The sequence below is a fragment of the Pinus tabuliformis genome, chromosome 7 (assembly GCF_031772625.1).
Source record: "Pinus tabuliformis cultivar Carrire ecotype Pingquan chromosome 7, CPIR1, whole genome shotgun sequence".
In the NCBI taxonomy this organism is placed as follows: domain Eukaryota; kingdom Viridiplantae; phylum Streptophyta; class Pinopsida; order Pinales; family Pinaceae; genus Pinus; species Pinus tabuliformis.
In genome coordinates this window covers 604109483-604253661 of record NC_142293.1, presented here as the reverse complement: position 1 = coordinate 604253661, position 144179 = coordinate 604109483, and positions in this window count along the sequence as shown.

The window sequence follows — 144179 nt, the reverse complement described above, 5'->3', positions numbered from 1 at the left end:
TATACACTAGTTTATAGAGTTTTGTAGAGTTCAAAGCAGATTTCTACCATGTCTTTACTTGGGCGTGGAAGGACCCTATGAAGACATGGCATAACTTACCATATCTGGCAACTGATGATGTTATCTTTGCGGTCCTTGAGTTTTGGTCGCCAGAGGCGTGCTGCAATAGGCTCCACTGTAGAAATGGAAAATTCCACTGCACAGCATAAGAAGGAAGAAACATAAATTAGAATGGCACAACTGGTTGAGAAGTGCAGAAAAGAGGAAGCAGAGGCTAAGACCTAGGCAGCGTACGACACGCGAAATTGGCTGAACAACAGAAGACAGGAGGAGAAGAGCCTGAAGGATAGAAGTCACCTTCGCCCAAGGTTGAGGAAGAAACAAAGGAGCCAATAGAACAAGGTTGTGTAGACCTGCAGAAAACATCCACCGAACTTAAGCATTAGTGATCGCAAGAGAAGGCAGTGCCATGAAAGAAAACCAAGGCATCAAAAACATCCTTCGACCCAATCACCCTCACTAAGGGATATTTGCACGATATTTGATAAATGGTGAGGGATGTCACTGCGAAGGCCCTAAAATAGTTTGAAAAGCAGCAGAAATTGGTATTAGGGGCTCTCTAGACAAAGCTGTAGGAGTTGCAGGGTCGCACTCCATAGGCTAGCACAGTGTCCACCAGCCTTACGATCAACACTTCAGCTACTGTGGAGATGTTGCACACAAAGGTGACCAACATGATAGTGTTACCAGATGGGGTACTTACTACATAAAATGAGGCTGACAGGCTCATGGTCAGCAGCCTGAAAGGGGTGGGATTGAATATGGCCATGCTCCCTTGAGAGATGCTCCACCTCTTACAGGATGGAGTCAGCACAAAACTTAGGACCCCGGAGAGACGCACTCTACAGGTGGTGAGCGAGAAGCACATCAACATCGAGTAGCTGGGCCTACATCACAGTGAGGCAGTCGAACAAAACAAGTAGATCATGTAGGTTATGGAGGACGCCTACCAAATGGTCTCGGAGTTGGACATTCAAGCAGAAGAACCAGTTGAGGCCCACGTCTGCAGGTTGGCCACAGGGGTGCACGACGCTCAGACAGAGATGGCCAAGATTGAGCTGGAGCTGAACCTATAGATCACAGAATTGTAGTTGAGAGCTCAGCCTTAAACCCCACCAAAAGTCAGGGAACAACGTGCCACTGCTATTGTAACAGTAATAGTGGTGGTCAACAGTGTAGTAGCAGACTGCACACGCCTTTTTGAACAGTCATTCGAGGTCCTAACCACCCTACAAGAGGACCCAAATGTAGAGCGCCTGGAGATAGAGGCGCATGAGCTACAACAAAGATATGAAGAGGTGAAAGGGACCACACAGATAATCACCTTACATAGAGGCTCGTATGGATGTAGGAGGTAAAGGTGCTTAAGGAATAGGTGGATGTCGCTTGGCACAAAGAAGCAGTCCTAAAAGCGTGCCTACAACCAATGATGGACGAGGAATATACGATGACAACTTCCATTGAAGGAAAGCTCGTGACCTTACAAGAAACTCAGCAGAAGATTCAAGGTGGCAGTTCAGTGGGAGTCACCAAGCAGAGAGTGGAAGAAGTCCAGCATATAGATGCTCAATGCGCTGTCGAGGTTGCAGTCATCCAAACATAGCTGGGAGGTCTTCGCGTTAAGATCTCTGCACCTGCAGAGTTAGTCGAGGGTGAGTCACGATGTTTATGTTGAGTGCTTGTTGTGCACGAGATCCCCCAAGGGTAGTTTTGGTGCTAAAAGCCAATATTTTGGTCAAATTTTGTAATCCAAGTGTAAAGACTGTATAATTTGTGGTCGCGAAGTGTGTAGGTGTTAAAGTGTCATATGGTTGTCCGCCCTTATTTTAGAGTTGTAATTTTCGCTATAAAAGATCCACCCATGGTCTACGGACTATGGAATTGTATAAATAGAGCTAAGCTCTATGTAGTTTTATAGAAATCAAGGGGAAGAGAGTCATAGCTTAGAGCAAGAGGTCTAAGTCTTAGTGTAGGTAAAGGCTCTGCACCTGAGTGTGTAGACACCTAGGGTAGAAGTTCACAGCTAAGTGCACAGACCCCTGTAGTTGAGCATGTAGACCCTTGCAGCTAAGTGTGTAGGGCGGGTCGAGTCTGTAATCATCTAGAATTACCAAATAAGAGAAGCATTGTACAATTTCTGTGTCTTTATTTCCTGTTTATGTATCTGGTTATGTTGGGTATAAATTTCACTTATAATGCTTATATTATGCACGAATGTATGTAAATGTGTTGGTTAAGAGAACGCAAGTAAGAACATCTATTTATGTGAAGCTAACTAAGATCGGTTAATAGGATAAGACATAGCCTAGTTTGGGAGATATCATAGTTTGTTGCCCTAGCTGTGCGAAAGTCCCTGAGCCGTAGGATAGGGTTGCGCAAACATCAATTGTACCCTTTCACAAAGGTACTGAAGGGTGGGACAGAGGGCTAAGAAGCCTACGCAAAGGAAGGCATAGCTAGAATAAACCAACATCACAACCATCTCAAGGGTGCAAAAACTTGGTTCCAACATCCTCCCATACTACTTCGAGTGAGATTTCAGTTCGCGCTCTGCGGGCTGATGCCAAAAGGGCCAATAGTGTAGGGATTTTTTTGGCTAAGTAATTCTGAAACTGGGTGAAGCCTCCTCAAGCCAATAGTTGTGATCTGGATTCTAGGCTTGAAAAGTGGCACAAATCTTGCAGTCCCAGGTACATGTCTGACAAGTAAAGTCCCTAGACACACACATTATTTGTTGTGTGGGCATCTAGATCCTTCCAGATGCACCCTTGTCCATATCAAGGGAGCGTCTAGCGATTTAATGGTCTAAAAATTAGTGGGACCCCTGGGCTGGTTAGGGGAATGAATAGGATGCATTTTGGGAGTATATGTTATTATGTGGCATATATATATATATATATATATATATATATATATATATATATATATATATATATATATATATATATATATATATATATATATATATATATATATATGATACCATATATAACCTGTGATGATATATATGCACCATTGTAACACAACAACTCACTACACCATTCTAATATATATATATATATATATACCATAACCACAACATTGTAGCATACCACTGCACCAATTTAATAGATATATATCACTAACTCTGGAGTCATAACCATTAACACTGGATTCAATTATCACATATAATCCATTATAGCATTAACAATGGAGGAAATTTCCAATTCCCATTTTCCAAGAAATATATTATGAGTTAGTTACTAGAGAACCCACAGTAGTTGAGGGAGTAGTGAAATTGGACATGGTATTAATCGATTGAAACCTTTATATATATATATATATATATATATATATATATATATATATATATATATATATATATATATATATATATATATATATATATATATATATATATATATATATATATATATATATATGTTGTACTGTCGCAATAATGTGAGCATGAGGATGGAAGCCAAGAAGGGTGACAACACCTAATTCTTCAAAGACATTGAACACAAGATCGATCCAAAGTTTGTCTCTAACTAAGCCCTTGACTAGAACTAGATTGATTCAGTAAAATGCTGGGTTGTTAAAATTAGGGCATAAAACCCTAAAAATATGGATTAAAATAAAAATTAGCTTGACATTTCTTCACAACAACGTAACTTTAGAATGCACCTCCAACTGTACTATCTAATTTTTAGCAGTGTGAATGCAGTTCCTAAGAGAATGTGTCCATTGAAGATGCTAGAGGAGAGTAAGTGCTTAGGATCATGTTGGGATCTGCTAAGAGGTTATGCTCTGATGAGGTTTATTCATGCCCGCTCCTTGATTTGGAAATTATATGCTTAAGCTTCATGCATCACTGATCTTTGATTTCAATTACATGGGACGATTTCATTGGAATGTGTTGTGAAAAATAATAATATAAATGGTGCACTTTCATAATTCAAGAGTGGTGATTAAATAATTTCTCTAATAATTCAACCATATAACAATAACATCTCCTTATTTCAATAACACTTGTCAAAATAATATATTCTAGTCAAATACGAAATAATAAGGTTGCTCCATATAACAATGCCTTTTTTAATTGTAACATTACTTGAATAGTGTGATAATATCATTTATACATACTTTGAATAACGTTGGAATGTACGATAGTGGGAAAAGCACTACATGATTGTCGATTCCAATTGATGTATGTTGTTACAACAATGATTTCCAACGGTCTATGAAAATCATTATGTTAGAGATAATAAACAAGATTCCTTCTTCTATGTTGCCACTTTTTCTCCCATGAAGAGAAACATGTTTGACATTTAGGGTGGTAGGAAAAACAATATAATTAGATTACATAACCCTAATTATATGATAGATAATTATATATTAAAACATATATTATCATGAGAACTCATAATATAGATAATCTGTTACATTATAACTGATCAACTATGAGAATATCATATTTAGGTTAGGGATGTTACCATTGTCAATACTCATTATTTTCTTTTCCATCTCCTTCCACCTCTCTACCCATTTCTGTTCTAGTAAAATTTTGAATAGCCATAATTATATTACTAACCATAGAATTGTTACACTTTCTTGCATTGCCTTTCTTGTGAGCATTCATTCTTACCATTACATATGGGAATTATTCTGAGCACTCAATTCTCTTTGGGTTGTCCTTTCCTTCCTTGACATGTGTGCTTACTCTCTATGTTTGCTTGATCTATTAGGGATCTTCCAGTTCTTCTTGATGTTTTTTAATGTATGTAATTAACCAATGTTGGTGATGTCTCTTTCAATGGCATGCACTAGTGACTTATTTTTCAATGATTTTGTGTTCTTAAATTTTCTTATTATTGGATGCCCTTGACAAATTAATTTAGCTTTTTCATTTGAGAATGTTGTGAGAATGACTATTTTATTTAGTTATTGTAGAGAATATAGTGTGCAACACAATGGATTTTTTTGTTATGTGATAGATGAGTTGTATTTTCTGCAGCGTGTTGATCCTTTTTTAGGGATATGGAGAATTCCCTATGCATATGATGCTCTTTCTTCTTCTACAAATGAACTCTATGTTGCAGAAGTGCTTCAAGGAATTTCTACTTTAATACTTCAAGCATTCACCATTTGTATACATTCAAATTCCTACATTCAAATATAGCATAGCATATAAATATTTTCTATTGTAATACAAAGTTGAAGGATTTAGATGTGTCCCGTTGATGCTATGAAATGTAGCATTATAGTTTAATTACGTGTTGGCCTTTTGATTGTAGAACCATTTTTATTTCAATAGCAGTCTCTTACAATCATAAAAGATATATGCATGAAATTATCCTTTACATCAATATAGTACTTGATTAGTTGTTGAGATAACTATCTTCACATAAAGGTTGCAAGTAATACAATTCAGATGTAGATCTCATGATGCTTCATGACAAATTCTTCTATAAACCAAACATAAAAATGTATAGAATCTACTCCTCTAGACTTAACGACAAAAACTTTTCTTTTTCTTTCTCATATATATATTTGAAGATATCCTAGTTTTTCTTTCTTCATAACCCAAATATCAACTGAATTTATGAGTTAATGTAATTTGATGTGTGCCATATAGGCATTTAGATTCATTAGAAGCTGATGAATTTTGAGCAAATTCTAATGATGCCAATATACGTTGAGCTAGGTCTTCTTCAATATGTGTTTACTAGATATTCAAATGTCTAATTGGACTATGTATATTTGAGAATGTTCATTATCATGCTTACATATAGAATATGGAGATATATGTACCATTTAAAAAAATATTAAATCAAAAAATGAGCCTTTGAGTGAAGAACCTGATTGGTGTTGCTTGTTTACGTTGAAGATGACTTGAGCAATTTGATGATGCTCCTTTGTTCTTGCTACTTCTAGACTTCTTCAAAGTCTTGACACAACTATATTCTTTTTTTCCCTCTTCTTTACTCATTCCTGCACCTGTAGTCCCCCCCTTAGATAATGCACTCAATTTCATATTCTCTATAATGTTTTAGGTTCTCCTTTTTAATTCACATTAGTGAGAAGAATCTGATCCGAATAGAAGATGTCATCAACCCGTGGTATTCATCCACCCATGTTATTCATCCTCCCATGGAATTTACCCATGGTATTGCAAGTCACATCCGTCCATGGTATTTATCCACCTATTGTATTGTAACTGACATCCACCCATGGTATTTTTCCATGATATTGTGACATCCACCAATGGTATTCATTCACCCATGGAATTGACCCGTGGTATTGTAACTAAAAAATAATATAAGTAACGATGCATTTTGTAAAAGGACAGATTGTCCACCATAATGTAGCTTTTACAATTATTATTTGTTTTAATAAATGTTTCTTTGTGGTTTTATTTACTGTGTATTCTCTTATTTTCTTTTTCGCATTGCAATTTTCTAGATCTTGGGGGCCTCTCCCCTTAAGACCCATTTCATTTTTTTAGATCTTGGGGGCCTCCCGCCAAGAGCTGGATCAGTGGTATCAAAGTAGGTTATGATTCCATGGGAATGATGGTCTTATGCATATTTTAGTTTCAAATTTAGCAATATTCAGAAAACTTCAAGCATGTGCTAATCCTCCACAGAGCATTTTCTTAGGCCAAGCAAGAAGAAGTTTTCTTTTTTCATTTTTTTGCAGGAATGGTTTTGGGCGGAGAGTTTGCAGATCATATATGAAAATTTTTGTGAAAATTTTACAAAAAAAATAATATATTTGGATTCCTTGTGAAAAATACCCAAATTAAAAAAAAAAAAAAAAAAAAGGTGGCCGAATCGGAGTTAGGATGAGGAAGATTATTGCTGATTTAAAATCAGTTATGTTGCACAAATGTTTTTGACGACAATTCATGGATGACAACTCTCCTATATTTTTTTAAATTTTGGTGCAGAATTTTAGAAAAGTGATTGTAGATCTGAGCTTGACTTGAAAAATTTCTTAATTTTAGAAAAAAAATTGGTTGAATTGGATTTCGAATGTGGGAGATATCGTTCATTTAAAATCAACTATTTTTTCAGAACTTTTATGACAGTGGAAATATTGCAGTGTGAATCTAAGATTCTAGAGTGTCTAGATAAGGATTTCCAACATGTGGGAAGATGCAAAATGGTACTTCTATTTCCAAAAATAGGTTATTATAAATATTCTAATTTATATTGACCGTGTTATGTCTTTTTAATTCTAGAGCAGCCTTCGGAGCAGGTTCTGTTTGGAGATGTGCCCTCCCAGCCGCTTTAGTAGGCAATTGCTTCACATTCATCATTTTCAACATAGCAGCATTCGACTTCAGTTCTTTGGGGATGTGGCCTCTCACCCTAGGCTATGTAGACCACTACTACTTCATCAACAACGAACATAATGGTTATGTGTCAACCACACAAAATATTTTTCATCGAAGTCCATTTGCTAGGACGCACACTGTTAGTATCAAAGTTGATCACAAGCATTATAGAGTATCTCTATCCTCGGATGTTTGTTTTTCATGGTTATGGGTCATCCACAAATCCAAGCTTCATCAAAGTCCATTTGCTAGGCCGCACACTGTCAGTATCACAGTTGGTCACAAGAATTACAAGGCATTTCTATCCTCGGATCTTCGTTCATCATGGTCATGGGCTATCCACAAACCCACACTTCATCGAAATCCATTTGCTAGGCTACACACTGTTAGTATCACAGTTGGTCACAAGCATTATAGGGTATCTCTATCCTCGGATCTTCATTCGTCATGGTTATGGGTTAACCACCTAAAACACTTCCCTTTAGTGGCTATTCATATTCAAAAAAGGCTTCACAGGAGGGAACTTCAACCAATGGGGACCATTACTTCTTAAGGAGGGAGGAATGATGTGAATAGAAAATGGCATCAACTCATGGTATTCATCCACCCATGGAATTTAACGATGGTATTGTAAGTGGCATCTACCCATGGTATTTATCCACCCATGCTATTGTAACTAACATCCACCAATGGTATTCGTTCACCCATGGCATTTTCCCATGGTATTGTGACATCCAGCCATGGTATTCATTCATCCATGGAATTAACTTGTGGTATTGTAACTGAAAAATATTATAAGTAACAAGTCACATTTTGTAAAAGGACGGATTGTCCACCACAATGTAGCTTTTACAATTATTCTCTCTTTTAGTAAAAGTTTCTTTGTGGTTTTATTTATTGTGTGTTCTCTCATTTTCTTTCTCGCATTTCAATTTCTCAGATCCTAGGGGCCTCTCCCCCTAATATCCATTTCAATTTTTTAGATCAGAATCTACAGGAACTATCTGTAATTTGGTATTCAAATGCATATTTAGCAAGAGGCTTTGTAAATATATCTGCTATTTCTTCTTTTATGGGTATGTATTCCATCTTCTCTATTTTCTCAGCCACTTGTTCTCTGAGGAAGTGGTACTTTATAGGGCCATGTATAGCCTTTGAATGAAGCATAGTATTTTTGAAATGCTTATTGCACTTGTATTGTTGCACTTAATAGATATAGGTTTACTCAAATTGACCTTCATATATTGTAAAGCCTATTTCATCCGCAAAATGTATGCGCAACAAGAAATAACAACTATGTATTCGGCTTCTGCTATAGATAGAGAAACTAATGATTGTTTCTTGCTTAGCAATGCAATGAAGGACTCTCCTAGGTAGAATTCACCACCACTTGTACTTTTCATTTCATCCACACAATTGGCCCAGTATACGTCTATGTGTGTTGTCAATGTAGAGTCCTTACCTCTTGGATACCATAGTCCATAGTCTGTAGTCCCTTTCAAGTATCTGAATATCCTCTCTGTTTCCAATAAATGACTCTATTTAGGTGTTATTGATATCTTGTCACTAATCTGACAGGCAACATTATGTCTGGTCTAGAGGTTGTTAGGTATAGTAGGCTTCCTACCATAGATTGGTAGTGATTTTGATCACCATCAGGTGATTCATCATCAACACATAACTTGCATCCAATTTCCATGGGGGTAGAGATAGGTTTATAGTCTTACATTAGGAAAATTTTCAACATATCTCTTAAGTATTTCTCTTGAAAAATTAATATGCTTCTAGACATTTGTAGGATTTGTAGCCCTAGGTAAAAGGTAAGCTCTCCAGCCATTGACATCTCGAACTCAAACTTCATCTCTTCAAGAAACTATATTACTAGATGACATATATTGTTTCTAAACATAATATCATCTACATACACAACCAAAATTAGTAATTCATCTCTATCAACATTTATGTATAGATTACTATCACCACCTCCTCCGCTGAAGCCTTGTTTTTGAAGGTACTTCTCCAGCATAGAGTACCATGCCCACAGTGCCTCCTTAAGACCATATAGAGACTTCTTTAACCTATAGACATAGTTAATCTTATATGACAATAAAAATACTTCAAGTTATTCCATGTAGACCTCTTCCTCAAGTCCTTCGTTTAGAAAAGAATACTTCACATCCATTTGGTATATTTTGAAATAATTGTATCAAGTAAAGGTAAAAAACATCATGATTTCCTCCAATATTTCAACTAGTGAAAATGTTTCATCATATTCATGACCTTTTACTTGTGAGTAAACCTTGCACACTATTTTGGCTTTGTGTTTAACAATTTGACCCTTTTCATTCATCTTGTTTTTGAATACCCATTTTATGCCCATAACATTCTTTCCAGCTGGCCTTGGTGTTAGTTCTCAAGTTTTGTTCTTTTCAATTTGTTCTAACTCCTCGTTCATAACAACAAAGCAATTATGAACTTGGTCTGATTTCTCTGTAAGTTTTCTCCTTTTTTGTACTCCATATTTTTCTCCAATAATTTGAATTTTAGGATTAGTCTTTTGTGTATGCCTTGAGGGACCCTTTGAATGAGTCTCTTTATTTTCTAATTCTTCATCGTGTACTTCATTTTCTTTACTGTCACCATCATTATGATCTAGAGGATTGATAAAACTTGTGTTATTGTTCTTATAAGGTAGCTCTTCACCAAACTTTACATCTATGCATTCCACTATCTTATGTAGTCTTTTATTAGAGCACCTTTATCCCTTGTTGATGAATATCCCAAAAATATTCATCAATAATAAGAACGAATTACATAGATTCAACATCCATTATGGTTAACACTCTATGTACATTATCCACCCTTCACCACGTAACTCAAAGAGACATTGCTGGCATCATTTCCTGTCATAAAACATTGAATACAATGTCTCAAAAACCCCTTGAAATGCTCCCTCCCATCAAAACATTGGAGAATTTGTTCTCCATTCAAACCTTCTCACCCCTTCTTATCAATAGATCCACTTTAGATTCTAAACGTGCTTGCTCCCCTAATTTAAAACCTCCTTCAAATAATTCATCAATTTGAATTATTAATTTGTCGGAACTCAATTTAAACGAATCAATTATCAATATTTAAATAAAGGGTTAATTTTTCCATGACACAGAAGAAAATTCCCATAGAAGATATACTTTGTATTCCTTACATTATTTGACCCCTTATCCCTCATTTAAATATTTTTAAGATATTATTAATTTTAAGTATATATTAATTATTTATATCAGAATATACTAATCATTTGATAATATAACATACAAACATAATATTAAATAATATATTAATATACATTTATTAATCTTTGAAATTTTTATTTATTTATTTATTAAACATTAAGTGTTGATTAGTTTTCCACATACTTTTATGCTAATGATGAACCTCATTTCTGGGTTCGAAGCATCGATCTTCAAATCAATATGGATGGGATGAATCCAGAAAATATATTACAAAATAGAATTTACTCCTGAATACTTTAAAATGTTTGATTGAAGTTATCTTACTATGCCATAGTCCATAATGTGTTTTATCACAGTTTGTTTTGAGATGTGCCTTATTGAGAATATACATTGTTGTATGTACCTCTTCTACCCAATAGGTTTGAGGAATGTTTATTTCTTGCATCATAGCTCTAACCATTTATTGAATAGATATATTTTGTCACTCTATAACTACATTCTATTAAGGTGTGTCTACAATATTATATTGTCCCTGTATGCCAAGTTTAAGTCTGCAAACTCATTTGAATTAAATTCACCTTCTGTGCCTAAGCTTATGCACTTTATCTTGCACCCTATTTGATATTTTACTAGTGCTTTGAATGTTTTGAGCTTCTCAAATGCTTCTAACATGCTTCTAAGAAATGTTACCCATGTCAATATACAGTAGTAATCAATTATGAACATAAAATATTTTTATCCTCCTAGTGATTCTATCCTGGAAGGACGACACAAATCCATATGAACTAGCTGCAAAGGCTTACTACTTGACATTTTATCTTTCATTTTGAATGATGTCCGTGTTTGTTTTCCCTTTTGACATGATTTTCAAGTTGTATTTTGGGGCTTATTTATTGTTGGTATATATTTGACTTCTTTCTTCTTACTAAGCTTGATGATGTGATCAAAATTGAGATGTGACAATTTCCTATGCCATAGCCAAGGTTCATCCTATTTTTTGATGTAGAATTCTTCATTCTCTTCCTTCAAAATGTATACATTATTCTCTCTTCGAATTCCTTTAGCCAGAATATTCCCATTAGTTGTTGACCTGCTTTCACATTCTTGAGCTCTTAAGAGAACATCACAACCTTTCTCACACATCTAACTTACACTTAGAATATAATCTTTTAGACCATCTACAAACAATAAATCCTAAGAATTTTCTCTTCCATTATTCATACTAACTGCTCCATTTCCTATAATTCTTCTTACTTCATCATAGCCAAATGTGACATTTCCAGTTTTATTTTCATCTAGGGATACAAAGTTTCTTTTATCTCTTGTCATATGTCTAAAGAAACTACTTCCCATGTACCATTCACTATTTTTTATCTTGTGCGTGTAGAAATAGGTCACACTTATCAACTTTCTTTTCTTCCTTCTACTTCCTCCAATGCATGCATTCATCTATTCTATGATTGTTCTAAGAAGGTAATCTATTGTCTTTAAGTTGACATTCATATGACTTATGCCGAAATTTATGACAGTAAAAAAATTTAGTTATATCGAAGAGAGGAGAAAATGCATTTTTGTCTAAATTCATGTTTGTTTTGATATATGTGAATCTATTGTTAGCCTCACTTCTCTTGGGATTCCTTGGATCATTTCTTCTAACATAAGATTTGTAATCTATTACTTTATGTACAAAATTTTTACAACAGGAATACTATCCATAGAAAAAAAATTGTACCTGGTAGTGGATGTCATTTGAGGATATAACCATCTTGACATTTGATAATCCTGTCTTCTAAAGAATTATGGTCTCTGATAGATTGTTGTTTGACTGTCCATTCCTTTTGTTTTCTACACTTTTCTAGTAGTGTTTCTTTGCAGTCGTTCATTTGATGTTGCAGTGTTGCTGAATTTTTTTTTCTCAGATTGATGTGAACTATAATTGTCTCCCTTTACAACTTTTACAAAAGTAATTGTCTTTTTGTCCTTTGCCTTGGATTCACTCGATTCTCATTCATAGCCTAACCCAAAATTCATGAGTGGAGACTTGTTGACGGTGCTGGTACTGCCAACATGTCAGGGGATCTCCTCCATAAGAAGTCCCAACTACACCTCAGACCATTTACTGTAGGAGTCACAATAGTGGGTCGTACGACATCGCCTTAACCGTGGTTGCACAGAGAGGAAAGTAAGATGTCCCTGTTGGTACTAAGGGTGTGACATATGCAATGAGTCAAGGAAGGTGCATGAATGGTTATAACACACAGAGGGTGAGGTGAGTGCTCCCCTTGGAAACTTGTGAAAGAATAGAGTTAAGAAGGGAACACACATGCAAAGATGCATCACAAACTGGAAGGAAAGTGACCTAGCCATCCAAAGTGATGGTTAAACCAACAACACATTTCAGTCAATTTCATACATACATATAAAGAAACAGTCTATACACACATGCTTAAGAGAACAAATGCGTATATCATTTAGAGTAAACAAGATAGCTAAAATACAATATGACATATGCATGGAATGTGTTGGCTCTGCTATATTAAGAAGTGAAAGTTCTAGTCATACAATACAACCATGACCAACCACTAGTTCTGACAGCAAAATGTGACAGTCACTTCTGCCTATTCCTCCAAAGATATATACTTACTCTCCACAGTGGAGAAGCCAAGGCTCGTTACAATAGTCTCCAAGCTTTCTATAAGATACTCTTATTGGAAGCTCAGCTGACCAAAAGCCTCTACAATGAGTTATGAGGGACTATATATATCAAACGGTGGGGTCATCCTTAACATTCCCCTTTATGACTATTCACCTACTATCATGACTCTTTAACTACTCATTAACTGTTACATTCAACTATCGATGCTTGAACTTGCACTTGACAAGATCTTACGTACAATCTACACATGTACCAATGTGAGAAAAAATAGGCTTGAGTAAGCCATGCAAGAAATCAGTAACACTCAAATAGTTGTGGTAAGACAAACTCTTTGACATCCCTTCAATTATCAATGGTGGCGAACTGATGCCAAGCTTGGTTGTCCGTGATTGTTTACATGCGCTCAATGGTGACATCCTATTGAAAGCGAACTCTTGAATCTGTTGCATCCGAGTACACTCATATGGCTCCTTTGTCCAACTCATATAATAGCATGTGCATCATCATCTTCAGTGCAGCTAGACCAGCAACATACTGATGCATAGTGTATGTGCTCATCTCCAAGTGTGTGTTGGTGACCGTGCACATCAAATTGTCAAAATGCATGTTCAACTCCAATCGGACTTTCATCTTGTCTTCATCTTGGTGAGTGTGGAAAATGGGTGGGATCGCATACGTGTGCACAATGACATCCATGCTCCTAAACACCTTTGCATGTGATTGACAACACTACTCAACCTATTTTCTCCATGCCTTCTGCAGTATGGATCCATAACCTATATGGATGCAGTTTCATCGGTCTGTGGATGTTGCGCCTCTTGTTGTACCTGTTCCCGCTCAAACTCCTTCTCTTGTCTGTGTAGATCCTATTCTTCCTTAAGTTGTTGCTTCAGCACCTACAACCCCTTCTATGTATCTCTCTCTACCTTCACATGATCCTCTTGTCGTGTCGTTGCCTCATAGCCTCAATCACCAGAGATTCTTTCATTACATGTGGATCTGCTTGAGCTGACAACTTTGTTCCACCTCTGTGCTGTCAAAAACCCTCCTCTTGCATTTGTTGCATGTAGGTGTGCTACCTTCTTCTGCTACTAATGCTGTTTCTCGTCGTGTTGTTGCTGTCATTTCATCTTGATATCCTTTTCCATGAACAACTTGATGTCTTACTAGATACACAAGATCATAGACACTTGCTTGACTGCATTCCCAATGATGCTCTGAACGGTGTCTTCGACTCCGCTCTCTTGGAATCCATTGTACCTATGCTGCTGAGAGGTATAAAAACACCTGTGATACCTTGATACATAGGAACACTCATGACACTAAATCTGTTAGTCAAAAACCAAAAGGAACTAATGGACTATCATGTAACATACCTGTGTAACTGTTCATGAAGATTGAGAAATCTTCACCGAGAGGCTGGGAGACTAACTTTAAAAAATGTGCAAGGCATAATTTGGGTTGTCGAGAGGTCGAATGGCTACTGGAACTATCAATGCATAGTCTATCTTGGCATGCTGAGGATTGAAACTGCACAATGCGCAATTTCAGTCAGCAATGACATATAAACTAGCAAACTACATTTGCGTAGTTTCTGGGGCCAGCAATGCACTACCTCCCAGAATTATGTAATGCGGGCCTGGAGGTTAGTGCTAGGCTAGACTTGCATAATTTTTGGAGGGCAGGTAGAGCCTTCACTCCCAAAAATGCACAATTCTAGTTGGTCAAGGCAAGGTTTGGGCTAAGGCAGCCCAGACTTGCTAATGGGCGACTGAAAACATGACAAGTATGGATGCATGGTGAAACTGAGTGTAAACATGAGTCAATGATCATACATGCAAGTAGCAAGTATAGGATTCAAAAAATGGGAAATCATGCATGTGTATGAAGTGAGTCGCTAAAAAAATGACCATCGGTGCAAAAACAGTGTCTTGCAATGGACAACAGTGAGATGCAAACAAAAATTGAAATGATGCTTCTACAAGCTAACATACATTGAAACAATAGCATGCGCTCACTAAATAAAGCAGACAATACTCACGCAAAGCGAAACACAAAAAGCTATAGAAACACAGCGCAAGACATGGAAAGCAGGCTTACCCCAAAACAGTTGAGTTGAATTTGTCGACAACTCCCAGATGTGAAGCGAGATGTCAAAGCTACAATATCGATGTGAGGAATGAGACCTGTTGCATCTGATTCATAAGTTTTGATAGAATTGAGGTTATTACATGCATGCCACAAATATAGGAAAAGTGACACTTGGCGGGAGGTTTCGAAGAATAGATCCATAAATCTAAGGATGCCTTTGCATGTTGCCTTGGGAAAAGAAGTCCATGGATGAAAATCAGGATAGCTCAGTCCCAGAAGGGACCGGTCGACCTAAAGGAAAATGCAACAATCTGCAAGCCTGGGAGAGGGATTTACATAGTTCATGGGCTCAACAGAGCTGGAAATCCCAGAGGGATTATGCAATTTATGGGAGGAACAGGTGACTGTCTCCCAAGATTGTACAATTCCTAGGCTGAGCATTTGTGCTAGCTTAGCTTGCGTAGTTTTCTAGAGGAAGTCTACTTGACTGCTCTACAAAATTCTAGAGCCCAACATGTTGCCAGGATGATTTGCACAATTTCTGGAGGGAAGGGTAGTTCCCTTCAAGAATTGCACATTTTTTTCTGAGAATCCTGACAGAATGATTTGTGTAATTCTTGAGCTTAGCAGGTTGGCAATCTTATTTGCACAATTTCTAGAGGGAACACATCCCCTCTAGAATTGAACAATATTCTAGGAGAGTTTCTTGGCCAACACATGGTCTAAGTCTGGAAAGATAGCCTGTGATGGGAGTGAAGCAAATTGACATGCACAAGCTAACAAGGCACTGAGAAATGGCTAAAGCCTATATGCTTGATGGTGAAAGACATGCTCTGAGGATGGTTGGTAGGTAGGCTCCAAAATGAAGCTAAACCAAAATTTTGGAGGGTGTTTGGAGCTGATAAAACACTTGGCGACACACTGCTATAACTCCAGCTCTCTGAATGGATCGTGTTCTTGAAAATAAAGTCTAACACATCTATAATTATTGTTCAGCTCTCTATTCATCTTGGTTTCCACACTTGCTTGATTGTAAGATGTAGCATCTACTAAGTCCTTGGTTGGTCGACACTCACTCCAAGACAAGTCAACGTAGTTGTTTCAATTGCAGATGAGGGGTATATTGGTGCACAAGTCATATGATTGTCAGAGTTTTAGTTTCATCTCTAGTGTTGCTCCATTGCCAACAGGCCTGGACAGTACCCTGATGAAGTCACATAGGAACACAAGCATCATTATGCTGCCAACGAGCCTAGTCAGTGCCTCGGTGGAGTTACTTGCATCACCTCTTTACACAAGAAGCCTTTTTCTTCCTTCACCTTATCATTTTTCATTTTTTTGAAATTTTTTCATATTTTCATTTTTCGTTTTTCATTTTTCGTAACTGTGCATAGCACTTATTCATTTCAAAGGCAGAAGAGGGATCATGAATTATTGAGAGCAGAAGAGGTTGTTCCTTCAGAGAAGTAGTTTATATATACCTTTGACGTGCTTGTTAAGGTTTACCCCTCATATTACTCTAATGGACTGATCTGACAAGGATTAACCCTAAAACAACCGAATAGAGTAGGTGATACTAGTTAGTGTGCAAGTCTTGTGTTTTCACCAAAGTTCACTTTGAAAAATATGTATTTTCCATTGATGTATCATGGAATGAAGACAAAAATTTCTTCATAGAGAGGTAGGATGACAGATAACCAAGTATTGATAACTGCATAAGTCCTCTTGTACTTTACCTAGCTTGTTTCAAGAGTTGCACACAATTTCACGCAAAACTATCCTCCAAACGTAAACAAGCAAACAAACAACAAAACAAAGAAAAAGAATATGTAAATGCGTAAGAAAAGCGAGTGAGAAAACAAGCAGGAAAATAAACAAACATGTAAAGTAAGAACCAAACATGCATGCAAGAAAACAAACTAAAAGCAAACACTACTCCTACTCCTAAGCTAATGGTGCATGTGCTTGATCACATGAAGTGTTATTTCCAATGTAGCCACTGGAGCATTGGTCGATCCATGTTGGTTAAGGCATGGTTCGTGAACAACACAACAATGCAAACCAACAAACATGAAAGATATAACAATGAAGACAAACACACTCCGGGCTTAAAAGCATCCACATAGCATAAGTGAGTGAAAACACATCACATGCACTTTGTGGACTTGTCATGGTATGTGTTTCAGTGTGTGCAGATGTTAAGTGAATTCACTCTCTTGACTGTGACATGCAAGAAAATGTGAGAAAGGTAGACCACTTACGTTGCGCAACTCTGCTTTTTGTGTAAGATTTCTCCAATGCATGAGCGATGGGATCATGTAGTTCGAGTGGAGGAAACAAAATCTGTGTGTGATATTGATATTCAATCCATATAGATGATCAATGAGGAGCCTCAGGTGTTTGAAAAATTTCCTCATCAGAAGTGAAACCAACCTCAGGATACCGAGGACCTAACAAAACCATCAACTCCAGCTAAATTTGGTCAATAGTCTTCGGGGTTTTGACTTCGTCGATAGATAGATCATTGTAGACCACTGTGTTAGATAGCGTAATAATAGTTGAATCAATATCATGATCAGATGAAGAAGTAGACATATCATGACAACCAAGATCAGAAAATTCAGGATGTTTGTCAGCATCCTCATGATTTGATGAATCATAGAGAGGGGTATATGAGAATCAAGGATTCTCACCCTCTGTGTTTCCAGAAAAAGCAGATGAAGAATCAAGTGGATTTTTAAAGAATGACAGGTCCTCTCCATTGTCAGATGATGGAATGACATAGGGTGTGTCTTGCAAATGACTAACAATAGGTGCATCCATGGATGAAGATACACATGAAAAATCAGGGATGTGAGGATCATCAATGATGTTTGGAAAAAATAGAGGAGGTACAGACAGACAAGGATGGTACTCTACTGCTGGTGGATGTTCAAGATTATAGTCATACTCTTCATGAATGACAACACATGTTGGTTATACAACACCAACTCCGTCGATGGCTTGATCCTCACTCACAACAGGTGTAGAGTCTGGAATGGAAGAATACAAGCCAGTGTCATCTAGAGGATCATTTGAGTACAAAGATGGAGGCTGAGGTATAAAATACATGTGAGAACCCAATGGATTCACAACCAAGATTTCCTAAAAATCAGAAGGAGCGATATTGGGAGGATGTCATGGTTGAACAGATGTGTCTGCATGCTCTCCCACATCACTCTACGATGGTGGAGTTGTTTGATGAGGCGACGATAGACAGACTTGCGACAATGACCGTGTCTGTTTGTGATTGCGCAACTCCATCATCGAAGTATGTTGAGCAGGGCTTGATCTTGAAATTCTTCTTGGGATTGACTAATTTGTTAAGACAATATTTGAATCTATCCCCAAGATATGGAAATTTCAACTAGCTTTCCAGAGCTTGAAATTGTAGCTCATGGAAGCACTGCCAAAAATCCATAGGCGATTCATTTAGGGTCTTCCGTTTTTGTAACAGTTTTTTGTCAAGAGGTTCTAGATCAAAATGATGGAAAGTAGATTCAATAATATCACAAAACTAGTCAAGTGAGTGCATACTCCTAGGGAACAGACTATATCACCACCATTGTGAGGATTCGAAAAGTGTGTATGCAAGTAGTAGACTGACCTCTTTTGAAAATAACTTGTCTTCATTCTTAAGGAATACATAGAATTCTTCTAAGTACTCAAGCCAGGCTACTGTGCCTTCACTATCATATGTCAATTTGGACAAGAGATCAAAAACCTCCCTCACGATGTTGAGAAGTTTGGCATGATAAAGACATCATTGCAGGATGAGTGTAATAGAGTCCATGATAGATGTAAAAAGTCTCAAAATAGGATGGGGGAACATAGCTTGTCATCTGACCCTACTTCTAGCACTAGAAATGTTGATGGTGTTGGACCCGCCAACATGTCAAACGATATCCCCAGTAATAAGTCCCAACTAGACCTCAAAACATTTGTTGTAGGAGTCCCAGCAGTGGGTTCTATGGTTTCGCCTTGATCGTGGTTTCGTACAGAGGAAAGTAAGATGTCCCTATTGGTAGCAAGGGTGTGACATATGTAGTGAGTCAAGGAATGTGCATGAATGGTTCGAATACACAAAGGGTGATGTGAGTGTACCCCTTGGAAACCTATGAAATCAGAGAGTTAAGAAGGGAACACACGAGCAAAGATGCATCACAAAATGGAAGGAAAGTGAGCTAGCAATCTAGAGTGATGGTTAAACCAACAACACATTTCAGTAAGATTCATACATAAACATACAAAAAGATTCTATAGACACATGCGTAAGAAAACTTTACATATATCATTTAGAGTAAAGGAGATAGTTGAAATACAATATGACATATGCATGAAACATGTTGGCTTTTTTATATTAAGAAGTGAAATTTATAGTCATACAATACAACCATGACCAACCACTAGTTCTGATAGTGGAACGTTGCAGTCACTACCGTCTACTCCTACAAGGAGATATACTAGCTCTCCATAGTGGAGAAGCCATGCCTCATTACAATACTCTCCAATCTTTCTCTAAGATGCTCTTGTCGAAAGCTTGGCTGACCAAAAGTCTCTGCAATGAGTTATGAGGGACTATATATAGCAAAGGGTGGGGTGACCCTCAACATTCCCCTTCGTGACTGCTCGCCTACCCTTATGACTCTTCAACTACTCTATGACTCTTACATTAAATTATCAACACTTGAAATTCCACTTAATAAGATGTTACATACAATCTGCACATGTACCCATATGAGACAATATAGGCTTGAGCAAGCCATGCAAGACATCACTAACACTAGGACAGATGTGGTAAGACCAACTCTTTGACATCCCTGCGATGATCGATGGTGGTGAACTAATGCCAAGCTTGGTCTTCTGTGATGGTATCCATGTGGTCAATGTTGAAATCCTGCTGAAAGCTAACTCTTGCCTTTGTTGCATCCAGGTACACTAATATGGCTCCTTTGTCCAACTCATCTAACAACATGTGTATCATTGTCTTGAGTGTAGCTAGACCAACAACATACTAATGCATAGTGTCTGTGCTAATCTCTAAGTGTGTGCTGGTGACCATGTGCATGAACTTGTCAAAATCCATGTTGAGCTTCAGTTGGACTTGATTCTTGTATTCATCTCAGTGAGTGTTCCAAATGGGTGAGGTCGCATGCATGCGCACAATGACATCCATGCTCCTAAACACCTTTGCCTACAATTGACAACACTTCTCACCTTGTCTACTCCATTCCAGCTACTGTATGGATCCATAACCGGTATGGGATTAGTTTCATCAGTTTGTCAATGTCGTGCCTCCTGTTGTACCTATTCCTGTTGCAACTCCTTGTCTTGTCTGTGCAGCTCCTGTTCTTCCTTGAGTTGCTGCTTCAGAACCTGCAACCCCTTCTTTGTTTCTCCCTCTACCTTCACACAATCCTCTTGTTGCACTATCGTCTCATAGCCCCAATCTCCAATGTTTCTTTCATTACAAGTGGATCTGCTTGAGATTGCAACTTTGTTCCGCCTCTATGCTGTCAACAACCCTCCTCTTGCATTTTTCGTATGAAGATGTGCTACCATCTGTTGCTTCTGATGGTGTTACTCAACATGCCACCACTACCATTTCATATTGATATCCTTGTCCATGAACAACTTCATGTCTTCATAGATAGAAAAATTCATAGACACTTTCTTGACTGTATCCCCAATTGTGCTCTGAATGGTGTCTTTGACTATGCTCTCTTGGGAGCCATTGTACCTATGCTGCTAAGAGGCAGATGAACGCCTGTGATACCTAGAGAAATAGGAACACTCATGACAAGAAATATGTGAGTCAAAAACCAAAACAAACTGAAGGGCTGACATGTAACATACCTGTGTGATTGTTTGTGGAGATAGCACAATTTTCACCAGGGAGCTGGGAGATTGACTACAAAAAATGCGCAAGGCATAGCCCTAGTTGTCAGGAGGTTGAATGACTACTGGAACTGTGCAATGCACAATCCATCTTGGCCTACTGAGGACTGAAACTGCAGAATGCACAATTTTGGTCAGCAGTGACATGCAAACCAGCAAACTACGTTGCACAGTTTCTAGGGAAAGCAAGGCAACACCTCCCAGAATTATTCAATGCAAGACTGGAGGTTAATGCTAGGCCAAACTTTCATACTTTCTTGAGGGAAGGTAGATCCTTCACTCCCAGAAATGCGTAATGCTAGCTGGGCAAGGCAAGGTCTGGGCTAAGGCGACCTGCCGACAGGCGACTGAAAACATGAGAAGTCTGGCTGCATGGTGAAACTGAGTGTAAACAATAGTGAATGATCATACATGCAAATATAAAGTGTGGGATTTAGAAAGTGGGAAATAATGCATGTGTGTGAAGCAAGTTGCCGCAACAACAACTGTAGGTGCAAAAATAGTGTCATGCATGCGACAACAGTGAGATGTGAAAAAAAACTGAAATAATGCTTCTCCAAGTTAACATACATTGAAGCGATAGTAAGCATTCACTGAAATCAAGCAGACAACACTCACAAAAATCGAAACACAAAAAGTGACGAAAATGCAGCTCAAGACATGAAAAGTGGGCTTACTCAGAAATAACTAAGTTGAATGTGCTAATGACTCCTAGATGGGAAGTGGGATGTCAAAGCTGCAAGATCAATGTGAGAAGTGAGCTCTGCAAAATCCAGTCCATAAGTTTTGATATAATTGAGGTTATCACGAGGATGCCACAAATCTAGGAAAAGCGACACTTGGTGGGAGGTTTCTAGAATGAGCCTTGCATGTAACCTCCGGCTACTAAAAATAGATCCCTAAATCTAGGGATACATTTGCATGCCACCTTGGGAAAAGTATTCCATGCATCCAAATTAGGATAGCTCAGTCCCAGAGGGGACCTTTCAACCTAAAGGCACATGTAGCAATCTGCAACCCTGTGAGATGGTTTTTCACCGTTCCTACATTAAGCAGAGCTAGCTGTCCCAGAGGGATTGCACAATTTCTGGGAGGAACAAGTGATTATCTCCCAATATTGCACAATTCTTGGGCTGAGCAGCTGTGCTAGGTTAGATTGGGCAATTTTTTGGAGGAAGACTACCTGACTTCTCTGCACAATTCTAGAGCCCAATAGGCTACTAGGATTATTTGCGTAATTTATGGAGAGAAGGATGGTTCCCCTTTAGAATTGCATAATTTTCTAAGCCTGACAGACTAATTTGTACAATTCTTGAGCTCAACAGGTTGGCCAACTGATTTGCGCAATTTCTAGAGGGAATGTTGGTTTCCCTCCAGAATTTTGCAATTTTCTGGGGGAGCTATATGGCCAACACATAGTCTAAGTCCGGAAAGACAGCCTGTAAGGGGAGTGAATGAAGCTGACATGCACAGGCTGACAAGACACTGAGAAATAGTTGAAGCCTATATGCTTGATGGTGCAAGACATGTTGCTGAGAATGGTTAGTAGGGAGGCTCCAAAACGAAGCTAAGTCAAAATTTTTGAGGGTGTTTGTAGCTGCTACAACAAGACCTTTGAGAATTTAATATCACATCTAGTTTTTTAGATCCTTTTTTATGTTGAATATTCATGTCTAAATCAGCTCACACTCCTAGATTTTCTCCTTTATTTTGTACATAAGAATGTCTTCCACCTTATTTGCTTCTTCATGTTCAACTTTCAAGTTGATAATTTCTTTTGAAATCAATTCTTCGTTTTCATATTTCAATAAGATGTCTTTTGACTTTCTATTATATTGTTTAAGTCTGTCAATTTCATTGAGGGCACTGATCAACTCTCGCTCAATATCTACCTCACCTTCCTCTTCTTCTTCATATACCTCACAAAATTTTTGAAATTCTTGCAAGTACATCAACATGAATTCACTAGCTACATCTTCACTAGAGGATCCATTGGAAATTTCACATACACAACTATCTTCTTGAGCGTAGAAGCTTTTCCTTTTATACTTTTTCTCTTTTTGCATTTTATTAGACTTATTATTTTCCTCCCCTCTAGTATGATTTTATTCTCCTTATAAGAAAATTTGGAGGCATAATTTCCCACTCTTTCATAATTAATACACTTAAATGGAAACTTTTGTTTGCACTTGCATGTACCTTTCTTCAATATTCTAACAAATTTTGATTCTTCTTCATCAAAACCTGAGCATGACATTGATTTTCTTCTATGGACTTGTCTACCTTGAAAGTTGCATATTTGGTCACTAACCTCCCTTTTGTAACTCTCATCTCATATGCTGTCAAGGAACCAAGTAGTTGATCCATGTTCAAAGTCTCAAAGTTTGTTGTCTCTTCTATAGGTGATACATTAGGATTGACCTTTGAAGGTAATGACCTCAATATTTTTTGAACTATTACACTTTCTTTGATTGTCATTCCTAGACCCATCATGAAATTTAAGACTTCATCAAATATTAAGAATAAATTAGAAATATATTCATCTTCATTCATTTTTAAAGTCTCAAATTGTGTTCAATGTACATTAAATTTGGCCATATTTACCTTTTATCTCCTTCATGGATGTTTTCCAATTTAACCCATATTTCTTTCGTTACCTAAAAATGCATTACTTTAATAAATTCATACTAACATAATCCAATCATAAGTGAATTCATAGCTTTTGCATTGGCTATAAATTCCATTTTGGCATCTTTGTCACTAGTCATTTCCTTTAGTTCTTCATACCCTACCATCATAGCAGCACAAAATTATACTCAAAGAGACATTAAATATTTATTCATTCTTACTTTCTAAGAGGCATAGTTTGTACTAGTACACATGGGGGCTTAATTTGTTGAAAATCTTTCCTCACTAGTCATTCTACTGACTTAGGACCTTCTTCCAGTTGTTAGGCTAATAATGAAGGAAAAAGATATGATACCAATTGATAGAATCACGATTATCATTGTACCAAAACCTACAGGTGTTAGTAAGTAGATGCATCGCCAGACTTAATAGATCCATGAGATGTAGTTCAACACATGTCATGAAACACGTGGTGAGCACTGGCTTATCCAATGTCTAACAAGTAGAAACATATAACAATAGAAATAGAGGTGTAGCAACCCAAATTATGGATAATATTAATAATCAATTTTATTAATCAAAATGATACACCTGGTGAGGAGAGATTATAAAAATGGGCTTGTAGATCCCCCTCCATGGAATGGGTCCTTCTTGACCTTGTGCTTCAACAATGTGCTTCTCTCTTCTTGGCATTATGATACAGGTGTTGTTCATGATGGAAACTCACTCAGAGGTATGATACAGGTGATGGTAACTTAATCAGATGGTAGATCTAGCGTAGTAGGTCAAAAGAAAGGTATACGTGGGTTAGACTTGATGAAAGCGTGTATACACGCGGGTAAGCAGAGAAAAGGCACGTATACGTACACACGCAAGTTCACATAAGGAAAAGCGCGAACATGTGGGAAAGTTTATTTTTGGGCCCGTGGTATTTAGACCTATGGTTTTCGTCCTTAGTATTGCGTTCGAAGTGTTGAACCCAGGTATTGGGTCCCTAGTATTGTTTCTACATGGTTTTGGTCCATGGTATTGAGAGAAGCCTAAACCTATATAAGGAGAAGATCATTAGGCCAAAGGTGATGTGTGCAAGTGATGAATATCTGATGAAGTGTGAGATCTAGTATGCTGGTTATGGGTTTGTGATGCTTAGCTTGATCTGAATCAAGGATGCACCTATGCGGATGATGATGAATGATAGCTTAGGATATTAAGGCTTGGAATGTTTATGATTATATGGTTTGATTATGGATAGACTAGATCTGAATTATTGACGCATGTTTATTCTGTAAATGTTATGTTCTGATGTTTGAAATAGCTGCAAAGTTATAAGTTAGAATTTGCAGATCTGTACGCGGGTTGTCTTTGGTAAAAGCACATATACACGCAGGTTGAGTTCGTCCGAGTAGCGTATACAGTATGAAGTATGATATTTGAAGTTGCAGTTGGATCTGGTTGTTGTTGAAGTGTTCTGTTGTCTGGTGACTATGTTGTTGACAGGGTATCAGTATTGGGTGATTCAGAGATTGATGATGTGGGTGTAGTTGATGATTGTATTTCAATGGTGATTGTTTTATGGATCCAGTATGAAAATGTATGAAATGTGGTCCAAGGAAGATCATAAAGTTTAGTAGGCCGGCACCTACATACTGGTAAACATATTGGCCAGTACAAGAGCTAGGGGGTTGTAGCTCCCTTCCAGGAGTAGCTGGAAAACGAGTGAAGGTTGGAGCCTTCAGTAGGCCAGCACCTACGTGCTAGTAAATGGATCGGCTAGTACAAGAGCTAGGAGGGTTGTAGCCTTCTGCAGGTAGAAGCCTGCGTACTGGTATAAGACTACACCAGTACATTGTAAAAAGAAGTTTCTTATTAAAGGAAGATAGAGACAAATTGCAGCAGGTGGTTTTCACCCACATTGGGTTTCCACCTTATATCATGGTGTTCATGTGTGCTTCTTGTGTGCGATGACCTGTTTTGTTTTACTGCACCTACTTACTGTTCATGTGGTTAATGAAGTTTTGATGCACTAACTAGAGATTAACATTTAATGGATTAACTGAATCATAAGTATTCTGGATATACGCTAGTTGCATTAGACACAGTTGCATATACATGCGGGTTCACTTAAGTGAAGTAGCGTATATGTATCTAAGTATAGAAATGAAAAAGTTTTATTGATCTTAGAATACTGATTCACACCACCCCCTCTTAGTATTATTTACAACAATTGGTATTAGAGAAGGTCCTTTGGTAGAAGCTTGATCGGTTGAGGGAGATCCGTAGAACAATGGGAAAGAACGTGAGTCAAAAGAAGAAGATAGCTCAAAGGAACAATGACAGCCTGCTATTGAGTGGAAGCAAGTATTCAGATCCTGAATCACCTCAGATTGAAGATGAACAAATAAATGAAGCATTAGATAAAATCATAGATCAACAAGATCTACCTAGCAAATGGGAGAGTGAACTCAAAGAAGAAATTATCAGCTTAAAAGCTCAGTTGGAATGTGCCTCCAGAGTACGACAAATACTGCAGGTGCTAAATGAAGAGCAAGAAAATGAGATTCTCAAACTAAGGCAACAAGTGGAAGAAGGAAGAAAGTCTGAAGAAACATTGACGAAGAAATATCTAGAAAAGGAAGAACAACATCAAGTTGAGGTAAATATCTTGAAAGGTAAATTAGCAAAAAAAGATAAACTATTATGATTCCAAGATAGTACTAAGATCTTGGATGATATTCTTAGTAGTCAAAGGTCGCCTGCTATCAAAACTGGTCTTGGTTTTTATGAATCTGCTAAAGGTGAATCTAGCTCACAAGGTAAGGCAAGGAACTCTAATGAGAAATAAAAAATGATCAACAAGGAGATGAGAAGACAACCCCATCAACAGCCAAGGAAAGGAATTCCTCAAATAAAATCTTTTGTTCCTAACTTTGGAAGTGATAGATGATTATTTCCTCCAATGAATAATGTTGAATGTTATGTATGTCATAATCTTGGATATGTTGCCGCTAGTTGTAGAAGTAGAATGGTTCAAGACCGTCAAACAGAAAGATCATCACTTTCCAGGTTCTTTAAGAGATATTGTTTTGCTTGCAATATGTTTGGTCACAAAGCCATTGACTGTTTTAGGAGGAATATGAAACATGTAAGATGTTATTCATGCAAAAAGCCTAGACATATAGTGAAAGAATGCAAGAGAATATTGTGGACACCAAACCAAAAGAAGAAAACATCATCACAGTTGAAGATATGGAAGAAAAAAAAGTACAGCGAGAAAGATGTGGCACAACAGAATACATAGACATGACAGATTCAGAGGAAGTTGGAAGTGTGGAACATCATTGTTCTAAATCTCATACGCAGGTTTCATGAAGACAAGTCGCGTATATACGCGAGTTATATGCTGCACAGTCACGTATATGATGTTTTAAAGAAAGGCATCAATACAGAAGTCTGATATGGTTCAGTCACTGTTTTGATGATGGCATGGCACAGGTTCAGGGGGAGCATATACTTCAAATAATGCATTGTTGGCATTATGGTTAGAAGTCTTTGTGATGATGCTTATTGACATATCTTGCTTGACCAAAAGAATGAATTATAGGCTACAGGTCTAGATGTTAGATGCTTATAATATGGTGTATGATAGTTGTTGATAACTGTCATGGTCTTGCTTAGGTCCTTGGTCTTTGTGAGTCATATGATATATTTTGTTACCCCACTATGCATGGGATGGATGATGTAATGAGTCATGTATAAACATTTGGTATATCCCCACTTGGTTGGGTGGATGAGTCAAAATGGTGTATTCCCACTTGGTTGGGAGATTGATGTATGTATAGAGTCATGTTATGCTTTTGCAGACCTTGCATGTGCTGAGGGGGAGCATGGACGGATTGTTACATCTTGGCATGTACAAAGGGGGAGCACAATTAGAGATTTCAACACGTACTCAAGGGGAGTATGGACAGCAGAATGTATATCAAAGAAGAGAGTATCTTGGTCCACCCTTTGCCCTTGATGTCAAAGGGGGAGAGTGACTTGGTGTAGTGGTTGCCATCATGTCCAAAGGGGGATATTGTTGGCATTATGATACAGGTGTTGTCCTTGATGGCAACTCACTCAGAGGTATGATACAGGTGATGGCAACTTAATCAGATGGTATATCTAGTGTAGTAGGTCAAAAGAAAGGTATACGCGGGTTAGACTTGATGAAAGTGCATATACACGTGGGTAAGTGGAGAAAAATGTGCCTATACGTACACAAGCAAGTTCACATAAGGAAAAGCGCGTAAATTTGGGAATGTTTATTTTTGGGCCCGTGTATTTAGACCTATGGTTTTGGTCCTTGGTATTGCGTTCGAAGTGTTGAACCCAAGTATTGGGTCGCTAGTATTGTTTCTACATGGTTTTGTACCATGGTATTGAGAGAAGCCTAAACCTATATAAGGAGAAGATCATTATGCCAAAGATGATGTGTGCAAGTGATGAATATCTGATGAAGTGTGAGATATAGTATGCTGGTTATGGGTTTGTGATGCTTAGCTTGATCTGAATCAAGGATGCACCTATGCGGATGATGATGGATGATGGATGAGGATATTAAGGCTTGGAATGTTTATGATTATATGGTTTGATTATGGGTAGACTAGATCTGAATTATTGACGCATGTTTATTCTGTAAATGTTATGTTCTGATGTCTAAAATAACTGCAAAGCTATAAGTTAGAATTTGCAGATCTGTACGTGGGTTGTCTTTGGTAAAAGTGCATATACACGTAGGTTGGGTTCATTTGAGTAGCGTATATAGTATGAAGTATGATATTTGAAGTTGCAGTTGGATCTAGTTGTTGTTGCAGAGTTCTGTTGTCTGGTGACTATGTTGTTAACAGGGTATTAGTATTGGGTGATTCAGAGATTGATTATGCAGGTGTAGTTGATGATTGTATTGCAATGGTGATTTTTTTATGGATCCAGTATGAAAATGTATGAAACGTGGTCCCTGGAAGATCGTAAAGTTCAGTAGGCCGACACCTATGTACTGGTAAACATATTGACTAGTACAAGAGCCAGGGGGTTGTATCTCCCTTCCAAGAGCAGCTGGAAAACAAGTGAAGGTTGGAGCCTTCAGTAGGCCAATGCCTACGTACTAGTAAATGGATCAGCTAATACAAGAGCTAAGAGGGTTGTAGCCTTCTGCTGGTAGAAGCCTGCGTACTGGTATAAGACTACACTAGTACATTGTAAAAGGAAGTTTCTTATTAAAGGAAGATAGACACAAATTGCAGTAGGTGGTTTTCACCCACATTGGGTTTCCACCTTATATCATGGTGTTCATGTGTGCTTATTGTGTGCGATGATCTGTTCTGTTTTACTGCACCTGCTTACTGTTCATGTGGTTAATGAAGTTTTGATGCACTAACTAAAGATCAACATTTAATGGATTAACTGAATCATAAGTATTCTGGATATACGCTAGTTGCATTAGACACAGTTGCATATACACATGGGTTCACTTAAATGAAGTAGCGTATATGTATCTAAGTATAGAAATGAAAAAGTTTTATTGATCTTATAATACTGATTCACTCCCCCCCCCCCTTAGTATTATTTCCAACATCTCTCTCTTAATATGTGATATACAATGGGAAGAAAAGAAAATAGGAGATTCTTGAAATCAAGTGGGAGCTTAAATTCTATGAGACGATAATGGGGATGATTAAAATGGCCATGGTAAAGAATGGAGAGAAAACCATCTATTTATAAAAAAATATTTGAATAGATTTTGAATTCGAAAATAATTAAATATTATTGACTAAATCAAAATCTAGCTGTTATGAATATTTTATTATATTTATTGAGAGGGAAAATCTATTCAAAATGGTCAAATATATTTATTTAGAAAGTGATTTAAGTAATTAACAAATAAAAATAATTTATTAATCACTCTGTGGCAATTAAGACAAAGATGAATATGCAATAATTATTAAATAATGATTTAATAATTATCTCAAAAGGAAAATAGGCAATAAATAAGGAATAATAAATAAATAGTGATTTATTTAAGTATTCCAAGGTGATTGAGTGAAAAGTGGTAAGAAATAATCATCATATAATTATTTAATAATTAGTTATAGAGAATATTAAATAAACGATGATTTATTTATTCTCACATGGTTTTTGGATTTTAATGAGAAATAATTTAGGATAAATGGTTTATTAAATTATTTCCTATGGTGAAAGTGACTTTACCATGGTAAAACTTATCCTACATGTTGTATTTCAATCGACCTAGTAGGAAATGGCTAGGTGATCATTTTTTGGGTGATAACAAATATACCATTAACAATAGAAAAAAGAGACAAGCTTTAAGAGGTAATGGTAGAGTAAAGGAAGGGTCTAGTAAAATAATTATGCATGCAAGGGAAATACATAATAATATGGAGGTACATTATTTAGGATATAAGGAGGATATTGATGGATATATCTAGTGGTGGTAGAGATCTACAAAATACACTAATTAGAGTGAACTAAGAGATATTATGAAGTGAATGGAGGTGGGGAAGGAATAATATAACAATACCCTAATGTTTGGTTAGGTATTCATTCAAGGAAATAATTTGATAGGTTGAAAAATTGGGTCATGGTCAAGAGGTGTATCTACCTACTAGGCTTGGTTGGTATCCTGGTGTCACAAGATGTGAAAATCTATAGGTGAATGTGGTTATGTTTTATGGAAATGGTACTAGTGTTTTGAGATATGTGAGGATGAGTAAACAGAAGTGGAGTTTAGAGGGATCATTTGAGGTGGTGGGTTAGTATTAGGTATGTGGGAATTTGTTTGTGAAAAGAAGGGAAATGAGGATGGGTATCTAGATTATACTTCACCACTAGATCACAAATAAAATATTTTTCAAGGTTGATACTCTTATCTAGGCCCATTTCACTACTTGAAATAAAAAATAAAATAGCAAAGAAGAATTGAACTTCAGAATAAGTAATTTGGATTATTTGATTTAGAGTTGGATCGATATTTTTGTGAATACTTCAACATACTATTGTATTTGTTATCTAGATCTAGGAAAACCTCCAAACATTTGAAGAACTTAAAAAAATGCATCTAGGCATTAATGGAGTAAAAAATGAAATCAGTCACATGTGTAATAAATGTATAGAGAGAATTCTCCACCATGATAGGGCCACATTTTCTAACTAGAAGTCTATGAGAGACAAATATTGATCATTGATTATATCTAGGACAAGTTTGAAATACACATTAAGGATAGATATTCAAGGGTCCAAAAGGTATCCATTCATTTGGCTACCATATATGAGTAGGGAAATATGTAGGTGTAGCTAAAATATATTATGGGAATCCTAAGTTTAATGGTGCCTTTCTTTTGTGAGGGAAAGAAAGAGATATTTCAATACACAAGAATAAAGAGATGCAACACTAATTTAAGAAGATTTGCAATGAGAAGGAATTGTGCAAATGAAAGGATATCCTTTCTTCATATCGTAGATGTTCATCCTTCAATGAATTCTTTTAGCAAAAACTCAACCTGCAAGAACATAGATCCATTGAGTTGAGGATAGTTTTCACCAATTCACTTGCACTAGAATTGTGTTACAATTAATTCATCAATCTAGGTTGGTAAGCTTCTGAAGTGTAAGAAAAAATATATGATAGGCCTTAATTTCTAAATTTTTAGTCTATGAAAAAATAAAAAAAAATAAAAAAAATATTGAGACAAGTGCCATAAATTACATAGTGTTCTGCATAGGAATATTATGCATGGTTCTTCCATGTGATTCAACTAGCTAATCTACTAAAGAAAATATTAACTATGAAAATTTCCATCATCTTATAATGGTTTAGTTGAGATAAGTTCCACATGATACACAAGGTTTTGCATAGGAAGATTACATAGTATTATTTCCTTGCAATTGAACGAGAGAAGATTCTCATACACAAATTACTATATTCGAAAGAAAATATTAATTGTAAACAAAGATGTGATCACTATAAACTAAACATAAACTAATGTGAAGAGAAATAGATATAATAAACAATAATCAAGTCTATTGTATTATGCGAGTAAATGAAATTAAATCTGTAATGAAAGCAATTTAAACCATCCAAATAAAACAAGGAAATGTGTATCATTGTTAGAAAGGTCCCTTCTTGGTTGGGTCCTGTGTTGCTTAAAGTAAACTCAGAGCCTTAAAAGTTTGCAACTATAATTTTGAAATAGATAATGAACAATGCACCATACAATAGATAAAATACTAACAAAATTTATATTAACTACAAAGTGTTACCATACACCAAACTTGCTTCCATAGATGGAATCAAAACTATTTATAAAGTTTAAAAGAAAACATGTATTTCATAGTTCCATTGTTTTACTTCAACGGAAAAGAATTTAATTATATATTTTATGGGATATATGGATTGAGTTGTTGATATTGGAGATTCGTGACAAGAGAATGAATCTCTCTTGTAGGTTATATGAATCGATTTTGTGGGACCTAATCTTTCATGTTGTACCTCCAAACATATGCTCTATCATGATATTCTACCCACTTATTTAGAGTATATGATTGGGACATTGACCAAGATTTGATGATGAAACGAATGTTTCATGGCTTCATTCCTTAGGTGGAAAACCATATCCTTACTTTACTCCATGTCCATCATTTTTTTGTTTTCTTGGACCATGTCTAGAGATATGATAACCTACAATTTGGCTTCTTAAAGGAAGAGTGGCTACAAAATATGTTAGTTCCCAGAGTCATAAAATTTTGAACTAATTTTATAGAAAAACATACAAAAATATAGAGATATGGACATTATTAACTTGAAACTATCCAATTGTAACCATTATAGCTCAGACATGGTTTTTAGGCACAAATGATAGCATGGGACTGTGAAATGATGACTATGGTAGGATTTTAGGGGTAAAGATAGGAAAAAGGAAGGACAAAAAAAAAAAAAAAACTAATTTTTCAACCTCAACATTTCCCCATGTTGAGGATTTTGTGTGTCCTCATGCACAAGTAAAATTGCAAAAATTTGTAACTCCTTCATTATCAAAGTATGATTTCAGTAGCCTGGATGAATATATCCAATTACCTAAGCTTCAATGTTCTTCACATTATATCGACCATCTTGGCTTTCTCAAGATGATATTAGCATTTAAACTTTTGGCGTTGGAATGCATATTTTGATTGGCTTCATTGAGTTTTCAATTATTCTTATACCAATGCTACATTATGTTTAACATATTTCAATTAAGTGTCCTCATAACTTAATTCTTCTTCTTGATGTATTTCTCTAAGGCCTATGATTCTATGATTTATTGTATCAATTTTATATTGTATTTTTTTCTTCAAAAACATCAAATGGTTGAGTATATATAGGGGAAGACACTGAATTGTGAATACAACACTAAGAAAACGGGAATAAGAAGTGATTTTTTTACCTATTCTTGTTGGGATTCCTTTCGAAGAAAATAAATATATTCATACACTTTTTGTTTAATAATACCAATTCCTAGATTGGTGTCAATTTGTTATGGTGATGTTGTAGTTGAAAAAGGAGTAGAAACAACTTAGATCCATCTTAACCCTAGATCTACTAAGCGCCAGGAAGGATCAAATTTCTTGAGATGTAGACCTAAGAGATTTGACACCTCTCAGCTTGGTAGATCCAGAGTTAAGATGGATCTAGGTTGATTTAATTTCCCCCTTAAAATAGGTTATATTCCACATGAATACCATGGGTTCTCATAGCATGGGTGAATACCATGAAGTTAATTTTATTATAACATTGTGTTCTCTTCATGTAGGGTTGTTTTCTTCACCCAGTTAAAAAATGAATAATTTTATTGAAAGTAACAAAATTATTATATTAAAGAATATTATATTATTTTTTAAAATAAAAAATTTACATTTTCAAATATTATATTCAAAATGTAGGTTCTAAAAAATTTCAATGGTAAATTTATTTCTTTACATTAATCTTATTTTAATTAATTTTTTTATTTAATTTAATTTTAATTTTAATTTTAATTTTTAATTTTTAATTTTATGTAATTTGACTATTAGCATGTTGGTGTTGTCATTGATGTTCCCTGATGGATATCTTGATTCATATACTTGTATTGATGCAATCCTGATGTAGGTCATGTTGTCATAGTGTTGCAATACTTTATCATGGTGCTAGAGGGCTAGAAGATAATTTCCATATTGTTTCATGTTCACTCTTGAAGCTGACCTACAAGATGGACTTGACCTGATACTTGCATAATATTGTGCATGTTTAGATGTCTTGTCATGTTTATTACTGTCTTGTTGTCATAGAGGTCTTGTAGAGGCATTAATGATGTTTAAGCTCATTTCTAAGGTTGAGGTATGTGGTTGATGCTACTTGATGCATTTCTTGCACTCATGAAGCCTATGTCTTCTATGAGCTCAATATGAGGTTGCATATTTGTTTTTGAGACTTGTCATAGCTTGGAAAATTCCTATAGATGTTGGAGAATTTGTTCAATTAGTTTGGCAGAGTTATGAGCTAAAAGAAGTTGAGTTCTTCTATCCTTCGCAACAACTTCTTGGAGAGAGTGTCATGGGTTCGACTGAAATTCTTTAGTTGCAATTTTCCAGTGTTGTGTGTGTGGATAAAATATTTTCACTACAAGAAAAAAGGTCATTGGTGAGGGTCATGCCTGTGATAGACCTTTAAGGTCCTTCACCAATGTCGCATATGGTGACAGTCTTTAAAAAATCACTTTTGTAAGTGTATATAGTGATGGTCCTTTAAGGTTTGTCACCAAAGCCATTTTCAATGACACTTTTGGTGAGGGTCGTTAAAGGCCCACCACTAATTCTCTCTTTGGTGACACTTTTGGTGAGGGTCGTTAAAGGCCCATCACTAATTCTCTCTTTGGTGACACTTTTAGTGACGATCTCTTATTGACCCTCACCAATGCTCTTTTTGGTTACTTTTCATGATGGTCAAATTTTTTTTGTCATCATTGATCATTTCAATGAGTTTTATATGACGCTATGTACCTGTTAGTATATTTTTTGTCAAAAGATAACGATTTAAGACCATTGTTGTGGAGTCTTGTTCATTACGTCTCCAAGGTCATAGTGGTTATAATAGTCAATCAATTTGTTAAGAAGTAATTAGTGTGTATCATTTCCCTTAAGTCATAAGAATATAGTGTTCGTATGAGTGAACACATGATTTGTCTCTATTAGGTTTATTATCTAGAAAATTTCCTTTAAATAAAGTTCCACTAGTGTGTGTAGGAACTATATTATTTAATACATAATCAATCTCTGTTAATTCTATTAATGAGAGAGACCTAGCTCTCCTCAACACTCATGGCACACCTTGACATGCTTTGGAATAGTACACTAACATTCCTCAGCACCTCGCATGTCTTGGAACATCTTTGTACCTGGAACATATTTGTACCTTGAGCATCTTGCCATGAGTGGGACACCCAAGAACATGTTGGCATGCCCTAGATGTAGAACTCCCCTATCATGTGTTGGCATGCACTGTAGTCCCTAGCATGCCCTAGAACACCTTGGCATATGATTTCATTGACAAACATTAGCACTTGGCACACATTGACAGTTGTCATATATTGGAACATATTATTATTGTGCCTAGCATTACCCTTTTGAAAAAGATAAAGTCTTGAATTATTAAACCTCTTACGTGTTCATTTCCTTGCATTTTAGCTTGGTTATTCCTTTTGTTGCCTTGAAACTCCTTGACACATATTAGCATATTATAGCACCCTACACATCCTAGCATGTCTCAGAACTTGGCATGCCTTGGCACTATTTGGCACATGTTATCACACCTCGGAACTACCTAGCACACCCTAGCACTTCTTGAAATTCCCTGATATTCCATGGCATGCCTTACCCTTGCTTAGCATATACCTTGTGGCCAGTTACTCGATAAGGTCTTGCTCCAATGTATGGAGACTTTAGAAAAATGGGTGAGATGGATATGATATGGAAGTGGGTTGGTAATATCTAATGAGATAATAAAGAATAAATATAAATAAAAACAAAAACTAATAACTATAATAACAACCTCATTGTTGACATAAGGATGTGAACTAAAATGATAACGAATAGTTGTTAACGAAGATATGCAACTGATAATGTTAATTAAAACAATTTTGGATGATTAATTTAATTAAATAGTTAATTAAATTAATATTAACTCATTCATGTTCAATAAAAAGATCTTGTTATACTTATGATTAAAGTGAAAGGACAAAGCACATCAATAGTGAAAATACTTCATTGAAAAACCAAAACCGTAAGCACAACATCCAAGACATAATATCCCACTTTTAAATCAAAAGACATAAATTAATAGTAGTACCAATTTCAGCTTTCCTCTTTGTGACATGGAATCAAAAATGCTTCATATATTAAATTAAGAAGCAGTATTGTATGATAGTGCAATAAGGTTTTTTATTCTATTGATTTTGAAACCCTTTGCTTGAGTTCAAGAGCCATATAAATATTTTTTTACAAAACAAAGGAAGAAACTAAGTCTCTAATATTTCTTCAACCAAACTAAAATAAACTTGTATAAAATGGCTAATATTTACATTTTGAAAATAAATGATCAATTTGGGTGACTTGTTATTGATGTTGAGCTAGTAGCTTGTTTCCATTGCCAATGGACTTCTAGAAGAGGTGCCAACTTGTGAGGAGAATGAGGTTTAATGCTTATCTGGAAACTGAAGGCACGAGCTTGTAGAGTTGGTATTAGTTGAGTTGATATTTCTATAAGGGTCCTGAGAACCTACAAATAGATGTGTTTTAATCAAGGGTTCCCAATTTAACTCAAAATTTACCTTTGATAATTGCTCTATCTTTTTACGACATTCTACCTTGTTATCCTCCATCTCTTTTATAAAGCATCTACATCTAGTTGACCATCCTCTTCACAAATTTATATTAAATTTCCTTTGATAGTGACTGTATGATAGACTAAACAATGGAACTTGAAAGCTCTTGAGCATCAATAACCATTTTTCGTACCAAATGTATCCTATCTTTCCAACTTTCAAAAATGGTCAATTTATGCATCTCATCAATTTTTGGAAGGTATGGATGTATTCTCTTTGAGTCAACTTGACACTCTAAGAGATCATTAAGGTCACTTTTGGCTTCATCATATTGAGTTTCCATCTCAACCAATTCATTGACCAATGAACTAACTAGTTTTCATTGCACTTGCATTAAATTTAACTTATCACAAAGAATTTGTTCTTGTTTTTGTAGCTCTGAATTCAGTTCATAAGGTTCATGTTTGAAATGGGCCAAATCCAAAGCTTTTTCTCTTGCTGACTTAATGATATGCTATAATTATTTTAATTGGTCATCCTTTTTTTTTTCTATAGAATGTTGGCTATTGACAAAGGTACTTCATGCTTGAAGTTATGCCTTAAATTCTACAAACTGTTGTTCTAGCCGCTGAATTTAGTCATCTTTTTCTTTGACAACTTTTTGACATGGGTTGCTTTATCTATGCTAGCTGAAGTGTAAGCCCCTACATATTGAGACAAATTTTCAAAATATTCATCAAGAGTGGTCAATCCACTCTTCCAGATAAATTCTAAGGAAGTTACTTGGAAGGCAGTGTTTGTAGAAGAATGCTCATTTTCCACTCTTCTTTTCTTCCTACTTTTCTTGATTACAATTGTTAAATTGTAGTAAGAAAAGGCTTCATTTGACTTGTGCCTTAGTCAAATGGAGAAATTCGAATTTCCACATCAGCAGGATGACTTGAATTGCAGTTAGCAGGAGTGACATGGCCAAGTCACTTACTTAATTCAGTCAATTCGAGTTTGTGGGAAAGAAGTAGAGTTGTGCATGAGTTGATTGCTAAGATCTAGGAATCTAGTGGAGTTATAGTTAGTGAAACTTAGTTATCGGAGCTCTAGTCATGAATAGAGTTAGCAACTCATCGATAGCTAACTCACTGATTTAATAGTTAACTGTCAATTTACTAAAACTAGACCTAGTTATGCATGCAATTCAAATTACCTAATTGAGTGGAGGGAAAATGCATAATTGTATTTATTGTTGAGTGTACAGAGTTTTTCATGTAGAAGGTGAGGAATTCTCTTGAAATTGTGCAAGTAAATAGGAGCTCTTCCTATTCTTTAGGAGCAAGAATTGAGTAAGGAAATAAGAGCAATAAGGAGGCCTATTTTGGCTAAGTATTAGCTAGAGTAGGCTTAGGAGAAGACCAGTATTTCATTGCAAGTTGAGCTTGAAGGATTGAAGTTAGCATTGTAATAGATCAATTGTCTCATATGATATAATACAAACTAAGGAGGTGCTTTTCACAGTTGGTATCCCCAGTAAAAATGATATGTTCATTGTGATTGAATGAATACATGTGTTTCTATTGTATTTTTTCCCTTCAACAAGTTAAGTAGAAGAAATTTTTGACTATTTTTTTCAATCCGAATTCATTAACAACTACAAATTTTGAGCTATTTCTACATGGTATTAGAGCTATTGAAAACTACAAACAAACAAAATTCTTGATATTCTCTCAAAGAAATTTCGAATAGCAAATTTGTGGTGCAAGAATTTTCTTCAGTGTAGGAACAATGTATTTCTATGAATTGATGCTTGAATATGCATTGGAGGTCACTTCGAATTTCATAGCTTGGAAAGCACATTGAGAGGAAGTGAGTGGTACTTAGACTCTGGTGCTTCATATCACATGACAAGAAATAAGGACTTATTCAGCAGCCTATATGAGAAGGACCTAGGATTACCCATAGAGCTTGGAGATGATGGGAGATATAGTACCAAAGGGATTGAAATTATCACCTTTAAGAGGGATTCAAGCACCCATATTCACCTAAAGGATGTGATGTTTGTTCCTAGTTTGAACAAAAGTCTAGTTTTTGTAGTTGCACTTGAAGACATATACTATGATGTGGTTTTTAGTAAACGAAAGGCTTATTTGAAGCATGTTGCTACTCGACAAGTAAAACAAATTGGTGTTTGAGTTAAAAATATCTACAAGCTAGAGGTAGATTTTCCATGTATGCAACCATATTTCGAAGAGTGAGGTGGGGTGATGTAGAGCCCTAGTCCCAAATTTGCAAATATTTGGGCAGGGTCCATAGGAGAGAAGAAACAATTGCAATATAATTTTCTCATGGATCAATACCCTTGCTATAGGGGCCCACAATATTCAGTAGCAGAAGGATCAATGTTAGTTGATGCAGTTAGATCTTGAGTGACAGTTGCAGAGGTAGTAGCAGCCAAAGACTCTGGAGATAGTTGTAGCTCAGAGACAGTTGATTCAGTATTTTGGATGCTTCTTAGTTGTAGTTATTGCAGTAGAAACAACAACAATGAGAGGGAGTGTTAATTATGTTATAATACATTCCTACAGAGGAGAAGGATTGGGGTTATTCAAAACCCTTTTCTTGATAAGAAGGAGTGTTAAATTGTAGCAAGAAAAGGCTTCATTTGACTTGTTCCTTAGTCAAATAGAGAAATTTGAATTTCCACATCAGTACGATGACTTGAGTTGTAATTAGCAGGAGTGACATGCCCAAGTCACTTAGTTAAGTCAGTCAAATTGATTTTGTGGGTAAGAAGTAGAGTTGTGCATGAGTTGATTGCTAAGATATATCAATCTAGTGGAGTTATAGTCAGTGAAACTCAGTTATCTTAGTTTTCTAGTCAATTTTCTAGTCAATTTTCTAAAAATAGCCCTAGTCATGCATGAAATTCGAATTACCTAGTTGACTGGAGGGAAAAGACATATTTGTATTTATTGTTGTATATTTTTTAGTGTACAAAGTTTTGCATGTAGTAGGTGAGGAATTCTGTTGGGATTGAGTAAGAAAATAGGAGCTCTTCCTATCTTTAGGAGTAGGAATTTCTCAAAGGAAATAGGAGGAAGAAGGAGGCTTATTTTGGCTAAGTATTGGCTAGAGCAAACTTAGGAAGAGAAGGACTAGGAAGTCAACCAAGCTAAGGGAGTGGATCACCAAGCTATCACATGTGTTGGAGATCTATGAGGTATGTCCTACTAGCAGGTTGATCTCGAGGAGTTCTCCACTAGCGGAGTTCCTAGGTACTTAGCAAGAAGTTTGCCTATTTGGAAATCTAGAAGGTGTGCAAAATGTCTTTGAAAAGCAACACTAGAATTAAAGAAATTTGTTTTTGATTTTTCAATTTTGATCACCTTACATGAAGTCTCCATGAAGTCAGGAGAATGGCTTTCAAAGCCATAGTATCCCCCATTGTTGGAATTCATAAGATCATGGAATCATCAAAAAATTGTTGATGAGTGATTGGAAAATCATTAGCATATAAGCGAAGTCTTCCGATGGTATCTTGTTGCCTTGTTTCTTTGAGATATCTTCCCAATCCCTCTACTTCAAAGATAAATAGAAAAGGTGAAATAGAGTCTCCCTATCAAAGACCTCTATAAGGATTAAAAATCGTTAGTGGGGATCCATTCAAAAGAAGGGAGAAAAAGGGAGTAGAAATTATAGACTTAATCCAAGTGATCCAGGGATTTGAAAACCAAAATGCTTGAAGGGTTTGGAGAAGACAATCTCAATTTAATTGGTCATAGGCTTTTGAGAGATATACTTTTATGAACATTTTGTCCTGTTTGTATCTCTTTATGGAGTGGATATCCTCATGAGATGCCACTATCCCATCCAAAATTTGGTATGCTTTGGAAAAACCACTATGCTCTGGTGAAATGATACCACTCAATAGAGACTTAAGACAATTGGTAATAGCAGTCGATATGATCTTATAAACAACATTGCAAAGGGTGGCTGGTCTAAAACCACTGGGGTTATCTACTCTATTAGATTTTGGAATGAATGTAATAAAAGTAGCATTAATACCATGCCATACTATTTGTGAGTAGTGGGATTATTCAACCAAAGCAAGAACCTTCAGGCCCATGAAATGTAGACAAGATTTAAAGAGGTATGTATTGAAGCCATTGAGACCAGGGGCTTTATTCTTTGACATCACCATCACTACTTCTTCCACTTCTACGAACTAAACTTCTCGCAATCTTCCTCATTCTAGGTTGGATGGATTAAGTTGGGCATATGTGAAGTAATTCGTTGGATATAGTTGATATGTTGGGTGTGGGATGTGTAAGTAAGGAGTAAAAATAGTAAACAGGTGCCTGCTCGAACTTTGTATGTTGGAGCAAGTGTTTCCCATCCTTAAACTATAGGGTAAATATCCTATTGTTCTGTTGGTGTTTTACCATTCCCTTGTGGAAGAATTTCAAATTTAATTCTCCTTATTTTAGCCATCACACAAAAATTTTATGTTTCTAGATGGTTTATTCTCTCTCCCTTCACTACTCTATTTCATTTATGATTTGTCCATCTTGCATTACCAGGGAACTAATACATCCTTCTAGAATAATGTTTTGTTGCACCTATATCATATGAGTCTCAAGGACCTATTTCTCTATGAAAATATCCTTGAATTCTTTTATATTCCATTCCTTGGCATTCTTTGGCACTCTATGGCACACCCTACCACTCCTTGACATGCCCTGGCACTCAAGCATGGCTTGGCACTACCTATCATATAACCTTGTCACTACCTCCTTAGCACATCTGAAAATCACTGACACTCCTTACCACACACTTTTATCTATTCATTTCCATGCATTTCGAACAAGTTCTCCCTCATGTTTCCATGGAACTCCCTAACACTCTTGGCACACATTAACACACCCTGACACCTGACACATCTTAGCATGCTACCCTTGCACTCTAGAATTCCTTGGCACTACCTAGCATACCTTGGAACTCCCTCCTTAGCACACCTTGAACTCACTAGCACTCCCTATCACACACTCTTATTCATTCATTTACATGCACTTGAAACTAGTGTTCCCTTGTGTTTCCATGACACTTTCTAACACTCCCTATAATACATTGGCACACCCTGGCACTTGGCATATATTAGCCTTTTTCCCTATGCTTTATCATGCCTTAGCATTGCCTAACATACATTGTCACTCCTACCTTTGCACATCTCGAAGTCACTAAAACGTCTTGTCACAAACTCCCATTCATTCATTTCCATGCATTAATTTGACCTGGTGCTCCCTTGTGTTCCATTGACACTCCCTAACACTTCCTAGCATGTATTGGCACACCCTGGCACATGACACATCTTGGACACATGTTTCCCTTGCACTCTAGCATGCCTTAACACTGACTAGCATACTATGCCACTCCCTTCTTAGCACATCTAGAACTTGTTGACACTCCTCTCACACACTCTTATTCATTCATTTCCATGTGTTATTTCTAGTCTTCGCAGCCTGTCACTGAAAATTGAATTGGACTCTTACTATGTCTGGTTTTCAAAGATGTTTTGCACAAGAGATTCATTGAAAAACATGTCAGAAGTGTGACCATCGGAAGCATCTTGAAAGGAGCTTTCCAGCGGTATATTACATTCCCAAAACCTATTCTGGGATCATGAGATGTGATCAAATGAAAATTTTTGTTGAATTGTTGTTCAATTGACCTGCTATTCAATCATTCTTCAATTGTTGTCTGTTTGTTGTTCAATTGACATGTTTTTCAATTGCTATTCATTTTCCATTCAATTGAATTGTTGTTCAATTGTTGTTCAATTATTGTTCAGGAATATCTTTGCTTTGATTGAAATAGATATCCATGAATTGGTGTAGAAGTTGGTTTGTCCAAATTATTTTTTCACAAATGAAGTTGATGCTGGATAGGAAATTGATCTTAGAACTACCTCATTCACTCGATTTCAAACTATGCCATTGAGAGAACAATATTATTGTAGAAGCTCTATGCCAATGCAACAAGCACCTTATTCTCAACATCCATAATATCTTCAACTTGGACAGTCATATGGAGGTTCTTATGATCCATGAGGGTAAAATATTACATAATTGACAAATAAAAGAAAACTGAAATGATTCTGAAACTAGTTCTATCTTCAAATTACAATTTTTATTCAAAAAATTGAGAGCCCGAAAGCCAAGTTCAACTCCAAATTCCATGCGCCATACGACCACAACACACAAGTCAAAAATCAAGACAAGACAATCCAAGGAGGTGTATAATGTGCACATTGTGTTGAAATATGTTGTGAGTGGTGTTTCATTTGCTTTCGATACATTGCAACTTTGTGGCAACTTAAATTTATCACAGTTTATGCCAATTTTGTCTGAAGCAAGATTGGTCTTGAAATCCGTTGGTCAAAATGGATGGATTAGCACCTGATGGCAGCGAATCTACTTTATTTTGTGTCAAATGCAACAAAACTGCTTTGTTTCAGTGTCCTAAATATGTTGAACTAAAACTACCACATGTAAATGTTGCTTTCTGTTCTCAGGATTGTTTTAAGGTGATGTGGAGCTCTCATAAATTTGTACATATAGAGGTGAGATTTCTAGCACTTAGGGCAGATAGCCTAGAAGAGTAGATATCTACAGCACTTAGTAGAGGCTGGTTATAATGTTTTAAAAAAATGAGGGCTAAACTCGAACTGCTCGACTTCCATATTTTGACTGGCCAGGGCCATTGAGACCTTATCCAATTTCCTCTAAGCGACTTGTTCTTGATAATATTGCAAAGCTAGATTGGGAATATGATGGAATACCGAAAGTGGAGCCAACGAGTGATTTACAAAATACAATCGAGATTAAGACTCCAAAACAGATAGAAAGGACAAGTTACGAAGTCCGATTGATCATCTTCAAAAACGTATCCAGGAAATTGAGATGTGATATCAAGAGTTAGTATTGACAGTACCCGAGTCCACAAGGCCATTGCTGTGGCAAATTGAAGCAATGCAAGGAAATGTAGCAATGCGTGCCAAAGCATTGTCTAGTGTTGAGAGGGTGCTTAATTCACGACTTCAGGAGGCAGAGGCAAAAGTTGCGACAGCAGAAGAAATAGAAAGAGCTATGAATAAACATCTATCCCAGGCATTATCTTGAATGGCAGTTTTAGAAGCTCAGGTTTCTTGTCATTGGGTTGAGAAAGCATAGCTAGCTTGGTCATTAAATAAGGAAAGATGGAGGGTAGCCGAAAATTAGTAAGAATATCTTGCAACACTAGAAACAGCGGCCAGTCAGGGAGGTCATGCCAAGTAGCTTGAAGAAGAAATAAGTGAAATTATAAATCAGCATAATCATGAAATGGTGGAAGAAATGGTATAGAGAGAAATTTTGGAGCAGGATATAGAGCAGGAGAGGACTTCTAGATTAGATCTTGAAAAGATAGTTCGTGCTGAAGCATGTGTAGGACCAAGCAAAATTGTTGCTTCTAAAAATACAAACTCTTATCAGGAGCATGGAGCAAACAATCACCTACGGAAATTTTCAAGTGCTATAAGCATAGGTAGCATGGAGGAGAGCTTCTATTTACAAGCTTCTTTGGATTCTTCCACAGATCAGGACCTTCCAAATAGGAAAAGCACTAGTGAAGTGATAGGATCACCTTCTTTTGGAAAAAGCATCATGCCAACAACCCTTGATCCTATTATGGGCATGGTATTGGTGAGCTCTTCCATTGTGCATCAAATATACCTCACTATGGTCGAAATAAAGCTATTGGTATCATGAAAGATAGATAGACATTCACCATTGAGCCTAGAGGTATGATACATGTGTTGTCCTTAATGGCAACTCACTCAGATGAGAGATCATAGTGCATCAAGTCAAGAGAGAGGTATACGCAGGTTAACCTTGATGAAAGTGCGTATTTACATGGGTGAGAAGAACAAAAGGTGCGTATACATACACAATCATAGAAGGAAAAGCGCGTACATGTTGGAAAACTAAGTTTTGGTCCATGGTATTAGGTCCATGGTATCTTGGTATTGGTCCGTTGTATTTGGTTCGAGGTGTTGACCCCAGGTATTGGGTCCAAGGTATTGGTTCTACATGGTTTTGTAATTGAGAGAAGCCTAAACCTATATAAAGAGAAGATCATTAGGCCAAGTGGGGGCAAGTGATGAATATCTGATGAAGGGTGAGACCTAGTATGCTGGTTATGGGTTGGTGATGTTGTGCTTGATCTGAATCAAGGATGCACCTATGCAGTTGATGATGGATGATGGATCCGGATCATAAGGCTTGGATTGTATTATCATTATGTGGTTTGATCATGGATAGACTAGATCTGAATTATTGACACATATTTTATTGTATGAATGTTATGATCTGGGTACGACTGATGTCTAGAACAACTACAAAGTTCTGAGTTAATATTTGCAGATGTGTATGTGGGTTCACTTTGGTAAAAGCGCGTATGTATGCCAGTTTCATTCATCATAGTAGCATATACATTATGAAGTATGATATTCGAAGTTGCAGTTGGGTCTAGATGTTATTGCAGAGTTCTATGTTCTGCTCTATGTTTTGGCTACTGTGTTTGGACGACAGTGTTTCAGTGATTCAGTATTGGGTGATTCAGAGATTGATGATGCAAGTGTAGTTGATGATTGTATTGCAGTGGTGATTGTTTTGTATTTATGGATCCAGTCTGAAAATTTATGAAACACGGTCCCTGGAAGAAAGAGAAGGTTGTAGCCTTTCGTAGGTCAGCACCTATGTACTAGTACCCCAACTAGTACAAGAGCCAAGGGGTTGGAGCTCCCTTCAAGTAGTAGCCGAGGAAAGAGAGAATGTTGAGGCCTTCTGTGGGTGGGTGCCTGCATACTAGTATGAGTTTGCACCAGTACAAGATTGTAAACAAGTTTTTCTTATATTAAAGAAAACAACAACAGGTGGTTTTTGTCCTGCATTGGGTTTCCACCTTATATCATGGTGTTCGTGTGTGCTTCTTATGTGTGATGATCTATTATGTTTTACTACACCTGTTTACTATTCATATGGTTAATGAAGTTCTGATACACTGATTAAAGAACAACATATACGGGATTAACTAAATCATAAGTTTACTGGATATACGCTAGTTGCATTAAACACAGTTGCGTGTACATGTGGGTTCCCTTAACTAAAGTAGTGTATATGTATCTGAGTATGGAAATGAAAAAGTGTTCGATTTGATAATACTGATTCACCCCCCCCCCCCCCCCTCAGTATTATTCCCAACAAAGTGTGGCTAGATGGATGGACTGTTGTGATAGCACATGGCAGAATTTCTTAGCCATAAAATTAGTAGTTGTTTCAACATACTAGATTTCCAGCGATGACACCTTCAGCAATTCAAGTGCCAGCAAACCAATTCTTCTATTTTACTGTGATTTAATTTAATTCTTAAATTTAATTTATTTTATTTGACCGCATAAACATATCTGGTTGTTTGTTTTCTATTTTTATTTTTGTTTATTTTGATTCCTATGTTTAGGAAATCACGATTTATATGTAATAGGTTATATATACAATGATTTTTGAAGATGTAAAAGGTTGATTTTATAGGAGAGTGACGCTGCTTTGGACTGTGTAAAGTTTTTTTTGAATATTATTTTAATGAAGTAGCTTCTACCCTTTAAATTTGGGATTCATCACGGTGTTTAATGTGCAGCATGTGTTCCTTGCAAAATCATATTCATATGTTGTTTTTTCTGTTAATTCTTGTTACAACATTATCTAAGAGAAGCATTAGGAATTCATCCATGCATGATGCTCTTTTCACAATCATTTTGTTGTTAAATGTAGTGGTTATCTTTGTATAATCCATCCTTTATTAGATGCTTTGTTGAGTAACCTTGTGTTTCCCTGTCTTCTAAAGTTGCCACTGGAGATTCATCCCTGATTTATGCTTGCAGGGCAGCGGTCTTTTTCCTGTTCTATTCTTTCATTATATCTTCAATCTAGCTAAACATTGCACTTACTTTGCCCCAAGTTTTCTTGGAAAAACTAGCCTCAATTCCATATCCCAATGGTCCCCTCTCTTGTTGTTTTTTACCCACAACTTTCAATCAAATCCCCACAGTTTATAGCTAGCCTAAGATTCACTTATTGCAGCCACATTTTGTTGGCAAAGAGAGAGCCCTCCCTGGTCTGGCAGGGCTAGATGCCAGATCATAAGATTGGTCTATGGTTACCTTAGAATCACCTCTTCTCAGCCTTGAGGTTCATTCTGAGTGCTAACACCATACATTTTGACCTAGTTCTCCCTTGAGTTTTCCTAGCACTCACTAACACTCCTTATCAAGCATTGACACACCTTGACACTCGACACATCCTCGCATGTTTCCCTAACACTCTAACATGCCTTGGCACTATATAGCATACGTTGTCACTCCCTCCTTAGCACACATAGACATCATTGACACACCCTATTACACACTCATATTCATTAATTTCCATGAACTTGAAACTAGTTCTCCATTTTTTTCCCTGGCACTTGGCCCTTACACTCTCTAACATGCATTGATTCCACACCCTGGCACTTGACACATCTTAACATGCCTTATCCCTTGTATTTTTCTCTCAATTTCTCTTCTTTATGAAACAATTGTAGTTGATAGGGGAACCCTCAATAGTTGTGATAAGGGGATTATGGTCTCCCTTATCACAACTCATTAGCCCTACTGCATTTAAGCCCTTTGTCATGGTGGTGCAAGGGTGTAGTTGTAGGGGCATTGGGGCCAAATTTTGGGTTCATAATGTTAGGATGAGTTGAATGATATGACCGTAAAGGTGGGAGTAGTATTTTTTGGTGTATTGAATAGAACTAAGGGACACAAGGGTAACATGGATTGGCAGAAGTGGGATGTCCAAGCATGGTTTATTAAAATCTATAATCCTAGCATTAGTGAAGGATAAGGGGGATTAGGACCTAATGTCATAGGGGATAGGGGAGATACAGGGAAGGCAACAAAAGAAATTGAAAGGGGAACCCTCGATAGTGGTGATAAGTGGATTAGGGGCCCCATTATCACAAACCATAAGACATTAACCCATAACCATGAAACTCTCTATCCCCTAAACCCCTAAACCATAATCCCTCAACCCCTACTCTCATAACCTATCAACCCCTTGGCCCATTAAACCTTAAGCCATTAACTACTAATATAGAATCCATGAACCCCTAAGCAATAACCCCTTATTCTCTTAACTCATGACCCTTAAATCATAACCCTTAACCCTAAACACCTTAAAACCTAACCCCTTAACCAAAAACACCTAAATCCCCTAACTCTTAAGCCCTTTGACCCTAAATCCCATGGCCCCCAACCCATTGGATCTTAACTCTTAACTCCTGAAGCCCTTAACCACTTAGTATCCTAGGTCAAAATCAATGCCTCAAACCAAAAAACTAACCTCTTAGGAGAATCCTTCACCTCTAACTAATAATATTGGGGCCATTTGAGTTTTAGAGAACTAGATATTGGTAGGGTGTGTGTTTGTGTGTAATTCCCTTATTACCATGTATACTGAATGTAGAACTACTAGATAATCTGTTAAACCTGAATTATAATTTCTCGCAATATCTACATTTCATGTTGACATGGAGCGTGTAGTGTTCTCCCACCTAACGAGTTGGCAATGAATAGATCACTCGTAATGACTCGACCTCTTCAGTCTTAATGCACAAGGAGTTAACCCTTGATACAAATATTTTGTTTGCTAAAAATCTCGATTGTGTCAATGTATAATACTACACATAAGAGAAAATAAAATGTATTTTCCACATCAATGCTTGAAATAGCCTCACATTTTCCATGAGTGGTGAGCCATGGGTGAGAAATATTAAAGTTACATCATGTTTAAATTCCTTTTACATAATGAGATTCTTCTCCATTAGGGTTGATGCATCATCATAAGGGGGACTAGCACATTTTCTTGGGGTAACAATTAAAGTTGTAACACAATTCAAGTGACATACACCTCCAATGTAAATGACATCATTATATGTTTGTGTCAAGTTGTTAATGAGGTTATTTATAGACAACAAATTAAGTGTACTTTTACTTCATCTTTTCATGGCCTTGACTCTAATATGGATTTATACTAGGAACACTTCATGCAAATGAGAGGGGGCCTTCTTGTTTAACTCATACACACCAGAACACTTTCCATTCATATTCCCCCTTGGCGGGTTTAAAGTGGGTTTACATAAGCATCTAGTTGAAACTTATCATCATGAAATTACTCTTTCCAATAACATATTCTAGCTTTGCTATATACACAAGTCTGAGTTAGAGGATCACCTCATTTGTGAATGCTCCATTTATTATGGTATTCACGGGATGTTCTATTTTTTATTATCAGGATTTAGATGGGTCATTGTCTACTTTCTTTCAATACATGTCTAACACTTTTTATGAGGGAGGTCCTTGGATTTAGATCTTTATATAAGACCTTATATGGCCTTCGATTCTAAACTCTTCTAAGGGGGTCACCTCCTTCCATGTTTCCTTGCCTACATAAGGTTGAAATTGACAAACCAATGTTCAAACTTCTTAAACTATCAAATTTGTGGGGCCTCATATATCTCCTTGAACCCCTCAATGGGACAGTCTTTCTTCAAAGAGACTTTTGAGGGTTTACCATTGCAAATTGTAGCTTTGATGTCATATGACCTGTTACCCCACTTTCTATATGAGTTTTTAGAGGACAGTTTTAATTTTTTATTGACATCTCAACCTCTATGATACTTGTGACACTAATAATTTACAAACTAAGGTATATTGATGGATGTATAACTGGTTTGATGGCACCTTTCCTTGGCCATCTAGAACATTTAGCAACCACATTTAGCTTGATATCTATAATCCATGTGTATATAATATCTCTAATATGTATTATTTTTTTATGATCACTTCAAAACTCTATTCTAACACTTAAATTCTTTGGCTATAAATTCTAAAGTGAGTGGTTCCATAATGTTTCATAATTTTATTCACATAAATGTTTGATATTGATGGTTTGAATATGAACATGTTAATTTGAGTAAGTGCTATGCATCATATCTTAATATACCCTTATTTCTATTAGTCAAAAGTCATCCCACTTAATTCCATAGAATATTCATTTTCTTTCATCATCATTTCCCACCCTATGATTCCCGCTGGCAAGAAATAAATAATTTTATCCATAAAACTTACTCTGTAAACCACTCTGTTTTCATTTCTATCAGCATGATTTCAGGTCGAGGTTTCGATCTTAATGATATCAGTCGTGAAAGTTCATTTAACAAGCTTCATTATATTATGCTCTTCGTCTTCCCAAGCTTAATCCACTCCATTTTCAGTTTTATCATCGTGCTTTCATGTCGCGGTTTTGATCTCAATGATATTAGTTGTGCAAGTTCATTGAACAGGCTTTATTATATTAAGCTCTTTGTATGCACACGCTTAAGACCCTGACATCAAATGGAAAGAAAAATAAATTACATGTATGATCAATGACTTGGAAAGTAGAGTCATTACATGGTCATTAGATAGTGGATGACTATTGATGGTGCCCTCAGAGTTATCTAGTTGGACGATTGTGTGAAGAGGGTTCACAATTTATTCTATGGGGGATTCTTTCTTCTTCCTTGGATCTGGTTACTCCATTTCTTTTACTTTTGGTCCATCCTCAGACATAGCTCTTGTTACCTTAAAGTTCAACCATGTACACACTTTCTCTAAATCCTCCACAAGGAAACTCTATTTGAAGTTTATAGGGTATATGAAATTGCAATGATTTATCTTTCCTACTATTCGAAAATGAATCTTGAGTAATGTCGTATTAAATCAAGATTTTGATCTTTATATTCAGGGAGAACCAAATCAATGCTATATTCCCTAAAGTAAATGAAGTAGTCACCTACTGATCTTAGTGCTTTTTTTCTTAATCGTTGGTGACCCTCCTTTGTAATTAACCGATTTTGGGGACAAACATCCCTTTGTGCCCTTGTTTATATGTTTTTTGAGAGTAGTTTGTTGATATTAACGGAAACTGATATGATGGTTTCTGGGAATCAATACTACATCAAATCTTTTTCCTTTAAAAACTCTTATATGACCACTCATTTCATAAGTTTAGTTCTTCCTTCCTTGCATGATCACCAATTTAATGAATCATATGCACTCCTAGCACTAGTAGAAAATGATGAAATTAGTGACTAGGTGACTAAAAAAATTAGTCACCGCAATTATTGCAAGTGAATTACTACTAAATTTGAGCAATTTTAAGTGGTCGAACTAAAAATGACTAACGTAAATGACTAATTTAGTTTAGGGATAGAATATATGACTAGGTAATAAGTGACCAAACTAAAAGTGACTAAAAAAAATAACTAATTTAGTCCTGGACTAAAATATATGACTCGATAATAAGTGACAGAATTAATAATGATTAACATAAATAACACATATTCAAACCATGTAAACAACATATATTCAAACCCTCATAGTTGTAAATCCTGCATGGGTGTGCGTGAGGGAAGGTGTTCGATATCTTATAGCTGGTTTCTCTTCATCACCAAATAGGCTTAGGCTATGGGTGGATTGGACAAGAAACCCTCATAATTCATTCCTTTGAATTTTTGGGAAATCTCAAGTTAAAGTCCAACTAGTGCTAATAGATGGTCCCAAAGGTGTTTGCTAGGGTTTTTAAACAAGATCACTAGATGCCAATGCAATAGAGGTGCCTTGGATTAGTTGAAAAGTAAAATACCCCACGTGGCACCAAATGTGTGATTGATACATGGTACGTACAAGCCTAATACCCATTCTTACTATGTAAAACATACTAATGGCACTAAATATCCCCCATAGAGGCCTAAGTTGCCATATAGAGGTCACGTGTGCTTCTTTAAGAACTACTTCTCAAATTTTAATCATCAAAGGTTCAAATAAGGCCTAAGCTACTTATGTTCCTATTTATACCAAGCCTACATTTTTAAGCATCATCTATGGTTTGAAGGCCTCCTAATTACATTAAGATCCAATGATGAGAATCTAAGACCCAATCATGGTGTAAAAAACCTTTGAATGTCAACACATCCCTTCTAGATGCCAAATAATATCCCTTAGAGGATATAATTAATTTGGTGGTTTGATTCCCTTTTAATTATGGCCACTCATTATTTAAGACTAATTAAATCATTTTTTTTTTTTTTAATTTCGCTCATTGGCCATAGTAAAGGCCACGAAACCCATTCTTATTATGCAAAACATACTAAATGCCCATATTCTCAGCTAGATGTCATGTTCATTGCAATTGAGCATGAGAAAGATTAATTTAAGAACTGAGACCCTTTTTTTCCTATCCTAACCATAACACAGAAACTAACTTGTATATGTGGTGAGAAATACTTCTTATTAAAGATCCATTAAAGAATATGTATGTGATTTTAAAATTTAGCTCATAGCCCATGTGACTATAAACCTTCTTCTAAGGCCTAATGCCATTTTTTACCTCCTCTACTTGTGGTACATTCCTTGACTGTTATGCATGGTGTGAAAAAATTCCTAATGGAATTGATATCAAATAGATCCTTTAAATTAGTTAGAGAAGATCTATGTGGTTGTTCAATGCCAAATTCATGGCCCTTGAGCATGAGAAGCTTCATTTTAGAAGTAAACAAATTTTTTTCATTTCTTCATACAAATTCTTATTATGCAAATAATAGTAATGGTGCCCATATTCCTAGTCTAAGGCCCTTTTTATGTCCATTGGTAAAGGCTTTGAGAGTTATTCCTAGTGTGAAAAATGTGGTAATGTTGTACAAATAGTAGTAAAGATAAAGGTCCCAAAAGAAATTCCTCAATTGGTCATAACCTCTCATAATGCTAAAATCTGGGAAATATGCCTCATTGTGATAGGTGGAAGCTTAGTTCAAAAAAGCGATTATTTTCAAACCTTTAGAAGGGGGCATGTTATCATACCTTTCTATGTCTATGTTGAAACAAGAATAAATATTCATATGATTTTAATGTTCAGTCATTTAATTTCTCTCAATACATAAGAAGTTGTGATGATATAAACAACTAGAGATTGGAGAAGGTTATACTCTTCGACACATATAAATGGAGTATTATTTAAGTGCGATTTTTTTGAGTTTTCGACAGATTTGTCACTAGAATTCGATGGAACGTTTTGTAGCCAAATCTTGATTTGTGTTACTTAAATTGGTTTTTTGACTGCAAATATAGATTCAACACCCTCAAAAAATCCTGGGGCACTTTGATTGTAAAGACTTCACCTGTCAAACTTGTGATTTCAATAAATCCCTTTCAGATTTTAGACAAATTAATTCAGAAAATAAACTAGAAAACTTCCAAAAAATTGTACTTGATGACTACTCACATATAAATATCATTGCATAAAACCACTAATTATATTTGTTGAAAATTAAGCTTTACATATTAAATGGTTTATATCCAATTTAATATCTTGTTTATTTTTATTGAATCCTTAATTTAATACTTGGCATAATTTTTTGTTTTAAATATTGTTATTGACATTTAAATTTTAAAATTTTATTTTAGATAGTGTATATATAATAATTTTATAAACATTATTATCCTATATTATTGTTTCTTTCCTCATATACCTACTATTATTACTTATTAATGTTATTGTTATTATTAAAAAATTATTTATATTTATGTTATTGCTATTATTAAAAATCTATTTGTATTTCATTTTGTTTGTTAGTTTATGTGGGTGGCATCAAATTGACCTACAAGTTCTCTACAACCCTACATTCCTTGCATCCATCGACAATGTTTGTCCAATCCTTACTGCACGGGAAACCTGGAGGACAATGACTCATTTCACCATCAACATTGTTTATCTTCTCCTTGCTGCATGGGAAACCTGGAGGACAATGACTGATTTCACCATTCCTATAATTATATAGATCATTAATGAGATGATCCGTGAAAGCCCAACATGCTTGTAAGAGATTTTCTATTTTTGTATGCTCTACAAGCTTATTGATTTACATTTTTTCCTCTATAACATAGGACCATAATTAATTCTTCGTGGAATTTTGAATCTATTGATTTTGGCTTTTAATGGAAGCACAACTGCAGAGGTTTTTGGAGTTAGAAGCAACAAGGCATGTGAAATATTTGATGTCATTGTGATTATGATGGTGGGAGTGGTATTTCCAGTGGGATACATGGTGTTCAGAAACAATGCATCCCCACCTCGTTTGTTTACTCCAAAAATACATAGGTGTGCCCATGCCTCATTTCTTCTAATTTTCATGAATACAAATGAATTATTTGTTAAAGCTTTCACAACCTTGAAGAGGATATGGAAAACCTATTTTAAATATCTTTTCTTGTCCATATCTAGTACATCCAATGCATAAATTATATGGTGAATATCAAAGCCTCATTAAAATTGGTTTGTGTTAATCTCCATATTCAATTCACTTAATGGATAGTTGAATTAGCACATATAAATCTAGGCTTTACGTAGCCTTATGCAAGCATGTATATTAAATTCACCCAAGACATCGTCTATTTGGTGCATATCAAACCTTAGTTTCAATGGGTCACGGGTCATTGTTCGTGTTCACATTCAATTCATCTAATACATCACCATGTAGATGGTGCATTTCAAACTCTGATTTAAATGGGTCTTTACTAGTGTCCATATCTAGTGCACCCAATGCACCATTATATAGATCTCATGCAAAACCAATGTGTTGTGGGACTGAGCACCTTGATTCTCTTGATGTAATAATAAATTTTGACAAAAAAAAAACATTCAAATCTTCAGATGACATATTAATTCAATAAATAAATTTTCCCACAAGAAATTGATTGAAATTTATCTAGGGCATTTTAGGGAAGAGACATTGTAATTCACAAGAGCACCGAGCTTGAGAAATTGGAACAACATTTGTTTTTCAAATCCAAGAAAAAAAGATGGACTAATTGAAATGAATGTGAAACTCAATGTATCATCTGGATGCCTCACATTCAACCCAGATTTTAATGGCCTTGTAATAGTGTACATTGTGAATTTTCCCCATTATTAATCTAGATGGTTCATATCAAATTTTGGTTTAAATGGACCTATGCCAGTGTCCCTGTTGAATTAATCCATTGCATAATTTAGGTGGTACATTTCAAACCTATGTTTAAATGAACTTGTACTAGTGTCCATATTCAATGCACTATTACATAGACCTAATACACGTTGGGGGATCCCTCCTCAATTTTGTAGAGTAGGTTGCTTCCCTTGGCATAATAATAAAATTGGGAAATATATGCCACTTAGGTATAAATGGCACATCAATCCAGTAAAAGAAACTATGCCCACAAGAAATCGATTAGGGGCATCTGGGAAGGGAGTCACTGGAATCCTCATGGAAATTGCAGTTGCTATTTGTAGAGGAAAATATTGGGAAAGGCAGCATTGGAACAACACTTGTTTATCCAATCCAAAAAACAAAGGTGGACTAATTGAAATTTAAATGAGTACGAGATACGAATAATCAAAACGTGATTTCTTAACAAGGAATTAAACACACTTGCAAAAACATTTCTAAGACCGTTCGAAACATATAGAATTAGTTTTTTGTCATAGGAAGAAAGATCATAATTAATATTTATGAAAAATGGCATAGGCCTAAACTATGCCCACAAGGAGTGTAACTCCTTAAAGTGGATGATCAGTTCACTTATATGTTCTTATGGGGATCAAAGTTGACAAAAATTGGGCTTTAAAGCTCATGTTTAGCACATTTAGAAGATATGTTTCACAGATTAATGAATCAACAATATTACTATTATTTTATGGGGTGAATGAGTGATTCATCACTTATATATTGATGACTGGATATGAAGAAAATAATAGTGGAATTTGATTTCCATCTCATCTCAATGCTATCTGAATGGGTCCAGTGATTGAACTTATCGAGGTGAAAAACTAGAATCAGATTAGAACCGATAAAAAAATGGAAACAAAAACAAGTTGACCAAAAAATGCATAAATTTTCAAATTTTGATATATATATATATATATATATATATATATATATATATATATATATATATATATATAGATATAGATAGATAGATAGATAGATAGATAGATAGATAGATAGATATGGCTTTAGTTCATAATTGTTGTTCTTCCACTGGAGCGTTGACTGTGATAGTTATATCTATGATTTTGCAACCAATTTTATTTCATCTCCAGTTAAGCAGTTAATTCATACCAGTGGAAACATTCCATAAGGTAAACTTAATTTACAAAACAGAGCAGTCCCATTCATGGTTTTGGGTCTCCCAAAAATATTTTTCATCTTTTTATAACATGCAAGGGAATTTCTCCTCTATAAATAGCAATGATTTCCAATTTGTCGAGCTTTATTGCCCCTTTTGGAAAATCTAAAAATAAATCAATCTCTTCCTCACATTGATGATTGTGGTTGTTTATTGTATTTAGACAAGTTTGTCTCATATTTAGTTGCAGAGTGTAGTATTCTTCGATTTTGGCCTCTCCATCTAGAATCAATACTTCATGCTCATCTGGCATTGGAGGCTTGAAAATTCTAGTCAATTGGAGACTACTGTGGTCTACTATGGCAACCGAAGTTGTATAAAAATCATTGAGAATCCAAATCCATGACCACTTCAAGCACATTGACACTAAGTAGCATTTTCTCAAGGATATAGTTCAAAAAGGGATAGTTGCTCTAGAGTATAGTTAGAGATATCAACAAGTTGTAGACATATTGACAAAGTCCCTACCAAAGAAGAAGTTCAAGATGTTCAGAGAGAGACTTGGATTTCTAAAAGACACTTTCATTAGTAAGAGGGAGTGTTAGAATGTATCCTGGATAGTCTTCTACAATGCACATGTAGCAATACTAGGCAGACCTGTGAACATATCTGGGCACTTTTGTTACAACAACTCAAACTAGATAATGAAAGTGCACTTCTTCTCATATAGATTCAACAATATGGTGCATTAAATTATGTAGGAGTGTTTTTTGTTCTATTTCCAGCCAAAAATCTATCCTCAACTATTATCCATGTTATTCGTAGTAGTGTACATGAGTTAGTTTTGTTTTATTATAATACTTTTCTAATTCCGACTTAATTCTACGTTTAGTTAGGTAAGGCATTCTCTTATGTCAGACAGATACATTAGATATATTTTGCTATCTATATTTCATTTCCCAGAATTGCAGTTCTTGAATATGAGTGATTTTCAATTTGTGGAGATTATTTTCAACAAATAGCACTTTGAAAAAATTGTTGGCCATTAACAAACTATCAAAACTGTGAGGTTCTGGCAGAGCCATTTCTTAACAGAAAATAATATTTTAAGATGGGTATTTAAGGTCCTCATGGATTGGTCATTTAGTTTGATTAAATATGGAGGCTTTATAAAATATGCAACTAAAACTTATTTAATTAATATTTTCAATGCTTAGGAAGGCTTTCCCATTTCCTATGCTTTTAAAATATGTTGTTGAGCTTCAGGTCCTCAGAAAAAATGACCCTCTCACAACGAGCTTCAAACTGAGACTAATAAGAAATATACTTAGTTGTTTAACATTTATGACATGTTATAATAAGAAATGTTTGGTAGATGTATGAAATTTGACCCAAATATTGTGTTTGGGTACAATTTAAGAGAGTAATGAGCTCCCCTTTTCCATTTTTTTGGTGGGAGGTTTCCTATCTAGTCTGCTCCATCCCTTTCCTACCTATGTTTTATAGCTACTTATTTGATTTAGATTTATAGTTAAGTCTTAACTTGTCATTTATTTTTCCCTTTACTGGGAGATGCATTATGTATTCCCTTTATAATTGTTAGTGCATGTTGTAATCTTAGGTTCCATTGAATTAATTTGGTGCATTGTAGCACTTTAAGAAGCATGGCTGCTAACTCTTTCAATCTTGCATCAAACTTTGTTTCTTTTGTTGTTGCTTATGTTGACACAGACATGGTCTCTGCTTCTTCCCTTTTCATGGCAATAAACATTGAATATTCATTTATCACTTATCATATTTACTGAAGAAGAATACATGACACTAAATTATTATTGCTTTGAATCATTAATTGGATTCAAAGGTCCTGAAATTGAAAGCTTCATTTATACCATACCTTTGAGTGTGTAACTATTAAAAAAATTGATGATTGTTTCTTGAAAGAATAATCATTTGAGTTTTTGTAAAGCATTTTCCTGAAACTGAGGGGAAATTAGTGTTTGTCCCTCATTAAACTTGCAATATTGGAAACATCTATCCCTCTTGGATATTGCAGGGCTATAAGGGATTCTATAATCACCCTGACCAATTATTGCTTCCAATCGTTGAACGAACTATTGAATGATTAGTTCAAAAAGGGAAAATTCATTTTCGGAATGGTAGCATGAAAGAGACCCTCAGGTTGGATGTGATGGATAACTTTACTCCCAAGTACAAGAAAGAAGATGTTATTGTTTTCAATATAGAGCATTTGTGGAGCCATGGCAAAAATTCTCGAGGGTATTTTTCCTCTTCTACTTTTTTCCATAAAACAAATGTAGTGAGAGCCAGTGAGAGTTAGGGTCTTAGTGGCATAGTTTGATTAATTTTATTATTACTCTCTTTAGGCCATTTGAGAATGATTTTTATATCTTGGTTGTATTGAACCTAAAGAGGAACTATTATCAAGAATGGAACAATGTCTATCCACTATTGGATGGGCTTGAAGCATTCAGGAAAGCTATCAGGATGTGGGGTCATTGGTTAGATAGTAGCATTAAACCAATAAGAACATAGGTTTTCTTTCAGGGACACTTAGCCTATCATTTCAGGTAACAACCCAAATGGCACACTGAACACTTTAGGGTGGCCATTAAATCTAGTAATCTATGTAGCTTTTTGTAATATAAGTCATGGTGACCTCTGTCAAAAACCTATGAATATAAGTTTTTTGCTTAAATATCTACAATGCAGTGGAGGGAAATGGAAATTTGTCTACTGAATACTTCAAACTTGCAGGTCTCATTTTTTATTTGTTGGGTATTATTCGTGTTTTACATTGGGAAGTTATTGTGTTTGTTGCATGACTACAATTGCAATGTGGAATTTGTGAGGGAACCTTTCTTAGTTCAAGAAGGGAAAATGTCTTATGGGAATGGTAGCATGAAAGAGACCCTCAGGTTGGATGTGATGGATAACTTTTATCCCAAGTAGAACAAAGCAAATGTCATTATTTTTAATACAAGTCATTGATGGATCCATGGAAAAGCTTCACGAGGGTATTTGTCCTCTTCTTCTTCTTGCCATAACACATATGTAGTGAGAGCCAATGAGAGGTAGGGTCTCATTGGCATAGCTTTGTTTAGTTTGATTATTACTTTCTTTAGGCCATTTGAGATTCATTTTTATATCACGGTTGTACTGAACCTATAACAAGAAGGACTATTATCAAGAGTGGAACAATGTCTATCCACTGCTGGATGGGCTTGAAGAATTTAGGAAGTCTATCAGGATGTGGGGTCATTGGTTAGATAGCAACATTGATTCAATAAGAACACAAGTTTTCTTTTGGGGATACTCAGCCTCTCATTTCAGGTAACAACCCAAATGGCACATTGAACACTTTAGGGTGGCCATTAAATCTAGTAATCTTTGTAGTGTTTTGTAATATAAGTCATGGTGACCTCCATCAAAAGCCTATGAATGTGATTTTTTTCCCCAAATATCTACAATGCAGTTGAGGGCAATGGAATTTTGTCTGCTGAATACTTCAAAATTGCAAGTCTTTTTTTTTTTTGGGTGTTATTCATTTTTTACATTGGGAAGTTATTGCGTTTGTTGCAGGACTACAATTGCAGTGTGGAATTTGTGAATGAACCTTTCCTAGTTCAAGAATGGAAAATGATTTCTGGTAATGGTAGCTTGAAAGAGACCCTAAGGTTGGATGTGATGGATAACTTTGCTCCCAAGTACAAGAAAGCAGATGTCACTGTTTTCAATACAGGGCATTGGTGGAGCCACGGAAAAACTTCTTGATGGTATTTTCCCTCTTCTTATTTTTTCCATAACACATATGTGGTGAGAGCCAGAGAGAGCGAAGGTCTCAGTGGCATAGTATTGCTTAATTTGATTATTACTTTCTCTAGGCCATTTAAGATTCATTTTTATATCATGGTTGTATTGAATGTATAACAAGAAGGACTATTATCAAGAAGGGAACAATGTCTATCCACTGCTGGATGGGCTTGAAGCATTCAGGAAGGATATCATGGCATGGGGTCATTCGTTAGATAGCAACATTAATTCAAGAAGAACACAGTTTTTCTTTCGGGGATACTCGACCTCTCATTTTAGGTAACAACCCAAATGGCACAATGAACACTTTAGGGTGGCCATTAAATCTAGTAATATTTGTAGATTTTTGTAATATAAGTCATGGTGACCTCTGCCAAAAACCTATGAATGTAATTTTTTTTATTAAATTTCTACAATGCAGTGGAGGGCAATGGAATTCAGGTGGGAAGTGCCACAAATAATCTTAGCCAATTTTCGATGAGAGTTATATCAAACAATACCTGCCAATGATGGATGTACTAGAGTATGTGATGAAACAGATAAAGACAACTGTAACCTACCTAAAAATCACCAAAATCACAGATTACCATAAGAATTCTCATCCTTCTATTTACTGCAAGAAATACCTTTCTCAAAACGAGCAATTGACTCCAGGAAAATATCAATATTGCAGCCGTTGGTGGTTACCTGGAGTTCCAGACACATGGAATGAACTCTTGTATGAATCATTATTGATGACAAGGCAAGGTTTATGGGCACTCTGACCATACCATGCATTTTCGTTAATGTAAACTAGACTACAGTTATGCTATTAGCCTTAACAAATAGTACACATTGTCAGGGACTTGAACCAGAGTGAATCTTAGCGGGTCAGCAGTTACTTATTTTATTGGTACTGTATCACTATTTTCCCCGAGTAATTCTAGGGTAGTTCGGTAAAAACAAAACACACCAACAGTGTAAGGAAAGCTCCTTTTTGTAGGTGTACCCATTTCTCTCTTTAAATTAAAGGTTGGTTAAAAAGGAGTGTTTGGGAACATTCTGACGCATGAATCAATCAATCTACTCAAATCACTCAATGCCTTTCAAAGGCCACTTCTAGTAGCTATGTGTTGAGCTAAGTTTTGATGGCTTGGAATCGCATGAAGTACATTTTCCAAGGATTTTATGTCTGTTATTGAAATAGTGGATCATTTTTTGTCCTTTCCCCTTTAGTTAATTTAGTTTGGAAAGAAATATCTATAATATTATTCTTGAGATCATTGACATGCCTTCAGACTTGTGTTAGGGCATTGTCTATCTCACATAGAAGTATATAAGGCTACAAAAGGTAAAGTCTCCTCGGCACTTGTGGCATCAATCAAGAGGGTTTGAAAAAGAGTAGTGTTCGGGGTTTTTCGTTTGGAAGATCCTAATTGAAGGTAAAGGATCAACCTATGCATGTCTTTGAGATTTTGGTACCAAAGGAAAGGGGGTTCATGATAAATAAATATCATATCATGTATCTTGAAATATGAAACACCATGTTCTAAAATCTAAGGAGTTGCTCAAGGAACTTCAGCAATTACAATAGATTTGTTGCACTTTGCAATGCTTGTAGAGATAGGATGGTGAGGAAAATACAAACAATTACGTGTGGATCCTTCCTAGCCCCATTAACATTAAAAGCAAAGTATTCAGGTGATTATTTGATGCATCAAGCTATCTCTTGTTGAAATATTCTGGGACAAGAAAAATTTTCTGGTTCTTCTTTTAAGACAACAAAATCTGATAGCCTATTATCGTAACCTCAAATCATTTGCAGTAAATCCAAGTCTTGCATTAAGACTATTATGTAGATGTATCATATCTACAACCTGCAAATATCATAAAAAAATCTCATTTGTATGGAAATCTATGGTATGCTCTCAATTCACAACATGCTCATTAGTCATGATATGCAACACAAATATGGATGAATTTACAAAATTGATATAACAATGACGCAACTTTACATTCGCACAACATCATAGTATGACTCCATTTACATTTTTCAAGATGTTTCTAATGAATTAAAAAATATTAATAGGTATAGGACTGCATATGCTCGTTAAACCTTTCATGGTATGTTTTATATATGGCATCTTGAATACATATATACTATCAAGTCAATATCCTATAGCATTTTTGAGATATATGCTGAAATCTCATCTCCAAGGAAATCGTAATGACTGGAAGACATCTTACGATTGACAAAAGTATTGACAGCATTGATAATAAAGACAACACCTCTCTTAGTTATTTTGCTCAGTTCAGAAATGTAATTTTGGTTTGACTTATAATTAGTATTTACTCCAGGAGGTCTCTTAGTATATCTCATTGTACATTCTATATCAACTAATTAAGGAAGGGTTTGTTAAAAAATGAGGTATAGCAGATATAAGGGTAGTCTCCCTGATTGATCTCACTGTCAATTCCAGAAGTTTTTTGATAAAATCAAATCTTCTATAGTAAAGGGTTTAGTTGAAGCAAACTTTCAGGAGCTAAAGGATTAATCCCTGCAGAAGTATTGCTCAACAATAATAAGATTGGGCCCTATCTAGCAGTAGTCCCATTATGTTCAAAGTTTCTCCATTTTTGCAGAAGTCTGGTGGAATGATGACTTAATTTAAGTCTGGTAATAAAGGTCCTCTTTGATATGACTAGATATGTTTGGAACAGTACTAATAAAGGTTAGTCACCTTTGTTTAATCAGAATTGAAGCAAATAATTCCAAATAAATCTGAGATCAATCCTCCTAGAATATCCATGTTGTCAGAGTACCTATAATATTGAGGTACTATCAATACAACATATTAATATCTCATAATAAAGAAGAGGAGCAAAGATGAATGTCCAACTTAGGTAAGACCTGACAGGGAGCTATAAAATCCATGTCAGAATGGACGACCTTGGCATTTTGTATAATTGCAGACAAACTCGATATCTATGCTTTGGGTAAGATCATTTGTCTCTAGATATAGTGGGTTCAGAAGATGATCCTCTCCAGAGGGAGTTGTTTTTTTTAAACGACATCATGAAAAAAAATAGGTCTGATTAAATGAAGAATTTGCTATATAGATATAGACAACTTGAGAAGATCCTTGCAGACTCCATAATATTTCACCTCAAAAGTATAGGACCATGAAAGGATCCTCTCTTGCATTATTGACTTATGGTGCCTATAAATCTCCTTTGAAGCTCCCTTAGGAATTTGAGGAAAATGAATAAGAGACCGATGATTACAGAATTGATATAGCACTAAGGCAACTTTACATTAGCACAACATCATATTATGACTCTATTTATATTTTTCAAGATGTTGCTAATGAATTAAAATATATTAATAGGTATAGGACTGCATATGCTCGTTAAACCTTTCATGGTATTTTGGATATATGGAATCTTGAATACATATATACTATGACGTCGATATCCTGTAGCATTTTTGAGATATATGTTGAAATTTCAACTCCAATGAAATCATAATGACTATAAGACATCTTATGATTGACAAAAGTAAGGATAATGTTGATAATAAAGAGAACATCTCTCTTAGTTATTTCGTTTAGTTCACAAATATAATTGTGAACTGACTTATATTGAGTATTTACTCTACGAGGTTTGTTGGTATATCTCATTGTACATTCTATCTCAACTAATTATGGAAGGGTTTGCTCAAAACTGAGGTATAGCGAATATAAATGCAGTCTCCCAGATTGATCTCATAGTCAATTCCACAAGATTTTTGATAGAATCAAATCTTCTATACTAAAGGGTTCAATTCAAGAAAACTTTCAGTAGTTAAAGGACTAATCCCTATAGAACTATTTTTCAAAAATAAGAATATTGGGCTCTATCTAGCAGTAGTCCCATTATGTTCAAAATTTCTCCATTGTTGCAAAAGTTGGGTGGAAGGATGACTTAATTCAAGTCTGGTAGTAAAGGTCCTCTTTTATATGACTATAGATCTTTGTAACAATACTAATAAAGTCTAGTCACCTTCGTTTAATCAGAATTGGACCAAATCATGCCAAAGAAAACTTAGATTAAGCCTCCTAGAATCTCCATGTAGTCAGAGTACCTATAATATTTAGGTACAATCAATACAACATATTAATATATCATACAAAATAAGAGGAGAAAAGTTGAATGTCCCACTTAGGTAAGACCTCAGAGGGAGCTATGAAATCCCTTCAAAAATGGACAACATTGCCACTTTGTACAATTCCAGACAAACTCGATATCTATGCTTTGGGTAATATCATTTGTCTCCAGATATAGTGGGTTCAGAAGATGATCCTGTCGAGAGGGAGTTGTTTTTTAAAAGTTCATCATCAAAAAAAAAACTAGGTTTGATGAAATTAAGAAGTTGCTATCCAAATATAGACAACTTTAGAAGATCCTGGTAGACACCCTGATATTTCACCTCAAAATGATAATACCATGAAAGGATCCTCTCTTGCATTATTGACTTATGATGCCTATAAAGCTCCCTCAAAAATCCCTTAGGAATTTGAGGAAAATGAATAAGAGAAGAGACCAATGATTACAAATTTAGTCTCAAAGAGCCTGTTGACCTTTCCCACCAAATGACATCCCTGTTTATGGAAGAGAAGTGCCTAAATTATGACATGTTTGATTGCATCAAATTATTATATACAAAGAGGATGGATCTCATGATGAGAAGGCTGCTAGATATACACTTTGAAAAGACAAGCTTAGGCTTGTGTTCCCCTTAAGAGGGAGTAAGAATGTCAGATATTTTGTTCGTCAAGATATGCAAATAGCAGAGGATTACTGAGTACTACCAAGAGCTATGTTGTATACATATCTATAGAAAAGGACTGGACAATGAATGCAAAGTCAATTTTAGAAATCCATGAGATGGGAGCCCCATCAAATGAAACTATATCATAACTTATAACATACAGTAGCAATAAGGCTTGGGTATGGTGGCACTAATGAAGTATCACAATCATGATTATAAATGTAATCATGAGATAGAATAAATATCTTGATCAAGCAGGAATGAGTTGGGAATATGGAACAAGAAGTGAATATAAATAGGTGTATACCTCTCCTTTATACATATTTAATCACTTAGATATCAGAAATATGGGACAAGAACTAAACAATAGAAGGCATAGTTCTCTCCTTTGTTTGGCCATACTATCTCCAATTTCATGTGTTAGGCTTCCCTTTCCTCTCAGTAGCTTTAGATGTGCTCATATCAATTGACCATTGAGACAGATCAACGTCTTCCCCTGGAAGAAATGATTTGCGGACTTTTATCTTTTCATGAGGTAGAAACTAAGGAGAACTTTATGTTTAAATCTCCTGTCTAAATGAGATAAGAGGGAGGTTTGATTTCATCTACAAGACCCTAGGTAGAATTTTATCAACATTCTTCAAGCACTTCAATCAACAATGTCTTGCCTTGCAAATTAGAGATACATTTTCTCTCAGATTGTGCCTATTTTAGAGCAATTCTGTAGCAGCTACCCACAATGCCTCCTCTTTTCACTAGATCCAAGATAATGGGGGATTAAAATTATTCATGGAACTTGGTTGGACAATGTAAGAACCATCCATTACTCCTCCCTAGCCCTACCGCCAAGGCTCCAGATTGTGCCACGTTGGGGGTACATATGAGAGACAAAGCTTCTCAGGAGCATCAACACTGCAGAACTCCTACTCAGAGAAGCATCACCAGTTTCTCCCCATCTATTAGGAGTTCTTCAACACTATATGTGAGGAGTGGTTCTAGTTATTTCACCTCCACTTCAACCAATAGCAAGAGTAGTTTGATGTCAACCAGGATTACTCACCATAGCCCTATTAGTCCAAGCATCTCTCAAGCTTAAATTATTCGGCAGACACATGGTGTTGATTTCGATACCATTAAGTTTGATGATGAGAAGGAATGTCTACCTCCTCTAGTAGTAGTGGAACCTTAGTTCAAGAAACGTTTCTTTTACATCGCCTTCTTCACTTTCTAGGGTTTTCTCTCTTGGGACAACACTCTTGTACATCAAAGTTTATCTCATTTGATGTTTCTCTTGTACTCATTATTCATTTCATTTTAAAGGGGATTTTATTTTTTCCTCCTATATTTTGTTTGGCTACAATTGTTGGTTGTCACTAATTCCTTAGGTCATATTAAGTTACAAATTTGATCAAACTTTGACTAGATTTGTCCTACCCATATGAACTATACAGACACATGTATGGATACCAAACACACATTGGACTGAGAAAAATGACTATTATATAGATGTTTGACCTACCCATACAAACTATATGGACACATGTATGGATTGTCTATATAAATGTATGGATATGAACAATATTGTCTATATGATTGTACAAATTTGTATTGTGTTATCCACGTAGAAGGAAAAGACTAGGGGATCCTACAGTTCATTGGAGTTAAATGAAAATGTCCATGTAAACACAAATAATAAATATCATGATTGTAGTTTGATTTAGATGAGACACCTTGTTTACATTCCAAGTTATGAATCACAGTGTTTAAACTTTAAACTAGACTTTCCAAGTGACTACTGATACAGTTGCACGTACCTAGATGCAGGCTATTCGCAACATGGATTAGTCATGAGGAATTCATGAAAATTCATATCCAAACATTGGTTGGAAAATTCCATCTACTAGCTTGGGCATTGATTCCCAATGGGAGATGTGGGCAGTGGAGGTAAAGTTGTCATGCAGGACAAAGTGGATCTTCTTGGCATTCCTATGTTTTGTGCACATTCTATGCCATTTTCTTTGGGCCCAATAGAGATGCTGTCTAAAACTTACAAAAGGAAAATACCAGGGGATCCTACAGTTCGTTAGAATCAAATGACAAAGTGCATGTCAACAAAAAGAATAGTTATCTTGATTTCAGTTCGATATAGATGAGACAATGTGTTTACATTCCAAGTTATGAATCACTACGTTTAAACTTTAAATTGGACTTTCCAAATGCCTACTTATCGGGTTGCATGTACCTAGATGTAGACTACCCTCAACATGGACTGATCATGAAGACTTCATGCAAATTCATATCCAGAGAGTAGTTGGAAAACGCCACCTACTAGATTGGGCATTGGTTCCGAATGGGAGATGTGGGGAGTAGAGGTAAAGTTGGCATGGAGGAAAAAGTGTATAACCTGCCAATTCTGATGGATATTATAGAAAAGGATTGGACAATGAATACAAAGTTAGTTTCAACAACCCATGAGATGTGAGACCTATCAACCGAAACCAAATCATAACTTATAATAGATAGCCGCAAGAAGGCTTGGGTATGGTGGCACTAATGTAGTATCACAGCCACGATCATCAGGGTAAACATGAGACAATAAATGTCTTGCTCAAGTAGGAATGAGTTTGGAATATAAACAATAAGTGAATATAAATAGGTGTAGTTTCCTTCCTTATACATATGTAATCACTTATCTGTCAGAAATATGGGACAAGAACCAAATAACAGAAGGACCAATTCTCTCCCTCGTTTGGACATACTATCTCTAGTTTTATTTGTTGGGCTTCCCTTTCCTCTCGATAGCTTTAGATATGCTCACATCAGTTGAGGCTTCAGACATATCACCATCTTCCCCTAGCATAAATGATTTGCAGAGTTTTCTCTTTTCCCTAGGTAGATATTAATGAGCACTTTATGCTTAAATATCCTATCTAAATGAGATAAGAGGGAGCTTTTATTACGTCTATAGGTACTTGAGAATAATTTTATCAACAGTCTTCAAACACTTGAATCAACAATGCCTTGCCTTGAAAATTAGAGATACATTTTCTCTCAGATTGTTCTTATTTCTGAGAAATTCTAGAGTAGCTACCCACAAAGCCTCCTCTTTTCATCAGATCCAAGACAATGGGGGATTGAAATTTTTCATGACACTTTGTTGGAAAATGTAAGAACCATCAAGCATTTCTCCCTCGGCTACACCACCAAGGCTCTAGACTATGCCATATTTACTGTGCCACAAAGGCTCAAAATGATGTCAAACTACTTCTTATGTTTAGAGTGGACTTGTGCAGAAGTTCATGTTTGAGCTATAATTCTCAATAGTAAGATTTTTAGTACCTTAGAAAGTGTCAATTAACACAACATTAATGGTAGCAGTGACCATAAAATATCTTGGAAAAATTCTTCTTGACTGTTAAATATCATTAATATGATTGATTGGACATTATAGATCACAAATCATATAAGTCAAAAATTATTTCTGACAATTTATTTCTTTTGGAAATTTCATTAATAGTTCACTGCACCATGTAATTATTACATGTAACCCCTCTAAATCAACTAGCGTGTTTAAGTTTAAGAGAGACACATCACATATACTTAAGTGATATAATTGTGTAAATTGATCCATATACAAATGAAATGTAAGGGATACAATGCTTGGTTAAACTCCTCTACTATGTATTTCTTTCCCTAGTAGGTTGCTCGACAGAATTTAAAAGTGAGCTTCAACAATATTAGTCCACTCTCTCAATATAAATTCCCAATTTTTTTGTGTAAATTCTCCATGGATTCTTTTCAGTCACATTGAAGTTTCTTCACATTTTTATCTATATTTTTTATGAACTCTTTGCAGTTATATTGAAGTTTCTCTGAATAAAATTGCTAAAACATTGATGACAGAGTTTTAGTTATTTAAAAATTCCAAATGCATTTGATTTATGCTTTTTCTTTGAAGCCCAACTATAAAGATTGTTGGAACAAATGGTAAAGCACAAAACCACTAAATATTGTGTGCATTTTCAATGTTGTTTGTAGCACCATGTTTGCATCAGTGGTGTTTTATTAGCAATTTTGATTGGTGTTTTCTCTTGCTTTATTTTTCGCAATTTTGATGGGTGTTTTGTCCTTGTTTATCTTTTGCACTTTGTTGGGTATTTCTTTTAATTTGCAGAGAGAAAGATCGTAGAATAGAAGTTGGAAGTTGTATTAATACTTGCATGAAGCATTGGGCCTATCTCAAGTTTCAATTGTTGGATAGGATACCTTCACTCAAATTTTGATGCCGCCTCACTTTGTGGGATTGTACTGTGAACAAGAAAGAATAAATTAATCTCAACAATAAAGAGAAAATGTATTGTTAGCATCTATTCTCAATGTTACAACATTTATTGAAACTTGAAATATGTTTTGAATTTGAAATTTGAGTTAAATCCATATTTTCACATAAATGGTAAATATCAAGAGAGTCATGGTCAATTTCCTCCAACATCCTTCAAGAAATTCTCAAACATGTTCTCACAGACACACACTCTACAATAATTTTGTGTGTGTATGTTATGCAACTTTAGTAAAAATAAGACTTAATAAAAGATTACTAACAAGCCAACACATTCCTTCCAAGCAAGCTTAGATAAGAAAACCTATAAGATAGGAGGGAATGCATTGTTGAAAAACTATATAGTAGGAACCCCACACCCCCGCCACCGCCCCCTCCCCCCAACTAATATTTCACCATTAAAAATGTAAACCAAAACACCTTAGAAATGCCTCAAAAACTACTAGAAATATTTCCAAAGAAAATATTTCTCTTTCCAACCTATAGGGGTGTTTCCAATTCCCCTAATTGTTGATTATGCCTTTGTTTGTAAAAATAATAAAAATAATAAGAAATAAAACCACTTATAATTTTTAATGATAGGAAAAATACCTTGCAAGTTAGTTCATTTCAAGTATTTTTTGCATCTTTTGTTCATTTATGTACAAATAAAACCTACATAGCTACCAAAAACGCTCTACATATGAGTATAACGAGATACACATTATGGAAAACGTAGCCACTAAGTGTGGCATTGCTTGTAATAAAGTAAAGAAAGCAATTTTTGGATAATTTCAGTGGAATTATGCCCTAAGTTGGAAACTCTTAATAAATATAACAATAATTTTAATGTTTTCGATTTTTGAGTAGCCAAATAATATATAAGGTTAATTTTTTACATTGTAAAATGCAAGGCTATATGGGTCTCAACATATAAATGAGATTTTTATTAATTTGTTGACTATGTTTATCTTTATAATTTTCTTGACAATTCACTATTATAAAATATATGTAGTCTACTTTAGATTAGATTCTAGTGTTGATTGCCTTTCATATATTATATTTTGAATTATATATTTTTTCATTTTTCAGAAGTGGAACTCAGTATTGATGTGAAGAAGCAGGAATTGAAGAAAGAGGAGAACAATGCCTTGGCAACACAGTATGAATTCATTTCCTAATCTACTTGTTTTGAAATTCATTTGCTAATATTTTACACAATTTTTATGTATGATGTTTTAAATTTCTACCATCATATCAATTTCATGAATAAATGATTGCTTATTGTTGTTAAATAAATGATTGTGCAAGAACTACCTCCAAATTCAACTATGAAGGATTTTCTTGAAAAAATAGCTTATGGTAGTTGACTTTGTACATCATATGGTTTGCCAATACAAGGGGAGCTGAGGTACTTGAGCCATCGACTTTGGAAATGTTTCGAGTAGGGATTACTATGGTTTTTAATGTTGTGATTCTTTCACCTCATGGTTATTTTGGACAAGCAGATATTTTGGGAATGCAAGACAGGACACCAGAGGATAGGTAAACATATTTTTTATAATTGCAATGTTCATTCCATGATATCCTCTCTTTTTTATTTGATTTTATTTTGAATGTTTCCTTTGATTTTGTTTTGTCTTTTAACTATGAAATTGAAAAAAAAATTGGTATCATGTCCATTTAAACAACATCCAAAGCTTGAAGATGAGATTAGTAATACATGATATGAATCGAAATCCTTTTCTTTGTTTTGTGTTAAGAAAATTTCATGACTATTAGACAAGTTTACTGTCATATTGTTATTTGAGCACACGTTGTCTATATATTTGACCAAGTTCATGCATTAGAAAATAGAATTTTGTTGTTAATAAAATGAGAAGGCTTATACATCACACCTCAAATTATTTGTTTTCACAAATTATCCGCATCCTGAGCTATTTAACATGTAATTTGGCATGATTGTGCTTAAGATTTATATGGAGGTTAAATACTAAGCTATTAATGTGTTATTTTCTTTCGAGACGTTTTATTTGTTTCGTTTCTACAGGTCATCTAGCCACATAGTGGCCACTATCACCAAAGTGAAGAAAACTTGTTCAAGTTTCTTACTTTTATGGGGATAAATGACATTGCCATTACTGATGTTGAGGTATATGTCATATAAATATTTTATAGTATACTTTACTTTATATTCTAGTATTCATTGTCTTTCATGTCTTATACTCTGCATTGCATCTTGTTTTGTTTTCAGGAGAGGAACTGATCAATATTGATGGTAAGAAGCAAGAATTGAAGAAAGATGAGAACAATAACACTGAAGCAACAAATGCAAAAAGGGAGAGAGAAGAAAATCGGTCTGGTGATACTCTTACAATGAATATCTCACATAAGACACGCACATAGAGGTTGATGGTTAAGTCTTCAGAGTTGGTGAATTCACTTGCAATGCCTTGGAAACATAGTGATAATGTTTTGAAGTGATGAAACAATATTTCATGTGTAAATTGTATTCCAACTAATTAATATCAAGTTGGAAACTCATAGTGTAATACTTGACATTTTATATAATATAATTTATTGTTAAAATTATTTATAGTTGCACTTGATATTATTTAGTATTGTAATTAACATATGTAACTTTGTGTTTCATATTAGATGAACATGCACATTGTATGCCATTTTTTTTTAAATTAGTCACAAAATCAAACTATTTATTTTATGTTGATTAATAATGAATACAGAAAATCACTCTAAAATTACCAAATAAGTAGCTTATATTGATTAATGATGAACATAAATAAAATGATTACATGAATAAATTAGTCATTTATAATGGTTATTAATGAAAGTAAATGAAATTAATATAAACTACTAAATTAGTTGTTTATATAATGAATATGAAACTACCAAAAAAAGATAAATGAATACTGTAATTGATAGATTTTTTATTACAAATGATGACTAAATTTTGCATATATATGACTATTAGCAGCCAATTTACAGTATCTTATAAAACGACTGAAATTTAGTCTTATTTATTTGGTCATTAATTGACTCAAACAATGAATAAAATTTGCATATATATGACAATTAGTAGCTAATTTACAGTATCTTATAACACGACTAACATTTTGGTCATATTTCTTTGGTCATTAATTGATTTTCTCTGGTGATCATGTAGTAGTATATTTGGTCATTAGATGTGGCAATTAACAACTAAATTAATGACTAAATTAATAACCAAATTTATGACTAAATATACTATTAAACAATAAAATTGAAAGAACAAATTAATGATTAAGCTAAAAATGACTAAAAGTTAGTCAAGTTATAAGATACTATAAATTAGCTACTATTGGTCACCAACTGAAAAATGGTCATTTATATGCAAATTTTAGTCATTTTTTAAGTAACTAATTAACCATTTTGTACTAGTGTAGAGTTTCAATTCGAAGGAAATTTGCACATTAGCCAATTTTCTCAATATGAGAAAAATCATTGTGTAGAGATGGATAGATAATTGTTTCTTGAGAGTTATCATTCTAAAATTTAGGTATTCAATTCCCTGCCTATTAATAAGATTTATACATCTATATTAAGCATTTTAATAAAAGTTTGGATACTTCTTCCGTCCACACCTATATATGCTTTGCAATTTAGAGCATGCTCAAAATGCCCATGTTTCCATGATAAAAACACATACATTTCATTAACTAATATGTTTACTTGGCATGTACTTCATTTATTTCTAGTCATTTGGTTGTTTTCAAGGTTTGTTTTTCATGTCTCTGGGTTTGATTTGGAATTCTAGAGAAAAACAAGACTTTTGAAAAACACAGTGACTAAATCACTCTTGAATTGTTGTAATATGGCTTTGCTTTTAAAACTCACCCTTGCTGGATTCAACAGAGGTTTTCGGGATAAATTAAAATAAACAAAGAATATAATGAGAAACAACTTAAAATGATTGAGAAAAATAGTTAAATTTCTTCTACCCCTCTCTTTTATGCAAAATACTCTACTACAACAAGCATCTAAGAGTTATAGTATACAACCCCTGTGCAGTAAATGAAACAACTAATAATAAATTCACACTATAAATTAGACATAGATGTTTTAAAATTGGATAGAAATTTTATTAGGGTGAAAAAAGCTCTAGGTTGTATTCTTAGTAACTCACAAATCAACATTTTCTATTCACATGAATAATTAAACCCAAGAGGAGTTTCGCTCATCTAACAATGGTGCTTTTTTCCAGTGAGTTTTCGGAGTCTTCAGTTTAGGGTGTTGAGCTACATTGGACCTCTTCCTTCACCTAAACTTGAATGCATGAAATCCACCTAGACCCATATTCTCTTATGCCCTGTTTTCGATAAAGATAGTGTGTCGTTGGTGGTTAGGGTTTCCTAATGTAACTTCTTGGTATCTTTCCAGAGGATACACGACAATGTGGCATTTTGTCCATGTTAGCTAACTTTTAATTCTTGTCCTTATTTCTATGATTTTCATTATGAGTCAGGGTTAGAGTATAATATTTGATGACTGTAGATGTCTCTAGTTAATATAGTCAAAATAAAATACATAAAATAAATAGAACACAAAAAGGATTGTAGTAGTAAAATAGACAGTTTTCTATGGGAAGGAGAAATAACATTAATATATGAAACAAAAGAATATCAAGAGTGAATACAAACACCTAAGAGTACCCTTGCCAATATGCATTTTGGTTAGGAGCCTCAACAGTAAAAGTCTTAGTTGATTCAAAATGCAAGCATGAATGAGTGTTTATAACGTTATGCATCTTGTGGCTATTGGACAAAATCTTGCTAAAATGTTGCATACTTGCTTGCCTCTTAGGACACTGACACAACTTGGAAAAATTTAGAATCCCATAAACACAACTGGATACATATAGCCTTCTTTCTTTTACCTTAAAATTTTAGAATCCATATTCAAATGTACCAAGTCCAACCTCCTTGTGGGAACAAAATTGCTCATGATAAACCTAGAATTTACATTTATTGGTTCAAAATCTAAATGTACAATATGTTAGAAATCAAATAGGTGTTACATGGCATCATACTTGTAGGGTTATAGTTGGTTGGAAACTATTTATGGTAAATCAATTCTCATGCCCAAGAGAGTACGCTGGTCAAGGTGGATACATGTAGTTTATTTCAAACTTAATATTATATATCTAGTTACAATAAAGTGTGCCTTGTATATAGTGTTATTCACTTACACACATATTATTATGTCTTTCTTAAGAAATTATGTTCAAGGTTCAGTTAGAGTGCACATGCATGCCTATTGTTAGTGAAGGGTGGGGCTTTGTTATTTCTCAAACTGACTCCATTTTTAGAAGTCTAAACCATAAATGTAAGAGAAAAGAGGCAACTTATAGGTGTGGCTTCTAAGGTCAAAGCAGGGGCTTGCCTAGTAGTTGGCTCTAGGACCTTATGATTATGGAAACTTTAGAATTTTCAATGTAGTGAGAATTTTAGTGGTGATAGGACATTAATTAAAAGGACAATACATATATTTAATTAGTCTTCAGAGATGGATAAACAAGTTTGATCATAAGGCTTCATTCTCCTTTGTATTTGTAATTTGTTCTTGGGATTTGATGTCAATACATTTAGTAGTTTGACCATCTTCTCTTTTATTGTTCCACACATCCTGGATTTGAAGAATTTTGGGATCTAGGATAAATTTCTTATTCCTTTATTTAAATTCCATTTTTTTATATTACTAGTATCTTGCCAATCAGCTAGAGTCTTCTGCATGAAGTTCAGATCTAGCTAGCTAGAAGTTGGACTAAATGGAATGTTAATAGATCTTAATGATAAACATTGTTTTGATTATAATATAGGAAATTTATTAGATCAAATGATGTTGAAATTTTAGGGTGGCTTTATCAAGGAAGAATGATTATGTCTTCATGATCATGGCCCAAACCGTAATTGGACTTGATCCCAAGTGATCAAGTTGTTGAACATCATGCATCCTACTCATAGGGAGTATGGCAGTACATGATGCATCCATCGGTAGTGCTATGGTCCCTAGCCACTTTTCCCAACTCATTGGCCAAATGCGAGGTACTAGCCATGTGTCCTAGAATACATGGGTAGGATGATGTTGGAACATGAGATTAGAAAGATTGTCACATCTTGCTCACAACCATGTGTAGGGAAAGGAGAAACCACATCCTACAAAAATATATCGCAACCACGCATAAGGAAAGGATAAACCACATCCTATAGTCACATGTCACACCCATTGTAGGGAAAGGGTAAACCACATCCTGAACGCATGAAAACCACTGAGAGTAGGGAAGGGATGAACCACATCCTACATGCATGCCAATCATCAATGGTTGGAAGGATCCTACATGTGGGGAAAGGATTAACCATGTCCCACTAACAAGTCAACCATCGATCATAGGAAATGAGCATCCTACATGTGGGAAAGGGATGAACCACATCCCACCGACATGTCCACATGTGACTACCAGTAGATGCCTATATGCATCTTTCACTGGGGTGTCTACATGAGAAGGTGAACCACTCATTCTATGCATATCTCATCAATCGTAGGGCAAGGTGAACCACTGACCCTACACACATGTGTCATTAATCGTAGGGGAAGGTGAACCACTCATCATGGGGTATCACAGGGGAAGGTGAACTACTCACCTTGTACACAATGCACCTTTAGGAGAAGGTGAACCACTCACACTATGGCTTCTTATAGCTAAATAAGTACCCCAAGCCCCTAGGAGCTCCTAGAGCTTAATGTTCAACCGAGACCCTCATAGTAAGGTCTATTCATGACTTCCTGCCTCTATATGAAAGAATATTTCTAGGAGGATTTGAGAGGGATGGTGGTAATCCTGTGCATCCATCCTATAATGTTAGAGCTTGATTATATCCAAAATAAAATGGTACTTGATGTGAAGCGGTGGTTTCCATTATGTGCTCAAATGACTTAGTAAAGAGCTTTCTCAAATGTCTACATAATCAGCCATTCTTGCTACTTTATTCATTCAGCCTCCATGGAGTTCCTAGAGCCACAGACTTCAGTATTTAACTCGTCCATGCAATAAAGATGGATCTCAGGAGATACACCACATACTGTCATTCTAGCAATGTTCAATAGTGCACTTCAAATCATAGATAATAGAGTCACAGGGATACTTCAACAAGCAATTGTCCAATATATGAGGCTTATCCATAGAAATAAATAGGGATCCATAAGATATATCAATGTAGGCCAACAACTTTTAAGGATAGGGAAAAATGCAACATCGTAAGGTCTTCCACCTTGAATTTAAGAGTCAAATTCTTCTTATATTGATAAACATGAGGATCGTCATCATTAGTTACTGTATATTTATACTTTGATCAACATATCTTTTCCATACATAGACATCGAGATATTTGCAACCTATCCTTCGGAGGTGACGAAGATCATCGGAGTCATCATACCCAACTAACATAACTTTTATCAAAATTTATTGGGTAGGAAAAGTCATCAGGGATTTTGTCACTCCCGCTTAAGCCATGCTTAAGGTGTTCACCTATCCTTGAATCATCAAATTACTTAATTCATGATTTATTATTCATGAATCCATATCATTCTTCAAGGTACCTTTATTTTCTTGCACATAAGGGTCATTACAAGAAATTGCTTCAAAGTGTTATGCACTTCTTCTCTTAATAGCCAGACTTCCAAGGGTACCCAAAGGTGCCTAGATGACTGCTACCAACACAGTTTCATTAGGTGCTAGGCATATTCATATTTTCCCTTTTAGTAGTCTTTGATCGTTGATTAGAACCTCAGACTTTAATCTGAAGAAAACTCATATTAGAGTTGTAGACTTCATTGAGAAAGATTGTTTCGAGAGGTACTCATTTTATTATCCTTCAACAATTTTCATTTCTTCTAACTCAATTACAATACTTCAAGAGAAACAGACTTATTCGAAACGAAATTGTTGAATATGAGACAATCATAGAGCACCCTCAGATTTGTTCCTTTACTACAGAGGATTTACACTTCTTCATTGGTTGCGAGGCACGTTACATGTATGCATTTGACCTTTCCAGCACTGGAAAGTCCCAAAGAGGAGTATGGATACCAAAATCATTTATGATCTTTGACTCGTTAACGTAGTATTTTGGTATAATATGTGCTTGCAACAGACCTCGTTGTACAACATCAACTCTATGAGGAAATATGTCTATACGTGTTGAAGAATAGCATTCTGAAAGAAGAGGTCATATTAGACTTAGTTATGTCTTGAGTATGATAAAAAAACATATGCACAACCACGATGCCCTGTAACAAAATTTAAATAAAATTCTCAGAAGACTTATGCTCGACATAAACGACCTATAGGCTACAAGATTTGATCAGATTATAGATTTGTTGCAGATCAATGCACAGATAAAAGGTGTTCTTCCTTTCGTCGTGAACTATCATCTCGTTCTCAAATTATAATTTTATGCTACTTCCCAAAAGCATAGAACATGGTGATGAGTTTTAACTGGAGATCTACCATTGTGGGTCTTCCTTTCTTATAGGAGACTCAGCTCCCTTTTCTTTATGATACAGGTTTGAATGTCATTGTGATTAGAATAATGGAACATTGCTCCTTCTTTTCTAGTCTTTATTTGAATGATGAGGAAAGAGAAGTTCAAACTACCTATGCCCATGACTTGTTCCCAATTTGAATTGTGAAGCCTTGACATCATAACTACAATATGATATTGTCATCAATAATTTATCAAAATATCATAACTATCTCAGACCCCAAGTATGCCATACCAATACTTCTCCTAATGTTGACTCTAAGTATGTATGTGTGATGATGCCAATGTTAACCTGCCTGCAAGTGAGATGCCAGAATAGTGTTCTTTATTGTAGAGGGACAAGAAGTCACACATACTTTAGGCTTCTTATATCTATACAATGTGCATCAACTTACTCATTTGAGACGATGATAATAGAAAAATATGAACCTGATTGCCATGTCTTATGTACGATTTAGTCATACCAAAGATGTTGTCTGCCATATATCGCTTGAAGTCTCTAGCTTTTCAAGTTTCCTTCCAAAAGATGAAGGGTTACAAGATGTATCGGAATTTTGCAAAGCATCCATAAGTGTGCTTAGATTCCATATTTTAGAAAACAATACTTAAATGCCAAATACTGAGGATGGATGATGTCTAGTACATGATCAGACTAACGAAGCTCGGAACATCTTTCTTCATGGATTAAGACCTCTGTTCAAACTAATTAAATAGATGAAATAATTTTGAAGTTTTATGTTATGAAACCATCTCACAAAAAGATAGAAAAGATAGATCAACACCTTAGAATTCAGCCTGTTTGAGCGGGAAACCTCATTTACATTACATTACATAAATGAATAATTCTTGGATGGTTCAAATGACGAAACCTCCTTTCTATATATAGGAGTCTAAGGGGTCACAATATAACCAAGCTAACCTAACAATAATAATATAAAGGAACAAAAATAACAATAGAAGGATTTATGGGGCACAATATAACAATATGGGGACAATAGGGGCACAACAATAACAATAAGGGATACAACGACAATAGTAATGGGTGAATCACTAGTACTATAGGGACATAACATGCCCCTATCCTTCAAAAAAGTGTTGCACTCAATGCTTGAGTAGTTCTGGAATCTTCAACGGGTAAGTTCTTCCACTTGATGAGATACTCCGAAATTGATCAGTTTCGTAGCTATTGATTTCTTGCTTCTTTGACTTCTTCGTGTTCCAATATGATTTTTCCTTCCTCATCAAGTTCTGGAAATATTGTTTGAACTGGAAGCTTATCACCTATAACCTTCTTTAAGCATGAAACATGGAAAACTAGGTGCATTCAGGAAGATGCAGGAAGCTGCAATTTGTATGCCATAGTACTATATTTTGAAACACCTTGTACAAACCATAATACATTGGTGATAATTTATTATCCTTCTTAGCTTGCTTGAGGGACATTTTTTTATATGGTTGTAGCCCTAGGAATACCCAATCACCTAGACCAAAACTTCTTTCGCTGCAATGTTGATTTGCCTGATGTTTCATGCTATTCTGTGCAAGGTGAGGTTATCCTTTAAGAGTTGGAGAACTTGTTGCTGATGCTTGATGTGATCTAACATTGCCTGAACCTTAGAATTTTCTCTTCAATATGATGTGATGGATGGTGGATGATATCCATAAAGTGCCATAAATGGGGTTATTTTTGTTGTAGTATGGAAGGAAGTGTTATAGCACCATTTAGCCAGAGGCAACCATTTGACCCATTGTGTCTATTTATTAGATACAAAGCAACGAAGATATCCTTCCAAACATTTGTTTACTATCTTAGTTTTCCCCTCAAATTGAGGATGATAAGATGATCTATGAGCTAACTGAGTACCAAGACAAGAAAATAATTATGTCCAATAATTTCCAATGAAAGTGGGATCTCAGTCACATACAATAATCTTTGGCTTTCCATGTAGCTTTTGAATTGTTTCCATAAATTCAATAGAAACTGTACTCACTTTAAATGGATGGGATAATGCAAAAAAGTGTGCATACTTGGTAAGTATCTCAACTACGACCATGATAACAATCTTTCCTTCACACATGGGTAAACCTGTGATAAAATCCATTGAAACCTCCTCCCAACATTGGCTTCAAATTGATAAAGGTTGCAATAGTCCTAGGATCTTAATGGTTTCAACTTTATTTTGTTGGCAAACCAAACATTCCACCATAAACATTTGAATAACTGATTTAAGGCCATCCCAAAAAAAATCCTTATTAACCCTGGGGTAGGTTTTTAGAAATACTGAGTTCCCTCATAAGGGAGAGGTGTACAGTTCCCTAAGAATATTTTGTTTGAGTTAGGAATTCTTACATAGGTATAACTGATCCTTGTACCATAACGAATAATTTTTCCAGCTAAATGTATCAGACATACTAGGATCTTGTTGTATCCTTTGAATGAGTTCCCACACTTCCTCTTCACTCTTCCATTCATCCATTGCTTCATTTATCTAATCTTGTTGGATAATAGAAATGGCGCAAAGAAATGCTTCCACATCCTCATCCTTTCTTTAGAGTGAATCTGCCACAACATTTTGCTTCCATTTTTTGTAGATGATTTCAATGTCATAACCCAACATCTTTGTTACCCATTTTTGTTTCTCTTATGAAGATAATCTTTTTTCTAAAAAATATTTAAGAGTATCATGATCTGTTTTTACCTTGAAGTGTCTTCGCATTAGGTATGGTCACCATTTCTTAAGTGCATGCAGTATTGCCAACATTTCCTTCTCATAAAAGCTTTGTGTAAATACTTTCTTTTGATTGGATGACTTTTGAAAGAAATGGGTCTTTATTCTTTTATTAAAACAACACCAATTCCATTTCTTGAGGCATCACATTCCACGATACAGGTTTTTGTGAAGTCCGGTGCAGCTAAGGCTAGTGCTTGGAATGTTGCCTCTTTAAGATGTTCAAAGGCCTTTGTTGCTCCTAGAGTCCATGAAAATGCATCTTTCTTCAATAATTTTGTTAAAGATGTTGTTATTCCCCCATAATTCTTAACAAATTTGTGATAATGCCGGAGAAATTCTTGTAGATGTTTTATGAATGTGCTGATTTTCCATTCCTTAATGGTTTTAATATTGCTAGGGGCTACCTTAACACCTTCATGAGATACAATATGATGAAGATATTCCACCTCTTTTATTCCAAAGAAATATTTGGAGATTTTTGCATATAAGTGTTTCCCCTCCAATAGTTTGAGCACCATGTCAACATGTTGGACATGATCCTTCCAAGACTTGTTGTAGATTAGTATATCATCAAAAAATACTAACAAAAATTTTCTAAGGAAGGGTTTGAAAATGGAATTCATCAAACCTTGAAATGTATAAGGAGCACTAGTAAGGCCAAAAGGCATGACCAAAAATTCATAATGACCCTCATGAGTTCTAAATGTTGTTTTTGGAATGTGTTTAGTCTTCATTATAGTTTGATGATATCTTGCATAGATCCAACTTGGTGAAGTAAATTGATCCATGCAATTCATCCAATAATTCATCAATGATAGGAATGGGAAATTTATATTTAATAGTGAGCTTGTTGAGCTCCCTATAATATGGACACATGCACCATGATCCATCCTTGTTATGAACCAATACTACTTGAGCAGAGAAAGAACTTTGACTAGGCTGAATTATACCAACCTATAGCATTTCTGCAACCATACATTAAATTTCACTCTTTTGGACATACGAATATTTGTAAGTCCTAATGTTGGGAGGAATACTTCCTGGAATCAAATTAATGACATGATCATGATCATGAATAGGTGGGAGGCCTTTTGGAGTTTCAAATACCTTGGAATGATTGTCCAAGACTTTTTGGAGATCTGGAGAAATGGATAATTTCGATGTGGGAACATCTAGTGGACATAATTGTGCAATTATTCTTCATTTTTCTTTCTTTAGAATATTTTTCATTCCATTAGAGCTGATTATATTTCCCAGTTTCCTTGCGATACCCGTTAATTCAACTTCCTTTCCTTCTAAAGAGAATTTCATGAAAATTTCTTGAAAATTAAAAGCTATTGTACCCAAGGATTTTATCCATTGTACTCCTAGTACAACATCAGCACCACCGATTGGAATAGAAATAATTGGGCTATTCAATACATATTCTCCCATGGATAGCTTGATATTATGGCACTTTCCTGAGCAATTTATGGTTCCTCCACTTGAAAGCATCACTTGACACTCTAGTGTTGGATATAGGAAGCAATTCAATTCCTTGGCTATCTTACAATGAATAACATTATTGGTACTTCCCGAATCAATAAACACTATTACCTTTTTCTTCTTAATGTGCCCTTCAATCTTGATAGTTTGAGGAGTTGTAATTCTTGCCAATGCATTACAAGATATGGTCGGATTCATTTCTTCTTTTTCAAGGGTCTTTTCTTGATGTATATCCTCTTCTTTTGATGTTTCTTGTTCCTTTTCTTCCTCCTCTTCAAAATCTATGTAAAATAATTTCTTCTCGGCACACTAATGACCCTTAGTGTATTTTCTATCACAGCTGTAACAAAGCCCTTTTTCTCTTTTTTATTCCAATTGTTGTGGCGTCAACCTTGCAGGTTTTGGATGGCTAGGGGTAGTAACACTTCCATCTTTATGATTGTGAGTGGTAGGCTTCCTTGTTGCCATAATTTTGTTTTCCATTTTTCTTTCCAGCCTTAATGCCTTCTCTAATGAATCTGGTTCCTAAAGGTGAACCTCATGTTGGATGTTATATTTTAAACTCCCTATGAACACATCAATATTATGCTCCTCTAGAATATATTTTACCCTTATATTTAATTTTTGGAAGTCCTCAATGTGCTCCATCATTGAACCCTTTTGTTTGAGATTTATCAATTGGCTAAAAAAAGTGTTTCTTTTTGTATCCTCATAATGTGCTATCATTTCATATGTAAAAATAGCCCAAGTGACAATTTGTTTACGAGAGCAAAGTCATCGATACCATACAACCTGATTTAGTTCCAAATATAAAGTTTCAAAGCGTACCTTTTGTGTGTTTTTCACATTATGGAGATCAAAAAATTGCTCCATCTGTAGTATCCATGTTCCAGGATCCTTGCCATCAAACTTCCTCATATCGATCTTTGGAACATGGTGGTTCTTTTTTCCAATGTTAGAGTATATGAAATCATGATTAACATTTATTTTGTTCTCATCATGAGTTTCCTTTACTACCCTTTCTCCATTAGTAAGCATTTCTTGTAGAGACTTTGTCAAATCTATCTTCAAATTTGTCTATAAATGTTCCATGCCTTTCTTTAAATCATCCATCTTAACTTCCACACCATCCATCTTATCTTCCACACCATCCATATTAGCTTCCACACTGTCCATATTAGCTTCCACACTGTCCATCTTATCTTCCACGTCATTTATCTTAGTTTCTATGCCTTTCCTTAAACCATCCATATTAGCTTCCACACCTTTCTTTAATCCATCCATCTTAGCTTCTACGTCTTTCTTTAAACCATCCATCTTTTTTTCCATTACTTTTTGTGCGACTTAAATTTGTTGCACTTGGTCTCGTAGTTTTGATATCATGTTACATTTCTTCCTCTTCTTCATAGGTCATGCTAGAGATTTGAGGTTGCTTACTAGGTGTTTCCAATTTCTTTCTTCCGGGCATCAATTACTGATAATAATGCTTCACTATGCCCTTTGAATTCCTTCAAACTAATTTTTCAAACCAAGCTTATGCAAAAATAAAAATAAAAACTACACACCTTTTTGTTCACTTTGTAGGAGCTTGATATTAAATCTGATGTATCTCTGAAATTTTGGATCTCCCAGGTCTAAAATTTCTTCCTGTGGTAACCTTCTGAGTAATATTTCTAACCCCGCAAGTCTGATCAAGATTGGATTCTCCAATCAAGAGTTATGCCAAATATCCCATGATGACTTGAGTATAGACTCGTTCAATAGAGTGAAATTGTACTATGTGCCACGGTTCACTGTTTCAACCTTAGGTTCTGAAAATGATACCCAAAAACACTACAGTCAATCCTCTTTCTGTAACTTCTTATGAAAATTCAATCTGATATTCAGAGTGAAAGTTATGATGATTTTCCCAACGTGATCTATTTGGAATGTAATTCTGGAGCTTAAAAAATCCCTAACTTCCTCAGATCATATCTCCGAAAATATAGAGAGACAAGATATGAAATTTGGACCTAAGATTCAACAAGATTTCGTATCGAATGGATTTTGTTTTTTGCTTCTGAAATGTCACAGAAAACAAGTTATAATGAAAATTCAATGATGACCTATTTGGAGTAGCGAAACCCTAGAATCCATAGATCTGATACCAAATGTTATGAAACCAGCTCAAAAAATGATAGAAAAGATAGATCAATGCCTTAGAATTCAACCTCTTTAAGGGGGAAACCTCCTTTACATTACATAAATGAAAAGTTCTTGGATGGTTCAAATGACAAAACCTCCTTTGTATATATAGGAGTCTAAGGGGTCAGAATATAACCAAGCTAACCTAAAAATAATAATATAAAGGAATAAAAATAACAATAGAGGCAGTCTATTGGGCACTATAATAACAATATGGGGACAATAGGGGAAAAAAATAACAATAAGGGATACAACGACAACAGTAATGGGGGAATCACTAGTATTATAGGGACCTAACATTTTAGGACTTCAGAAATTGATACTTGGTTTGAGGAAACAATTTTTTTCCGCTAGCTTCAAGTCTATCCTTCAAGTTGCATAGGTAAGGATTCATTCTCAATCAAGGATGAATATGTAGAAATCCTTAATTGTTATAATTTCTTCACTTGGGCCGAGATCTTAGAGAATAATCACAAGATTAATTGTTGAATAGATGCTTTCTGTACGAATCGAAGTACAACTACAAAAATATTTCCAAACAGAAATTCAGGCCTGTGAGAAAACATTGTTAATTTGATCCCCTTAAATTGTCATATGTTGAACCCAGAACTCCAATTTTCTTGAAAGATAACTTGGCTTGGTGTGGTCATTAGATTATACCCTCAATCCTCCATATCAGGGAATATATGCCCTTTAAAATATTTTCTTTCTTTAGATAAGATCTAAGCCTAGTCATAGATACTATGACTAGAAATCATGTCCAGAATCTGGCCTTAATCTTTATAGATTATCCTTCCTTACTAGGGCCTAAAGTGAAGTTCTTAGTGATTTATTTCTAACTTTCTTGGGCTTGTCCTCACCCGAGTTTTGGTAACATGTTAATTTGTAGGTTAAAATGTTCTTTGCTTAGGTGAGTTTCTTCAATATTCAATGTTTGCCCATTTATAATACCATATCAATTCCATTAGCAATCATATGAATCATTACTGATAGTAACTAAAGAAAGAACATAAACAATAGATCCAAAAGACAAGAAAGATGAGAGAACACAAGGATATGGCTCATGCTAGGGAAAACCCTAAGATGGGGAAACCCTTGATCAATTCTTGTTACTATTAATATCAAATGTTCAACATAGTGAGTATAATAATTTAAGGGAAAGATTTACTTTCCAATTTGGAGATTCAATATCATTGTCCTTAGATACATATCTAAATCAAGAACACAATTCTGGAGAAGACAATTTGTGCCCTCTTAGGCTTGAGTCATACAACTATAAAAGCTTTTGTATTCTAATGTTTTGTTTAGGGATTGATGGCAAGCTACTATAGACATCTTTCACTACTCCTAGATCGCCTTCCTTCTAGTTGATCTACCTACATACAGGCACCCTCACATTCTGGTACAATTCTGGTCACTGGTAAGGTTTGCTGGTAGGCTGCTTCAACACCCTTTCCTCACCATCCAAACCTCTTCCTTGACTACGGCCTCCTTCCAAACACTTTTGCTCCAATTCATTATTGATTTCGGCTAGTAACCAGCCCCAAAACAAGTCACACAACCTCCTGTTCAAGAACTCTAGGTCATGCAGCCTCCTATCATTTCTTCAGCCCCTTGTCCAAGCTGATCTAGTCCTGCGACCCACCTGAAGCACACAACTAGTGTTGTGGCCTGCTATAGGAGAGAAATCCCAACCAAATATAAGCACAAACAACATACAAATGTCCCTCATGAATGCGGCTTCCTTTCTACTACAACTCTCACTTGTTGTGGACATAGAACCACCCACAAAATAGTCCAAACAAATTCAAATGAGCCTTTAATAGGCTCGGCCTCCTTCATGAGGAACTTGGTCCTTTAGAAAATCCAACCAAGACATAAATCTATCCCTTCCTTCTTTGCTAGAGATATCCTTCGTTCTGCAGCCATTTCACAGAGAGAAAATGGGTGATAGGATGTGTCCAGTATGGTTGCAGGACACTTCTATTTATAGGATTTGGAGAAGGATTCCACTTGAATAATTTACCCCAAGTCGACACTGACAATTTGCATATGTGAGGGATTAAATTCAAAAACATATTTTTCCTTTCCCAAAGTTGATGATATTTAAGTCGAATTTGGTCCTGTCAAAAAGAGGAATTTAATGAAATAATGATATTCATCAAATCAGATGTCCAAAGTGGAACTTGGCCCTAGTTACCAATTTTAACACAAATTAACTTCAGTCCTTTGTTTTCTGCTTATTGCGCCTGGAATGAGCCTCAATTGTACCTTTGTTGTTCTCAAAAAAACCTTATAAGATTCACAAACCAAATTATTATTAATGAGTAAGTTCCTTGCTATCTTGGTTAGGGTTTGTAACCTCAAGGAGGAGTTCTTCTTCCCTCTCCTCCATTGACCAAAAAAATTGGAGCTTGGATGCGCTACCCAACAATTAATAATAGTCAAAATATTGTAACACTCCACCTGACATCCGGACCCAAAGGAGGTGGTTATTAGGTTGACCTGACTCCTTAGTTGCAGTTAAAAGAATGGGGTCTATTATTTTTTCTAAATATATAAATCTCCAAAATATCATAATGCTTAGGTATTTGTCCTACACTCCAACCATGAGGACTAATGAAGAAATGCATCTCTATTTACAAAGATATGTTTAACTAATATTTTAAGGGAAGTCCACTAATCTACCCAATGGAGAAGTAAAACACAGTTCTCTACTGTTAACCAATCCAAAACACATAAATTATGGGTTGTTCAAGACACATGTATCCTAATCATGTGAAACAAGCCCCAAATAGGAAGTGTTTGGATCCAATTGCATTGTTAGAACTAGTCTATCAGAATTGGATGCAGAATGCTCCATCTGGTTGCAGCGAGAAGTAGTACTCAAGCACTATGAGAGACATCTCTCACACCACACCATTCAATAAATTTTAATACAATGGCAGGAAAGACCACTTGAGCTGGCAGCTTCCAACCTGCTAACATTATACACCAATTTCCACATCTCAACGCTCGAGGATAAGGTTTTTCTCTAAGGGGGAGGAGATGTTAGGGTTCTAGCCTCCCTAACCCTTATCAAATAGATTAATATATGGTTATATAATAAAGTCCATCATTATTAGACAATGATGGTAGTAGTGTGACTATAACGATTATGAGAGGAATTTCTAGAAGGTTTTCCTCCTCTAGAATGTTCTAGCAGGTTTCCCTTGGATTGCTATTGTAACTAAGGTTTAGTAAAGGTTCCCTCCTAGAAGAGGCAAGTGAACATTGTGCTCCTAATAATCAAGGTATCTTATTTTGGTTACCATTACAATTGCATTGAGTATTGTTATTACTCTATACTAAATATATGGATGTTATTTGCATTTATCTTTGTTTCTATAGGGTATATTACACTTATCTCATAATACAAGCTATGAAATCCTCAAACTCTACTTATAGATCATGTGAATTCAATTTACCCTTGCCACGATATACCATAGAGCTTGTTAGATTAATTTCTTATCATAGAGTAGAGGACAACCCCTAGGAGCATTATCAAGGTTTTGAGAGTAGAATACAAACCTTAGAAGAAATATCAAACTCAAGTTATTAGGGTTGGTTGGTTTTAGGTGAAATTACATACTCGGTGTTTGGAGCCTATCCAAATATTGAAAGTATTAGATTACTCTCTAAAGCTGAGAAAGGAAATATACCTCTTGTCCTTGACCTTTGAACATCTTTAATAATTTAAGCTTGGTTTCAGTAGATGCAAATGGACATGATATTCTCTCATTGGATAGTCTCATTTACAAGAGCTTTATTTACCATGGTCAACTGAAGTCTATCCTTACAATATGCAACCACATTTCCCTTGCTTTGAAAAAATGCAAAAAACCATTGAACTTTCTTATAAATCAAGGCATCCCTCTAGTATGACATCATCTTCCCTAAACAAACTACATCAATCAATACTAAGAATTATGGAAAAATATTGATTTTCAATCTTCTTGCATTGATTTTCCATCTAGTATTCCTAGATTGGATACAATTTAGTTTGATTTAATTTTCCATCAAATATAGAAAATGTATTATAAATTTATCATCGAATCAATATACTAGGAAGATGGACCAACTCAAGATTATGTATCCACTACAACTACTATAATTCGCATGTCAAAGAAGAGCCTTGGTGTGCATTATTCAGTCATAGGTCAAATTGAGCTTATAGGAATGTTGTAATTCTAAACATGCTGGTCTTAGCTCACTTCCTAGAATGTAATGTCTTAGATTTAATATGCACACTCTCTTATTTGATAACCCTACTCATATCTTGTTTGTTCATTATATGTCTTCAATCATGCAACTAAGTTTTACAACGTCATCTGGACTCTTCAGAGTTTAATCATTGTTCCCGATAAATTACAATAGAGCCTAGGTTGCAACATTTAGTGCTAAAAAGTCTAACATTTTACCTTACTTGGAAGTAAATGCCTCAAGGACTTCAGTTCAACATTCTTGGATTCTCAATTGGCTCATTGTTTCCACCCTTTACTAGTTTCTAGTTGACATGTATAGAAACCTGCAAGATCTAGGGATTCTACAAAAGTATTATTGTTGTAACTGCCTTAATATTTAGAATTTATTTAAATAAAGAGAGTTTTCATGATCCCTATAGTACTCAACATATTTCTACAAGAAATATTTCTACATTGACATTTCTATGAAGTATGATGTTACGTAGATTAAAGGGACCCTTGATGCTTTGTTGATGCCTAGCTTGTTCCATCCTATTTTAATTTGATATTTGATGATAGAGGTGTTTTCCTGCTTCAATTTTGGTAAGGTTAAAGCTAATGTAGCTTTAAAATGTGTTTCATTTCTAGCCTAGACAACATAGACTTATTAATACTACCAAAACACTTTTCATTATGCATGACATTGTGGGTACCATAAAAAAATAGAATTTGAGAATGAACAACCATGGCAGATTTTTCCACTTGGACATTTTTCTGGTATCGTTTTGATATTTTTTTGAAATTGGACCATTGAAAACAAGCCTTTAATATCTTTTTCCTTTGGAATGAGATACTTTTGATAACATAATATAGAGCATGTATTAAGTCCCTTCTCTCATAGCTTGTGAAATTCTATCTCTTAGAGGTCTTTTCCAATTTGCAGATTCATTTCCATCTCTAACCAACCACATGCCAAGATTTATATTATGTAATGTGTATGATTTTGGCATTATGATGCATGTGTTGTACTAGATGGTAACTCACTTGTAGCAGAACAACTCACTCGTATATGGTAACTAGGTGAATCTACAGAAGATATATCAGATGTGATCGAATGCATGACAATTGTGTTTACCTATGTGATGGAATGCAGGGAAGTTTCAAGGAATCAGTTGAGAAGGAAACTCACTCGGATGGAATATCATAGTATAACATGACAACAACAAAGAATTACAGTTCAGACTACAAAGAATGAAGAAAGATAGGTATATGCACGTTCACCTTGACCAAGCTGCATATACATACAGGTTCACTGACCATAAGTAGTGTATACATACACATGAACTTTCACATAAGGAAAAGCACATATACCTTGGAGAACTATGTTTTTGGTTCGAGATATTTGGTCCATGGTATTTTGATCCATGGTATTGGTCCAAGGTATCTGGTGCAAGGTATTGACCCTAGGTATTTGGTCTAAGGTACTAGTCCTAAGTGGTTTTGGTCCATGGTATTGAGAAAGGCCTAAAACTATAAAAGGAGGAGAAGATCATTAGGCCAAAGGTGCAAGAATTGAATATCTAATGAAGTGTGAGATCTAGTATGCATGTTATCACCTTCTGGTGCTTTGTTTGATCTGAAAGAAGGATGAAACTTAGTGGCTGATGGAGGATAAGGTATAATGATGGATTGGGATCTTAAGGATTGAAATGAATTATATTTATATGGTTTGATAATGTTTATTCTAGATCTGAATACTCGCACATGTTTTTTTCTGTAAATGTTATGATATGGGTATGACTGATGTCTAGAATAGCTACAAAACTATGAATTAATATTTAAAGACATATATGATGGTTGGCTTTGATAAAAGTGTGTATACACGCTAGCTCAACACATCTAAGTAATGTATACATTATGTAATATGATATTTGAAGTTACAGGTGGATCTGTTTGTTGTTGTAGAATTTTGGGTTCTGCTCTGTGTTCTGGTGATTGCAGTTTGTTGACAGTATACTAAATGTTCAGATTGATTGATTGTGATTTTCTTCAATGACGATGGGCTTTTAGTGATTCAGTTATGGGTGATTTAGAGATTATGATTGAGTTTCAATGACTGGTTAATGCAGATGTATTTTATGGTTGTAGTGCAATGGTGATTGATTTTGAGCTTCAATGTTGATAATGGGTCCAGTATGAAAATCAGATGAAACGAGGCCTTCATGTGTATTGTTGTGTACCAGGAGCATCCAGTCTGAAAATTTATGAAATGTGGTCCGTGGAGGAAGAGATAAGGCGGTAGCCTTCTATAGGTCAGTGGCTATGTACTAGTAAGCATATCGGCTAGTACAAGAGCTAGGGTTTGTAGCTCCCTCCTAGTAGAAGTTGGAGAATGAGAGAAGGTAGTAACCTTCTGCAGGTAGAATCCTGTGCATTGGTACAAGTTTACACTAGTAAAATGTTGTAAATATATTTCCTTATTATTAAAAGAAGACAGAAACGACATCGGTAGGTGGTTTTCACCCACATTGGGTTTCCACCTTAATCTTCGTGTTCATGTATGTTGCTTATGTGTGATGGTTCATTCTGTTATTAACTACACATGGTTACTATTTAATGTTTAATAAAGTACTGATGCACAGATTAAAGATCAACATATGATGAATTAACTGAATTATTATTTTTGTGGATATACACTTGTTTCCTTAAACACAACTGCATGTACATGCGGGTTACCTTCACTGAAGTAGCATATAAAAATTTCAGTATGAAAAGAAAAATATTATTGACTTGACTAATATTGATTCACCCCTCGTGTCAGTATTATTTCCAACAATTGGTATCAGATCAGGTTCTTTGGTAGAAGCTTGATAGCTTGAAGGAGAACCGTAGAGCAATGGGAAAGAAGCTAAAGAAGAAAGCACCTAACAAGAAGAATATAGCTCAAAGGAACTATGACAGTGGGAGAGTCAATTGGGGATTATGTGGAAGAAACTATTCAAATTCAGAATCACCTGAAAATGAAGATGAACAAAAAAAAGAACTATCAGGTATGAATTTGTTATCCTCTGGCGATCCATTTCTTTGTCCATTTGAAGATGATGAAAGTGATAGCGAAACAATTGAATTTTCTCTTATGGGTGAGAGAGAAAGATATCAAATAGAGGCATAATTTAAAAGGCTCACAGACAAAATTAGAGATCAGCAAGATCTATTGGGCAAAAGGCAGTGTTCCTTCAAGGAAAAGGTACCAAACTAAAAGCTCAACTAGTGGAAGGAAGCAAGGAAAATGAAGATCGATGTCAAAATCTACAGGATGAAGTGACATCATTGAGAAATGAAGTAAATAAAAGGAGCACAACAATCAAGAAACTCAAGGATAGATCCAGTTACTATGAAAGTCTTGAAGCTAAGATCCTCTCTCTAAAATAAGATCTTGAAAAATCAAATAAGCAGAATGAAGAACTACTCCAAACTCTTGAAGAACAATAAAACAAAGCTCTTGAATTAAGGAAACAGATGGAAGAAGGAAGAAAAGCTAAAGAAATCGTGAAGAAACAATATCTTGAAAAGGAAGAGAAATATCAAGTTGGGGTAAATATCCTAAAAGGTAAATTAGGAGAAAAGGATAAGATTTTACGATTCCAAGATAATACTAATATTTTGGATGATATTCTCAGTAGTTAAAGGTATCCTACCATCAAAATTGGTCTTTGTTTTCATGAAGGTGAATCTAGCTCACAAAGTGAGGCAAGTAACTCTAATGAAAATTATGAAATGCTCAACAAGGAGATGAGAGGTCAATCCCATCAACAACCAAGGAAAGAAAATTTTCAAATAAAATCTTATACTCCTAACCATGGAAGTGATAGTCGATTATTTCCTCAAATGAATAATGTTGAATGTAATCTTGGACATGTTGCAATGAGATGCGAAAGTATAATGGTTCAAGATCATTAGCTTCCAAGTACTTTAATGGATATTGTTTTTCTTGCAATATGTTTGGTGACAAAGCCATTGACTGTTATCAAACAAATATGAAACATGAATGACGTTATGCATGTAACAAGTTTGGACATATAGCAAAGGAACGCAGGAGAAAATTTTGGGCACCATACCAAAAGGAGAAAACATAATCACACTAGAAGATATGGAAGAAAAAGGAAGTACAGTAAGAAAAATGTGGCATGGCACAGTGTAGAAACATGCCAGACTTAGGGGAAGCCAAAAGTATGGAACTTCAATGTGTTAAATCTCATACGCAAGTTTCACAAATACAAGTCATGTATGTACGCGAGTTTGAATCTACACAGTCGCGTATATGTAGTTTGAGAAAAATGTTGTGGGAAAGTCTCAGAAAAACCAATGTGATATGATTCAGAAAATTATCAGTTATCTTTTCTGTCGTAGATGACTATAGTATGTGGATGTTATTTAGAAGTGTTTTGATTCTCAAGATTTTTTGATAACTTGATGTATATCTGATTGATGATGATGCCTTAAAACTTCTTACTGATATATGCAATGATCAGATCTGACAGTGAATAGGTGGAACAGGTTCAGGGGGAGAACATGCTATGCTTGTAACAAAGCATTGTTGGCATTATGTTTAGAGTTCTTCGGTACCTAATCAATGATGATGATGCTTATGTGGCTAAAGTGTTTAATTGATACATCTTTCTATGTGACGGTTATGTGTTTCCCATGATGAAATCTTAGATGATACTTGTATTGATTGAGGTTACATAATTGTTATTCAAATCAGATTTATGGATGATTGTGGATGAATTTTTTATGATGTACACAGTGCATATATGTTGCTAACACGGTGATCTTCATAAGGACAATGAGAAGTACAAATCTTGAGTACACAACTTCATTACTTGATGATAAGCCACTCATTTCCTTTATACTAGTGTCATCATGCCTTCAAAGATGCATATGGTGTAGTTATGATTCAGGATTCCTATAGTTCTCACATTGTTGAGGATTGTTGCTATTGATGATATTAAGAAAGCTGGAAAAACGACCATGAGCTCATGGTTTTCTAGATACATAATTGATGGACACACATTATGTTTGATACATGGATGATTACTTAAGTTGCATATTGTTGGCTGGCCAAGTGAATAGTGTTATTGTAGGTCGCATGAAGACATAACTATTTGAAGACATGGATATTCGAAAACATGGCTTACTTAATCACATAATGATGATGATGATTTCTTACCTTATGATGATAGGTTGATACTCACATATGTTGATTATCATGGTTGATGCTTATCATATGTGGGATGTTCCCTTGAGATGATACATCGTTGATATATTGAAGGTTCTTATGGAAAGATCATGCAATACTTATGATGTTATGATCATAGATGATGATTATGGTGTTTTCACATACATATTATATGATGTGAATGTTTTTTGTGCTATAACATGGAAATAAGACATATGCTTAGTTGATTCATGGAAGGCTATGATAAGGCTCTTTTTACTAAGGAAACGAAGCAAGTTGATCTTGATGAGATCAAGAGGATGAGTTGATATATGTATGTAGACATACTTTGTCATAGGTTGATGATATTTACACTGTCATATCTTGGGAACTAATGATGGACATATAGAGGTTGTTGGTCTGGATGTTGTTAACAGATGCTTATGGAGCAAATCACACATGGTGTATGATAGCTGCTAATGACTATCATGGTCTTGTTTAGATATTTGGTCTATATTAAAAATGGCATGTATATCATTCAATGTAAAGGTCATATAAAGACCCATGATGTAATAATTTGTCTCTGCGTGTTGTAGTCTTTCTGATGAGTCCCTTTTTGATCACATGATGTAATTTGTAACCCCACTATGCATGGGAAGGATGAGTCAAATTCAGTATATCCCCACTTGGTTGGGAGATTCATGTATGTATGAGTCATCATTAATAGGAAGGTCAAACTTACATAGTTGAGTGATAGAGTCATGTTATTCTTTTGGAAAATATTTGCAGACTCTGCATGTGCTCAAGGGAAGCATGGATGATATAGTGCATCTCAGCGTAGACAAAGGGAAGTTCAATCAAGAGAATTTAGCACGTGCTTAGGGGAAGCATGGATGATGTAGTGCATCTTAGCATAGACAATGGGGAGTTCAATCAAATAATTCAGCATGTTCTTAGGGGGAGCATGATCAATATTTATATTCAACTATTCAGATATGAAAGTCTTCATTTTAGTCAACCCTTTGCTATTGATATCAAAGGGGGAGATTATCTTGTTCGCCCATTGCCCTTGATGTCAAAGGGGGAGAGTATTTTGGTGTTTCTTGTTATCTCTAACAATTTCTACAACTTGCAGTAATCAACACCAACATGGTTGCCATCAAGTCCAAAGGGGGAGATTGTTGGCATTATGATGCATGTGCTGTACTTGATGGCAACCCACATGTAGCAAAAAAACTCACTTGTATATGGTAACTAGATGAATCTACAAAAGAGATATCAGATATGACAGAATGCATGATACTTGTGTTTACAAATGTGATGAAATGAAAGGTAGATTCAAGGAATCAGTTTAGAAGGAAACTCACTCAGATGAAAGATCATAGTACATCATGACAACAACAAAGAATTACAATTTAGACTACAAAGAATGAAGAAAGAGAGGTATATTCAGGTTCACCTTAAGCAAGCTTTGTATACATGCAGGTTCACTGACCACAAGTAGCGTATATGTAAACATGCACTTTCATAGAAGCAAAAGCGTGTATACCTTGGAAAACTAAGTTTTTGGTACGAGGTATTTGGTCCATGGTATTTTGATCCATGGTATTGGTCCAAAGTATCTGGTCCGAGGTATTGACCCTAGTTGTTTGGTCCAAGGTATTGGTCCTAAGTGGTTTTGGTCCATTGAATTGAGAAAGGCCTAAAAATATTAAAGGAGGAGAAGATCATTATGCCAAAGGTTTAAGAGTTGGATATCTAATGAAGTGTGAGATCTAGTATGCAAGTTATCAACATATGGTGCTTTGTTTCATCCGAACCAAGGATGAAACTTAACAGTTGATGGAGGATAAGTTTTAATGATGGATTGTGATCTTAAGACTTGAAATGAATTATCCTTATATGGTTTGATCATGTTTATTCTAGATATGAATACTGACACATGTGTTGTTCTGTAAATGTTATGATCTGGATATGACTGAAGTCTAGATTAGCTGCAAAGTTATGAATTAATATTTACAGACATATATGCTGGTTAGCTTTGATAAAAGCGTGTATACACACTAGTTCAACACATGTACGTAGCGTATAGATTATGTAGTATGATATTTTAAGTTATAGGTGGATCTAACTATTGTTGCAGAATTTTGGGTTCTACCCTGTGTTCTGGTGACTATAGTTTGATGACAGTATACTGAATCTTCAGATTGATTGATTATGATTTGCTTCAGTGATGATGGGCTTTCAGTGATTCAGTTATGGGTGATTCAGAGATTTATGATTGAGTTTCAATGATTGGTTAATGCAGATGTATTTGATGGTCGTAGTGCAGTGGTAATTGATTTTGAGCTTCAATGTTGATAATGGGTCTAGTATGAAAATTAGATGAAGCGAGGCCTTCATGTGTATTGTTGTGTACCAGGAGCATCCAGTCCAAAAACATATGAAACGTGATCCCTGGAGGAAGAGAGAAGCTTGTAACCTTCTGTAGGTCGATGCCTATGTACTAGTAAACATATCAGCTACGGGGTTCTAGGTCCCTTCCAGTAGAATTTGGAGAACAAGAGAAGGTAGTAACCTTCTGCAGGTAGATGCCTACGTGCTGGTATCATTCTGCACCAGTATAATGGTCTAAACAGATTTTCCTATTATTAAAAGAAGACAAAGATGACAGCAGTAGGTGGTTTTCACCCACATTCAGTTTCCACCTTAAATCTTGGTGTTCATGTGTGTTGCTTATGTGTGATGGTTCATTCAGTTATTAATTGCACATGGTTACTGTTTAATGTTTAATAATGTACCAATGCAAAGATTAAAGATCAACATATGATGAATTAACTGAATTATTAGTTTTCTAGATATACGCTTGTTTCCTTAAACACAATTGCGTTTACATCTGGGTTACCTTCATTGAAGTAGCGTATACAAATTTGAGTATGAAAAGAAAAATATTACTGACTTGACTAATACTGATTTACATCACCCCCCCCCCCCCCCCCTCTTAGTATTATTTCGAGCATATGAATCATGCCATACCCTCCCTTTTTGTATCCATCTCTTGAATCAAGAAACTAATAACATAAGTTACTGATTTTTCCTTGCACCAATAAAAAAGTTCTGAGAAGACTAGCCATTCGTATGTAAAATAGCTAGCACCCTTGAAGTGTAGCGCATAATAGGCCTCTTTGTATTGTGTTTTTATTATTTGGTTTCCTAAATGAATCTGAATATCCAAATTGTAGAAATATAGAATTTTTTCAAAATTGTGGTTGTAAGTTTTTTTGAGTATTACTTCAAAGTCTCTCTACCAAAATCACTTTGCTTTGTTCTAAATTTTCTTCCTAACCCCTTGATATTTGGATCCAGTGAAGATGGAAATTAATTATATCTATATCTATATATATATATATATATATATATATATATATATATATATATATATATATATATATATATATGCACCATTGTAATTGAAGATAGTCCATGTTAGGCCCCTATACTACTAGTGATTACCCCATTAATATTGTAGTTATACCCCTTATTTATATTGTTGTGCCCCTATTACCCCCATATTGTTACTTCTGTGCCCCATAGAATCCCTCTATTGTTATTTTTGTGGCTTTATATTATTATTGTTAGGTCGGCTAGACTATATTGTGACTCCTTAGACTCCTATATATAGAAAGGAGGTTTTGTCATTTGTATCATCCAAGAATTGTTCATTTATGTAATGTAAAGGAGGTTTCCCCCTCGAAGAGGCTGAATTTTAAGGCGTTGATCTATCTTTTCTATCTTTTCTTGAGCTGGTTTCATAACATTTGGTATCAGAGCTTTGGATTCTAGGGTTTCGCTGCTCCAAACAGGTCATCGTGGCATTTTCGCTATAAATTGTTTTCTATGACGTTTCAGAAGTCGCAAAAAAAACCCATTTGAGAAAAATTGGCACTAAACCTTGGGTCCAAATTTCAGAGCTTTTAGCGCCATATGTTCGGAGATATGATCTGAGGAAGTTGGCCTTTTTGCAGACTCCTGAATTACATTCAAAACAGGTGACCTGGGGAAAATCGTCATAACTCTCTCTCTGAGGATCGGATTGAAATTTAGTAAAAAGGTACAGAAATAGGACGGACTGTAGTTTCTTTTGTGTGTGTTTCAGATTCAAAGGTTGAAACAGGGACTCGTGGCACGTCGTACAAGTTCGATCTACTGAATCAGTCTAAAAGCAAGTCACTGTGGGAGATTTCACATAACTCTTCCTTGGAGAATCCAATTTGGCTCAGACTTGCAGCATTGGAAAGAGGACACAGAGATACATGAGATTCAATATCAGGCTTCTATAAAGTGAAAAAAAAGGTGTGTATTTTTTTTTAATTTTTGTGTAAGCTTGGTTTAACAGAATTCAAAGGGCATAGTAAAGCATTATTATCGGTAACTGATGCCCCGAGGAAAGAAAATGCAAACACCTAGTAAGGAACCTGAAAGCTCTAGCATGACTCATGAAGAAGAGGAAGAAATGCTACATGATATATCAAAATTACAAGAACAAGTGCAAAAAATGTCACGCTCACAAAATCTAACAGAAGCTAAGGTAAATGGCGTGGAATCTAAGATAAAGGGCATGGAAGCTAAGATGGAGGATTCGATGCAAATCTGAAGATAGATTTGAAGACAGACATGAAAGAATTGAAGAAGTTGCTACAAGAAAGGGTCACTAATGGTGAAAAGGTAGTAAAGGAAACTCATGATGAGAACAAAAGAAATGTTAATCATGATTCCATAGACTCTAATGTTGGATCGAAGACTCACCATGTTCCAAAAATCGATATGAGGAAGTTTGATGGCAAGGATCCCGCCACATGGATATTACAGATGGAGCAATTCTTCGATCTCAATAATGTGCAAAACACACAAAAGGTACGTATGGCAACTTTATATTTGGAACCAAATCAGTTTGTATGGTATCAATGGCTTTGTTCTCGTAAACAACTTATCACTTGGGCAATTTTTACGGAAGAATTGATAGCACATTATGAGGATACAAAAAGCAAAACTTTTTTAGCCAATTGATAAGTCTCAAACAAAAGGGTTCAATAATGGATCACATTGAGGAGTTCCAAAAATTGAACATAAGGGTAAAAGATATTCCAGATGAGCATAGGATTGATGTGTTCATAGGGTCTTTAAAGGATAATATCCAACATGATGTGCGCCTTTGGGAACCTGATTCATTAGAGAAGGCATTCAGGTTAGCAAGAAAAATGGAAAGCAAAATTATGGCAACTAGGAAGCATACCATTCACAACTATAAAGACGGAAGTGTTGTTGCCCATAGTCTTCCACAACCTATAAGGTTGACACCACAACAATTGGAAGAAAAAAGAGCAAAAGGGCTTTGTTACAATTGTGATAGCAAATACACAAAAGGTCATAAGTGTGCTGAGAACAAATTATTCTACATAGATTGTGAAGAGGAAGAAGAAAAGGAGCAAGAAAGGTCGAAAGAAGAGGATATATTCCAGGAACAAAGCCTAGATGAAGAACAAATAAATCCGACCATATCTTGTAATGCATTGGCGAGAATTACCACTCCTCAAACCATCAAGATAGAAGGACAAATCAAGAAGAAAAAGGTAATAGTGTTGATTGATTCAGGAAGCACCCACAATTTTATTCATTGTAAGGTAGCAAAAGAATTGAATTGCTTCCTATATCCAGCACCAGAGTGTCAAGTGATGATTGCAAATGCAGGAACAATAAATTGTTCTGGAAAGTGCCATAATATCAAGCTATCGATGGGAGAATATGTATTGACTAGCCCAATGCTTTCCATTCCAATGGGAGGTGCTGATGTTGTACTAGGAGTCCAATGGCTACAATCCTTGGGTACAATAGCTTTTAATTTTCAAGAAATTTTCATGAAATTTTCTGTGGAAGGAAAGGAAGTTGAATTAAGGGGTATTGCAGGGAAACCAGGAAAGATAATCAGCTCTAATGGCATGACAAAGCTTCTAAAAAAGGAGCAAAGAGGTGTAATTGCACAATTATGTTCGCTAGATGTTTCCACATTGGAATCATCTATGTCTCCAAATCTCCAAAAAGTCCTGGACAATCATTCCAAGGTATTTGAGACTCCCAAAGGTCTCCCACCTATGCGTGATCATGATCATGCTATTCATCTAATTCCAGGAAGTGTTCCTCCAAACATCAGGCCGTACAGATATCCATATGTCCAAAAAATTGAAATTGAACGTATGGTTGCAGAAATGCTAGAGGCTGGTATAATTCAACCAAGTCAAACTTCTTTCTCAGCTCCAGTAGTATTGGTGCACAAGAAGGATGGATCATGGCGTATGTGTCCATATTATAGGGAGCTCAACAAGCTCACTATTAAAGATAAGTTCCCCATTCCTGTTATTGATGAATTACTGGATGAATTTCATGGATCAATTTACTTCACCAAGTTGGATCTTCGTTCGGGATATCATCAAATTAGAATGAAGATTGAAGACATTCTGAAAACGGCATTTAGAACTCATGAGGGTCATTATGAATTTTTGGTCATGCCCTTTTGGCCTTACCAATGCACCTTCAAAATTTCAAGGTTTGATGAATTCAATTTTCAAACCATTCCTTAGAAAATTTGTGTTAGTATTTTTTGATGATATACTAATCTACAGCAAGTCTTGGAAGGATCATGTTGAACATGTTGACAGGGTGTTACAACTATTGGAGGAGAAACAATTATATGCAAAAAGATCCAAATGTTTCTTTGGAGTCCAGTAGGTGGAATATTTGGGTCATATTGTATCTCATGAAGGAGTTAAGGTAGACCCTAGCAAAATTAAAGCCATTAAGGAATGGAAAATCCCCACATCCATAAAGCATCTGCGAGGATTTCTTGGGTTGACAGGGTATTATCGCAAGTTTGTTAAGAATTATGGGAGAATAGCAGCACCTCTAACAACATTATTGAAGAAAGATTCATTTTCATGGACTTCGGAAGCAACAAAGGCCTTTGAACATCTTAAAGAGGCAATGTGCCAAGCGCCGGTCTTAGCTACGTCGGACTTCACAAAAACCTTTATTATGGAATGTGATGCTTCAGGAAATGGAATTGGTGCTGTTCTAATGCAAGATGGAAGACCCATTGCTTTTGAAAGTCGTCCAATCAAGGGAAAGTTTTTAAGCAAAGCTATTTATGAGAAGGAAATGTTGGCAATACTCCATGCACTTAAGAAATGGTGACCCTACCTAATGGGAAGACACTTCAAGGTAAAAACGGATCATTATAGCCTTAAATACTTTTTAGAACAAACATTATCCTCTGAAGAGCAACAAAAGTGGGTCACAAAGATGTTGGGTTATGACTTTGAAATCATCTACAAAAAAGGGAAGCAAAATGTGGTGGCACATGCACTCTCAAGAAAGGATGAGGATGTGGAAGCATTGTTGTGTGCCATTTCTATTATCCAACCATAATGGATAAACGAAGCAAGGGATGAATGGAAGAAGGACAAAGAAGTATGGCCACTTATTCAAAACTTGCAAAAGATCCCAATTCAAACAATATTTCCAGATATTGAAAAGGAAGGAAAAATCCTATTGGAACCTGGAGCAGTCACAGAAACAAGAACCCGACAGCTACGAAATCGATCAATTTCAGAGTATCTCATCAAGTGGAAGAACTTACCCGCTGAAGATTCCACATGGGAGGACAAGAATTTTATACAGAAGCATCAAGAGCTACTCAAGCGTTGAGGACAATGCTTTTTGAAGGAGAGGGGCATGTTAGGCCCCTATACTACTAGTGATTACCCCATTAATATTGTAGTTATACCCCTTATTTATATTGTTGTGCCCCTATCACCCCCATATTGTTACTTCTGTGCCCCATAGAATCCCTCTATTGTTATTTTTGTGGCTTTATATTATTATTGTTAGGTCGGCTAGACTATATTGTCACTCCTTAGACTCCTATATATAGAAAGGAGGTTTTGTCATTTGTATCATCTAAGAATTGTTCATTTATGTAATGTAAAGGAGGTTGCCCCCTCGAAGAGGCTGAATTTTAAGGCGTTGATCTATCTTTTCTATCTTTTCTTGAGCTGGTTTCATAACAGTCCAATAATAAAGATGATGAACAACAATCATGACCGTCATATAGTCTAGGAGCCTATTGTTGGTAGATGTTGTCATAGATATCATGCTAGATGATTGATGGATGAAACTACATTGTTGAACTTCTCCCATCTTCACAAAAAATGCCATTTTTTGTAGTTCAATGTAATATAACACCACAACTAGAGCATTCTTCATGCTTCTTCATTACATATAGAATTTTCACGGGCTTATATATAGCCTGAAATATAAAGGAGTCGAAAAAGTGTTCAACATGTAGCAATGGTGATGCTACAATATTCTAGTTGGAAATATAACTTCATACTGATAGAAATGGCCTCTGCATTAATTCATTCGAAACGTTTAATTTCAATGAAAGAATTATGTTGATCTCCTTATGGAGGTATGATGTCCCATATACGATATAAAAGAAAAATGCTTATTGGGTTGTGTTGTTCTTTTATTCACTCCATTCCAACTCAAATCCCCATTTTGTTGGTATGCATCAACTGTAGTCTTGTATTTATAAATATAGAGAGAGTTGACTGAAATTTATTTAATTGAAATAATAGCCACTTCTCCCAAGACTCTTGCAGTTCTAATCTAAACTGATACATTTTAAAATGATATGTTCTATAAGGTGACTTTCATCATATAGAATTGTAGTTGCCTCAGAATAAGTCCAATGATGACTTGATATTAATTACACCATTTTGATATTTCCCTCATACTGAACCTATAATTTCCATCAATGGTTTAATGGATTTCGTTCAAGAATTACTTCTTGGAACGACATCCATAGTAATCTCTTCCATGTTGGGAAATCCATTTCAAAATGGGATCAAAATTATCCACAACACTAATATTCCACAAATAGTCTCTATACACTAGATTTACAGCCACCACTTTCCTAAGGATATAATTGACAATGCAAAGTGTATCTAATTTTGTACACTAACTCATGATGTAGTTGGAGAAAATAATGGTACATTGCACCACCAGAAATGAGAGAACTAAAGAAAAAGAACAAAGTTGAAAATTTCATGCCCCTTTATAGAACATGAATGCCAAGAAACTATGTCTGGTAAGGTGTTTATCAAGAACACTAGGGATTCCAAAAGATATACATGTGTAGACTAGTTGTGTTTCCTTCTCATCATACCTTTAAGTGTACAAAAAAACAATGCTACGTATTTCTATCTTGACTTTAAAAGTCAACTCCCTTTTATATTAATAAATGAGAGGGTCATTAATTAGGCATCATCAGTAATGGTGTCTTTATAATTCAATCGGCATGGCTAGTTCATAATTTCCTCTAAACATAATCAATAAGCCACCTAAAATCTGTCCTTTTTCTACTATAGACCCTTAAGCCCATATGCCAAGGTCATCATTGTAGCTAAAGGAAACATCACAGTCCTCATATTCAGTGGACATGACTTGTCTTTATCATCAAGTTATTCTCTAGAGAGTTTCTAGCTCCCTCTAAAGTCTTACTTCAGTTCAGTCTTCATCAATCTTTGCTCATCTTGCTACAACTCCATCAGAAAACATTCCTCGACAATATTTTTCAAATGCGCTAACCATTCAATAATAAATTCAACTTAGCATAATCATACCTTTATATCACAAATATTTCTAACTAAATGAGGATATTAAGAGACTTGCTTTGGATTTTAACTTGGAGAGTACTACTCTGTTCCTTTTGAACTGACAACTAAAAATATGACTGGGCCATAGGTGTCCTAATACTGATTCATAGTCCTTATTGGCATTGTTCTGAATCTCTACTACTATACTTTAGATAAACTAGAGAATATCAAAGAAATGAAAATCAAAGTAGTTCTCAACCACAATATAACCAAGTTCTATAGATTATTGCCATGCTATCTCATTGTTGTTATCAAGGTCAAGGACATTATTCCAAACAAGGTGATTTCCTTTCTGAAGGTTATTCTTCCACATAATATTGTCAAAGCCCTATTGTCATACTGGTCACTATTCCTTAGTCAGCACAGTCAAAATGTTACTGTGTCATTGCCTTGCTACGACCTAAAGTCACTGTATTTAGGTGAAGAATACAATTGTTTCTCATTGATATATCTGCCTTATCCATATTACTGTCATCATGCCATCACTGTTTGCAATATTTTTTCCATCCTTTATCTCAGATTCTTTCTTGGACTTATAAAATAAATACTAAAAGTAGTACCCGAAGTCCTCACTGATAAGGGGTCATATCTATCCATCTCCCACTCAGTGCCCCTAGTCAAGAGCACCATAATAAAGGAAGTGATCCACTAGGTATGAGCTGGTCAAGGATTCTTATATGGCGGGAGGTTAGATGAGCAGAGACAAAGGGTATCCTGCATGTATAAGGCCAAGCATATTTGTTTGGGGTACTTAAAGAAACTGACAAGCATCTGTGTCTCTCTAAAAATATCAAGGAAGCACCCTTAGACCTCATATTAAACCAGGAAAAGGAAGATGAAGTGCTCCTTAATCCGAATCTCTAGGAAATGGGATAGCTGGAAAATCTTGTCTAATTGGTGAATCTAATGGAGAGAGAGAGTGAGCATAAATTATTTATAATATTTGTTGTCACCCTCTCCCCTGTCTACCCATACCTCATCTCTCTTCCCCACCCTCATGGATGGAGAGAGTGAGAAAATCTTATTAAGGGTGTGGGTGGGGGAGATTTAGTTAACAGATATTGTAAATAAGGGTGGAGGTGGGGGGAGATTGTAAATCAAATATTATCTAGGAAATCATGGTGGGGTGAGGGGAAGAGAGTGAGAAAATATTATCTAGGAAACGAGTGGGAGTGGGAGAGAGACAAAGTAAGATAGTATTACAAGGGTGGGAGATGGGGAGAGAGGAGCATTTCCAACATTTATTTTGGTTCACCATTTCCAGCATTCATATGAGGTAGAGCAGATTTAGAATAGATTTTACACATTTGTATTTATAGAATGTTCATTGATTTCTTAAATGTAGTCATGACATGATGAGAAAACCCCAAAACATTCTCAATCATGTCTTCAGAAGATTGAGGAGTATTAAAATCCACATCACAAGCATACGTTGACTAAAACAAGGGGTGATACTTTGGACAATTCTTGGTGAAAAATATTCACCACTGAATCTACTCATTGCATTGACATGTTTTGGCCATGAATGTCATTAATATAATTCCATTTCATTTCTATTTTTCTTTCTCACTTTTTCTTCTATTTTGGTATTTTTTTCTAGGCCGTCCTCTTTCCAATACAACAATCATAAATCTACCAGCTTGGGGATCCAAGTTAGAGCCACTTGAGTTTAATATGTCTATCTTGGATTGCCTCGGATGGTTTAAACCACTACCATTTAATATGTCCTTCCTAAGCAGCCAAAATTTGACAACAGCACACTTTTTGTGCTTGCAAGCTTTATCATCCTCATTTTCAATAATAAAAACCTAGAACCTGCCAAATGAATCCTAGGGAATTTGCGCCTTAGAGCATAGTACCTCTTGTGATAGTAGACTTCATGATATCATATTTGTTGTTGGCAAGCCATCTAGCATTAACATGTCTACCCCACTTGTATGGAATGAACTTATAAACTTAATGCGATGTGCACAAGTGCAAGCCAAATGCATTTTTGGTTGAATAGATACTCCTCACTCTCAGGCACAAATTTTTTTTCCCTTACTGCATCACTTTCTTCAGCCTTGTCTTTAAGATGGAAAAAAACAGAAGGAACAGACAGCATAGAAGCAACTGTCAAGACTTCATTGACATAACCAAGTTGTTCTCCAATTAATAGCATTTTTACAAGGGGAGGATAAAGAGGAAGCTCAACCATATTCCTTCCAAGAGTAGTCAATGTGCCCACATTATCAAGTGCACCAAGTACCCAAAGCTGATACATTGAATTGAGAATATTGCCTTGTGGAAGAAGATCCATAAAATAAAAATTCAAAAGGTTTTCAATGTTCAACGATTTGAGTAGTAAAACAACATTTCTAAGGTTGGTATGTTGGATTTCAGGCAACATATTTTGTAGCATTACATTTTGATATGCTATCTTAGTATGCAAACAGTAGCATGTCTCGGGACCTCTCCTACTTTCTCTACCAACACATTGATCTGTTGCATCTTTGCTTGTAGGAAAAACCTAAAGAGCATCCTACCCATTATTGGATTGTAGACTTTCAACTTTCCGTATCCAATATGAATCACATATAAGATGCTATCAACAGTAAGCAATGTCTCAACAATATTTGTGGCCACAATACACTTGTGAGCACCATTTTATGCTATTTGAAATATTTTGGCTTGAAGATCTGAATGAAGTTGACAATAAATAGGGAGTATTGATAGTTCAGTTGCTCTATTTTTTTTGGTTCCCTCTAGATGATTGATAAATTGTGCCAATGGAGTCTTGGATGTGTATGGAATGCTTGTGAGAATTCCAATCCTAAACTTCTCATAACTGTCCCATAGGCTCATCATGAGAAGTTCAGGCTCACAATGAGTCAATTCAAATGGGCACTCTAAGAATACACTAATAACCAAATTTTCTTAATTCTTACACACTCTCGCACTTGGTCAACATGACTTCAAACAAAGTTAGATTACTATTTTTTCCAGCAATACCTCTGTCCTCTGCAACCCTTATGTGTTTGGAAACTAAATCTCCATGGAGAAAATGTGACACTCATATAACCTCAAGGATTGATGTGGATGTAGTAACTACTGAAGTATCAGTCCAAGAATTTTGTCCTTAATATGACACTTCATAAGAAAATGATTATCGAATGCTTGTTTCTTCAATTTAGGATAGATTTTCAATCTTCGACCTTCACCAATTCTGCTACGATATTTAAATTTTTGTTGAGTATAGTGACAAATCGTTGTTGGAATACCACAGATTTTCCCATGGAATGGTCTTCAAATTTTTTATTTGAGTACTGCTATATATGTCTGTTTAGTCCTCAACATTGGTCACCGATGCTTCAAGTCTATATTAAAACATGCCACAAATGCTGCTACAGTTTTGTCCTGATACAAGACTGAACTACCTCCACAAACTCTTTTAGGTTTGTAATAGAGTTTAGTGTTAAGAATTTTTAAAGTCAAATTACTTTGCAAGGAGATACATTTTGTGAGAGTTACACAATGAAGTTATTAAATTTGGGGTTGAATCATGCTAGAACAATATCCTTTGCCACAATTTCAAATGTTCAAGAATTCTAGTATGCTCTGGAAGGATTAAAACATCTTCAATCATAAAAATACTTCAGACTTGTAAGATAAAAAATTTTGAACTTTCCATTGGAGTCTTGGATGTATACGGAATGCTTGTAAGAATCGAAAGATGCAATTATTGAATAAATCATAAGTAGAAGATAGTTCGATCCACAAATGGATTCATGTTTCTTGTAACTTAAAACATGCCTTAGATAAGGTCAAACTTGCTCAATTTACGTGCGCCTTAAGAAAAGGGTTGAGCCATAACACAGAAAACAATAACTCTAGACATGTGTGAGTGCCCAACAGTGCTAATCGTAGCCTGGAAATAGTCCTTCATGCTCAGAATTTTAGTTTTTGATTAAAAAATGTTAAAGATCATGACTAGCTAGATATAACTTAGAGTATTCACAAAAAAAATAAAAAAATCTATCGCTTGCAAAGGACAATAAATGGCCAACGTGAACCCATAAGGAAATAAATTAAAAGAAAACTTGATCCCAAATCTTCAACTTCAGTGTCCTTGCCCAGAAACGTGAAACTTCAGAAATTTCTCGTATGCCATTACAAAAATCATGAGAACTTGTCAATGAACTTCTCTTAGTGATTGCTTTCTCTTTTACTGTAGCTTGGACTTGTCCTCACCTGAGCTCTGATTGCATGTTAATTTTTAGTTAACATGTTCTTTGCTTAGGTCAGTTATTTCATTAGCCCATAATTAACTCCATTAATCCATTAGCAATCACATTAATTATTAAATTATGACAGTAACTGATGAAAGAACATTCAACTCGAATACAGAAGACAAGACAAGCAAAGACAGGAGAAATAAACTTTGACTTTGCCAAATGGTAAAGGTTAGAAATTAGATAATCATTTAATACTTTTTTAAAAAAATCTGCATTGAGGATATTGTAAAATCTTTAAATAGGGGGAGGAAATGACTGCATGAGACAGATGTTAAGGTGCAAGAATGATCACATCTTGATGACACTTAGATTGTTGATAAAACTATTTACGAATGTATGATATAGCATTTATGAATGCATCTATGAGTGTTGTTGTGTTGATGAATGCATATATGAGTTGTTCTTTTCTCTATCTCGCTTATAGGGATTCATTAAAAGATAAACAGATTGGTGAACATAAGTAAATAATCTGAACTATAAGGAAAAATATGATATGAATCTGCTACTAATTGGGTCTTTAATACCAATGATTTGAGCCAACCTAGAATTCTGCTATTATAACTGAAATTTGAAATCCAAAAATTCGAGAACTAGATCTGAAATTTGAAAAATAAAGCAAAGAAAAAATCAAAAATTAAGAAGACCCTAACTATAGCAAAAGATTGAATAATTACAAAATAATAGAAAAGATATGAAGACAAGAAATGGAAAGAAATACTAGTGATTTCAATGAGAACTAGATACTGACTTTGAAGAATAAATGTAAATGCTAGCGGGAAGTAGTTTGTATCTGAGTAACCAAAAAAATAAATATGATAGAAAGGAATTCTTCTAAGAAGGTATGGATGCCAACTCAGGTCAAATCAACAACAATATGGATGCTACCTACCCCAACTAGTCTCTTCCAATATCCATGCAATAACGCACTTCACAAGCAGCTTCATTAAGGTATGGATGCCAACTGAGGACCAAGGAAGTATGGATATTTCCCTTGCCGCAAATGGTATCTTTTAGATTGGCTCGATAAAAAGCCTCTACTCTAATGTCTAATGGTAATCTTATAGTTAGTCTTCCCACTTTTTGTATAAAATAGGAGCTGCAAAAATTGATTAGTGACACATACGAGTGAAAGTGGTAACTGAATATGAATGGAATTACAAAGGATTTTATGATGAGAGGGACATAACTTTTAGCTTTTCGGGTTACTTTGAAAATTTTTACACCATTTTTGGGCTTTGGGGGTGCATGGTGTATGGTTGGACCATGTTCTTCCATGATGGACTTGGACAATGGAGGTGGTTTACTATTTGCTACTAGACCTTGTTTGGATGTTTGAAATACATTCTTCCTTGAAGTGTTGGATAAGTATGGAGCTTGGTGACTTTATGTTGTTGATGCATGAAGGGATTTTATGTGCTTGGAGTAGAGTTGGGTATTTCAGAGGAGGTTATCTAGCCCTAGATAGGACAAGGTTGCTTGGTTGCTTGCATGGAGGTTTACACTTGACACGTAGACTCTTGGGTTGAGGGAGTGGATATGTAGGTGTGGTAGTGCTTAAGGTGACACATGACCCTAGATATGCATTGTCCTTAAGGAGACACATGACCATGGAGATGCCTTGGAGCTTTGGACCTTTGGAGGATTGTTGGACCTTGGGGAGTAGTGCCCATGCCACGGAGGCCTTGCCTGTTAATTATTGTCACCTTTGAGCCTCACACATGTCACTTAGGGTAGAGTGCTTCACATGGGTGGACCTACTTGTGTCTTGCATGTTTTCTTGTAGTGGACTAGGTCCACTTGTTATTGTAAAGTCCCTTTACCTCTCATATAAGTAGAGGAAGGAGTGAGTTGTTATTATAGTCGATCATGCACTTGTGCATATTCCTTTTCATACTTGGGTTAGAGATGTAAGAGTAGTGCTACTTTCTCTCTCTCTCTTGTTCAATAATCTTTGTTCTTTATGTGTTTTTTTCTTAAGGTGATGGTGTTTCTTCGAGCATTCACTCGAAAATTTCATATATATAAAGAAGAAATGAAATATGTGGGGTGCATGGTGTATGGTTGAACCATGCTCTTCCATGATGGACTTGGACATTGGAGGTGGTTTACTCTTTGCTTCTAGACCTTGTTTGGATGTTTGAAAGACATTCTTCCGTAAAGTGTTGGATACGTATGGAGCATGGTGAATTTATGTTGTTGATGCATGAAGGGAGTTTATGTTCTTGATGTAGAGTTTTTAAGAGGAGGTTATTGAGCCCTAGCTAGCATGGGGTTGCTTGGTTTCTTTCATGGAGGTTTACACTTGACACGTGGACTCTTGCGTCGAGGGAGTGGATATGTAGGTGTGGGAGTCCTTAAGGTGACACATGACCTTGGATATGCATTTTCATTAAGGGAACACACGACCATGCAGATTCCTTGGAGCTTTGGACCTTTAGAGGATTGTTGGACCTTGGGGAGTAGTGATCATGTCATGGAGGCCTTGCTTGTTAGTTATTGTCACCTTTGAGCCTCACACATGTCATTTAGAGTAGAGTGCTTCACATGGGTGGACCTACTTGTGTCTTTCAAGTTTGCTTGTAGTGTACTAGGTTCACTTGTTATTGTAAAGCCCCTTTATCTCTCATATAAATAGAGGAAGAAGTGAGTTGTTATTATATTCGATCATGCGCTTGTGCATATTCCTTTTCATACTTGGTTTGGAGTGTTGGGTCCTTATAATACTAGTGATTACCCCATTACTATTGTAGTTATACCCCTTATTTATATTTTTGTGCCCATATTACCCCCATGTTGTTATTTCTGTGCCCCATGGAATCCCTCTATTGTTATTTTTGTGGCTTTATATTATTATTGTTAGGTCGGCTGGATTATATTGTGACTCCTTAGACTCCTATATATAGAAAGGAGGTTTTGTCATTTGAATCATCAAAGAATTGTTCATTTATGTAATGTAAAGGAGGTTTCCCCCTCGAAGAGGCTGAATTCTAAGGCGTTGATCTATCTTTTCTATCTTTTCTTGAGCTGGTTTCATAACATTTGGTATCAGAGCTTTGGATTCTAGGGTTTCGCTGCTCCAAACAGGTCATCGTGGAATTTTCGCTATAACTTTTTTCTGTGACGTTTCAGAAGTCGCAAAAAAAACCCATTTGATAAGAGATCACGTTGAACCTTGGGTGCGAATTTCAGAGCTTTTCACATGATATTTGCGGAGATATGATCTGAGGAAGTTGGTCTTTTTGAAGACTCCTGAATTACATTCAAAACAGGTGACCTGGGGAAAATCGTCATAACTTTCTCTCTGGGGATTGGATTGAAATTTCATAAGAAGGTATAGAAAGAGGACAGACTGTAGTTTCTTGTATGCTTGCTTCAGATCCAAAGGTCAAAATAGTGACTCGTGGCACATCGTACAAATTCGCTCTACTGAGCTAGTCTATAAGCAAGTCACTGTGGGAGATTTCACATAACTCTTCCTTGGAGAATCAAATTTGGGTCAGACTTGTGGCATTGGAAAGAGGAGACAGAGGGCTCATACAGCTCACAAACGGAGAAGTAGATGATTGGAAAGTATAGAGATACATCAGAGGCAATATCGAGCTCCTACAAAATGAAAAAAGGTTTGTAGATTTTCTTAAATTTTTGCTTAAGCTTGGTTTGAAAATTTATTTTGAAGGAATTCAAAGGGCACAGTAGAGCATTATTATCGGTAACTGATGACCCGAGGAAAGAAAATGCAAACACCTAGTAAGGAACCTGAAAGCTCTAGCATGACTCATGAAGAAGAGGAAGAAATGCAACATGATATATCAAAATTACAAGACCAAGTGCAACAATTGTCCCTTGCACAAAAAGGAACAGAATCTAAGATGGATGGTTTAAAGAAAGATGTAGAAGCTAAGATGGATGGTTTAAAGAAATGTGTAGAAGCTAAGATGGACTGTTTAAAGAAAGGTGTAGAAGCAAAGATGATTGATGTGGAAGCTAAGATGGATGATTTGAAGATAGATTTGAAGACAGACATGGACGAATTGAAGATAAATATGAATAAGTTGCTACAAGAAATAGTCCCTAAGGGTGAAAGGGTACTAAAGGAAACTCATGATGAGAACAAAAGAAATGTTAATCATGATTCCATAGATGCTAATGTTGGATTGAAGACTCACCATATTCCAAAAATCGATATGAGGAAGTTTGATGGCAAGGATCCTGCCACATGGATATTACAGATGGAGCAGTTCTTTGATCTCAATAATGTGAAAAACACACAAAAGGTACGTATGGCAACTGTATATTTGGAACCAAATCAGTTTGTATGGTATCAATGGCTTTGCTCTCGTAAACAATTTATCACTTGGGCAATTTTTACGGAAGAATTGATAGCACATTATGAAGATACAAAAAGCAACACTTTTTTTAGCCAATTGATAAGTCTCAAACAAAAGGGTTCAGTAATGGAGCACATTGAGGAGTTCCAAAAATTGAACATAAGGGTAAAAGATATTCCAGAGGAGCATAGGATTGATGTGTTCATAGGGTCTTTAAAGGATAATATCCAACATGATGTTCGCCTTTGGGAACCTGATTCATTAGAGAAGGCATTCAGGTTAGCAAGAAAAATGGAAAGCAAAATTATGGCAACCAGGAAGCATACCACTCACAACTATAAAGACGGAAGTGTTGTTGCCCCTAGTCTTCCACAACCTATAAGGTTGACACCACAACAATTGGAAGAAAAAAGAGCAAAAGGGCTTTGTTACAGTTGTGATAGAAAATACACTAAAGGTCATAAGTGTGCTGAGAAGAAATTATTCTACATAGATTGTGAAGAGGAAGAAGAAAAGGAGCAAGAAAGGTCAAAAGAAGAAGATATACTCCAGGAACAAAGCCTAGATGAAGAACAAATAAATCCGACCATATCTTGTAATGCATTGGCGGGAATTACCACTCCTCAAACCATCAAGATAGAAGGACAAATCAAGAAGAAAAAGGTAATAGTGTTGATTGATTCAGGAAGCACCCACAATTTTATTCATTGTAGGGTAGCAAAAGAATTGAATTGCTTCCTATATCCAGCACCAGAGTGTCAAGTGATGATTGCAAATGGAGGAACAATAAATTGCTCTGGAAGGTGCCATAATATCAAGCTATCCATGGGAGAATATGTATTGACTAGCCCAATGCTTTCCATTCCAATGGGAGGTGCTGATGTTGTACTAGGAGTCCAATGGCTACAATCCTTGGGTACAATAGCTTTTAATTTTCAAGAACTTTTCATCAAATTTTCTACAGAAGGAAAGGAAGTTGAATTAAGGGGTATTGCAGGGAAACCAGGAAAGATAATCAGCTCTAATGGTATGACAAAGCTTCTAAAAAAGGAGAAAAGAGGTGTAATTGCACAATTATGTTCGCTAGATGTTTCCACATCGGAATCATCTATTTCTCCAGATCTCCAAAAAGTACTGGACAATCATTCCAAGGTATTTGAGACTCCCAAAGGTCTCCCACCTATGCGTGATCATGATCATGCTATTCATCTGATTCCAGGAAGTGTTCCTCCAAACATCAGGCCGTACAGATATCCCTATGTCCAAAAAAGTGAAATTGAATGTATGGTTGCAGAAATGCTAGAGGCTGGTATAATTCAACCAAGTCAAAGTTCTTTCTCTGCTCCAGTAGTATTGGTGCACAAGAAGGATGGATCATGGCGCATGTGTCTAGATTATAGGGAGCTCAACAAGCTCACTATTAAAGATAAGTTCCCCATTCCTGTCATTGATGAATTACTGGATGAATTGCATGGATCAATTTACTTCACCAAGTTGGATCTTCATTTGGGATATCATCAAATCAGAATGAAGATTGAAGACATTCCAAAAATGGCATTTAGAACTCATGAGGGTCATTATGAATTTTTGGTCATGCCTTTTGGCCTTACCAATGCACCTTCAACATTTCAAGGTTTGATGAATTCAATTTTCAAACCATTCCTTAGAAAAATTGTGTTAGTATTTTTTGATGATATACTAATCTACAGCAAGTCTTGGAAGGATCATGTTGAACATGTTGACAAGGTGCTACAACTATTGGAGGAGAAACAATTATATGCAAAAAGATCCAAATTTTCTTTGGAGTCCAGGAGGTGGAATATTTGGGTCATATTGTATCTCATGAAGGAGTTAAGGTAGACCCTAGCAAAATTAAAGCCATTAAGGAATGGAAAATCCCCACATCCATAAAGCATCTGCGAGGATTTCTTGGGTTGACAGGGTATTATCGCAAGTTTGTTAAGAATTATGGGAGAATAGCAGCACCTCTAACAACATTATTGAAGAAAGATGCATTTTCATGGACTCCGGAAGCAACAAAGGCCTTTGAACATCTTAAAGAGGCAATGTGCCAAGCACCGGTCTTAGCTACACCAGACTTCACAAAAACCTTTATTGTGGAATGTGATGCTTCAGGAAATGGAATTGGTGCTGTTCTAATGCAAGATGAAAGACCCATTGCTTTTGAAAGTCATCCAATCAAGGGAAAGTTTTTAAGAAAAGCTATTTATGAGAAGGAAATGTTGGCAATACTCCATGCACTTAAGAAATGGCGACCCTACCTAATGGGAAGACACTTCAAGGTAAAAACGGATCATGATAGCTTAAATACTTTTTAGAACAAAGATTATCCTCTGAAGAGCAACAAAAGTGGGTCACAAAGATGTTGGGTTATGACTTTGAAATCATCTACAAAAAAGGGAAGCAAAATGTGGTGGCAGATGCACTCTCAAGAAAGGATGAGGATGTGGAAGCATTTTTGTGCGCCATTTCTATTATCCAACCAGATTGGATAAACGAAGCAAGGGAGGAATGGAAGAATGATGAAGAAGTCTGGGCACTTATTCGAAAGCTACAAAAAGATTCCAGTACGTCTGATACATTTAACTGGAAAAATGATTCGTTATGGTACAAAGATCGCTTATACCTCTGTAAGAATTCCCAACTAAAACAAAAGATTCTTATGGAATTTCACACATCTCCCTTGGGAGGGCACTCAGGATTTTTAAAAACTTACCACAGGGTTAAGAAGGAATTTTTTTTGGATGGCCTTAAATCAGATATTCAAAATTTTGTGGCGGAATGTTTGGTTTTCCAACAAAATAAAGTTGAAACAATTAAGACACCAAGTCTATTACAACCTTTATCCATTCCAAGCCAACGTTGGGAGGAGGTTTCAATGGATTTTATCACAGGTTTACCCAAGTCTGAGGGAAAGAGTGTAATCATGGTGGTAGTTGACAAACTTACCAAGTATGCACACTTTTGTGCATTATCACATCCATTTAAAGCCAGTACAGTTTCTACTGCATTTATGGAAACAATTCAAAAGCTACATGGAAACCCAAAGATTATTGTAAGTGATAGAGATCCCATTTTCACTGGAAATTTTTGGACAAAATTATTTTCTTGTCTTGGTACTCAGTTAGCTCATAGCTCATCTTATCATCCTCAATCTGATGGGCAAACTGAGATAGTAAACAAATGATTGGAAGGATATCTTCGTTTCTTTGTATCTGATAAACAGAAACAATGGGTCAAATGGTTGCCTTTGGCTAAATGGTGGTATAACACTTCCTTCCATACAGAAACAAAAATGACCCCATTTATGGCACTTTATGGGTATCAACCACCATCCATCACATCACATTTAAGAGAAAATTCTAAGGTGCAGGCAGTGGATCATCACATCGAACATCAACAACAAGTCCTCCAACTCTTAAAGGATAACCTCATGTTGGCACAAAATAGAATGAAACAACAGGCAGATCAACGTCGCAGTGAAAGAAGTTTTGATGTAGGTGATTGGGTATTCCTACGGCTACAACCATACAAGCAAATGTCCCTAAAGCAAGCTAAGAAGGATAATAAATTATCACCAAAGTATTATGGTATGTACAAGGTGTTGCAAAAGATTGGTACTATGGCATACAAATTGGAGCTTCCTGCAACTTTTCGATTGCACCCAGTTTTCCATGTTTCATGTTTAAGGAAGGTTATAGGCGACAAGCTCCCAATTCAAACAATATTGCCAGAACTTGACGAGGAAGGAAAAATTATATTGGAACCAGAAGCAGTCACAGAAACAAGAACTCGACAGCTACGAAATCGATCAATTTCAGAGTATCTTATCAAGTGGAAGAACTTATCCGCTGAAGATTCCACATGGGAGGATGAGAATTTTATGCAAAAGTATCCAGATCTACTCAAGCGTTGAGGACAACACTTTTTTGAAGGATAGGGGCATGTTGGGTCCCTATAATACTAGTGATTATCCCATTATTATTGTAGTTATACCCCTTATTTATATTGTTGTGCCCCTCTTACCCCATGTTGTTATTTCTGTGCCCCATGGAATCCCTCTATTGTTATTTTTGTGGCTTTATATTATTATTGTTAGGTTGGCTGAATTATATTGTGACTCCTTAGACTCCTATATATAGAAAGGAGGTTTTGTCATTTGAATCATCGAAGAATTGTTCATTTATGTAATGTAAAGGAGGTTGCCCCTCGAAGAGGCTGAATTCTAAGGAATTGATCTATCTTTTCTATCTTTTCTTGAGCTGGTTTCATAACATAGAGATGTAAGAGTTGTTCTGTTATGAAACCAGCTCAAGAAAAGATAGAAAAGACAGATCAACGCCTTAGAATTCAGCCTCTTCGAGGGGGAAACCTCCTTTACATTACATAAATGAACAATTCTTTGATGATACAAATGACAAACCTCCTTTCTATATATAGGAGTCTAAGGAGTCACAATATAATCCAACCGACCTAACAATAATAATATAAAGCCACAAAAATAATAATAGAGGGATTCTATTGGGCACAGAAATAACAACATGGGGGTAATAGGGGCACAACAATATAAATAAGGGGTATAACTACAATAGTAATGGGGTAATCACTAGTATAGGGACCCAACATGCCCCTCTCCTTCAAAACAGTGTTGTCCTCAATGCTTGAGTAGTTCTGGATACTTCTGCAAAAAATTCTCATCCTCCCATGCGGAATCTTCAGCGGATAAGTTATTCCACTTGATAAGATACTCTGAAATTGACCGATTTCGTAGCTGTTGAGTTCTTGTTTCTGTGACTACTTCCGGTTCCAATATAATTTTTCCTTCCTCATCAAGTTCTGGAAATATTGTTTGCACTGGGAGCTTGTCACCTATAACCTTCTTTAAACATGAAACATGGAAAACTGGGTGCAATCGAGAAGCTGCAGGAAGCTCCAATTTGCATGCCATAGTACCAATCTTTTGCAACACCTTGTATGGACCATAATACTTTGGTGATAATTTATTATCCTTCTTAGCTTGCTTTAGGGACATTTGCTTATATGGTTGTAGCCGTAGGAATACCCAATCACCTACATCAAAACTTCTTTCACTGCGATGTTGATCTGCCTGTTGTTTCATTCTATTTTGTGCCAACACGAGGTTATCCTTTAAGAGTTGGAGGACTTGTTGTTGATGTTCGATGTGATGTTCCACTGCCTGAACCTTAGAATTTTCTCTTAAATATGATGTGATGGATGGTGTTTGATACCCATAAAGTTCCATAAATGGGGTCATTTTTGTTGCTGTATGGAAGGAAGTGTTATACCACCATTCAGCCAGAGGCAACCATTTGACCCATTGTGTTCGTTTATCAGATACAAAGCAACGAAGATATCCTTCCAATCATTTGTTGACTATCTATGTTTGCCCATCAGATTGAGGATGATAAGATGATCTATGAGCTAACTGAGTAACAAGACAAGAAAATAATTCTGTCCAAAAATTTCCAATGAAAATGGGATCTCTGTCACTTACAATAATCTTTGGGTTTCCATGTAGCTTCTGAATTGTTTCCATAAATGCAATAGAAACTGTACTGGCTTTAAATGGATGTGATAATGCACAAAAATGTGCATACTTGGTAAGTCTATCAACTACCACCATGATGACACTCTTTCCCTCAGACTTGGGTAAACCTGTGATAAAATCCATTGAAACCTCCTCCCAACGTTGGCTTGGAATGGATAAAGGTTGTAATAGACCCGATGTCTTAATTGTTTCAACTTTATTTTGTTGGCAAACCAAACATTCCGCCACAAACTTTTGAATATCTGATTTAAGGCCATCCCAAAAAAATTCCTTCTTAACCCTGTGATAAGTTCTTAAAAATCCCAAGTTCCCTCCTAAGGGAGAAGTGTGCAATTCCATAAGAATCTTTTGTTTTAGTTGGGAATTCTTACAGAGGTATAAGCGATCTTTGTACCGTAATGAATCATTTTGCCAGCTAAATGTATCAGACGTACTGGAATCTTGTTGTAGCTTTCGAATAAGTGCCCACACTTCTTCATCATTCTTCCATTCCTCCCTTGCTTCGTTTATCCAATCTGGTTGGATAATAGAAATAGCGCACAACAATGCTTCCACATCCTCATCCTTTCTTGAGAGTGAATCTGCCACCACATTTTTCTTCCCTTTTTTGTAGATGATTTCAAAGTCATAACCCAACATCTTTGTGACCCACTTTTGTTGCTCTTCAGAGGATAATCTTTTTTCTAAACAGTATTTAAGGCTATCATGATCCGTTTTTACCTTGAAGTGTCTTCCCATTAGGTAGGGTCGCCATTTCTTAAGTGCATGGAGTATTGCCAACATTTCCTTCTCATAAATAGCTTTGCTTAAAAACTTTCCCTTGATTGGACGACTTTCAAAAGCAATGGGTCTTTCATCTTGCATTAGAACAGCACCAATTCCATTTCCTGAAGCATCACATTCCACAATAAAGGTTTTGTGAAGTCTGGTGTAGCTAAGACCGGTGCTTGGCACATTGCCTCTTTAAGATGTTCAAAGGCCTTTGTTGCTTTCGGAGTCCATGAAAATGCATCTTTCTTCAATAATGTTGTTAGAGGTGCTGCTATTCTCCCATAATTCTTAACAAACTTGCGATAATACCCTGTCAACCTAGGAAATCCTCGGAGATGCTTTATGGATGTGCGGATTTTCCATTCCTTAATGGATTTAATTTTGCTAGGGTCTACCTTAACTCCTTCATGAGATACAATATGACCCAAATATTCCACCTCCTGGACTCCAAAGAAACATTTGGATCTTTTTACATATAATTGTTTCTCCTCCAATAGTTCTAGCACCCTGTCAACATGTTCAACATGATCCTTCCAAGACTTGCTATAGATTAGTATATCATCAAAAAATACTAACACAAATTTTCTAAGAAATGGTTTGAAAATTGAATTCATCAAACCTTGAAATGTTGAAGGTGCATTAGTAAGTCCAAAAGGCATGACCAAAAATTCATAATGACCCTCATGAGTTCTAAACGTCGTTTTCGGAATGTCTTCAATCTTCATTCTGATTTGATGATATCCCGAACGAAGATCCAACTTGGTGAAGTAAATTGATCCATGAAATTCATCCAATAATTCATCAATGACAGGAATGGGGAACTTATCTTTAATAGTGAGCTTGTTGAGCTCCCTATAATCTGGACACATGCGCCATGATCCATCCTTCTTGTGCACCAATACTACTGGAGCAGAGAAAGAACTTTGACTTGGTTGAATTATACCAGCCTCTAGCATTTCTGCAACCATACGTTCAATTTCACTTTTTTGGACATAGGGATATCTGTACGGCCTGATGTTTGGAGGAACACTTGCTGGAATCAGATGAATAGCATGATCATGATCACGCATAGGTGGGAGACCTTTGGGAGTCTCAAATACCTTGGAATGATTTTCCAGGACTTTTTGGAGATCTGGAGAAATAGATGATTCCGATGTGGAAACATCTAGTGAACATAATTGTGAAATTACACCTCTTTGCTCCTTTTTTAGAAGCTTTGTCATACCATTAGAGCTGATTATCTTTCCTGGTTTCCCTACAATACCCCTTAATTCAACTTCCTTTCCTTCCGTAGAAAATTTGATGAAAAGTTCTTGAAAATTAAAAGCTATTGTATGCAAGGATTGTAGCCATTGGACTCCTAGTACAACGTCAACACCTCCCATTGGAATGGAAAGCATTAGGCTAGTAAATACATATTCTCCCATGGATAGCTTGATATTATGGCACCTTCCAGAGCAATTTATTGTTCCTCCATTTGCAATCATCACTTGACACTCTGGTGCTGGATATAGGAAGCAATTCAATTCTTTTGCTACCCTACAATGAATAAAATTGTAGGTGCTTCCTGAATCAATCAACACTATTACCTTTTTCTTCTTAATTTGTCCTTCTATCTTGATGGTTTGATGAGTGGTAATTCCCGCCAACACATTACAAGATATGGTTGGATTTATTTGTTCTTCATCTAGGCTTTGTTCCTGGAGTATATCTTCTTCTTTTGACCTTTCTTGCTCCTTTTCTTCTTCCTCTTCACAATCTATGTAGAATAATTTCTTCTCAGCACACTTATGACCTTTAGTGTATTTGCTATCACAACTGTAACAAAGCCCTTTTGCTCTTTTTTCTTCCAATTGTTGTGGTGTCAACCTTATAGGTTGTGGAAGACTAGGGGCAACAACACTTCCGTCTTTATAGTTGTGAGTGGTATGCTTCTTGGTTGCCATAATTTTGCTTTCCATTTTTCTTGCTAACCTGAATGCCTTCTCTAATGAATCAGGTTCCCAAAGGCGAACATCATGTTGGATATTATCCTTTAAAGACCCTATGAACACATCAATCCTATGCTCCTCTGGAATATATTTTACCCTTATGTTCAATTTTTGGAACTCCTCAATGTGCTCCATTACTGAACCCTTTTGTTTGAGACTTATCAATTGGCTAAAAAAAGTGTTGCTTTTTGTATCTTCATAACATGCTATCAATTATTCCGTAAAAATTGCCCAAGTGATAAATATTTTATGAGAGAAAAGCCATTGATACCATACAAACTAATTTTGTTCCAAATGTACAGTTGCCATACGTACCTTTTGTGTGTTTTGCACATTATTGAGATCGAAGAACTGCTCCATCTGTAATATCCATGTGGCGGGATCCTTGCCATCAAACTTCCCCATATCGATTTTTGGAATATGGTGGGTCTTCGATCCAACATTAGCGTCTATGGAATCATGATTAACATTACTTTTGTTCACATCATGAGTTTCCTTTACAACCTTTTCACCATTCGTAAGTATTTCTTGTAGAAAATTTGTCAAATCTGTCTTCCAATCTGCCATGTCTGTCTTCAAATCTATCCTCAAATCTGTCTTCAAATCATCCATCTTAGCTTCCATGCCCTTTATCTTAGATTCCACGCCATTTATCTTAGATTCCACGCCACTTATCTTAGCATCTGTTAGCTTTTGTGAGCGTGACATTTGTTGCACTTGTTCTTGTAATTTTGATATATCATGTAGCATTTCTTCCTCTTCTTCATGAGTCATGCTAGAGCTTTCAGGTTCCTTACTAGGTGTTTGCATTTTCTCTCCTGGGGGCATCAGTTACTGATAATAATTCTTTACTATGCCCTTTGAATTCCGTTAAACCAAGCTTACACAAAAATTTTAAAAAAACTACACACCTTTTTTCACTTTATAGAAGCCTGATGTTGAATCTGATGTATATCTGTAGTTTCTGATCATCCAGTTCTGGAATTGTGACCTGTAGTAGCCTTCTGCATCCTCTTTCCAATGCCACAAGTCTGACCCAAATTGGATTCTCCAAGGAAGAGTCACGTGAAATCTCCCACAATGACATGCTTTTAGACTAGTTCAGTAGAGCGAACTTGTATGACATGCCACGAGTCACTGTTTCAACCTTTGAATCTAAAACACGCATATAAGAAACTAAAGTCCATCCTCTTTCTGTACCTTCTTATGAAATTTAAATCCAATCCCCAGATAGAAAGTTATGATGATTTTCCCCAGGTCACTTGTTTTGAATGTAATTCAGGAGTCTGCAAAAAGACCAACTTCCTGAGATCATATCTCTGCAAATATCACGTGAAAAGCTCTGAAATTTGGACCCATGGTTCATCGAAATTTCTTCTCAAATGGATTTTTTTTGCAACTTCTGAAACATCACAGAAAGAAAGTTATAGCGAAAATGCCATGATGACCTGTTTGGAGCAGCGAAACCCTAGAATCCAAAGCTCTGATACCAAATGTTATGAAACCAGCTCAAGAAAAGATAGAAAAGATAGATCAACGCCTTAGAATTCAGCCTCTTCGAAGGGGCAACCTCCTTTACATTACATAAATAAATAATTCTTTGATGATACAAATGACAAAACCTCCTTTCTATATATAGGAGTCTAAGGAGTCACAATATAATCCAGCTGACCTAACAATAATAATATAAAGCCACAAAAATAACAATAGAGGGATTCTATGGGGCACAGAAATAACAACATGGGGGTAATAGGGGCACAACATTATAAATAAGGGGTATAACTACAATAGTAATGGGGTAATCACTAGTATAGGGACCCAACATGTTCTACTTTCTCTCTCTCTCTCTCTCTCTCTCTCAACCTTATTTGTACTTTATGTGTTTTTGTATTAAGGTTCTAGTGTTTCTTAGAGCATTCACCTGAAAGTTTCATAGATGTTAAGAAGAAATGAAACCCATGAACATAATCACAACCTATCATATAATTCTCCATGATTTCAAAAATTCTAGATAGGGAAGACCAAGAGAAATGCTAGCTCCACCAAAGATACTCCAACAATCAATCTTTTTTAATATGTTTTTGAAATATCTTTGGTGGAGCTAAGGTTGCTATTGGTTTTCTCTATCTAGGGTTTTGGAGAAATTAGAGCATTATATGATGAATTGTGACTTTGTTCATGGATTTTAGTTCTTACACACACATATCAAGTTCTCAAGTATCTAAAATAGTGTTACTTTAGATTTGACTTCCAACTTACCACCGCCATAAATTGTGTTATTTTAAAGATTTGATTTCCATATTTTCATAAATAAAATGTCCTCAAAAATATAGTTATACACTTTCATATTCATAGTTCTACCATATTCCAAGAATGTATACATTTGTTGTATTGATCAACAATTGTCTCACGAAGAACAATCAAATCACAAGTGATAATCGAACTTGGTTGGGAAGGATATTAATTTAGCCTCTCAAGTTCTTGAGTTCTTTCTGTAGTCAAATCGAATAGGAACTAGATAAAAACCAGATAAAAAAATTGGTTGAACAAAAGAAAAAAAATATTCAAATTTAGGAAAAAGACATATATATTAATGTGCATCGATATGAATCATAACCATTATACAAAAAAATTTCCATTTAAATTGAATCTTCATGGAAACAGATTTGGAGGTTTCCCAAAATGAGATTCCTAAAGAATATGTTGTCTTGAAGCCAAGCATGCACCATATCATAGTTAAGATCTAAAGACTTTCGCACCCTTAAAAATGGCACTAGTCTGAGAATCCTATACCATATAGAGAGCATATTTGTGCTAAGAGAGTTCAACATGCATTGACAACCACATTTTTTCTTAAGGATGAAAGTGGTTCTGTGGCACATGACTCTGTTTGGATGACAAATATCAATATCATAAAACAAAGGCAAGCTTGAAATGCTTGTTCGATAGCTAGAAGTATTGTTATGGCATAGTTCACAAATTTTAAGTAATTTGTTGAAGGACTTCAAAAGAATGTAAAAGTGATTTGGTGGGTCAGAATGTTCAATGATGGGTATTATTGTGAGATTATTTTCCGAGCATGCTCCTACTAAATTGAAAATCGGTTTTTTCTGTTTATTATTTGGGCCAAATATTGTAACAACAACACTGGTGCATTAACGATGTTAAAAGGTCACCAAAAAATATATAAATTATTCAAATTTAGGAAAAAAATATATATATATTAATGTGCATCCATATGAATCACAACCATTATACAAAAAACGTTTCATTTAATTTCAGTCTTCCTGGAAACATATTTGGAGGTTTCCCAACATGAAATTCCTAAAGAATATGTTGTCTTGAAGCCAAGCGTGTACCATATCATAGTTAAAATCTAAAGTCTTTGGCACCCTTAAACATGGCACTAGTCCGAGAATCCTATACCATACTAAGAGCATATGTGTGCTAAGAGAGTTCAACATGCATTTACAACCACTTTTTTTCTTAAGGGTGAAAGTGATTCTGTGCCACATAACTCTGTTTGAAGGATACATATACATATCATAAAACAAAGGGAAGCTTGAAATGCTTGTTCAATAGCTAGAAGTATTGTTATGACATTGTTCACAACTTGTAAGTAATTTGTTGAAGGACTTCAAAAGGATGTAAAAGTGATCTAGTGGGTCAGAATGTTCAATGATGGGTATTATTGCGAGATTATTTTCCCAGCATGCTCCTACTAAATTGAAAATGGGTTTTTTCTATTTATTATTTGGGCCAAATATTGTAACAACAGCGCTAGTGCATTGACGATGCTAAAAGGTCACCAAAAAATACATAAGTTATTCAAATTTAGGAAAAAAACATATATATTAATGTGCATCCATATGAATGACAACCATTATACAAAAAAATTCCATTTAACTTGAGTTTTCCTGGAAATAGATTTGGAGGTTTCCCAACATGAAATTCCTAAAGAATATGTTGTCTTGAAGCCATGCGTGCACCATATCATAGTTAGAATCTAAAGTCTTTGGCACCCTTAAAACTGGCACCAGTATGAGAATCCTACACCATACTAAGAGCATATTTTTGCTAAGAGAGTTCAGCATGCATTTACAATGACATTTTATCTTAAGGGTGAAAGTGGTTCTATGCCACATAACTTTGTTTGACGAAAAAATATCCATATCATAAAATAGAGGCAAGCTTGAAATGCTTGTTCTATAGCTAAAATTATTGTTATGACATCGTTCACAACTTTTGAGTACTTTGTTGAACGAATTCAAAAGGATGTAAAAGTGATTTAGGGGGTCAGAATGTTCAATGATGGGTATTATTGTGAGATTATTTTCCCAACATGCTCCTACTAAATTGAAAATGGGTTTTTGATGTTTTTCGTCTGGGCCAAATATTGTAACAGCACCACTAGTGCATTAATTATTCTAAAAGGCCACTTTCTTATTAATTTGACCATGGATATCTCTTTTACAAAGAAATATCTCTTAGCTTTGTTTACATTAGTGGTTTGATAAGAAAATTTCTACAGTCTCTTCACTAAATTTCCTAAAGTTTTTACATTTATGCTTTTTGACAAAAAAAGGGCTAACATTTTACCCTGGCTAAGTAAGGATTCTTTAAATAACCTTGTAGCTTGGTTCCTTTTTGTTCCATCTAAGCTTGGCAAAGTGTCATGAATTTACATTGAACAATGTAAGAATCTAGTCTTCTCGAGAAACAATCAAGCCAACTCTTTCGTTTTACAAATTACCTACATCTTCTAGACATATTCTTTAAAATTTGTATGCTAGAGGTGTTGGATTTAGGTAAGTGATGTAGAATGCACACCTACAGTTCTATTGTTCACCTATTAGGCCAATGAAAATTATAGGAAAAATTGGAAGGGTTGGACATTATTGTTCCAACCATACTCTTATTGGCCTGCAATACATATATTCATAACACATACCTATAATACTATTGTTCACCTATTCGGCTAGTGCATATTGTAGGCAAACTGTTAAATGTTCAACTTCACTATCTCAAGTTCACACACCGGCACTAAAGATGCAACATATTGTCTGCATCCTTAGATATGTTTAAGATTGCAAGCTAATTGTTTAAGTAAATACATGTATACAACTTTTATATTAGCAAAATAACCATCAATGTTTTTTTCTAGCATTTTGGGTTCAATTCAGAATAGTATGCTAAAATGTGTCATTTCAATGTCTGGAAATTAGGATATATAAATGTGAGACATATACTCTACATATTTTGGTTATCTCCTTTTCAAATTTGAGCTTTTTTAGGCTACAAGTTAATTGTTTGAACTTTGAACTTTGAAGAAATTCCTGAATGGACTTCGTAAATACTCGAAGGAATAGACTTCCTAAGGCAGTGGTGCCATAAATTGTGTTATTTCAAAGATTTGAATTCCATATTTTCACATATTTATATGTATAGATACTTATGTTTAGGATTATAGATGTGTTGGAGTGGTTCCTATATGTTTTACTATAATCTTGAGGTTGACAAGCTTTAGTTGACTTTTTTCATCAATTGTTCATAGAATATGCAAAAGATTTCATTGTCAAAATGTGGCAAAAATTACATTTCTCCTGATTTATTTTTTTATTGTTCATAAAAAGGTAATCATGCTATAGGAATGAGGTATCCTACAGTCTGTTTTAATTTGTGGATATTTTGTTTCCTCCCAGTTTTTTACAAGGATGTAGATTTCATTTTCATGGTGAGGGTTTTTTCATGTATCTTATCTAGCCCCAAATGTTGGTAATGGAGTGGATCTTGAGAAGTAGTCGTGGACACAAACTATAAAAGGTTAATTTTACAATACCACTTCTACCTGGCATCAGAAAAAATTTAATGGTAAGTGACAGAAAGAAGAGCTATTTAATGACAACGTTGAAAGGGAAATATCATGTCATAGTTCTAAGTCATTTATTTACGTTTCTTAGCTGTAAGTCATCTATTTTTGAGCTTTATCAAATCAATTATTTCACTAATCCAATATGCATGGCTTGTATCTCTCACCCAATGTTAGTTACTTGACATGGTTAATATAACATTCAATTCTAGGCCTCTTTTATTTTAAGTCAGAGATTTTATCTATTAGAAGGATGTTCATATTTTGATTAGTTTACCTGAAGCTTGATTTTGAAAAAAATTGTAAATTCCATGTGGATGTTATTTTTTAACGGTGAGCTCTTTGCACCAGTAATGTCAGATGATTCCTAGAACATAGGTATACAACATGCACATCTTTGGCCTTTGTTGTGTATATGTTATTCTTTATATCATTGATGGATGGTTATTGATGATGTAAAATAGGGGATGGGAAGGTCCTTCCAATTCCATTGACAAAACAAAATAAAATGGAGTGGTAGAATTGTGTTTTAAAGGGTGAGCCAGAAATCAGTACTTGAAAGGTAGAACTTGAGAATGGCAAGCTATCTGATTTGGATCTAGAGACACAACATACCATGGAAAAAAATGATGGTATTGATGAGTCTTCCTGGAAAATAAGCTCTATCTGTTAGATCACTGCCCAAATTTCAGTTATCTACAATGGCAATAGTGACTCTAGCTTTATTTCTATGAATAACAACTTTGGCCATTGTCCTTTTCATTTCCTATGAATGATTTTTATTTTAAAACTCCAACTAGTTTGTTGTTAAATTAATTAAAGCTTTAATGACAAACTTATAGTTTTCAAATCTCTTTTCTAAATCTATTTTCTTGATCAAATTTGCCTTTCTACTTTAGGTACTGTAGATTTCTACTATGTCACATATACTATGATATAATTGCCTAGACAAATAGACAAAAGTGTTGTACAACAATTTTTTTTAAATCTAAAGAAACAATGTTTCCAAATACAAAGTTTATTAATTCAGAACATCTTTTAGGCTTCTTTTCTAAGTTACGATTATATTTCGGAAGGAGATTTTGTGTATGTTGATATTTTTTTGTCTCTTTGGTTTCTGTTGGGTAACAATGGTTAATAAGGAATGTGTTCTTGAGTAGTAGATACACATCTTATTCTACTATGGATAAGGAACTCCATGGTTTTTTGCCATGGAAAAAAAAACGCAAATGTCAGTGGGATATCCAAAGTCCGTGTTGGATGAATTTAACACTAGTGGTGATTTTGATTCCTTGTCAGGTAAAGAATGTCACAAGACAAATTCAAATAAACAGAAGCAACTCAAGAATGAAGGTGAAGCTATTGCTTTTTGTCCAAGTCAATTTCTTTTATTTTTTGGTTGTTGTCATGTTGTGAGTGCGGACTTGTGAAATTCCAAAGTGCATGTTGGTTTATCTAAAGCAGATATATATATATATATATATATATATATATATATATATATATATATATATATATATAGATATATAGATATATATATATAAATATATATTATTTTTTTACCATATGCCGTTCATGGTTTCCAGAGATCCGTGTTACATTTGCACAGAAGTTTAGATATCATTCAGATATCCAAACACCAAACAACAACAACATTGAGATTTTTCTTTCACTCAACCTATAACATATTGCATCTATCTTCATCCATGTTCTTCTTCCATATGCTATCCACTTATGACATTTCCTTTGCAATATTTGGTGAATTTTCTAGTTATAGGTCATTTATAGATTATAAATGTCTTCAGAGTTTCACTTGTAATTGAGTATTCAACTGATATTGATTCTCTTATACATAAATATTTTTTCCTCCACCCACTTTTCATAACTTCCATAACCATTAGGTAGGGACTTGTAGCCTGACTATTACTTTGCTTGTTTAGTAAAATATTGCTAAGACTTTAATTTATTGAAAGTTGTAGAATTTACAATTCATGAAGTTTCAATGTCAATTCTTTAAAGGGTGCTAGCTTAATGGAAGAGCACCTGCTTTACAAGCAGGGGGTTGGTGGTTTGATTCCATCATGCCCTAACATCCATATGGAATGGCGATGATCAATTTTTGGTGATGGGGCTCTTTTCACCATCACCAATGAGCTTTGGTGACATTTTTCGACCCTCACCAAAATATGGAATGGTGACAACCAACAAACGGCACCATATATACGCATCGATAGTGACAGCCCTCAAAGGTTCGTAACCATAAATTGTTGTTGCTAATATGAAATGGTGACAATTTATGTCTAGCATTATAGTCATTATTCATGAAGGACCTCGAATGTCACCACAAAACCTATACTTGTGGCAATGCATCTTTTCGTGACGGTCAATGAATGTCACCATATATATGCACCAATAGTGATGACCATGAAAGATATGTCACAATAAATCATTGTTGTTCACATGAAATGGTGAAAGTAACTATCCATCATTATAATCAATATTGGTGATGGACTTTGAATGTCACCGTAACACCTATACTTTTGGTGATGCCAATTTTGGTGACGTTCAACTTTTGGTGATAGAGGCTATAGTTTGTCACCATTACTCATATGAAATTACGATGGTCATTATCCATCATTATAAATAATTATTTGTGATGAACTTTGAATGTCACTACAACACCTATATTTTTTATGATGCCACCTTTGGTTACATTCAATTTTTGGTGATGAAGCCTCTTTTGACTGTCACCAATGAGCTTATGGTGACATTTTTTGCCCCTCACCAATGTCCTTTTTCCTTGTAGTGTTTCAACCAATATTTTCAAGTTTTATGGATGTGATTGAAGCCTAAACTAGAATTTCTATACAATCCTCATGCATCTGAGGTGTTCTACCAATTTTTATGATAGTATTATACGAGATTTTTGTGAGAAGGTGAGAAAAAGGTTAAATAACTTTTGGAAGATGGATAAAGTAGTGAATATCTCTCATTAATTGATGTTAGTAGAAAGATCAAGTCAAGGAGCTGAATCCAGATCAAATCAAGCATGTGAATATAGTTGTTGAGTGCTCCATCACCTATAGAATTTATTAATTTAATCATCTCATAAAATTACAAATAGGAGAATGCTACGAGATCATTTGGTTGGTTCTTTTGTGAGAGTGAAAGCATGAAATTCAGAGGGTATTTTGAGAGAAATGATAAAATTGTACTTTCTCACACAAATTTTCAAATATATATCACAGTGTATTATCCACGAACTTGAGATCATATTATTTGATGTATAATATGAAGAGGTTGTAGTAGAGGTTGATTAGAGAGAGATTTAGTATGGCAGAGATAAACATGATTATGTAGTTGCTTGTTTGCATGACTTGTACATTTCTAATTGCAGGTGAAAAGTTTAATTTTAGTTTATATATGTGTTACACAGTATTTTTTCACACCTCCTGTACTTCCCTGTGACATACCTCAAAGTGTCCGAAACATGACCATAATGTAGTGTACTCATTCATATATGCAGTTCAGATCCTTCCTAAGACAATGATTGGAAAATTCCTTGAGCTTCCCTTGAAGGAAATAGTTCTTTAACCATAATTCAAGCATCATCACTCTTACGAGGCTAAAAACTGCGATGGTCACATGTTACACTATACTCAACCCGCGATGACATCACTTTGTTTTCTCATATACCTGCGATGATCCTGAAAAGCTATTTTTACCAAAGGATATGAGAAGCTTCGTGATATAGAAGCTTCTAGAGTGGCGAGCTAGAGGTGGTTTCGCGTTAGATGAGGTCAAATCCTCCTATTTTTACCTCTTTGTCTCATCTATATGGGTTACCTCCTTGAGATGTGGGCCTAATCTTATCTTTGGAGAAGTCATAATTCCCTCTCCCATTTCCAAATGGTTGGTTAGGTTAGAGGCTAGGTTGATCTATGTCCTTTTGTACCCCTATGTTGAGCTTATGCCTAGAGGTTCTTCATTAGACTTGGAGAAGGAGTGTTGGAGAGTTTCTTGGCTTGGACTTGGATTACTACTCAAGGAGAACCTTCCAACATCAAGGCTATGTTTGTAAGCTTCCCCTTTATTCTTTAAATGATAATACAACTGTTGGTTCATCTTACCAATATATATGTTCATGTATGTATTTGTTTGGTATTCCTTGATCAACTAAATAGATTATCATTGTATTTGCTATTGGTTTATGCATACTTTGTTGTATCTTGATTATTTGTGAAGATACATAAATACTGAAAGAAGCAGGAATAAGACCTTGACACAAGTAGTTCGAGGATTCCAACAAAGGAAATCGGATTAGCATCAGAGCAAGGTAGGCCTTCTCTCTTGTTCTATTTTTCAATCATAATCTACGAAGATGTCTATTTGATTGTCCCTTTAGTTTCTAGAACCACTCATTGGGCTAGAGGGATCATCTCTATCCACAGAGAGGATTAACCTTGTCATCAAAATGGCGACTCCGTTGGGGAGCCTATGACCCTTTCCTTCCATTCCTTCACCCTGATATTTTGTCTAGTTTGACCAACCGTTGATTTTCGGCTTCTCTGCATTAGTATGAGTTTATACCATCACTCAGTACTGCCTTAGAGTGTTATGTGTCGATTTTTTCTTGGAATATTTCTAGTTCTTTCCAATATTCTTGGCCCATCGTGGGTTTTACCTTTACGGTCACGATGGCATCATGGTATTTTCCTTTACAATCATGATGATCATGGTTTTTACCTTTACAATCATGATACAAAAAATAATTCTTCATTTTTTGGTCGTGCAGAAATCATCACTACTTCTTCTATACCAAGTAGTGATGTCATCATAGGTTTACCTATGCAAAGCAGTGATAATCATGGGTTTGGGTATGTAAAGTAGCAATGATCCTTGAATATGAGAATTTTTAATATTTCTTCCTTAGAATCCAGCATGTCTTCACCCCTAAGGTCTTTTCCCATCCTCTATGCTTGGATTTGTTAATGTTTTGATTGATTTCCTTGATTAATTTGCCAAATTTGTCTCGTTGGCTTCAAAGTGAAATTTGACTGAATTCTAGGGTTTCTATTCAATTGAGTCATCACTTGTTTCTTGTTGATTTCATTGAGATGTTTATTTTTATGATTTATTGAGTGTTGTTTTCTGTATAATTGATTGAAAAGATCATTTTTCATTTGTTTTAGCTTGTCTTTCAAAATTTACTTTTCGTGGAAATACATTAGTTTAGTTGCATTGAAAATTTATTTTTTGAGACTCATCATCGATAATAGATTATATATTTTGATGATTGAAAGATAAAAACTGTATTAGGTGCATCAAATCATTCAAAATGAAAAGAAAAGCATAATTCATATAACTACATCTTTGTAAGGTAAAATCATTTTGCTTTCGAAAAGTTGCATTTAGGATAGTGAAGAGTGAAATTGTTCTTTTACTTTTAGCATTGCATTTGGAAGATGAAAGTGAAAGTTAGTGGAAGGAACTTTTGATGATGCATTTTGTTTGATGCATTATTGATTGCAATTTCTTTGCTTGGTTAGTCTAGCTATTATCGAAGTTGAAAATTTCCTTTTCTCATATAGTTGCATCATACGTGTTTAGGTGACATCATTTTGAGCTTCAAAACTGAAACTTAATTGAAGATAAACTTAAAATATATCAATTAACCTAAGGAGAATTTGAAACATTAACGATCATATATAGTGGTATAGGTTAGAGATGTGTTCTAGCATCTTAAAAACTTAATAGTTGTCCTCCACTTCAACATTAGACAATTCTAGCACAGACTTGTGCTCCCCGTACTGTTGCGTATATAAAGGGAGACACTCATAGGTTGCAAACCCTTATCCATATGAAGTTGATTCTTCCACCCTATAAACATGATACACTGAACACAACATTCAGGGAGATTTCCTCCACATACATCAAGTCCTTGGTAAATTTATTTGCTGAGGTGTATATTGCAGTTCACGGTTACTTGATACTCCTTTTTACCTAGATTCACATGAGTGGTCATTTCAATCTTTCTGACTCCCTAAATTTGAAAATATCATCAAGCAACATGTCCTTTCGATCTTTCTTAACCTACGAAAGTGACTAGAATCACCTTTTCATCCTTTTCTCAACTCTTAAAACATGAAAAGTCAAAGTTTTTGTTTCAAATTCTAAAATTAATTTTCTGCGGAATAACATCCTTCCTTTGGAAATACTACTTAGTAGATCTTAGGTTGATACCAATGGTAACATTTCCTGAGCCTACTAGCCAGGGAAACCCCTTTGACAGGAATCCTAGTCATTTTCCTTCTTTCAGAGATATTGATGATCCCTATATGTCCATGTTGTCCCTTCTTGGATTGACCATTGGTCTGCCAGTTTCATTATTTTCGACCTTGGTGGTTCCAACTGTTCAAACTGCTTTTCAATGGAGTTCTCCTACATCTGAACAGCATCAACATCATGTTGATCCTAAAGTTGACCATTTTCCTTCTTTTCCTATTTCTTCACCCCATTCTTCCTCTTCGTCTGGTGAAAGTTTGCAATCTAGTAACCAAGAAGCTAATAAGAATAATAAGAAGAAGAAAAATAAGGAAGGGGACAGCCAAAATAATTATTGTTACAGATGAAACTAATGAGGAAAAATCTTCCAACGAGCCCTGGAAAGTAAAATTCCCTTACATATTATGTAAGGGTTAGCACCTTCTTCATAATTGTCCTAGTATTCGCAAGTTCTTAGACATGTGGTCTACAGGTTCACATCAACCTTTGTCATCAGCCTCTAGCGATCATGCTAGTGATAAACCTTCAACTAGTAAATCCCATGGGAAAAATGGAAAAGTCAAATTTCCCTACAAGGTGTGTGAAGGTAATCATCCCATTCACCTTTTTCTTCTGATGGACAAAGCTTCGAAAGAGTTCGAAAACCTTATAGCTTCTCAACCTCATCTTTTGGTTGGTTATCAAAAGCTTTCCCCCGATCCTTCACTAGTTGATCTAGTGATTGATCAAAAGTAATCTTTGTTCAACCCCACTCTCTCTGGAAGTGAGTCTCATGAGTCCATTCTCGACCAACCATTGGTTGAGAAACAAGTAGACTGGACTCCACCTTTAGTTAACCGCACGTTTCCGGTAGAGAGTGAACCTCATAATGCTCAGGTTCTTCTTGTCTTCTCAGTTTCGAAGTAACTGGAGGTAAATCCTTCTATTCCCGAGGTGCATGAGAGAATTTATCCTATTCCCATCGAGCAATAAGGTATATATCATGTTCCTATGACACCCCCTCTCAGTATTGTAGCCACTTCTTTTGATTGGAGTTGACTGGCAGGATATCATCTTCTGTCTTATGTGCCTTTCCAAATTATAGTACAAGCTTACCATATCGCTATACCTAGCACAATCGTAGATGAGGGTGCCCCTATTAGCATCCCATCCTCAACTTCTTGGCAAGCTTTAGGTTCTCCTCAGCTTGTCCCCATCACCCATAATTTGTTAGCTTTTAACAAAGGAACAATTCAACCATTAGGGATCCTTCCTATGTTGCCTATTACTTTCGGAGGTATGACTTTCTATATAGACATGATGGTTTTCCAAGGCCCTTGAGATTTTAATCTACTCCTTGGTCATGACTATGTTTATGTCATGGGATCTCCTGTCTCTTCCCACTTTTGAGTGATGTGTTTCCCGCATGATGGAGACATTGTGATCATTGATCAGCTTACATTCATTGGCCCTTAATCAACTCCTAATAAACCATCATCCCTAAGTGGTTCTTATGTGCAAGAAGTATCACCCATCCACAGGTTAATTACATGGCCACTTCTTCCATGCCCACTTCTATTGATGATCTAGTAGGTGATGTAGTACACCATGTATTGGGGGCATTGGCACCCAATTTTTCAATTGGATCCCTATACATGTACCCCTCAAGAGTTTTTTTCTCCCACCTAATGAGAAACTCTTGGAAGCCATGGCCTCTATTGGTATGTGATCTTCCTTGTGTCAAGCTCCTTAAAAAATGAAACAATTAATTGGAGCAAAGTTCCCTGTCTTGTGTCAAGCTCCTTAAAAAAGGAAATAAGGAATTGGAGCATGTTCCATGTCGTGTGTAAAGCTCCTTAAAAAATGAAACAAGGAATTGGAGTAGAGTTCCTTGTCTTGTCTCAAGCTCCTTAAAAAATGAAACAAGGGTTGGAGAAAAGTTCCTTGTCTTGTGTGAAGCTCCTTAAAAAATGAAGCAAGGGATATGAGGATAATTATTTTACTATGTCAACCTCGTTAAAAAATGAAATAGGTCCCATGAGGACAATTCTTCTACTATTTCAACCTCATTAAAAAATAAAATATGTTGTCATGAGCATGGTTCTTTTCATGTGTCAAGCTCATTAAAAGATAAACCAAATCCCCTTCCAATTCAAGTCTTTGATTAGATCTCGTAAAATCATAGTTGAGTCTTTCACTTCATATCGTAAGTAAACCTTCTTTCCATCCACTTAGGTGAATGAAATGAAGCTTGGGTGGCATGTACCTAAAATTGAGTCATTATGTTGGGGGCATGCAAAAATTATCTCAAGAATAGTTTATCTTTGTTTCAGTCTTGGGTAAAAATGAAACCAAACCCAAGCATAGTTTATCTTAGTTTCAATATTGTGTAAAAATGAAACCAAATTCAAGCACTATTTGTTTCCATTTCAAGGTTGTGTAAAAATGAAACCAAATCCAATCATAGTTTGTCTTCATTTCAAGTGCGTGTACAAATGAAACGATTCCCACTTTACATATCATGATTGTTGTTTTTATCAACTGATTTTTGTTAGAGGAGCCTTGGTTTTTTCACCCCATCGTCACCATCTCTTTAGTTGATTATACACTTTCACTTGGTTGTTTTACCCTTTCCTGAGGAACATCTGCGATGAGTGGTTTTATTAGCTATCCTCTTGACCATTACATGTTTTGAGCAGTTCCACCATCACTAGAACCAATTTCTATCCTTTTCTACCACTCGTTCTTCCAGGAGGAGTCATCTTCAGCTCTTTTCAGACTAAAAAAATATGAAAAGATTGTCGAGTACTTGTCATTTTGAACTCGTTAAAGTAAATGAATCGACATTGTCTCAGTACATGTTTACCCCTCTTTTGGGCTAAGACTAACTATTTACAAAAAGGCTACACCTTAGTCGAACATGGCTAAGAGGTTCTCTCAAATATTGTTTTCTACCTTTTCAGATTTGAGAGACAAATTCTGAAAATGGACCTGATGGAGTTTTATTTTTCTGTCTCTTTTTCAAACTCTCTAAATATGAAAAACATACCGAGTTATTATTTCATCTGGCTTATTAAAAGTTAAACGACGAAAGACTTGTCACCAAGTTGAGCCCAAGTTTCTCCTTCCTAGGACTTGTAAAACTTATTAGGATGGATTCATACGAAGGGTGAAATTATATTATAAGCATATGGTATCCTCTTCAAGCTTGTGTAAAAATAAAGAGGTACTCACAAGAAATAGCATGGGAAAATGTAGATGAAACATCCTTCGTATAAGCAGCGTGTCCCTATTGAGCATGACACTCTTTTGCTCTCATGTCAAGTTTGGGATATCCTCACTCAGTCACTTGTCCATCTAGGTATGGGTGATCCATTTTTCCTCTCATTTGACTCTTCCACCTTGTCATTATGACCCTTGGTCCTATGTTGGGTATAATGTTGCCACACTTGGGAGTTGTGTCACCAATATGTTCAAGAGAAGTCCAATCTACAGTTATTTACCTATACACTGTTTGAGTCATTGCTATAGTCTTGGATCTTACTCATTTCATTCCACTTTATTCCTTTTTTCATGTCGATGATGAGGGAATTATTATGACTTGAGCTCATTATCTAGGAAATATGACTTAGAAACTCCCTTTCACTACCTTAGAGTTGGAATGCATTAATGGAAAGTTCTTTGCATCCAATGATAGGTTTTCACTATTGGACTTTTATTGGGTGATTCAATGAGTGTTCGAATTCAACTTCATTATCACATTCATGGATTGTACTATCATACCTTGAGAGCCATTGCCATTATGGGTGGTTCCTCTCGTGCCTGTTAACAGTCCACATCAATGACCTGTAATCAGGTGGTTTTCTAGCATGTTATACTGCGACACATACATTACCATGTTAGAATTCATAGTTCGATCGGGTTGGGATGGAGCGCAAGACCCTGAGTTTTGTCAGATATAACTCAGGCTACGTGGATTTACGTACTATTCATGATTGTACAAATGTTTCTTCTATACGGATGGCTATGACCATACCGTGGGACTTTACATTTATGATGATACTTCTATATTGGATGGTTTTATCCATGCCTTGGATCTTAGATTATAGATGATCCTTTTGTAGTGGATAGTTACGCCCATGCTGTAGATTCATGTTTTGATTGCAAATATGTATATATATATATACATCCTTGATTTTCAGGTCTCCTGACAGTGTGTGTCCCTGTCTCTGCAAGACATTGTAAGGCATCTCAGCCATCACTCCTCATTCAACCTTCATGATTTAAGGGGCTTCTGTTACATAGTATTTTGTCACATGTTTCACACTTCCCTGTGACATACCTCGAAGTGCCCGAAACATGACCATAATGCAATGTACTTGTTGGCTCACTAAGATGTCTTTTTACAGGAAATCTTAATCCCTACATTAGTTGTCAACCCGAGGTAAGTCTTTTTATCTCAAGAGTGCCAACACAATATATGCAGTGAATATAGAGGTTGTCTAATGATTAAGTTTTGCAATCACTAATGGCTAATTATTTAATTCAATTCAAGAAATTCTGAAAAGAACTATCTATGGAAGAAATACTCTGAACACACTCTGTAATTCTATGCAACTTGTTTCGAAATCAATTGAAACTGAATGCATATAAGAATTAGACTGGGAATTGTTCAAATAAACTTAAGACTAATCAAGTAACGAAACTATAACTATTGAACAACAGTGTTAATCTATAACACCCCAAATCAACTTGAAATTACCAATTGAAAAACAACAATAATTAAACAACAATCAGTAACTGAATAACAAATAACGATAAAGGATTCCTAAATAGAAAACGATCTATATTGAAATTTGTAGAAGTTAATCAGTCTCATCTCCAAGATCTTTGATAATATCTATTCAAATGAACAACAATCTACTATCAACACTAATTCAGTCATTCCAGTCAAAGCGCTACTTAAGTATGTCCCACAACTTCACTTTGAATCTAATTGAACAACAATATGAATCAATATCACAAACCTTTACAATAAATGAAGTAACTGAACATTAAATCAATAGAAAAAACTAAATATAAAAACTATAACACAAGGAAGCAGTAGAACTTCTGGTGACTGGGCCCAAAGTCGCTAGAAGACTCTGCTTAATAAGAACTCAGAATATGAAGATGTATCAAACACAACCTCCTTTCATTAATTGCAAGTAAAAGCTGATAGAGTCAATGATAGAACAATGTATATGTTTTCAAAAAAATAATAATTATAGATTATCAAAGTGTAAACTGTATCTCATTACCTTTCGGCCCTATATATAACATAAAAGAGTAACTGGATAAAAGCGAATCCTTTGGATCAGGGGGTCCTCAAGATTTCGCAATATATAATTTGATCATGCGATAAAATAAAATTGTTCAAGCTTATCTCCCACATCCTTGTCTACCCAAGATGTTGTAGCTTTTCCCTTTTATGGCCTCATGTTGTTCTGTCAACTGAACGGCTTATGCCCAGTCCGCGTCTCTGCAACAAAGATAGCAAAGTATTAGCTTTCCATACTAGATTTTCCTATGCTATCACTAAATAGTTTCATCCAAATTTACCTGATATTTTCCTCGTTTTAATCTATAAGCAGAGATAACCGTATAAGGATGAATGGTAAATGAAGCATTTTACAAAGAGAAATCATACCTTTTTCCCGTCCCAACATACTCCCCAACTTACCTTGTTGCACATCCTCATGCAAGTGAATAGTTTAGATGCAATTAAGTTAGGGATTAAGCAGGATGTACTTCCTCCTTCTAATTTCTAAAACCATTATTTTGCTTAAGGACAGCGAAAGCCTGGATTACCTTATGGTCCTTCAACCTACAGTCACTGCGGTATTGATAAGGAGGATACCCTATGATTGTAGTTCTGTAAGAAAATCTTGTCGGATCTGGCCCAATTTTTAAAATCATATTACTATATTTGTAAAAACGAGAAGATGTAGCTTGGAAGTTTTGATATCCAAATGGCTCTTGGCCCCTATTATTGTTACTAGAGACTCCCCACCTCTTCCTTGATGCATACAAGGTTTCTTCCTTAATTTCCTAGAAGTATTCCTTTCCAACCTGAATAATATTAGTATGGAGTCACCCCAATGTTCTTACAACACCGTCTCACTTCATAAAGTGTATATACCTGATAGATAGGAGTAAGGGCTATGTAGGCTCCCCTCCGACCCATATGTCAATGCCATACTAATGTCTTCTGAAAGTGTTGTGAGCCTTGGACCATTTTAGCTAATTGGAAGCAAATGAGAGGAACACCTAAAATTGGATGTCTCCTATAAAAGGGCCAGGGTGGTTATCCCTGTCATCGTCTAAAAGAAAATCATGCATATAGAGTTCACAAAGGAGGCTCTAAAGTTTCTCATTGCACTCTCTGAAGCGTTTGATAAAGTTGGGAGTGGTTTTGATCTTTGCTAGTTTACGACATTAATGGGCTTAACTTTTAACAAGAGGTATCTTTCCATGAGAAATAAAGCATAATTTGTGGTGGGAGCTCAGAAAGATAGGGTGTCTGAATAAAGAGAGTAGACAGTCTCCATTTTCTCTCTATCTTTTTTCAATTCACCCTCTAATCTTTCCAACTTCTTTTGCTCAGCCTTATACTGAGAAAAGGTCTCATCTTCAGTCCTAGTAAGTGATTAAAACCTCTTCTATAGCCCTTGATGTTCATGCAGAGGGGCCACATTTTCTTTGTTCTGAGCCAGTTCCCGTTGAACCATCAATAGCTCATTATGCAATTTTATGATGACAACCTCTCTTAGCAAGGGACTATAGAGGGGTGTTTCATCTGTTTGGGCCTCTCCATCTTGGGTCTCTGTAGGGTCAGTCTACACAATAGCTTCAACTACTTCTTGAATTATACACTCAACTTGAACATTTTCTTCAACATTTTTTTGGACAACTTTATCTGTAGTGGGGTGGTCCGTTTGAGTTCCCTGCGAAAAGATACATGGGTCCTCTGTTTGCATGTCAGTGTATTCTATCATAGTTGGCTCAGTTTGGGTTTCTTTTAGACATACCACAAGAAACTCTGTTTGAGTCTCAGCATCCTTCCCTAAACATTTTTCTTCTTGCGTTCCTACAATTTCCATTTCCACTTTGAATTTCCTAGTTCCAGTTGCTTCTTTTAACCAATGCTTCAACTTCCTGATTACTTGCTTCTATTTTCTGTACTTTCTGAGCATCTTTCTAAGCCTAGCTCTGTAGGACTTCTCTACTCTAGGGCTTTCATCTGACAATGGGTTAGTTGTGTTATCCTCTATTTCCTGTATAGGTTGTACTATGTCATCATCAGGGATGTTCCCAATTCGAACTATGTCTTCTGGTGGAATTTCTCCTTCTAACTCGTTGTTATTATGTATTTCATTTTCAAGAGATTCCAATGCAATAGTATCTCCTACACAATTATCATTCTCGGGGTCTTCTCCTTGATAGGCCTCATCTGCAGGGGACTTCGAAAAGGGAGTATCACTTTGTTGATAGGCATCTCTCAAGCTTTCATCTTTAGGGTTTCCTTCTATTGTGGGGTTCACTGGACCAGTGCCTGCTATCACAGTTTCTCTTCTGTTGGCTTCTCCTTCATGCTTCTCAACTTTGAGGGGTGTTTCCATAGAAGGAATTAACTCCCTCTATTCCTCCATGGTGTCAGTGCATGGCTGGGTTTACTCGTGACCGGGGCTGTCAGCAGGGGCCAACTGGTCAAGGGTATAATTTTTTTTTTCAATGTTCCTTGGCTATTCTCTACCTTTGGTAAACACTCCCATGCTTCCCAATACCCTCGCCACTTCCTCCTCATAGTCTTGCAAAGGAGCGTCTTATGGACTAAGAGGAGGTGTGCTGGATGGTCTAGCTTCCTTTTCTTGGATTGGGATGTGTCGCTCAGCTTTAACTCACACAAAGCACCTACTCTTAGCTAATTCTAAGGGTGTAGAGGGATTCTTTCTCTTTAGTGTTCTCTTTGGGCCTAGGGTTCTTGGCCCTTGCTGCTTTATTTCCACATTTTCTGGGGGTGGAGACAAGGTAGGATTTAGGATAATGTCCCATGTTAATTGTTGTTGTGCCAATCCATTTGTGATAATTAATTTAATTAACCCATGATGGTTGACTAGACTATGTGGGTCCTTGGCTATCCTTACTCATCGAGCGACATTGTGTAACAAGGAATTTAGGTAAAATGGTAAATTAAATGAAATTATTTGCTTTAAAATGGCTAGGACTTTCAGTTCTTTGGATTTTACCACATCGTGTTGGCCATTGTAGGTGATGCATATTTGGACGATGACTGGAAGTTCTTGCCACAATTGTTGCAACACTGACGGATGAATTCCCTTCACTGTTCGTACTGGCCGCTTTCCCGAGTCCTGGAATACTTCAATTGCAGTGCACAAAATGATGCGTTTATCTACCCATTTCGCCCCTTCTGCCAGAAGTCTAGTGACTTTAGTTAGGACTTCTTCAAAAACCATCATGCTTATACCGTTTACCACTATGCTACCATTCTACGGATTTTGCAAAAATTCCAGCGTTGAATCCTCATGAAATCCCTGCAATCTGCTTAAATACTGTAGCTAGCCAACGCCTTCAAGGATTTTGTGAGCTTGATTCGACACCATCAATACTGGAGGTTCACTCTGGATAACTCTTCTGCCAGTGGCTGTTGCATATGAGGTTGGTTCACTTGGATACAATTATGTTTTACCCCTATAATGCAAAACAACATCAACGTTTGTTGCAAAAATTAACAGGGAAATGATGTTGTTCGGACAATTATTATCGTTTTTAGTTAAGTCATTCATCCTTCCAACCATACTTAACATAGAATCATAAGTTTGCATGCCTGCCAAAATGGATTCGATTACTCCAATCATAATTTCCTGCTAATTATTACACATTCATGCTCATCATGCAGTTCGTACTCCAGAGGTGGTCCGAATGATTGTCACATGGTTATCTATAACTGTGATACGTGTCATGCATATGCAGGCCATCTCCCTTTCGACTAGAACAGGGCATCCACGTCCTTTCAACAAGCAAATATACTAATGCGAAATAAATGCTGACAACCAATCTAAAAACACAACATGCAAATTAGTAAAGAATTTAAGGAATATTCACCGTCAGACATGAATTGGCCAAATAAGAAATAAAAGAAGAAAAATTAAGTCATTAAGTCAAAAATCTTTATCATGAGTAGAATTAATCACATTAGCATAATTTGCGGTATGTGTTTAATGACTATCATTTAATGATCGAATGTATGGAATATAATGAATATAGATGAAAGTCACTATACTATTCGGCTTGTAAAAGTGCTACCTAAATGGAAATTCTCATTAGATATAAATTCATAGGTGATAAGAGCTAGATGACATATGGCAATATAAGATGATACTCCAATGCCACAACTAGAGCCATTGCTGGCAGCAGGCGTTCATGTCCTTGCCATGGTTGCTTTTTAAGCCCCCCAAATGAGCCAGAGTCATTTTTACAATTAATTCTTTGTTCTTTGTCACAAAGAGACTAGTATGCTAGCATGGTCAGCAGATAGCCATAGTGCCACTCACCAGTGTGTAACAAAGTGATCAGGCTGGCTCGTGATGAGACCCACTATTCTTCTGACATATTAATTATCAAGAAGGTCATTTCCTTGGTTTGGTAGCCAAATTGGAATGTCACCTGTTACATCCTTATGATAATGGTAGGTTTGCTTGTGATGAGACCCCCTATCCTCTTTAGACAATGTTTTAAGCATTTTGATATTTTATTTTTCTTTTGGAATTCTTATTGTAGCAAAAGGAAGGCTCATTTACTCCTTAAGAGTCAGGATGGTGTAAGAAGTAAAAAGATGCCACTGAAAGTGTTATACTCTTATCCCCTTATCATTATATCAGTGATTTTTATCCTTTTGGGAGTATAAACATAAGCCAGCATGGATTAAGGAAAATGAATCATTTCATGATGTGTCCAAAAGAAGAGATGTTCAGGTAATCATTGTAAAGATACATTGTATTAGCTTATGGATAAATATAACCATCAAAAGGATTTTAGAAGTCATAATGATATTATTATTACCGTTTTTATTTAGAGGAGGCACAAATCGATTCAAATGATGCTTATTTACAATACAAAAGTAGAAGAGAAAATGGAATAACGATCAAGAAAAAAATGAGAAATTTGCGGCGGAGAGCCGAGGGCGTTTTCTAGGGTTTCTACTATACTGATTTCTATGAAGGTCTGGAAGTTGTCACTGTTCGCTTTGCAGCTCTGCACCGCAGAGGTCAAGTGCTGACTGACCGAATGGGGGCAGAGGGGTCCAGTCGGACCCCTACTTTCAAAAAGATAATCATGCAGAAGCAACGACAAAATAAGTATGAAGGGGTCAGGATTTCGGGGCTTGATAATAACAAGCAGAATGGCAGAAGAAACAAGGAGAAAATACAAGGGGAAACTGACAGAACAGAAAACACAATGGAAGGCAAAAGCACAGAGGATGAAAGCCTGACAGGAACAAAAGACAAAGCAGACCCAATAATTAAATCTACAGAAAACGAGGAGGAACAAGCTGAGGAAGACAGGGAGAAAACTGACAACAGGCAAGGAAAGCCGGAAAATGAGGGGGAGACAAGCACAAGACCCAATATACAATCTGCACCAAATGGGGTCTGCAAACCAAAAAAGACCAGTAACCTCAGGGTAGTAATTACTGACCCAAAGATTCAGGCTTACAGAGAGCACATGGCAGAGCATGCTGTCATCTGTAAATTCATGGGCATCTGGCCTTCTGAGAGGACTCTCTGTCATTGGATTAGACAACAATGGAAGCCGAGAGGGGATGTTAAACTTCACCTAGGAGCCAAGGGCTTCTTCACGGTTGTATTCTCCAACCTCGAAGACAAGGATAGAATTTTTGAGGGGGGTCCATACTTTTTAGCTTCAGATGGTCTGTACATGCGCCCATGGAAACCTAACTTCGCCCCAGAAAAAGAATCTTTCACCCAAGTCCCTGTGTGGATTCGTTTGTTCTCTCTCTGAATAGATTATTGGGGCTTGAATGCCCTGAAACAAATCGGTGACCAGTTGGGAACATTCATCAAGGTTTCGGAAGCAACCTTACAAAAGAGATACACATCTTATGCCAGAATATGTGTTGAAATGGATGTCTCTGGGGCACTACATGAGGGGCTCTGGCTGGAATATAGGGACGAGGATTACTTTCAAGCCATAGATTACGAGCAGATACCCTTCCGATGTCATAAATGTCATGAACACGGGCATTTGATAAGAGATTTCCCTCAGATTCGGAAGGAAGGAGAAATCGAAACAACACAAGCCTGCAAAGATAAAGAAACATTCATAAAACCCAAGTCTAGACAGAGAGCAAATAGAAGGAAGAACATTAAAGGTCAAACAGACAGAAATACCCTTAGCAACCCTTTTTTGATCTTAGATCTGGAAACATATTCGGAGGATAAGCATAAAACCCCAGCATCAGATGCAGGGCAGGATGACAAGGAAGAACCACCCAGGAAAGGCACGGATGAAGGGGACCTCAACAATGAAGTTCAAATGCAGGAGAGAACTGAGGAAACAAAAGAGGAAACTGACATGCTCACCAGTGATGGTGGAAGCGAAGATCAAGAATGGGAAGAGGCGCTAGCCAGGGAAGGGATGAACCTACCAGTAATTGCTGAGAACTGGAAGGCCCGAGGAATAGAGAATGCACCGGAAGAAGAAATCAGGAAGGTA